General features: G+C 43.3%; 6 protein-coding genes across 13 annotated transcripts in view; 1 reads left to right on the top strand and 5 right to left on the bottom strand.

Annotated features, from left to right (window-relative positions):
• The window catches only part of LOC311145022 (transient receptor potential cation channel subfamily M member 6-like), a gene marked incomplete at both ends in the record, with an annotated part of 122,403 nt that extends 93,361 nt beyond the window's left edge, over positions 1-29,042 (bottom strand). Inside the window, one exon of the mRNA XM_084181228.1 lies at positions 28,974-29,042. Coding sequence (XP_084037354.1) covers positions 28,974-29,042 — 69 coding nt within the window. The remainder of the gene's footprint in view (positions 1-28,973) is intronic.
• A 14,866-nt stretch (positions 29,043-43,908) lies between these two features.
• On the bottom strand, positions 43,909-55,140 carry LOC311144257 (carnosine N-methyltransferase-like). 2 transcript variants are annotated; one of them, XR_014614494.1, is made up of 9 exons: positions 54,808-55,048; positions 53,014-53,209; positions 52,218-52,384; positions 51,974-52,114; positions 49,169-49,347; positions 48,695-48,808; positions 45,031-45,134; positions 44,333-44,866; positions 43,909-44,253 (listed from the first exon to the last, which is right to left on the bottom strand). XR_014614494.1 is itself a non-coding variant. In XM_084180269.1 (8 exons), the coding sequence occupies exons 1-8, from the start codon at positions 54,954-54,956 to the stop codon at positions 44,681-44,683; spliced, it is 1,236 nt and encodes a 411-aa protein (XP_084036395.1). In that variant the 5' UTR covers positions 54,957-55,140; the 3' UTR covers positions 43,909-44,680. The 2 variants fall into 2 exon arrangements, 1 of the variants encoding a protein (XP_084036395.1); XM_084180269.1 differs by having other exon boundaries at positions 43,909-44,866; positions 54,808-55,140.
• Positions 55,141-63,215: 8,075 nt separating this feature from the next.
• Positions 63,216-66,666, bottom strand: LOC311144956 (alpha-1-antitrypsin-like). The gene is made up of 5 exons (XM_084181146.1): positions 66,568-66,666; positions 65,137-65,859; positions 64,595-64,862; positions 64,324-64,471; positions 63,216-64,029 (listed from the first exon to the last, which is right to left on the bottom strand). The coding sequence occupies exons 2-5, from the start codon at positions 65,849-65,851 to the stop codon at positions 63,832-63,834; spliced, it is 1,329 nt and encodes a 442-aa protein (XP_084037272.1). The 5' UTR covers positions 65,852-65,859; positions 66,568-66,666; the 3' UTR covers positions 63,216-63,831.
• Positions 66,667-70,418: 3,752 nt separating this feature from the next.
• nmrk1 (nicotinamide riboside kinase 1) lies at positions 70,419-99,319 on the bottom strand. Of its 6 annotated transcripts, none has more exons than XM_084180661.1 (9): positions 98,257-99,319; positions 97,317-97,614; positions 73,441-73,531; positions 72,142-72,190; positions 71,753-71,912; positions 71,545-71,616; positions 71,293-71,399; positions 71,050-71,133; positions 70,419-70,867 (listed from the first exon to the last, which is right to left on the bottom strand). In XM_084180661.1, exons 3-9 carry the CDS (start codon positions 73,528-73,530, stop codon positions 70,848-70,850), a joined length of 582 nt encoding a protein of 193 aa, XP_084036787.1. In that variant the 5' UTR covers position 73,531; positions 97,317-97,614; positions 98,257-99,319; the 3' UTR covers positions 70,419-70,847. The 6 variants fall into 6 exon arrangements, with proteins under 6 accessions (XP_084036787.1, XP_084036785.1, XP_084036786.1 ...); XM_084180659.1 differs by having other exon boundaries at positions 97,329-97,614; positions 98,354-99,317; XM_084180660.1 differs by having other exon boundaries at positions 97,329-97,614; positions 99,149-99,317.
• LOC311144617 (osteoclast-stimulating factor 1) lies at positions 75,687-106,270 on the top strand. 2 transcript variants are annotated; one of them, XM_084180655.1, is made up of 10 exons: positions 75,687-75,904; positions 103,008-103,054; positions 103,151-103,201; positions 103,464-103,527; positions 104,007-104,060; positions 104,302-104,409; positions 104,638-104,687; positions 104,974-105,052; positions 105,391-105,489; positions 106,007-106,270. In XM_084180655.1, exons 1-10 carry the CDS (start codon positions 75,796-75,798, stop codon positions 106,063-106,065), a joined length of 720 nt encoding a protein of 239 aa, XP_084036781.1. In that variant the 5' UTR covers positions 75,687-75,795; the 3' UTR covers positions 106,066-106,270. The 2 variants fall into 2 exon arrangements, with proteins under 2 accessions (XP_084036781.1, XP_084036782.1); XM_084180656.1 differs by lacking the exon at positions 75,687-75,904 and adding an exon at positions 97,816-98,161 and having other exon boundaries at positions 106,007-106,269.
• A 5,425-nt stretch (positions 106,271-111,695) lies between these two features.
• Positions 111,696-137,018, bottom strand: LOC311144720 (uncharacterized protein). Its single transcript, XM_084180815.1, has 13 exons — positions 136,832-137,018; positions 133,092-133,682; positions 121,407-121,454; positions 121,070-121,114; positions 120,568-120,834; positions 120,289-120,330; positions 119,914-120,009; positions 114,642-114,746; positions 114,416-114,520; positions 114,185-114,277; positions 113,631-113,801; positions 113,432-113,504; positions 111,696-113,324 (listed from the first exon to the last, which is right to left on the bottom strand). The coding sequence occupies exons 1-12, from the start codon at positions 136,874-136,876 to the stop codon at positions 113,442-113,444; spliced, it is 1,671 nt and encodes a 556-aa protein (XP_084036941.1). The 5' UTR covers positions 136,877-137,018; the 3' UTR covers positions 111,696-113,324; positions 113,432-113,441.
• Positions 137,019-144,179: the final 7,161 nt, after the last annotated feature.

Below are 144,179 nucleotides of genomic sequence, written 5' to 3'. Positions count from 1 at the left end.
TGGACTGATCAAGCAGGGAAGCAGTGGATTAAAGGGGTGATAGCAGGAGTGCCTGTGAGTGTTAGCACTAAAGAGGTAAGCAACAATTTGAGAGGAGGCGTTCTAGTGAATGTTCAACGATTGCAAGCAACAAGGGGTGGAGTTAGGGTAGATAGCACGTCTATTCTGTTACATTTCAAGGACCGGGTACTGCCAAATAAAGTAACCATAGGATATATGAGTTATTATGTGAGGGCTTATGTACCGAAGCCTTTAAGATGTTATAACTGCCTGAGGTTTGGGCATGTGGCAACAGCCTGTAAAGAGAAAAAGAGGTGTGCCAGGTGTGGAGGGGAGCATGAATATGGGAAGTGTGGAGATGGTGTACAACCAAAGTGCTGCAGCTGTGGGGGTGCTCATAGTGTGGCATATAGTGAGTGTGAGGCTATGAAGCAGGCAGTGGAGGTGCAACAAGTGAGAGTAGAGAGAAGGGTGTCATATGCTGAGGCAGTGAGGGTGGTCCAGGTCCAGGGAGATACAGGTTCAAGGGAGAGATGGGTAGGAGCATCTAGACCAGGGATTACGGGGCAGGTGAGCGACGATATGGTATACATAGAAAAGAGAAAGCTGGTGACGTTCATAGCAGGAGCTATCAATAGCACTGATAAAGTAGTCTAAAACAGAGAGGATGAAGCTAATAGTGAAAACGGCTGGGAGACATCTGAGTATGACAGGGTTGACATGGGAAGAGGTTCGACATGACATCAATCAGCCAAGGGTGGAGTCATGTATTACTGGAACTTAGTTATGGTGGTAGTACTACAGTGGAATGCTCAAAGCCTGTTGACTAATGGACAGGAGTTCAAACAGTTCATTGTAGATATGCTAGCTAAGCCTGATGTGATTTGTGTGCAGGAAACATGGCTCAAACCGACTGTGGAGTTTATCATACAGGGATATGTAGTGGTTCGTAGGGACAGAGATGTAGGGGGAGGGGGGGATGTGCCACCTTCATAAAGCAAGGACTTCCCTACAGGATGCAAGGCAAAGGTATTGAACAGGAATATGTAGTGGTGGAGGTGTGGTTGAGAGGAGGGGTACTAGTGGTAGTGAACTACTATAATCCGTGTCTGATATTGGACCTGGAAGTGCTAGAGAGGGTGGAGGGCCAGGAAAGAAGTAAGGTAATGTGGTGTGGGGATTTTAATGCCCACAACATGTTTGGGGGGGGGGGGGTTGGATTGAAATGGCCAAGTGATGGAACATCTGATAGAAATGAAAGATCTGGTGTGCCTGAATGATGGCAGAGGGACCAAGATTGAGGTATCCACAGGGAAAGAGTCTGCCTTGGACCTCACTCTGGTGTCTAGTGCGATGGCAGGAATCTGTGAGTGGGAGGTATGGGAGGAGTCGACAGTAGGGAGTGATCATTACCCCATAGTATGCACAGTAGGCCGGAGGGAGGAGGAGGTGTTAGTGGATGGAGTAGGCAGGTGGGTGTTTGGAAGGGCAAAGTGGGATCAGTTTCAGGAGCTGAGTGAGCAGGTGATGGCTCAGGTGGATATGAGAGGGGATGTGAATAGTATGAATAACTGGGTGAGAACAGCGTTATTGGGGGCAGCTACTGAGGCTATATCTAAGAGTTCAGGGAGGAGGAGGAGGAGGAATGCAGTCCCATGGTGGACGGAGGAGTGTGGGGCAATGGTGAGGAGTAGGAACAGGGCATTTAGAGTACTGAAAAGGACGCATAACTTCCAACATCTGATTCAGTATAAGCAGGCCCAGGCCATGGTGAGGAGAACTATCCGACAGGCAAAGAGGTGATGTTGGCATCGGTTCTGTGACACCATTGGAAGGGCGACACCTGTGGGAGAAGTGTGGGGGATGATTAAGAGGATGAGTGGGGACAGAAGGGAGTGGGATTATCTAGTGTTGACAAGTGCGGAGGATGTGGCAGTAACAGATGAGGAGAAGGCAGAGATGATGGCCAAAGCATTTGTCCAAGTGCATAGCTTGGAAAATTTGTCAGAGGAGGGGCAGAGGGGGAGAGAGAGCATGAGAGAGGAGCATCTTGGAGTGCTGGATAGGAGGTAGGATGTAAATTATGCGTTGAATGCACCATTTACCAGGGCAGAGGTGAAAAGAGCAATAGGTAAGGCTGGGTTAACTTCACCTGGGAAAGATGAGGTGTGCTATGTTACGTTGGCCCATCTTAGTGATGAGGCACTGGATAAGGTATTGGTGTTGTACAACAGAGTGTGGGAGCAGGGGAAACTACCAGGCAGTTGGAAGGAGGCAGTAGTGGTACCAATCCGGAAGCCAGGGAAGGACCCAACGAGGCCAACAAGCTATCGACCAATAGCTTTAACATCACATGTATGTAAGATTATGGAACGTATGATTACGGAGAGGCTAACTTACTTCCTGGAGAGCAGAGGGCTAGTATTGCCACATCAGAGTGGGTTCAGGAAGGGTAGGGGAACTATGGACCCAGTGCTCAGCTTAGAAGCACAGGTCAGGAAGGCTCAGGTGAACAAGGAGACTGTTGTAGCTGTCTTTTTTGATGTGGAGAAGGCGTATGATATGATGCGGAAGGAGTGGTTGTTAATCAAGCTTGATATTATGGGGTAGGAGGAAGAACATAGAACTGGATAAAGGATTTCCTGTTTGGAAGGTCTATCCAGGTGAGGGTGGGGAAGTCTTTATCAGGCAGCTACCTGGTGGATAACGGTACACCACAGGGGAGCGTGATTAGTCCTCTGTTGTTCTCAATCATGATCAATGATGTTTACTCTCAGGTACAGACGGATATTGGGAGGTCGTTATTTGTAAAAATGTTTATTAGAAAGTTCAGGAAAACATCAGGGAATCTCATCAGGTAGGCTATAGGCCTAATGTGTGTGTGTGTGTGTAGGCCTAATTGTAACCAAATATCCAAAGGAGATTCAGTGAAAAACAAAAATCTGACATTTATTGATTTATCAAGAGGAGTTCCCATGCTTGTCTCAAAGCAGCGCAATGACACTGTTCCAATCAAAACGGTGCTGGAATTATCAGTTATTTTTTTGTTTTTTTGTCATTTAGCAGACGCTCTTATCCAGAGCGACTTACAGGAGCCATTAGGGTTAAGTGCCTTGCTCAAGGGCACAGACAGATTTTTCACCTAGTCGGCTCGGGGATTAGAACCAGCGACCTTTCGGTTACTGGCACAACGCTCTTAAACACTAAGCTACCTGCCGCCCCACTAAGCTACCTGCCGCCCCAGTTGACAACACATAGCAATTGCTTTACGTTTATCATAACCAGTGGTGTAGTGCTATTTTTCTAGGTAGCATACCGGAGCAAAGAAAAATATTATTGTGTCATCATTTCGGAATGAAAGTTGGTACCGACATGTAGCCTATTGTATAAAATCATTTTAGAATATACATACATTGCATCATCCAAATTACATGATTGCCTATGTCTACACTGTCAGAGTGGTGTGTGTAGATGAGTGGAAAGGAATCAAGCGCAGGAACCAGGATGACTTCAACCGTCTTTTATGTTACTGTTCAACACGTGAACAAAATAGTCGCCAACCCAACCGGGTGGCGCAAAACAATTACGCACAACACAGTGCGAAAATACACATGAAAAGCGCACGCAGTGCGAACTCTCGGGACAAGCCAACAACGAGAGAAAATAGACCATACAGAGGCAGTCTGACAACAAACAATCACGCATAACACCTGACCCAAACACACAAACTAAATAAGAGAACAATTAAGACACAAATAAGGGACAGGTGTTATGAACAGACAAAACCAAAAGAACATGAAACATAGAACGGTGGCAGCTAGTACTCCGGAGACGACGACCGCCGAAGCCTGCCCGAACAAGGAAGAGGAGCAGCCTCGGCCGAAACCGTGACAGTACCCCCCCCTTGACGCGCGGCTCCAGCCGTGCGCCGACCCGGAGCTCGGGGACGACCCGGACGACGCGGAGCAGGGCGCGCAGGATGACCCCGATGGAAATCGGTCAGTAGGGACTGGTCTAAGACGTCCCTCCTTGGCACCCAGCACCGCTCCTCCGGGCCGTACCCCTCCCACTCCACGAGATATTGAAGACCCCCCATCCGGCGTCTAGAATCCAGGATGGACCTCACGGTGTACGCCGGAGCCCCCTCGATGTCCAACGGGGGCGGAGGAGTCTCCTCAATCTCAAAGTCCTGGAGTGGACCAGCTACCACCGGCCTGAGGAGAGACACATGGAACGAGGGGTTAATATTTTTGTAATCAACAGGTAGTTCTAACCTATAACTCACCTCGTTCAATCTCCTCAGGACTTTAAATGGCCCCACAAACCGCCGACCCAGCTTCCGGCAGGGCAGGCGGAGGGGCAGGTTTCTGGTTGAGAGCCAGACTCGATCTCCAGGTGCGTACACTGGCCCCTCACTGCGGTGTAGGTCGGCGCTCGTCTTCTGTCGACGTATGGCACGCTGCAGATGGACGTGTGCAGCGTCCCACGTCTCCTCCGAGCGCCGCACCCACTCATCCACAGCGGGGGCCTCGATCTGGCTCTCATGCCATGGTGCCAGAACCGGCTGGTACCCTAACACACACTGAAAAGGGGTTAGTTGGGTGGAGGAGTGGCGAAGAGAGTTCTGTGCCATCTCGGCCCAGGGCACATATCTCGCCCACTCCTCCGGCCGGCCCTGACAGTATGACCTCAGAAACCTACCCACATCCTGGTTGACACGTTCAACCTGCCCATTACTCTCCGGGTGGTACCCCGAGGTAAGGCTTACCGAAACCCCCAACCGTTCCATAAATGCTCTCCACACTCTAGAGGTGAACTGGGGGCCTCGGTCAGACACTATATCCTCGGGTACCCCGTAATGCCGGAAGACATGGGTGAACAGAGCCTCAGCGGTCTGTAGGGCAGTGGGTAGACCCGGCATGGGAAGGAGACGACAGGCCTTAGAGAACCGATCCACAACGACCAGGATGGTAGTATTCCCCTGTGAGGGGGGGAGGTCGGTAACAAAATCCACCGAGAGGTGGGACCAGGGTCGTTGTGGAATAGGCAGGGGTTGTAACTTACCCCTGGGCAAATGTCTGGGCGCCTTACACTGGGCACACACCGAACAGGAGGAGACATAAATCCTCACATCCCTAGCTAACGTTGGCCACCAGTACTTCGTGCTAAGGCAGTGCACTGTCCGGCCGATACCCGGATGGCCAGAGGAGGGGGACGTATGAGCCCAACAAATGAGGCGATCGCGTACCTCGAGCGGAACGTACGTCCGACCCACAGGACACTGTGGAGGACTCGGGTCGGTGCGTAACGCCCGCTCGATCTCACCATCAACCTCCCACACCACCGGAGCAACCAGACAAGACTCCGGTAGTATGGGCGTGGACTCAACTGACCTCTCCTCTGCGTCATACCGCCGAGACAGAGCATCTGCCTTCCCGTTCTGGGACCCAGGGATGTATGTGATCTTAAACACAAACCGGGCTAGGAACATAGTCCAGCGAGCCTGGCGAGGATTCAGTCTCCTAGCTGCCCGGATGTACTCCAGGTTACGATGGTCAGTTAGAATGAGGAAAGGGTGTTGAGCCCCCTCGAGCCAATGCCGCCACACCTTTAGGGCCTGTACCACGGCTAACAGCTCCCTGTCTCCTACGTCATAATTCCGCTCCGCCAGACTGAGCTTCTTTGAGTAGAACGCACAGGGACGGAGTTTAGGTGGAGTGCCAGAACGCTGGGACAGAACGGCCCCTATCCCGGCCTCTGACGCGTCCACCTCTACTTGGAACGGTAAAGAGGGATCCGGATGCGCCAACACCGGCGCCGAGGTAAACAGGTCCCTTAGTCTCCCAAATGCCCTGTTCGCCTCAGCTGACCACCGCAAGCGCACCGGACCCCCCTTTAACAGAGACGTTATGGGAGCTGCCACCTGTCCAAAACCCCGGATAAACCTCCGGTAATAATTCGCAAAACCCAAGAACCGTTGCACCTCCTTCACAGTGGTTGGGGTCTGCCAATTACGCACAGCTGACACCCGGTCTACCTCCATCTTCACCCCTGACGCAGATAACTGGTAACCCAGAAAGGAGACCGACTTCTGGAAAAACAGACATTTCTCTGCCTTGACATATAGGTCATGCTCCAACAGCCTCCTCAATACTCGGCGCACCAGGGCTACATGCTCAGCACGGGTAGGACTATACACCAGAATGTCGTCGATGTACACAACTACTCCCTGTCCCTGCATGTCCCGGAAAATCTCATCGACGAAGGATTGGAAGACTGAGGGAGCATTCATCAACCCATATGGCATGACTAGATACTCGTAGTGTCCGGAAGTCGTGCTAAACGCTGTCTTCCATTCATCGCCCTCTCGAATGCGTACCAAGTTATATGCGCTCCTAAGATCCAATTTTGTAAAGAACTGCGCACCGTGCAGTGACTCCGTCATAGTCGCAATCAGAGGAAGTGGATAGCTGTACTTCACTGTGATCTGATTGAGACCGCGGTAATCAATACACGGGCGCAGACCTCCATCCTTTTTCTTCACAAAAAAGAAACTTGAGGAAGCGGGTGAAACGGAGGCCCGTATGTATCCCTGTCTAAGAGACTCAGAGATGTATGTCTCCATAGCCTTTCTCTCCTCTTGAGACAAGGGATACACATGGCTCCGCGGGAGAGCTGCTCCTGACTGGAGATCTATCGCACAATCCCCCCGTCTATGAGGCGGCAGCTGCGCCGCCCTAGTCTTACTGAACGCCAGTGCTAAATCCTCATACTCGGGGGGAATCTGCAGTGCTGGCATTAGATTCGGACTCTCCACCGAGGTCGCCCCTATGGAAACACCCAGACACCGCCCCTCACATTGAGCAGACCACCCTTTAAGAGCTTTCTCTCGCCACCTAATCATAGGGTCATGAGTCATCAACCAGGGAAGACCCAGCACTACCGGATACACAGGAGAGTCAATCAGATAGAGCTGAATTCTCTCCTCATGACCCTCCTGCGCCGTCATCTGAATGGGTGCTGTGACCTCCCTAATCAACCCAGACCCTAACGGACGACTATCTAGGGCATGGACGGGGAAAGGCTTATCCACTGGAAGGAGGGGAATCCCTAACTCTATACAGAACTGGCGATCTACAAAATTCCCAGCTGCGCCTGAATCTACCAGCGCCTTATGCTGGGAACGAGGTGCAACCTGTGGGAAACAAACAGGCAAGGTTAGGTGCACGACAGAAAGCTCTGGGTAAGCAGGGCGCCTACTCACCTGGGGGGACCCCCCAATGCGTGACCTGCCATCTCCCTCACTGGAGGACCCGCCCCAACACCTAGCCGCGGTGTGCCCTCCACGACCACAGTTGGTGCAAGGGCCGGGTCCCCTCGGGCTCCTCCTCCTCCGTTCCCTAGCGCCAGCACCTCCGAGCTCCATAGGGCTCGGCTCGGAGGTGCTGGAGAGTGGAATGGGCGAACCCCCCCCTCCGGGGCGCCCACGGGTGGCGAGCAGGGTATCCAGCCGGATGGCCATGTCGACCAGCTGGTCGAACGTCAACGACGTGTCCCTGCACGCCAACTCTCGCTGGACGTCCTCCCGGAGGCTGCAGCGGAAATGGTCGATATGGGCCCGCTCATTCCACCCTGCATCAGCCGCTAGGGTCCGAAACTCTAAGGCAAAGTCCTGGGCGCTCCTCATCCCCTGTCGGAGGTAGAATAGACGTTCCCCCGCCGCCTTCCCTTCCGGTGGATGGTCGAACACAGCACGGAAGCGGCGGGAGAACTCCGCATAGTTCGTGGTAGCGGCGTCCATTCTCCTCCACTCGGCGTTGGCCCACTCCAACGCCTTGCCGGTGAGACAGGAGATGAGGGCTGAGACGCTCTCGTGTCCCGAGGGTGCCGGGTGTACGGTGGCGAGGTAGAGCTCCACCTGCAGCAGGAATCCTTGACACCCGGCAGTGGAGCCGTCGTACGCCCTCGGGAGCGAGAGCCGAATCCCACTAGGTTCCGGAGATGAGACAGGGGGGCTGACCGATGGGGCTGGTTCGGTTCTTGGAGGTGTGGGAACCCCGCTGGTCTCCCATCGGTGCAGAGTATTCATCACCCCCTCCAGAGCATGACAGACCTGGTTGATGCGGTCCTCCTGACCACGAAGACGTTCAGCCATCTCGGCTGTCGGTGCGGTCGCTCCTGCTGATTCCATGGTGAAGATGCGTGATTCTGTCAGAGTGGTGTGTGTAGATGAGTGGAAAGGAATCAAGCGCAGGAACCAGGATGACTTCAACCGTCTTTTATGTTACTGTTCAACACGTGAACAAAATAGTCGCCAACCCAACCGGGTGGCGCAAAACAATTACGCACAACACAGTGCGAAAATACACATGAAAAGCGCACGCAGTGCGAACTCTCGGGACAAGCCAACAACGAGAGAAAATAGACCATACAGAGGCAGTCTGACAACAAACAATCACGCATAACACCTGACCCAAACACACAAACTAAATAAGAGAACAATTAAGACACAAATAAGGGACAGGTGTTATGAACAGACAAAACCAAAAGAACATGAAACATAGAACGGTGGCAGCTAGTACTCCGGAGACGACGACCGCCGAAGCCTGCCCGAACAAGGAAGAGGAGCAGCCTCGGCCGAAACCGTGACATACACATGGCTTAGTGTGGTCCTCTGTAGCTCAGCTGGTAGAGCACGGCGCTTGTAACGCCAAGGTAGTGGGTTCAATCCCCGGGACCACCCATACACAAAAATGTATGCACGCATGACTGTAAGTCGCTTTGGATAAAAGCGTCTGCTAAATGGCATATTATTATTATTATTAGTGAAAATGTTATATTTCTAAAATCCTAAAACACAAAATTAGGCCTATTTTATTATCGTGAATAATAATTCTACACGTTATACAAGTCCAACATCCATGCTGCATGCCAACCATTTGATCCCAATCAGTTTCATGGGAATATGCATTTCGATCTTCTTAAATGATGTAGGCTAAGTAGCTTTCTCGAATTTTAGAGCAGATGGAGTTAAACACAGCCGCCTGTATTCTGTTTCAATCAAAGCATATTTTAGCCTATGGCATGTGCTGTTGAGTTCTGTCCGAATGAGAGAAAAAATGCAACATTTCAGCAGAATCATCCTAAAATGTCATTAGAAATTACATGGTGTATTTTGTATAGCAGTAGCCTAGCATTATCTATGCTATTACATTCCGTTTGCTACAGGGGCTAAGTGTTTTTAAAAATTATAAATGTACACTTTTTTTTGTTTTTGCTCAATCTGATTGGGTGGGCCTGGCAGGACCTGGCTCCCTAGTGGGTGGGCCTGTGTCCACCCAAAACCACCCATGCCTACACCCCTGGTTTGTTATGTAGAATACTAACTGATCATTAAGTGATCTTGCAAGACATAGCACCATTCTGAGAAGTGGCACCACAGCTGTATGAACTAAGTGGCGCATTCAGTTGACTATAATTTTACTACAATCGCAGCAGCGCTAAAGCCCGAAAGCCAGGTCCACACCAATACATGGATTTGACAGGCAAACAAATCACTTAAATAGCAGCCAACCGTTGTCACTGTTGATATCCTATGCCGCGTCGTGATTCGTTGAAGTTATCAGAAAAAGTGGTTTGCTCTCTTTTCCGTGATGGCAGCATCTCGAAATCAACATCAGACATTCCAAAATATACATATAAGCCTTTTATAAGTTCTCATCTAACCAAGCATGTATAGGTTATTCCAACTTTCCATGTGGTCTTTGAATAGTGTTAGTTTAAAGCTGCAATATGTAACTTTTTGGGCGATCCAACCAAATTCACATAGAAATGTAAGTTATAGATCTGTCATTATCATTGAAAGCAAGTCCAAGAAGCGGTAGATCTGTTCTATGTGTGCTTTTTCTATGCTTCCCGGACTTTACTTTAGGTTTTGTACACCAGCTTCAAACAGCTGAAAATACAAAATGTTTGGTTATGGAAAATATATTTCATAGCGGTTTAGATGGTACAATGATTCTCTACACTATACTTGCTTGTTTTGTAAACTGAAATTAGGTGAACTATTCGAATTTTAGCAATCAGGAAATGGCGGAGCAATTTCTGCATAGTGCATCTTTAAGCAAAATATCTTTATGAGAAACAATTTACCTGGCCCTCCCCGAGCATACATTTTTTAAAACGTAACCCTCCCCCTCCAAAATGATAATTAAAACCAAATAGCAGGGAATATTAAATCACTTTTTATTAGGCTATCAATGTTGCAGTCGTGGTTTCTATCAAATCACACTGCTGTATTAATACCCCCCCCCCCAAAAAATTTTTTTTATTAAATATATATATATTTATTTTTATTTTATTATTATTGTATTTTTACTTCCTGCAGATAAGCATCATATCATTTATTGCCTCCTTGCTCATGTGGTTTGCAAGTGATTTCCATATTTCTAATGGATGTCAATTCGTTTGGATCTTTTTCTCTGTGCTCGTCACTCTGTCCTCTGCAACCACTTAATACATCAGTGCAATAACGTTATCATCACTGGACTGGCCAGTGATGCACTCTCTCTCCGCAACTTTCCCCGACTGTTCATTTGGCCTAGGCCTATTTTACATTAAGCAAGAGCAAGCCTGCTTCTCTCCACAAAAAGCCTATTAAGCCTAGTATACAAAAATGCACCTCCTATAGATTTTGTAGCCTATAGCATTTCCTGGGATTTCATGAGAAGAGGAATAGCGGAGAGTCTTGCGTCCGTAGCCTACACTCTTAGCACCTTTTTTTTCTATCTAGAACTTAAAAGGGTCCTTCGGCTGTCCCCATAGGAGAACCCTTTGAATAACCCTTTTTGGTTCCAGTTAGAACTCTTTTGGGTTACATGTAGAACCCTTTCCACTGAGGGTTCTACCTGGAACCAAAAATTGTTCTCCTATGGTGACACCTGAATAACCCTTTTGGAACTCTTTTTTCTAAGAGTGTATAGCCTATTGTGCAAGGGAATAGCTGGAAGAGAGAGGCTAGAGTTGTGTAGCTGAATAAGCTAAATATTAGCTAGATATTAGGCTACTCATTAGCTAAATATCACAGGCTATAAATACTTACCTGTCAAAGTGCAATAAAAAAAAGTTAGATTATCAAATGGCAAATCTGTGCGTTCCTCCAGGCTGCACTCTGCAGTAGTCGGGCACGCAAAGCTCCAATATTGAATAGGCCTACGTTTTTAGACAATAATATTATCCTACCTAGGCTACAACAACAACAATGAGGAAAGTATTATTGTTATCAAGTGAGTAAACAATTATTGGCTTGGGTTGTAAACTGCAGTGATGTAGGCTAATTTGAATTTTGGTATTTTATTTTATTAGGATCCCCATTAGCTGTGGCGATTGCAACAGCTACTCTTCCTGGGGTCCACACGAAACATGAAACATGACATATTACAGAACATTAAGACAAGAACAGCTTAAGGACAGAACTACATAAATGGAAAACGTCACACATAGCTGGTGAGGTAAGTGTGTGTGTCAGTGCTGTGTGTAATTTGACTATGCAAACAATTAGGAATTTAACACATTAATGCGTTTTATATTAAAACAAAAGGTGATGCAGTCAGTCTCACCTTTACTTTTAGCCAAGAGAGACTGGCATGCATAGTATTGATATTAGCCCTCTGATTAGTGATTCAAATGTCCTGTTTTGAATACTTCATGCCAGAATAACTGCATAAAATCGAAATCTAATTTTATGTCACATGCACTGAATACAACTGGTGTAGACTTTACCGTGAAATGCATGCTTATGAACAATGTTCCCTCTAAGAGCAATGCTCCCTCTAAGCTGTGCGCGGGTGCACAGCTCCCCCGGGACTGCCGCGCAGAAGAAATATCAGCCCCTGCAGAGAAGCAACGAGATTGAACTTCACTCAACTTTCTAGTTATCCCCTTTAGTTGACACTATCAACGTTTCCCTTTACTGTGGGAATTGTGATCGAATCAACACAATACTAGCCACTTTCAATGCAACATACAGAAACAAAACAAACTATGCAAGATATTTTCTTGTATGCAGAGTGCAATGGAGTAGGATTCTATTGGATTGACAGGCACGACTCAGGCCCATACTCTACACAGACCGGTGCACCATAACCAATCAGAGCTGCAGTAGCCCTACATGCAAATAGACCATTGCCATATACAGTGGGGAGAACAAGTATTTGATACACTGCCGATTTTGCAGGTTTTCCTACTTACAAAGCATGTAGAGGTCTGTAATTTTTTATCATAGGTACACTTCAACTGTGAGAGACGGAATCTAAAACAAAAATCCAGAAAATCACATTGTATGATTTTTAAGCAAATTCATTTGCATTTTATTGCATTACATAAGTATTTGATCACCTAACAACCAGTAAGAATTCCGGCTCTCACAGACCTGTTAGTTTTTCTTTAAGAAGCCCTTCTGTTCTCCACTCATTACCTGTATTAACTGCACCTGTTTGAACTCGTTACCTGTATAAAAGACACCTGTCCACACACTCAATCAAACAGACTCCAACCTCTCCACAATGGCCAAGACCAGAGAGCTGTGTAAGGACATCAGGGATAAAATTGTAGACCTGCACAAGGCTGGGATGGTCTACAGGACAATAGGCAAGCAGCTTGGTGAGAAGGCAACAACTGTTGGCGCAATTATTAGAAAATGGAAGAAGTTCAAGATGACGGTCAATCACCCTCGGTCTGGGGCTCCATGCAAGATCTCACCTCGTGGGGCATCAATGATCATGAGGAAGGTGAGGGATCAGCCCAGAACTACACGGCAGGACCTGGTCAATGACCTGAAGAGAGCTGGGACCACAGTCTCAAAGAAAACCATTAGTAACACACTACGCCGTCATGGATTAAAATCCTGCAGCGCACGCAAGGTCCCCCTGCTCAAGCCAGCGCATGTGCAGGCCCGTCTGAAGTTTGCCAATGACCATCTGGATGATCCAGAGGAGGAATGGGAGAAGGTCATGTGGTCTGATGAGACAAAAATAGAGCTTTTTGGTCTAAACTCCACTCACCGTGTTTGGAGGAAGAAGAAGGATGAGTACAACCCCAAGAACACCATCCCAACCGTGAAGCATGGAGGTGGAAACATCATTCTTTGGGGATGCTTTTCTGCAAAGGGGACAGGACGACTGCACCGTATTGAGGGGAGGATGGATGGGGCCATGTATCGCGAGATCTTGGCCAACAACCTCCTTCCCTCAGTAAGAATATTGAAGATGGGTCGTGGCTGGGTCTTCCAGCATGACAACGACCCGAAACACACAGCCAGGGCAACTAAGGAGTGGCTCCGTAAGAAGCATCTCAAGGTCCTGGAGTGGTCTAGCCAGTCTCCAGACCTGAACCCAATAGAAAATCTTTGGAGGGAGCTGAAAGTCCGTATTGCCCAGCGACAGCCCCGAAACCTGAAGGATCTGGAGAAGGTCTGTATGGAGGAGTGGGCCAAAATCCCTGCTGCAGTGTGTGCAAACCTGGTCAAGACCTACAGGAAACGTATGACCTCTGTAATTGCAAATAAAGGTTTCTGTACCAAATATTAAGTTCTGCTTTTCTGATGTATCAAATACTTATGTAAAGTTTCTTGCATCAAACAACAAACAATAGTACGCAAGTATAAACACCATGGGACCACGTAGCCGTCATACCACTCAGGAAGGAGACACGTTATGTCTCCTAGAGATTAACATACTTTGGTGCGAAAAGTGCAAATCAATCCCAGAACAACAGCAAAGGACCTTGTGAAGATGCTGGAGGAAACAGGTACAAAAGTATCTATATCCACAGTAAAAACGAGTCCTATATCGACATAATCTGAAAGGCCGCTCAGCAAGGAAGAAGCCACTGCTCCAAAACCGCCATAAAAAAGCCAGACTACGGTTTGCAACTGCACATGGGGACAAAGATCGTACTTTTTTTTCAGTCACCTCCTTTTCTGAAGGACAAGTGGATAAACAGGTTAATGTCCATCCCTTCATGTTTTTTTCAAAAGTCTCATGGAATGTAGGCCTACATGGAACACCACACATTGCCTGCTACTGTAGGCTGAGTGACAGAACAGCTATTTCCATGTTAAAATATTATGGGATGCATTTTCTCCATTGTTTTTTATGGTAGGCCACTCTGACAGGCATACATTATGATCAAATAGCCACAGTAGCCTACTTGGGCACTGTTATGACTAACTTAAAGCCGGTACAACCTCAGTGTTCACAGTAAACATGCGGCAGAAGTTGCAAAGAAATTGAGCTCAGCAGACCTGAAATTTGCTCAATGCTGAAGAAAACTTTAGGGAACATTGCTTACGTGCCATTCCCAACAATGCAGAGTTTAAAAATAATAATAATACAAATAAAATAGTAACACAAGGAATAAAATATACAAGAATGGAGCTATATACGGGGAGTACCACACAGCCTAGGCCTGATTGTCCAACCATTTGGATCAGTTATGGGTCAATTGTCAACAAGGTCCAGAAAGGTACATTAGCAGGCTACATTTTATTCATTTAGCAGACGCTCTTATCCAGAGCGACTTACTGTTAGTGAGTGCATACATTTTCATACTGGCCCCCCGCTACTCATATGGTGTATTTTGATCTCTCTCTCTCGCTCTCTCTCTCTCTCTCTCTGGGTGTATTCATTACGGAAACCATTTATAACCAAACAGAGCAAAACAAGAGTTTCTATTGAACAAATTCAGGTAGGTCCCTCCCCATTTTGCAACAGAATCGGCGTAATGAATACGCCCTAGTTCTTTTGGTTTCTGTATTTTACATTCAGCAAGAAAGAACAAGCTGTAGTAGTAACTATATATTTTTCAAAATAAGTGTACAACAAGCTATTGTAGGCCTAGTCTAGCTATTGGCCCAGTGATTCCCAACCAGTGGTACTAGGACACCTGGGGGTACTTGGCCTATCCACTAGGGGTACTTGAGAAGACTCATGAGACCATATGCTTACTGGTAAAATGCACATGAGGGGGTACTTCAGGGATACTCTGGGCAGAGCCAAATTCTTTTGGTGGTACAGTAACCGAAAAAAGGTTGGGAACCACTGTTTTACACTATAGGCCTGCCCAATGAATTTACAGTGATTATTTATTTTTACAAATCAGATTTATATGAAATGACAGGCAGCCTAGGATAAACGTATTGCTCATATTTTTTTTCAATATATCACGAACTGTTTCAGCATATTGGTTATTGATTTGGACACTTTAAAACTGTTTTGACATTGGGCTAAGCAGCAACAGCATCATTTTCAACTTAAGTTTTAGGAATATATATAAATGTAACTTTCAACATTAATTTCCAATGGTATTGGAACCTGCTGTACTTATTTTCATGATATAGCCTACCAGAAATCAACAAAATGATTTAGCATGTACTGTTTAGTAAAAAAGTATGCCACAGCCAAAACGTATTACTTTTGGTGCGTTCAAAACAACTGGGTATTTGGAAAGAGAACCAGTGCCAGACGAGTCGATTTGTTAAAACTATTATCGCCGATTGGGCTGAAGCTGTCTAGTAGTGTGCGTCTTCTAGTATTAGCTTAGTGTGGCTATGGGTTTACGAAATGACAATTGAGATTCTTTGCTACATGACATTTGTGCTAGTTGGCAAAATATATGCTGCATAGCTAGCTCTAGCTGAATGGGCAAAGCTAGCTCCATTGATTCACTATTACTGACAATCCTGTGAGAAGTAAAGGCGCACGAGACAAGGAAGAGTGCTAGAGACGGAATCCCCACCAAAACACTGCCAACCATACTTTGCATTTTCCTGAATTTGGCCAATAAAAAGAAAAGATAAAGATTGGCAGTCTGAGATATGGCTTTTTCTTTGCAACTCTGCCGAAAAGGTCAGCATCCCGGAGTCGCCTCTTCACTGTTGATGTTGAGACTGGTGTTTTGCGGGTACTATTTAATGAAGCTGCCAGTTGAGGACCTGTGAGGCGCCTGTTTCTCAAATTAGACACTCTAATGTATTTGTCCTCTTGCTGAGTTGTGCACCGGGGCCTCCCACTCCTCTTTCTATTCTGGTTACAGTCAGTTTGCGCTGTTCTGTGAAGGGAGTAGTACACAGCATTGTACGAGATCTTCTGTTTCTTGGCAATTTTTTGCGTAGAATAGCCTTCATTTCTCAGAACAAGAATAGACTGACGAGTTTCAGAAGAAAGGCCATTTTGAGCCTGTAATCGAACCCACAATTGCTGATGCTCCAGATACTCAACTAGTCTCAAGAAGGCCAGTTTTATTGCTTCTTTTATCAGCACAACAGTTTTCAGCTGTGCTAACATAATTGCAAAAGGGTTTCCTAATGATCAATTAGCTTTTTAAAGGGATAAACTTGGATTAGCAAACACAACGTGCCATTGGAACACAGGACTGATGGTTGCTGATAATGGGCCTCTGTACGCCTGTGTAGATATTCCATTAAAAATCTGTCGTTTCCAGCTACAATAGCCATTTACAACATTATCAATGTCTACACTGTATTTCTGATCAATTTGATGTTGTTATTTTAATGGACAAAAAAATTGCTTTTCTTTCGAAAACAAGGACATTTCTAAGTGACCCCAAACTTTTGAACGGTAGTGTTTATATATAGATAACTATGAGTAATTACCATATACTTACTTAATACTCATTACCAAGTGAAAACAAACAAAATATGAGCTTCTACTTTAGCCAACTTTATTGCAACATGTAAAAATACCTTATCTTTTTTACAAAATAAGGATTTTTATTGTTGGGATAATAATTTGATTAATTAGAATAAACAATTATATATAGGCCTACTCGATAATCCAAGTGGGAGGATAGTGGTGACTCAAAAGTGCAGCCTATAGAATGGGGAGTAGCCTAGCTAGCTAGCTAGCTAATTCAGAGAAAACCGGTTTGTCTTTTTCTCCACTTTTTCAACAAAAAATCAACAACGTTTGTGTCTTCATCTGTTTTTTTCTTGAAAGCATTTTCCCATCCTGGAGTCTGAGACCTTTTGGGAATCTCAACAAATATTATTTGTTTACATACAGTAGCAGGTTAGGATAATGAGGTTAAGGTTAGGAAAAGGGTTAGGCTTAGCTACAATGCTTGTCCCCACACGAAAGAAACAGGGCGAGCACCAATGGTAACTTGACATCAGAAAACGCCCCTAATTGGGGTCCGCAATTACACCCTTCTCGGTTCTATGCGCATTATCACTATGAGTCAGTGTCAACACAAATTGTGGGCATGTTCGAGGTTGCCTTTACATCGAGTGTGTTGGGCAGATGGGCAGATCTTGACATGATGCCTGAATTCCTGAGATAAATAAGTATGCATCCCATCCAAAAGTGAGTGTTCTTCAACCTTGAAACCCTTGCAAGGGTTACATGATGAAAGAAGAGGTTGTCTTATGATAATTTTAGTGTATTTATAAACCATTATTCAACCAAGTTCAATAGGCTCACAGTTTGGCAAGCACTGAAGGACTAGTTCACAATGTTAGCCATAACTGTGTATTAATGTATAACAAATGTTTGAGTCATGCTTAATTAAATAATTCACCCATTTTCAAGCCCTGCCCTCCTTAGCTACTGTTGCTTTCCAGGTCAAATGCACTGTTAAATTATACAGTGAGGGAAAAAAGTATTTGATCCCCTGCTGATTTTGTACGTTTGCCCACTGACAAAGACATGATCAGTCTATAATTTTAATAGTAGGTTTATTTGAACAGTGAGAGACAGAATAACAACAACAAAAATCCAGAAAAACGCATGTCAAAAATGTTATAAATTGATTTGCATTTTAATGAGGGAAATAAGTATTCGACCCCTCTGCAAAACATGACTTAGTACTTGGTGGCAAAACCCTTGTTGGCAATCACAGAGGTCAGACGTTTCTTGTAGTTGGCCACCAGGTTTGCACACATCTCAGGAGAGATTTTGTCCCACTCCTCATTGCAGATCTTCTCCAAGCCATTAAGGTTTCGAGGCTGACGTTTGGCAACTCGAACCTTCAGCTCCCTCCACAGATTTTCTATGGGATTAAGGTCTGGAGACTGGCTAGGCCACTCCAGGACCTTAATGTGCTTCTTCTTGAGCCACTCCTTTGTTGCCTTGGCTGTGTGTTTTGGGTCATTGTCATGCTGGAATACCCATCCACGACCCATTTTCAATGCCCTGGCTGAGGGAAGGAGGTTCTCACCCAAGATTTGACGGTACATGGCCCCGTCCATCGTCCCTTTGATGCGGTGAAGTTGTCCTGTCCCCTTAGCAGAAAAACAACCCCAAAGCATAATGTTTCCACCTCCATGTTTGACGGTGGGGATGGTGTTCTTGGGGTCATAGGCAGCATTCCTCCTCCTCCAAACACGGCGAGTTGAGTTGATGCCAAAGAGCACGATTTTGGTCTCATCTGACCACAACACTTTCACCCAGTTCTCCTCTGAATCATTCAGATGTTCATTGGCAAACTTCAGACGGGCCTGTATATGTGCTTTCTTGAGCAGGGGGATCTTGCGGGCGCTGCAGGATTTCAGTCCTTCACGGCGTAGTGTGTTACCAATTGTTTTCTTGGTGACTATGGTCCCAGCTGCCTTGAGATCATTGACAAGATCCTCCCGTGTAGTTCTGGGCTGATTCCTCACCGTTCTGATGGTCATTGCAACTCCACAAGGTGAGATCTTGCATGGAGCCCCAGGCCGAGGGAGATTGACAGTTATTTTGTGTTTCTTCCATTTGCGAATAATTGCACCAACTGTTGTCACCTTCTCACCAAGCTGCTGGGCGATGGTCTTGTAGCCCATTCCAGCCTTGTGTCCCTGACATCCTTGGAGAGCTCTTTGGTCTTGGCCATGGTGGAGAGTTTGGAATCTGATTGATTGATTGCTTCTGTGGACAGGTGTCTTTTATACAGGTAACAAGCTGAGATTAGGAGCACTCCCTTTAAAGAGTGTGCTCCTAATCTCAGCTCGTTACCTGTATAAAAGACACCTGGGAACCTGAAATCTTTCTGATCGAGAGGGGGTCAAATACTTATTTCCCTCATTAAATAAAATGCAAATCAATTTCTAACATTTTTTACATGTGTTTTTCTGGATTTTTTTGTTGTTATTCTGTCTCTCACTGTTGAAATAAACCTACCAATAAAATTATAGACTGATCATTTCTTTGTCAGTGGGCAAACGTACAAAATCAGCAGGGGATCAAATACTTTTTTCCCTCACTGTATATCAATTAAAACAAAAAACTGATGTAAACCCCCCATTTTTGCCATATCACTCATAAGCTTCCATGTATTTAAAACAGACTCCAGAGCCCTTTATAGCAGAGTTGTGTCAGAGGTGGTTGGTTTTCAATTGGCTAACACTTACAACATGGTTTGTACTGAAAAATTGTGAGTTTGGATGCTATCAGAAACTTTAACATTTGTAATAAGCATGGTAACAAGCATTCAATGCTACACCTCTGTAATTACAGACTGCAATTTCCACCTGTTACATGTTGTTAGTACAGTAACTATGAATTATTACAATTAATTACAATACTTGTTAGTTTAATTACATATGTAATTACACTATAATAAGGACCCCTTAAAATAAAGTGTTACCCAATATTGTGAGGAAATTGTTACAGAGAGGCACTTTAGAAGAACTGCTTATATTGCGTCGAGCCAAAGGGTCTTAATGAACAGCTCTCTTTCTCATCTTTTTTGTAAATCAGTTTTTCTTTGTTTATTTCTCTGTCTTTTGTTATTCAAGTGGAATGGATGTCTAGGAATCTTGAATGAAGATAATAATAATATTATAATAATATGCCATTTAGCAGACGCTTTTATCCAAAGCGACTTACAGTCATGCATGCATACATTTTTGTGTATGGGTGGTCCCGGGGATCGAACCCACTACCCTGGCGTTACAAGCGCCGTGCTCTACCAGCTGAGCCACAGAGGACCACAAGATCATATTCTTATTTGAATAACCTGTGTAGTTGCTACTCCTACTGACAGTATTGACATTATGACATGTTTGATTGACATGACGAGCGGGACACTCACCTGTGAGGGTATATAATTGCCTCTCACCTTTTTCCTATGCAAGGCTCTGATGAAGGCGATTCACGCCGAAACGTAACCAGTTTAAGTATCCTGGGGTAAGTAATGTTTTTTTGATTTTCATGGCCCTCAGTCGAGCACCTGATCCCTTTTTTAGTTGAACCATTAGTCTGTGTGATTAACGGGGCTGAGCTAGAGAGGTGTTATTCTCACAAAAATGTCTATAAAGTTAGAACGGTTTGAGCTACAAACTATTATGACCAATCTATGAAAAGCTCAGACTCTCACGAACATGTAACCTGTATTGCTCTATTACGCTCACAAGCCACACGAGTCGTTAGAAGGTAAGAGGTTCTTCTACATAGAAGTTCGTAGGAAATCCAAGGACATAGTGTCTATAATACTGTAATAAGCTCATAGTTGCTGTCACAAATTCCAAACTCCACACAGTTGCCACTGACTAGTTGGATATTCATTTTCCACTGAGCAAACAATGTACAGTGCCTTCAGAAAGTATTTGCACCCCTTGACCTTTTCCACATTTTGTTGTGTTATTGCCTGAATTTAAAATGGATTAAATTGAGATGTTTTGTCACTTGCCTACACACAATACCCCATAATGTCAAAGTGGAAATACGTGAAATGTTTACAAATTAATAAAAAATGAAAAGCTATCAATAAGTATTCAACTCCTTTCTTATTGTCAAGGGCTGATGTAAGTGTGGTGTGGAAGTCAGGCGCAGGACACCGAAGCTTAGTCCAACAAAGTTTACTAGTTAACCACTAGGCAAAAATACAATAAACGGCCTCAAAAACACACAGAGGCGAGCGATTACGCAAACTGTGCGTAAACTCCAAAACAACAAACAGAGCTAACACGCAGCACTAACTGACATGCGAAAAACAACACACAACCTAACCAATACAAAACAGGCAACTTATAGAACACATAATCAGACACAAACGGACACAGGTGCAATAGACAGACAAAAGCAATCAAACAAAGAAACATTCAACGGTGGCAGCTAGTACTCCGGGGACGACGAACGCCGAAGCCTGCCCGAACAAGGAGGAGGAGCAGCCTCGGCAGAATCCGTGACACTTATGGCAATCCTAAATATGTTCAGGACTATAAATGTGCTTAACAAGTCACATAATAAGTTGCATGGACTCACTCTGTGTGCAATAATAGTGTTTAACATGAATGACTACCCTACCTCATCTCTGTACCCCACACATTATCTGTAAGATCCCTCAGTCGAGCAGTGAATTTCAAACACAGATTCAACCACAAAGACCAGGGAGGTTTTCCAATGCCTCGCTAAGAAGGGCACTTATTGGTAGATGGGTACAAATAAAAAAGCAGACACTGAATATCCCTTTGAGCATGGTGAAGTTATTAATTACACGTCTGATGGTGTATGAATACACCCAGTCACTACAAAGATACAGGTGTCCTTCCTAACTCATTTGCCGGAGAGGAAGGAAACCGCTCAGGGATTTCCCCATGAGGCCATTGGTGACTTTAAAACAGTTACAGAGTTTAATGGCTGTGATAGGAGAAAACTGAGGATGGATCAACAACTTTGTAGTTACTCCACAATACAAACCTAAAAGAAAAGAAGGAAGCCTGTACAGAATACAAATATTCCAAAACATGCATCCTGTTTGCAACAAGGCACTAAAGCAATACTGCCAAAAATATGGCAAAGCAATTCACTTTTTGTCCTGAATACAAAGTGTTATGTTTGGGGCAAATCCAATACAGCACATTACTATGCACCACTCTCCATATTTTCAAGCATAGTGGTTGCTGCATCATGTTATGGGTATGCTTGTAATCGTTAAGGACTGGGGAGTTTTTCAGAATAAAAAATAAACGTAATGGAGCTAAGCACGGGCAAAATCCTAGAGGAAAACCTGGTTCCATCTGCTTTCCATCAGACACTGGAAGATGAATTCACCTTTCAGCAGGACAATAACCTAAAACACAAGGCCAAATCTACACTGGAGTTGCTTATCAAGAAGACAGTGAATGTTCCTGAGTGGCCGAGTTACAGTTTTGACTTAAATCTGCATGAAGATATATGGCAAGACTTGAAAATGGTTGTCTAGCAATGATCAACAAACAATTTGACAGAGCTTGAAGAATTTTGAAAAGAATAATGGGAAAATATAGTACAATTCAGGTGTGCAAAGCTCTTAGGGACTTACCCAGAAATACTCACAGCTGTAATCGCTGCCAAAGGTGACTAACATCTATTGACTCAGGTGTGTGAATACTTATGGAAATTAGATATTTCTGTATTTCATTTTCAATACATTTGCAAAAATGTCTAAAAATATTTTCACTTTTATTATGGGTTAGTGTGTAGATGGGAGAGAATCATAATTGTTTTAATCAATTTTGAATTAATTCTAACACAACAAAATGTGGAACAAGTCAAGGGGTATGTATACTTTCTGAAGGCACTGTATGTACTTACAGCATTCTTATATTCATTTTTAATCCATTTTTTGCTTGGCAGACCTTATTTGTTTATTGACATTTGTCGATCAAACTCATGAATGCAACTGTTAATGTGAAATTGTTTTGTGGTTAACTTGAAACCATGGTTGTCCTGAAAATAAAATGGTAAAACACTTAAATGTGAGGGTAAATATGAGGGCAGAGCAAGCACATGAATGAAAGTAGTGAATTTCAGCTTGTTCACTGTGGGAGGCCTGAGTCCAATGGAGTTAAATTAATAGATGAATTAATACATGAATAGAATGGAGAAAAAGTAAATGAGAACTCCTATTTTGAAGGGACAGGAAGTGTTGGCTGTGCATTTGGCCAATGATAGGCATTCCACATTTAACCCCACCCACGTGTGAAAATCGAAATATGAAGTTGTTTTTTGGTTTATGCAAAAAGCTTTACAAAAACAAAAAAAGGTCAATTTTCTCGTTCCCTATGGCTCCGTTTTAATACAGAAAGGGAATTATCTGCACGTACATGGACCAGGATGATGCCTGAGTTTCTGATTGGAATTCCGAGTTGTATGCCTGTGCAAAACTATTTTTCAGAGTCTGACAGTTTTTTCTGAGTTCCCTGTCGTCGTGAATGTACCATCACGTACAACTTTAGATATGAACCAGAAAGTACCGTCTGTAGCCCCACCAATTGACCTTTTATTTTTATTTGTTTGTGCTAACGTTAGCTAAGTAGTTGGCATTTGGAACGACATATTTGGAGTAAACTTGAGTGTACTGTAGGCCTATGCATTTATCAATTGAAAAATCACCTGAAGCTTGAGAGGAATGGGAGATGCAGTAGAGAAATGGAGTGCTGAGGCAGAGGGCTCGTAATGAGGACGACTGGTAACTACTCTGAACTGTGTGTGTGGTAAGCTTTCTGGCACCCAGAGCTGCTGAGGCGTTACCTGTGGGTGCCATACATTGTGAAGGAGAAGTCCAGTGGCTATACGACTCAGGCTGATTTTCAGAGTAGCTAGCCCCCCACTGGGCACACACTGGTTGAATCAACATTGTTTCCACGTAATTTCAATGAAATTACATTGAACCAACATGGAATAGATGTTGAATTGACGTCTGTGCCCAGTGGGTCTCTCCAAGATAGTCACCAGACTCTATCTTCATCAACCATCTCACTGACCACCTTCCTCTGATCAAGCCATGATGAACTGCCCCTCTCCATCTTTGGAGGATGCTGCATGCACTCAGACTTGGCATCTATTGGTTGACCTAGCCAACTATAGCTAGGCTACTCATGATGATGTATTGCTTGTTTGTTTTTTGCTTTTCATGCGCTTTGAGATGGTTATGAAAAGCGCTATAAAAATGTAATCGTATTATTATTATTATTATTATTATAATAATACCAAATGTGGTTTATTTAGTTTAGTGGAGCAAAAAGCCAAGGTGGCTGACATGTAATCTTCAATCAAAAAAAAGTTATACTAGCAAGAGCAGTGTGCAGGTTTCTTTTTTCTTTCCACTTACCTACGTAATTGCTACCATGCACCTGACACAAGATAGCTCAGATGTGCGAGTGCATTTTTTTATGTTGAAAGTAAAACACACCAACAGTAGATGTACCGGTTTCAAATATTTTTTTTTATTACAAACAATAAACACTTTTCAATGAGAAAACAGAAATCCATTTAGGTTTTTTTTTTTTTTAAGGACTTCACCAAAAACCATAGAAAATGTATAAATTACACCTTGGGAATATGATGATGATGATGACCGGTGGGGGTGATGGAGTGGCAGCCCCTGCAGCTGTTCAGGAGTCTTATGGCTTGGGGGTAGAAGCTGTTGAGAAGCCTTTTGGACCTAGACTTGGCACTCCGGTACCGCTTGCCATGCGGTAGCAGAGAGAACAGTCTATGACTAGGGTGGCTGGAGTCTTTTACAATTTTGAGGGCCTTCCTCTGACACCGCCTGGTATAGAGGTCCTGGATGGCAGGAAGCTTGGCCCCAGTGATGTACTGGGCCGTACGCACTACCCTCTGTAGTGCCTTGCAGTCGGAGGCCGAGCAGTTGCCATACCAGGCGGTGATGCAACCAGTCAGGATGCTCTCGATGGTGCAGCTGTAGAACTTTTTGAGGATCTGAGGACCCATGCCAAATCTATTCAGTCTCCTGAGGGGGAATAGGCTTTGTCGTGCCCTCTTCACGACTGTCTAGGTATGTTTGGACCATGATAGTTCGTTGGTGATGTGGACACCAAGGAACTTGAAGCTCTCAACCTGTTCCACTACAGCCCCAACGATGTGAATGGGGGCGTGCTCAGTGCTTTCCTGTAGTCCACAATCATCTCTTTTGTCTTGGTCACGTTGAGGGAGAGATTGTTATCCTGGCACCACACGGCCAGGTCTCTGACCTCCTCCCTATAGGCTGTCTCATCGTTGTCGATGATCAGGCCTACCACTGTTGTGTCGTCGGCAAACTTAATGATGGTGTTGGAGTCGTGCCTGGCCATGCAGTCATGGGTGAACAGGGAGTACTGGAGGGGACTGAGCACGCACCCCTGAGGGGCCCCCGTGTTGAGGATCAGCGTGGCAGATGTGTTGTTACCTACCCTTACCACCTGGGGGCGGCCCGTCAGGAAGTCCAGGATCCAGTTGCAGAGGGAGGTGTTTAGTCCCAGGATCCTTAGCTTAGTGATGAGCTTTGAGGGCACTATGGTGTTGAACAATGAGCTGTAGTCAATGAATATCATTCTCACGTACAGTGAGGGAAAAAAGTATTTGATCCCCTGCTGATACGTTTGCCCACTGACAAAGACATGATCAGTCTATAATTTTAATGGTAGGTTTATTTGAACAGTAAGAGACAGAATAACAACATAAAAATCCTGAAAAATGCATGTAAAAAATGTTATAAATTGATTAGCATTTTAATGAGGGAAATAAGTATTTGACTCCTCTGCAAAATATGACTTTGTACTTGGTGGCAAAACCCTTGTTGGCAATCACAGAGGTCAGACGTTTCTTGTAGTTGGCCACCAGGTTTGCACACATCTCAGGAGGGATTTTGTCCCACTCCTCTTTGCAGATCTTCTCCAAGTCATTAAGGTTTCGAGGCTGACGTTTGGCAACTCGAACCTTCAGCTCCCTCCACAGATTTTCTATGGGATTAAGGACTGGAGACTGGCTTGGCCACTCCAGGACCTTAATGTGCTTCTTCTTGGGCCACTCCTTTGTTGCCTTGGCCGTGTGTTAGACCCATGGGGCGGCGCACAATTGGCCCAGCGTCGTCCAGGGTAAGGGAGGGAATGGCCGGCAGGGGATGTAGCTCAGTTGGTAGAGCATGGCGTTTGCAACGCCAGGGTTGTGGGTTCGATAAAATAATGTATGTGCTAACTGTAAGTCGCTCTGGATAAGAGCGTCTGCTAAATGACTAAAATGTAAATGTAAATGTGTTTTGGGTCATTGTCCTGCTGGAATACCCATCCGCGACCCATTTTCAATGCCCTGGCTGAGGGAAGGAGGTTCTCACGCAAGATTTGACGGTACATGGCCCCGTCCATCGTCCCTTTGATGCGGTGAAGTTGTCCTGTCCCCTTAGCAGAAAAACAACCCCAAAGCATAATGTTTCCACGTCCATGTTTGACGGTGGGGATGGTGTTCTTGGGGTCATAGGCAGCAATCGTCCTCCTCCAAACACGGCGAGTTGAGTTGATGCCAAAGAGCTCGATTTTGGTCTCATCTGACCACAACACTTTCACCCAGTTCTCCTCTGAATCATTCAGATGTTCATTGGCAAACTTCAGAAGGGCCTGTATATGTGCTTTCTTGAGCAGGGGGACCTTGCGGGCGCTGCAGAATTTCAGTCCTTCATGGCGTAGTGTGTTACCAATTGTTTTCTTGGTGACTATGGTCCCAGCTGCCTTGAGATCATTGACAAGATCCTCCCGTGTAGTTCTGGGCTGATTCCTCACTGTTCTCATGATCATTACAACTCCACAAGGTGAGATCTTGCATGGAGCCCCAGGCTGAGGGAGATTGACTGTTATTTTGTGTTTCTTCCATTTGCGAATAATCGCACCAACTGTTATCACCTTCTCACCAAGCTGCTTGGCGATGGTCTTGTAGCCCATTCCAGCCTTGTGTAGGTCTACAGTCTTGTTCCTGACATCCTTGGAGAGCTCTTTGGTCTTGGCCATGGTGGAGAGTTCGGAATCTGATTGATTGATTGCTTCTGTGGACAGGTGTCTTTTATACAGGTAACAAACTGAGATTAGGAGCACTCCCTTTAAAAGTGTGCTCCTAATCTCAGCTCGTTACATCTATAAAAGACACCTGGGAGCCAGAAATCGTTCTGATTGAGAGGGGGTCAAATACTTATTTCCCTCATTAAAATGCAAATCAATTTATAACATTTTTGACATACGTTCTTCTGGATGTTTTTGTTGTTATTCTGTCTCTCACTGTTCAAATAAACCTACCATTAAAATTATAGACTGATCATTTCTTTGTCAGTGGGCAAACATACAAAATCAGCAGGGGATCAAATACTTTTTTCCCCTCACTGTAGGTGTTCCTCTTAAATGTCAAGATAACATAGTCGCGTACCAAGTATTTTTGCTTAAGGTTCTCCCGCTTCTTTTTCACCCATGCAGGTGACAGCTGCCCCTCCAGCTCACACTCCTTCATGTAGATCCTGAAAAGACTTAAGATGAAGTACAACATTAACCAAAACATGAGCAAAGTAGAGTTGTGTGAACTTTCTGTAGCTAGACTGCCACATACTTTATCAAATTGGAGTGCCAAGGTGAAACAGTACACTCTTAGAAAAAAAGGTGCCATCTAGAACCTAAAAAGGTTATTTGGCTGTCCCCATAGGAGAACCCTTTGAAGAACCCTTTTTGGCTCCAGATAGAACCCTTCTGGTTCCCAACCTGGTCTCAAAGTATTTTGCATTAGTCTGTACGTAAATTTGAGTACGTAGTTGAAAAGTTGCTAATTACCTAAAATGCTAAAGTTCTCCATGATGAGATTCGAACTCGCAACCTTTGGGTTGCTAGAAGTTTGCATTATATGTTCACCCATCCACCCTGACCAACCACCCTACTTTCGTTTTTTTGCCTTAAGTAACCATCTGTCTTATGTAACCATACAATATGTAACTTATCATACTAATTTGAGCATCCCGGATTTACATTTACTATGTTATGTCTAGCCTGAGACCAGGCTGTGGTTCCAGGTAGAACCTTTTTGAATTATATGTACCTGAAACGAAAAATGGTTCTACCTGGAACTAAAAAGGGTTCTCCTATGGGGACAGCCGAAGAACCCTTTTGGAACTTTTTTCTAAGAGTGTAACGAGTGCAGCTTACCATTACTTTCACCATAACAGGTTATGTGCAATGAAACTAGCTAGCTAGCTAACTAGGCTAAAGGTAAATATGAAGTTGTCGCTCAACAGCAAGTAACCCTGTGGCTAACGTTACTGTTCTAACGCTAACTTCTAGTCCTACTAAAGCACGTAGCTAAAGGCACGGCAGGCTGGAAAATTGCTTTCAAAGATGTAGCTACGATGAAATAGTTGTAATCATTTTAAGAACAAAAACTACTTACATTTGAACACCACCGCAGACGCTTCGTTATTGGCAATCTTCCAAGTTGTTTTGTTGTTTACTTGAAGAGATCTAGCTATCAAAATTTGCAGAGCCCCTCTTCCAATGCATTGTGGCTGTGAAATTCCCCAAAAAGTGTGCAGCGAATTGTACTAGATGAAAAGCCGAAATGAATGTAACATCCTGGCATTTAAAGCATATTCGAAAATTCACAAACTATAAAACTTGATTTTATAGCATACTCAAACAGGCTACTATTTAGGACGTATTATGGGTATTCGGACACAAGCCAGAGATACTTACCTTCATTATGATCATCTCAACAACTCCCATGTCGCTCATCATTTACGCACCACACAAACTTCATGCTTTTGTTTTGCACACCCCACATGTTTGAGTTACTGATTTCTTTCTTTTAAATCGCATATATAAACTTTGACTTCAGGTTTAGAGTTACTTAACGATCATACTTTTCATACTTTTGACTTTCGTGCACTTATATAATAAGCAGTTGTATTATTATCTGATAGCAAAGTAAGACAGATTCAGAATAATTTGAGGACTCATTACTTTTTCCAAATGAATTTAAAAAGGAAAATATTATCTTGCAATCAGTGGTAATTTCAGTTAGGCTCCAATTTTGCCATTTCATACCACTAATACTCTAATTACATACTAATTCAACTTTTCTGGTTCTCACCACCTTTTTCCAAATTATCTCTTTGCATTGTAGCCTACATAATTTGACAACTGGGCTATCATAGAAGCCATATAGATAATACAAATACAACTTGTTCAAACTTACCATTGTAGGAGCTGCATTCATATTGGCACACAAATGGACCTGACATAGGTCCGCACCTTTACCTGACATAAGTAACCTACAGGTAACCTACACTGTGGGCGGATTCGATTATGCTGTGCCGCGGGGCACCAGTCTATGGCCCGTGACAGGAATGGGCTAGAAAATGTTGTACCAGTGGGGGAAAAGGTTGCAGAGTTACTTTTTAAAAGGACATTCTACTCCAAAATGAATGAAAATACTATTATCCTGACACCATCTAAAATATAATTTCCTCCTCCAGAAATGAGCCCAATAACATATTGGTAAAATTATTTGTTAAAATTATTTTAAATATTGGACCATGCATATAACCTATGCATGGTCCATATTATCAGGTATGCTATTAGCAATAAGCATTATCACATGGGGGGGTAAAACTGAAGGGTCATTTACCTAGGTTGGTTGAGACACAAGGGACCTCAAGAGTTAACCAATCCTGTGAGCGGGTTTGGTGTCTCATTTTAAAATACTTTAACTGATGCAGCATAGTGGCTATAAATAAATAGGCTGAAGCATGGGGCTGGCAATCTGTACTTACCCTATTGGGCTAATCATTAGCTAGATCTCAAATGTGATCTTTTAACTAGTTGGCATCCTATTGATGAATTTTATGTCACCAAAAACTTGCATTAACACAGTGAACCTGTTGGGTAACTTGGGGTACCCTGCCACCCAGGGTAATATCCCCCCTGTCTGTACTTCTCAAAGAAACCACTTCATGTCACCATCCCCCCCACCCACAATACTTTCCCTGGTTGCCACTACTCTTGCTCAACAAAAAATGTAATCTGTCTCATCACCATTTTTTAAGTCACACTCCAAAAAAATACTATTTTGAGGTAGGGTGGTGTTTTACCCCAAGTTACCCTACAATTGACCCGTGCTACATTTAGCCCCACTCTCCCCTATGCACTCACAGCTAATTGCTGAGGGGTAAAGTGCTTAACCATGCCTCTGCTAAAAACTCAGGTTTTAAAATGGTACAGTTCGCACATATTTAGGAGTCGAAAAATAAATAAAGTAGGAATGGAAAGCTGGGATCCCGCTCTTTTAACAAAAGCCATTAAAACTGCTGTTTTCCCTGCGGTTGCAAGAATTGTTGTGCATTGACTGCTTGTCAGAATGCATGTTTCCCTCCCTGTGCCACTTGTAACTTGAATGCGCCTTGAGAGAAGCATAGAACAACAACAACAAGCCAACTAGGTAAATAGATCAACTATTCTACTATGGGGTTGTCTGATTGTTCTATCCATTACTCATTTTGTTTGAAGAGGAAAAGTAGATGTTCTAGCATCTTCAAAGTCCGCCTCGGACAAAATATTTGTACATGTTCCATATTTTTTCAGTGTGGTGGCAATGATTTTGCCGTGGCGCAGCACGACAGCTAAATGACTGCAGCGGAAACACTGGGAAAAAGCGGTGAGAGAGGAGCGCCCTTCAGGTCATGTTGTCAACAAGGCAGCATGGTACATCGTCCAGATACATACATCTCTTTTTCCATAACATAATACATGTTTGGACTTTCAAACTAGTTTTCATTGGAAAGGCAGATAAAGCATTTTATCAAAAGCAGTCACTTTTGCATGTGAAAACACAGAATCCTAGCCGACTTCACTTCACCATGGGCTTTAAACGGGGCAACTGGCTCACGCCAAAACGAACACAATCAACTTTCACCCGGTGCAAAACACGCCTACCCGGGTCAGATTAATCGAATGCCCTCAGTCAGTCATTCAGCTCCCCTGTTCTCTCATTGGCCGGTCAGTCTTGGGGAGGGTCTTTAACCAGGCCCTGCTCCAAGGGTCAGTCAGATTCCTTCAAATATAGTTTATGCTCTCCACCACCATACAATACAACGTTGGATTTGGCACTCCTGTACTCTATTAACCAATTCATTAATAGTTGGTGGTGCTGCATACAGCTAGTGCTCATCATAACCACCAATCCAATGCTTTTAAATCAATAATGGGGAGTGTGCAAGTGCACTTTGGGAGAATTTTATGGCATCTAGGAAAGCCCTTGGCACCCCTCTGTTTAGTCAAGGAACATGGCTGTCAGAGTGCAAAAAACGTCTGTGCGATCGAACATTTAAAAGTAAAGAACCAGAGTAATTGGTAAAGTGAAGAGAAGAATGACCAGTATTCAGCTAGCTATGACCATGAACAACATCAAGCCCCGCTAGAGGAAAAGCATAGTTTAGGTTTAGTTCAAATAAAATACTGCCTTAATTGTGATACAATATCAAAGTAGCCAAGGTGGGATAATGTAACTAGTAACAACAAGCTGCACACACAATAACTTCATTACAATACACACTGAGTGTACCAAACATTAGGAACACCTAATGCTGGCCCATGGATGTCCTTAGGGTGGTGGACCATTCTTGATACACACAGGAAACTGTTGAGCGTGAAAAACCCAGAAGCATTGCAGTTCTTGACACAAACCAGTGCGCCTGGCACCTACTACCATACCCCATTCAAAGGCACTTAAATATTTGGTCTATTCACCCTCTGAATGGCACACATACACAATCCATGTCTCATGGCTTAAAAATCCTTCTTTAACCGGTCTCCTCCCCTTCATCTACACTGATTGAAGTGGATTTAACAAGTGGCATCACTAAGGGATCATAGCTTTCACCTGGATTCACCTGGTCAGTCTGTCATGGAGAGACCAGGTGTTCTTAATGTTTTGTATACTCTGTAGGCTACATGAAGACAAAAAGGAGCACAGCAAACATTTAATGACAATGAATGACCTCCTAAAAGTAATAACAAAATTAGTGTGTCTATGAAAGCTCTCTTACAAATACCGGTCCCCACTGGTGGAGAGTATTTTTTGCATAAACTTAAGTTTACAATTGAAAAATTGAAAATAAAGACAAATGGCATGGACAAAATGATTGGCACCCCGGAGCTAGTACTTGGTTGCACAGCCTTTGGCCCAGGTAACTCCTGACAAATGCTTCTTATAGCCATCAATGAGCTTTCTGCACCTTTTTACTGGCAATTTGACCCACTTTTCAGAAGCAAACTTCTCTAATTCTTCAATGTTGTAAGGGTGCCCTCCACCAACTACTGTTTTCAGATCTCGCTATAGATTATGGATGCGATTCAGATCTGGACTTCACTGGCCAGTTCAGAACAGTCCAGCGCTTCTTCTTGAACCATTCCTGTGTGCTTTTGATGTGTGTTTGGGGTGGTTGTCCTGCTGAAAGACCAACAACCTTCAACAGAGACCCAGTTTTTGGACAATGGGTTGAACAAATCACTCCACAATTTTTTTGATAATCTGATGATTTCATGTCTTGCATGTCGTTCAAGGGCCCCAGTACCCGAGGCAGCAAAGCAACCCCACAGCATTATGGAACCTCCCCCATGTTTGATTGTGGGGGGGTGTTATTTTCTTTGAATGCTTAATTTGGTCTTTGGTAGACATAGGAAGGCCCCACTACTGATTGAATTTCTCAAAAACCCACCTCAACAAGCCTAAATCCTGGGGGAAATGTTCTGTGGACCAATGAAACAAAATTAGAGCTAGTTGGCAACGACTGGGGGCCTTGAATGTGAGCAAGGCATCATGAAATTTGCAGAATATCAAAGTGGTTTGTAGTCCAATGTTCAACCATTGTCCAAAAATTGGGTCTCCATTGAAGGTTGTAGGTCTTACAGCAGGGCAACAACCAATCACACATCAAAAAGCAAGCAGGAAGGGTTAAAGAAGAAATGCTGGACTGTTCTGGAGTAGCCAGTGAAGAGTCCAGATCTGAATCACATCCAAAACCTATGGCGAGATCTGAAAACAGCAGTTGGTGAAGGGCACCCCTCAAACATTGAAGATTAAGAGCAGTTTGCTGCTGAAGAGTGGGCCAAATTGACTACAAGAAGTGTTTGTCTTCAGTTATCTTGGCCAAAGGCTGTGCAACCAAGTACTAGCTCCAGGGTGCCATTTTTTCCATTCCATTTATTTTTACTTTCTAAATTAAAATTGTATGCAAGTAGATACCCAATAGACTTCCAGTCATTGCGTGAACGCTAGTTAGCATCGGCTTGCGAAACCACCTTTAACCTTCATACTAAACACAGAGACATAAAAATGGTATCCACAAGTTCATCTGACTCTGGGGAAGTAGATACATCCCGAAGTATCCCTTTAAGTTTACAAAAATTAAATTGGTTCTGCCATGATGAAAATCCAATCACAAGGTGTGGAGACCTTTAAAAAATATATATTGTAGAAGAAATAGGGAATTCTTGAAGAAAAGTGGCAAGGGGTGCCAATATATTTGGCCACAACTGTAGATAACTTTATCTATATGGTATAGGCTAATGACACTGTAGCCCTGGTATGTATGTGTAGCTTTATCCTTGTCTTCAACAGCAGGTGCAATAACCATTTAGCATACACAATGCCTGATCTGGTAGGTTTACTGTAATTTTAGGGAGTGTATGGTGGGCATTGTGAAAGTTTGAGTTTAGTAGGCCTATACTCTAGCTGTTCTATAGTGTGTCCCTATGGCATATGTGTGCATTGGTAGGGAGCAGAACCATACATACAGTTGAAGTCGGAAGTTTACATACACCTTAGCCAAATACATTTAAACTCAGTTTTTCACAATTCCTGACATTTATTCCTAGTAAAAATTCAGTTAGGATCACCACTTTATTTTAAGAATGTGAAATGTTAGAATAATAGTAGAGAGAATTATTTATTTAAGCTTTTATTTCTTTCATCACATTCCCAGTTGGTCAGAAGTTTACATGCACTCAATTAGTATTTGGTAGCATTGCCTTTAAATTGTTTAACTTGGGTCAAACGTTTTGGGTAGCCTTCCACAAGCTTCCCACAATAAGTTAGGTGAATTTTGGCCCATTCCTCCTGACAGAGCTGGTGTAACTGTGTCAGGTTTGTAGGCCTCCTTGCTCGCACACGCTTTTTCAGTTATGCCCACACATTTTCTATAGGATTGAGGTCAGGACTTTGTGATGGCCACTCCAATACCTTCACTTTGTTGTCCTTCAGCCATTTTGCCACAACTTTGGAAGTATGCTTGGGGTCATTGTCCATTTGGAAGACCCATTTGCGACCAAGCTTTAACTTCCTGACTGATGTCTTGAGATGTTGCTTCAATATATCCACATAATTTTCCTTCCTCATGATGCCATCTATTTTGTGAAATGCACCAGTCCCTCCTGCAGCAAAGCACCCCCACAGCATGATGCTACAACCCCCGTGCTTCACGGTTGGGATGGTGTTCTTCAGCTTGCAAGCTGCCCCATTTTTCTTCCAAACATAACGATGGTCATTTAAAAAAAAATGTTTTATGGCCAAACAGTTCTATTTTTGTTTCATCAGACCAGAGGACATTTCTCCAAAAAGTACGATCTTTGTCCCCATGTGCAGTTGCAAACCGTAGTCTGGCTTTTTTATGGCGGTTTTGGAGCAGTGGCTTCTTCCTTGCTGAGCGACCTTTCAGGTTATGTCGATATAGGACTCGCTTTACTGTGGATATAGATACTTTTGTACCCGTTTCCTCCAGCATCTTCACAAGGTCATTTGCTGTTGCTCTGGGATTTATTTGCACTTTTCGCACCAAAGTACGGTAATCTCTAGGAGACAGAACGCGTCTCCTTCCTGAGCGGTATGACGGCTGCGTGGTCCCATGGTGTTTATACTTGCGTACTATTGTTTGTACAGATGAGCGTGGTAACTTCAGACGTTTGGAAATTGCTCCCAAGGATGAACCAGGTTGTGTTTCTGAGGTCTTGGCTGATTTCTTTTGATTTTCCCATGATGTCAAGCAAAGAGGCACTGAGTTTGAAGGTAGGCCTTGAAATACCTCCACAGGTACACCTCCAATTGACTCAAATGAAGCTTCTAAAGCCATGACATCATTTTCTGGAATTTTCCAAGCTGTTTAAAGGCACAGTCAACTTAGTGTATGTAAACTTCTGACCCACTGGAATTGTGATACAGTGAATTATAAGTGAAATAATCTGTCTGTAAACAATTGTTGGAAAAATTACTTGTGTCATGCACAAAGTAGATGTCCTAACCGACTTGCCAAAACTATGGTTCGTTAAAAAGAAATTTGTAGAGTGGTTGAAAAACGAGTTTTAATGACTACAACCTAAGTGTATGTAAACTTCCGACTTCAACTGTATGTATGTATGTATGGGGGATTGGAAGCGATGCAGACAATTACATTGATGGAAGTTGCAATCTACTGCAATATTAAAGCTGATCTACCCCCTAAAATAAAAAAAATAAAAAATAAAATATATATATAGCTATCAAAAGTAAATGGAATTGCTGAAATATATGTAAGTATCAAAAGTAAAAGTATAAATAATTTCAAATTCCTTATATTAAACAAACCAGACGGCATCATTTTCATGTTTTTTTTTAGTTACAGATAGCCAAGGGCATGTTCCAACACTCAGATATAATTTAAAAACGAAGCATGTGAGTAGGGATCAGAGGCAGTAGGGATGACCAAGGATGTTCTCTTGATAAGTGTGTGAATTAGATCATTTTCCTGTCCTGCTAAGCATTCAAAATGTAACGAGTACTTTTGGGTGTCAGGGAAAATGTATGGAGTAAAAAGTAAATACACTGCTCAAAAAAATAAAGGGAACACTTAAACAACACAATGTAACTCCAAGTCAAACTGCGAAATCAAACTGTCCACTTAGGAAGCAACACTGATTGACAATAAATTTCACATGCTGTTGTGCAAATGGAATAGACAACAGGTGGAAATTATAGGCAATTAGCAAGACACCCCCAATAAAGGACTGGTTTTGCAGGTGGTGACCACAGACCACTTCTCAGTTCCTATGCTTCCTGGCTGATGTTTTGGTCACTTTTGAATGCTGGTGGTGCTTTCACTCTAGTCGCAGCATGAGACGGAGTCTACAACCCACACAAGTGGCTCAGGTAGTGCAGCTCATCCAGGATGGCACATCAATGCGAGCTGTGGCAAGAAGGTTTGCTGTGTCTGTCAGCGTAGTGTCCAGAGCATGGAGGCGCTACCAGGAGACAGGCCAGTACATCAGGAGACGTGGAGGAGGCCGTAGGAGGGCAACAACCCAGCAGCAGGACTGCTACCTCCGCCTTTGTGCAAGGAGGAGCAGGAGGAGCACTGCCAGAGCCATGCAAAATTATCTCCAGCAGGCCACAAATGTGCATGTGTCTGCTCAAACGGTCAGAAACAGACTCCATGAGGGTGGTATGAGGGCCCGACGTCCACAGGTGGGGGTTGTGCTTACAGCCCAACACTGTGCAGGACGTTTGGCATTTGCCAGAGAACACCAAGATTGGCAAATTCGCCACTGGCGCCCTGTGCTCTTCACAGATGAAAGCAGGTTCACACTGAGCATGTGACAGACGTGACAGAGTCTGGAGACGCCGTGGAGAACGTTCTGCTGCCTGCAACATCCTCCAGCATGACCGGTTTGGCGGTGGGTCAGTCATGGTGTGGGGTGGCATTTCTTTGGGGGGCCGCACAGCCCTCCATGTGCTCGCCAGAGGTAGCCTGACTGCCATTAGGTACCGAGATGAGATCCTCAGACCCCTTGTGAGACCATATGCTGGTGCGGTTGGCCCTGGGTTCCTCCTAATGCAAGACAATGCTAGACCTCATGTGGCTGGAGAGTGTCAGCAGTTCCTGCAAGAGGAAGGCATTGATGCTATGGACTGGCCAGCCCTTTCCCCAGACCTGAATCCAATTGAGCACATCTGGGACATCATGTCTCGCTCCATCCACCAACGCCACGTTGCACCACAGACTGTCCAGGAGTTGGCGGATGCTTTAGTCCAGGTCTGGGAGGAGATCCCTCAGGAGACCATCCGCCACCTCATCAGGAGCATGCTCAGGCATTGTAGGGAGGTCATACAGGCCACACACACTACTGAGCCTCATTTTGACTTGTTTTAAGGACATTACATCAAAGTTGGATCAGCCTGTAGTGTGGTTTTCCACTTTAATTTTGAGGGTGACTCCAAATCCAGACCTCCATGGGTTGATACATTTGATTTCTATTGATAATTTTTGTGTGATTTTGTTGTCAGCACATTCAACTATGTAAAGACAAAAGTATTTAATAAGATTATTTCATTCATTCAGATCTAGGATGTGTTATTTTAGTGTTCCCTTAATTTTTTTGAGCAGTGTAATTTTCTTTAGGAATGTACTGAAGTAAAAGTAGTCAAAAATATAAATAGTAAAGTACAGATACCCCCCAAAAACGACTTAAGTACTTTACACCACTGCGATGCACCAAGTCTGGAACAAACAGGACCCCGAATAGCTTCTACCCCCAAGCAATAAGACTGTTAGTTAAATAGTCAACTAATAGCTACCCGGAATATCTGCATTGACCCTTTTGCACTAACTCCTGACTCATCACATACGCTGATGTTATTGTTTATTATCTATCCCGTTGCCTAGTTACTTTATCCCTACCTACAGTATATGTACAGTGGGGAGAACAAGTATTTGATACACTGTCGATTTTGCAGGTTTTCCTACTTACAAAGCATGTAGAGGTCTGTAATTTTTATCATAGGTACACTTCAACTGTGAGAGACGGTGAAAAAATCCAGAAAATCACATTTGTATGATTTTTAAGTAATTCATTTGCATTTTATTGCATGACATAAGTATTTGATACATCAGAAAAGCAGAACTAAGATCTCGCGATACATGGCCACATCCATCCTCCCCTCAATACGGTGCAGTCATCCTGTCCCCTTTGCAGAAAAGCATCCCCAAAGAATGATGTTTCCACCTCCATGCTTCATGGTTGGGATGGTGTTCTTGGGGTTGTACTCATTCTTCTTCTTCCTCCAAACACAGTGAGTGGAGTTTAGACCAAAAAGCTCTATTTTTGTCTCATCAGACCACATGACCTTCTCCCATTCCAGATGGTCATTGGCAAACTTCAGACGGGCCTGGACATGCACTGGCTTGAGCAGGGGGACCTTGCGTGCGCTGCAGGATTTTAATCCATGACGGCGTAGTGTGTTACTAATGGTTTTCTTTGAGACTGTGGTCCCAGCTCTCTTCAGGTCATTGACCAGGTCCTGCCATGTAGTTCTGGGCTGATCCCTCACCTTCCTCATGATCATTGATGCCCACGAGGTGAGATCTTGCATGGAGCCCCAGATCGAGGGTGATTGACCGTCATCTTGAACTTCTTTAATTTTCTAATAATTGTGCCAACAGTTGTTGCCTTCTCACCAAGCTGCTTGCCTATTGTCCTGTAGGCCATACCAGCCTTGTGCAGGTCTACAATTTTATCCCTGATGTCCTTACACAGCTCTCTGGTCTTGGCCATTGTGGAGAGGTTGGAGTCTGTTTGATTGAGTGTGTGGACAGGTGTCTTTTATACAGGTAATGAGTTCAAACAGGTGTAGTTAATACAGGTAATGAGTGGAGAACAGGAGGGCTTCTTAAAGAAAAACTAACAGGTCTGTGAGAGCCGGAATTCTTACTGGTTGGTAGGTGATCATATACTTATGTCATGCAATGAAATGCAAATGAATTACTTAAAAATCATACAATGTGATTTTCTGGATTTTTGTTTTAGATTCCGTCTCTCACAGTTGAAGTGTACGTATGATAAAAATTACAGACCTCTACATGCATTGTAAGTAGGAAAACCTGCAAAATCGGCAGTGTATCAAATACTTGTTCTCCCCACTGTACATATCTACCTCAATTACCTTGTACCCCCTGCACATCGACTCGGTACTGGTACCCTGTGCATATAGCCAAGTTATCGTTACTCATTGTGTATTTATTTATTTTTATTTCCTTTCTGCATTGTTGGGAAGGGCCCTTAAGTAAGCATTTCACTGTTAGTCTACACCTGTTTACGAAGCATGTGACAAATAAAATATTATTTCTTCTTGACGAAAATGAAAACGTGTCAGTTTGTCACTTTCACGGGGTTGCAGTAATAACACGTTTACCTACTTAAGACATTGTCTCGAATCTAGGTTGTCTTTCGATTTCGAGAAAATGAACTACTAAGGAAGAATTTTTCACTTCTCTCATTGACTTCTCAAACCCCGGCCCAGTCTGTATCGCAAGCGTCCCGGAAGTCTCGCGATGTTGCACCTCTGGGTTTAGAAACTGTGGTCATATGGCTAAAGGTGTCCGCATGCATCAGTTCGGCTGGCGCCTAGCGAACCGAATGAGTGTGCTCGCATACTCCCTTAAAAGACCATCGCTTGAAAAACTAGACAAAAGCGGCAATAGTACTGTTTGTCCATTTTGAGAAGCCGTAGCTAAAATAGTCCGAATTAATCTAAGATAACTCAAGAAATCTGTCATTATTTTTGACATATATGCCGAAGAGATCTTTAATCACGCAATATTACATCTAAGATGTTTGGTGCAGTATTTTTCAATGAAATGTTTTGCATGAAAACAAGTTGTCTCTAGTTGAATGACAAATACTATTGAAGAATCCCTACTGTTGACCAATAACTGACGAAGGGGCATAGAATTCGGCTCCAAACTTCGGCATTCCTCCAGAAAAAATGTGTGCCTGAATAGCTGAAAAAACCCTCACCGACGTCGAAAGAGAACAAAAACGTCACAAAATGTCGTCATAATATATGCACAAACTTTACAGAACTAGCTGGGAAGCATGCGGACGACTTTAGTCTACATTTAAAAGGAAGAACTAGCGACATCTTGTATTGTGCTCAATGGATGTTGATTTCAACCCTGTGCAGTTTAATACACGACAGGAGGGGCTCCAAGATACCTAGCTCTGCATACCAACTTTTGAAAGATGGTGAAAAGTTTCTTATTTTGAACTACCAAATTAATATTTAGCTAAAAACACCAGGTCATTGATTTTATTTTTCAAAATGTCACCGCACTGATAGAAAGAGAAATCTTATGACTACCTCTTCAGCTAGCAATGGTCAGGCTTAATCCAATGTCGTTATGCAGGAGGCAAACGCTTTGATTGACAACTGCCACAACTATGCTGGCCTGACAGACTGACACTTAACGGTGTCAGACAAGGATTTTCCTTCTTTGCCTATAACCCCAAGCAAACCTCCAGCTTCCAAGAAAGGCATGTTTGAACTGGGCTCTGATGCCACTGCCAATAATGATGTTATTGCCACTCCAGGCCCATCAATACAAGGTCCGATGCCATAGAGAAAATGGGAGGCGACAACGCAATGAAAATCGAGGGCTTGAAAAAACGGTCGACTTTAAGGACGTCAAGAAGAAGGTCGCCCACATCAAAAAGCGTGTTGAAAAAGATGGACTTCTGCCAAAGAAGAATTACGGAACTCGAAAGCTACTCCAAACGTTGGAGTTTGTGACTGTATGGAGTTCCCGAGGCAGATGGGGAGAACTTACGGCAAGAGACCATCAAAGTCTGCCAACCTGTCCTACCTGAGGAGATGGCTAAGCTAGCAGATGTTGTCGACACTGTACATCGCCTCGGCACGAGAAGGCAAAATGACTCCAAGCCCAGAGGTGTCATTCTCCAGTTCACATAACGGATCTACAGGGATGCCACTTGGAAAGCAACAAAGAGATCTACCTTCCAAAGTGATCTACCTCTCAAAAGCAGACAGAGAAAGGAGAGAGAAACTGTGGCCAGCTGTGGAAAAAGCACGAAAAGAGAGGAAAGTGGCTTACTTCATCGGAGGGCGCGCTTTCATTAACGGATCTGAAATCAGCCTTCCTCCTTGAGGACTGTCATACATACAGTACATTCGGAAAGTATTCAGTCCCCTTGACTTTTTCCACATTTTGTTACGTTACAGCCATATTCTAAAATTGATTAAAAAATAAATACATCTCATCAATCTACACACAATACCTCATAATGACAAAGCAAAAACAAGTTTAGACATTTTGGCAAATTTATACAAAATTAAAACTGAAATATTACATTTACATAAGTATTCAGACCCTTTACTCAGTACTCAATTGGTAGAGCATGGCGCTTGTAACCCCAGGGTAGTGGGTTCGATCCCCGGGACCACCCATACGTACAAATGTATGCACACATGACTGTAAGTCGCTTTGGATAAAAGCGTCTGCTAAATGGCATATTATTATTATTATATTATTACTTTGTTGAAGCACCTTTGCCAGCGAATACAGCCTCAAGTCTTATTGGAGCTTGGCACACCTGTATTTGGGGAGTTTCTCCCATTCTTCTCTGCAGGTCCTCTCAAACTTTGTCAGGTTGGATGGAGAGCGTCGCTGCACAGCTATTTTCAGGTCTCTCCAGAGATGTTCAATCGGGTTCAAGTCCGGGCTCTGGCTGGGCCACTCAAGGACATTCAGAGACTTGTCCCGAAGCCACTCCTGGGTTGTCTTGGCTGTGTGCTTAGGGACGTTGTCCTGTTGGAAGGTGAACCTTCGCCCGTCTGAGGTCCAGAGCGCTCTAGAGCAGATTTTCATCAAGGATCTTTCTTTAATTTGCTTCATTCATCTTTCCCTAAATCCTGACTAGTCTCCCAGTCCCTGCCGCTGAAAAACATCCCCACAGCCTGATGCTGCCACCACCATGCTTCACCGTAGGGATGGTGCCAGGTTTCCTCCAGATGTGACGCTTGGCATTCAGGCCAAAGAGTTCAATCTTGGTTTCGTCAGACCAGAGAATCTTGTTTCTCATGGTCTGAGAGTCCTTTAGGTGCCTATGGCAAACTCCAAGAAGGCTGTCATGTGCCTTTTCCTGAGGAGTGGCTTCCGTCTGGCCACTCTACCATAAAGGCCTGATCAGTGGAGTGCTGGAGAGATGGTTGTCTTTCTGGAAGGTTCTCCCATCTCCACAGAAGAACTCTGGAGCTCTGTCAGAGTGACCATTGGGTTCTTGGTCACCTCCCTGACCAAGGCCCTTCTCCCCTGATTGCTCAGTTTGGCCGAGCGGCCAGCTCTAGGAAAAGTCTTGGTGGTTCCAAACTTCTTCCATTTAAGAATGATGGAGGCCACTGTGTTCTTGGGGACCTTCAATGCTGCAGAATGTTTTTAGTACCCTTCCCCAGATATGTGCCTCGACACAATCCTGTCTCGGAGCTCAAAGGACAATTCCTTCGACCTCATTGATTGGTTTTTGCTCTGACATGCACTGTCAACTGGGACCTTATATAGACAGTTGTGTGCCTTTCCAAATAATGTCCAATCAATTGCATTTACCACAGGTGGACTCCAATCAAGTTGTAGAAACATCTCAAGGATGATAAATGGAAGCAGGATTCACCTGAGCTCAATTTCAAGTCTCATAGCAAATGGTCTGAATACAAACATTTCTAAAAACCTGTTTTCACTTTGTCATTATGTTATAGTGTGTAGATTGATGAGTAAAAAAATATATTTAATCAATTTTAGAATAAGGCTGTAACTTAACAGAATGTGGAAAAGGTCGAGGGGTCTGAATACTTTCTGAATGCACTATATGTTGTCATTGTCTGTTTGTATACTTCTTGTATGTATACTGGTGTTCTCTGCAATAAAAAAATTTATAACAAATAAAATAAAACGTTTAATACACTACATATTTTTTGTCATTTAGCAGATGCTCTTATCCAGAGCGACTTACAGTTAGTGCATTCATCTTAAGATAGTTAGTTGGGACAACCACACATCAGTCATAGTAAGTCAAATTTTCCTCAAAGTATACTAGTGTTCCAGTATACACTATCTAAGAAGCAGTACTTACCATCTTTGGAGGATCGTATCTAGTGATGGTGTCCTCTCGTGCACGTTTCTTTGTAAAGTGGACGAAAACATGATCTTTTAAAAGGCGCGTCGTGGAACAAAACATCTTCAGCTCACCTTTTCGTCATGAGTACAATTTGTCAAAATATTTCAGCACAAGTTACTGTAAATTCTACACACACGCGGTCTGTCTAATGAGAGGATGTATCTGTCCTCTATTCCCGCCCACCACTATCAATAATGTTCTCCACCAACAGCGCCACCTGTCGGTTGCTTGAGAAAGAGTTATTGAGATAGCCAGATTGGGCATTCATTCCATTAGGTAGGGCAATCATTGTCAGTAAATCATTTCATGTGTGCACTGGATCTCCCTTTCATATGCTGTGTCAAATTGTATTGATATGATAAGGATTCATCACTGATGTCTGTATCCTCTGTAACCAACTGTGACTCTCAGATGTACCTGGCTGTATGCAGACAGTAATTTACAAAAGGGGAGTTGTTGCATACATTATAACATTGATCATATCTAGGCATAATGCTCCAAATTATTTCAGTGAATAACTGCAAACAGAGGGAATATGAGATTCATACTTTCAAAATAGATCTCCCTCTTGATAAAAGGGTCCTTCCACCAGTTCTACCTTTGAGAGGTGTAAAAAAAATAAAAAAAATAACTTGATTTCACCTAATTTGAACATTCTGTCATAAAGAGCAAATTCAACTTCCTAAAAAACAAGCTTTCCCATCTCAAGGTCAAATAAAAAAAATGACTAGTAAATGCCAAATAAATAAAGTAAACAATGATTTAATCTTAAAAATTGGCCATAAATCCCCTTTTGACAGGGGGAATGGAAGCTTGTTGTGTGAATGCAAGTTTCACAAAAAATGTTTTATTGTTAAATTATTTCTAACCTGTCGATCTATGGGTTAACGTGTTATGTTCGACCCGCTCAGTTTTTCTCCTCAAAACACCAGAAAATGAGAGTTCAGTTTACGTGACCTTGAAATGAGGGACAGACGTAAATGAATCACTAATCACATTAAATAAATTACAGTCTTCAGAAATGACTGTCAAAGCAACAAAATAACTAGGGCTTTACAATTATGGTGAAAGCTTGGAGAAATGTTGGTTAAGTGGGTTAAAATCATCCTAGAAGTCACAGTTTTCACAGAGGGATTTTTGGCACTTGAGCAAGTCTTTATTCATAAAATAAATCTGATTTATTGAATTCTCCATGTGGTCTATATTAAAAGGGCACTTCATTTATATATCAGGCTTTTAAAATTCTATATTGGTGCACAATTAATAGTTAATATCAAAGGCACTTTTCATGGAACGACCCTAAAGACACTAAATTCGACAATCCCCCTGTCAATGAAACATGTTTCTTTTTTTTTAAGAATTGTGTTTTTCTTTATTGTTAAGTGAGACAGTAACTAGATCCAGGTTGTAATGCTGAAACTCAATCTGTGTCCAATCATATAATAAAGGTTAAAATAACTTTGTCCTACCCTCAGTATTACCAACTCCAGCCACTTCAGCAACTGACTTTAAGTGATGAACAAAAAAAATACTATAAATAGCCAGAGTTGGTAACTATTTTACAAAATAAATATATTGGGAAGACAGAGGCGGGTCTCTGACAAGCATGCAACTACATCAGGTCACCATAGAGGCGTCACCTTGCCTCTTTAACTGAAGACAAACAGTCCTGGGCTGAAAGATTTAGTCACTTGAGTTCATAATAGGCATCCGTCTCAATCTCAAAGGCTCAGGGGGGAAGGAAGGTGATTGGGCAGCTCTGGCGATTAGATAATATAAAGAAGAAGAAACATGAAAGCAAACCTGTCCATTGACTTGTGTTTCTGTCATCTTACTCTTTTTTTTTATGCTCTCGGCAGTGGCCAATCGCGTTTTTTCGGTTGTTGCTCTGCTATGTCATGACAGACGATGTCACGTCAGACTGTCGCAGCTCTCTCGCCGTGGCGACGCTTCCAGTCTGTTCTCATGGACCACCTGGAAACCGTTGGCATACAGATGGTCAGGTTTCCTTGCCACAAAGAAAACACAGTCGTACAGGTACTTCAGCATGGACTGATCATTCTCCGTGTATGTAGTGGGTACAGACTCTCTCTCCACCTGCAGTGAAAGACAGGGTGTTTTAGGCCAAACAACATTAACAACATTAACTGAAAACAATGTTTTATACTTTTCTTTACTGTAAACTGAAGTAGTAGTTCATCTTATTCCTCCAATCTGTACACCTGTTTTATATATTTTTTTAACTAAAAAAACGACTTTACCTCCAAATGGAATCCATATTTTAAAATGGCCTCCCTGACGTCCTCGTAGCTGAGCTCGATGGAGAGCTCATTGGCCATGTTCTCAAAGTGGTACAGCAGTGGGCCTATAGGCAAGGGAGGAATTGCAGCTTTGGTAAAAGTATACATACAGCAGTGCATGCTCCTCAGAGGAGGAATGGGTGGACCATCCTCAGTGTATTTAAAAAAAATATATATAGTGAAACAATAAAAAAAGGTATCCTTTTTAGGAAAAACTATACTAAATATATTCACGTCACCAAATAATTGATTAAAACACTGCTTTGCAATGGTCTACAGTATCCTCAAAAGCACTCTCTGGGGTAGTTTCCGTCCTCCTCTGGATAAATTGACTTCAATACAAAATCTAGGAGGCTCATGGTTCTCACCCCCTTCCATAGACTTACACAGTAATTATGAAAACTTCCAGAGGACGTCCTCCAACCTATCAGAGCTCTTGCAGTATGAACTGCCGTTGTCGACCCAATCAAAGGATCAGATAATTAATCTAGTACTGAAAGAATAAGCTACAGCTAGCTAGCACTGTAGTGCATAAAATGTGGTGTGTAGTTGACTCAAAGAGAGAGAAATACAATAGTTGAACAGTTTGGAAACAAATTCATTTTTTCAAAAATGAAGGAGAAGCAATAGAGAGAGTTAGCTATATTTCATTGTATTTGTTTCACTTTCACTTACCTAGCTAATGAATGCAGCTAATTAGTTTAGCCTACTCAAACACCCGGTGTAACTGCTAAACTGCTTGCTGTACACTGTACTACATGATTGTAGCGGTTTATTAACAAGTTAATTCTAGTAGCTAGCTACAGTGGGGAGAACAAGTATTTGATACACTGCCGATTTTGCAGGTTTTCCTACTTACAAAGCATGTAGAGGTCTGTAATTTTTATCATAGGTACACTTCAACTGTGAGAGACGGAATCTAAAACAAAAATCCAGAAAATCACATTGTATGATTTTTAAGTAATTCATTTGCATTTTATTGCATGACATAAGTATTTGATCACCTACCAACCAGTAAGAATTCCGGCTCTCACAGACCTGTTAGTTTTTCTTTAAGAAGCCCTCCTGTTCTCCACATTACCTGTATTAACTGCACCTGTTTGAACTCGTTACCTGTATAAAAGACACCTGTCCACACACTCAATCAAACAGACTCCAACCTCTCCACAATGGCCAAGACCAGAGAGCTGTGTAAGGACATCAAGGATAACATTGTAGACCTGCACAAGGCTGGGATGGGCTACAGGAGAATAGGCAAGCAGCTTGGTGAGAAGGCAACAACTGTTGGTGCAATTATTAGAAAATGGAAGAAGTTCAAGATGACGGTCAATCACCCTCGGTCTGGGGCTCCATGCAAGATCTCACCTCGTGGGGCATCAATGATCATGAGGAAGGTGAGGGATCAGCCCAGAACTACACGGCAGGACCTGGTCAATGATCTGAAGAGAGCTGGGACCACAGTCTCAAAGAAAACCATTAGTAACACACTACGCCGTCATGGATTAAAATCCTGCAGCGCACGCAAGGTCCCCCTGCTCAAGCCAGCGCATGTCCAGGCCCGTCTGAAGTTTGCCAATGACCATCTGTATGATCCAGAGGAGGAATGGGAGAAGGTCATGTGGTCTGATGAGACAAAAATAGAGCTTTTTGGTCTAAACCACTCGCCGTGTTTGGAGGAAGAAGAAGGATGAGTACAACCCCAAGAACAACATCCCAACCGTGAAGCATGGAGATGAAAACATCATTCTTTGGGGATGCTTTTCTGCAAAGGGGACAGGACGACTGCACCGTATTGAGGGGAGGATGGTTTGGGCCATGTATCGCGAGATCTTGGCCAACAACCTCCTTCCCTCAGTAAGAGCATTGAAGATGGGTCGTGGCTGGGTCTTCCAGCATGACAACGACCCGAAACACACAGCCAGGGCAACTAAGGAGTGGCTCCGTAAGAAGCATCTCAAGGTCCTGGAGTGGCCTAGCCAGTCTCCAGACCTGAACCCAATAGAAAATCTTTGGAGGGAGCTGAAAGTCCGTATTGGCCAGCAACAGCCCCGAAACCTGAAGGATCTGGAGAAGGTCTGTATGGAGGAGTGGGCCAAAATCCCTGCTGCAGTGTGTGCAAACCTGGTCAAGACCTACAGGAAACGTATGATCTCTGTAATTGCAAACAAAGGTTTCTGTACCAAATATTAAGTTCTGCTTTTCTGATGTATCAAATACTTATGTCATGCAATAAAATGCAAATTAATTACTTACAAATCATACAATGTGATTTTCTGGATTTTTGGATTCTGTCTCTCACAGTTGAAGTGTACCTATGATAAAAATGACAGACCTCTAAATGCTTTGTAAGTAGTAAAACCTGCAAAATCGTCAGTGTATCAAATACTTGTTCTCCCCACTGTATGTTGTCTATGACATTAGCTAATATGGTGACAAAGATGTAGACTTTGTGTAGCGGTTATGGTATGAAGGTTTGGCTTGGAAAGGTTTTTCTCGCCTTGTTGTTTTCTGCACTGAAGTCCACAAGCGAAGGGAAAAGGTGAGAGGAGGAGAGCGCGTAGATGCGAGAAGGAATTATACAACAAGCAAATTATTATGCTGTTTGTGTACTGAACAAAAATATAAATGCAACATTTTCAAAGATTTTACTGAGTTACAGTTCATATAAGGAAATCAGTCAATTGAAATAAATGAATTAGTCCCTAATCTATAGATTTCACATGAATGGGCAGGGGTGCAGCCACGGGTGGGCCTGGGAAGGCATAGGCCCACCCACTTGGGAGCCAGGCCCACCCACTGGGGAGCCAGGCCCAGCCAATCAGAATGAGCTTTTCCCCACAAAGGGGCTTTATACTCCTCTGCCCCCTCCCCCCGATCCTGCAGGTGATTAAGCCAGATGTGGAGGTATTGGGATGGCGTGGTTACACATGGTCTGCAGTTGTAAGGCCGGCTGGACGTACTGCCAAATTCTCTAAAACAACATTGGAGGTTACGTTTATATTTTTGTTCAGTATATGTGGCTGCTATGAAAGTGAACTGTTTGCGTGTGATCAGGGGTGTATTCATTCTGCCAATTCCGTTGAAAAACATTTCTTAAACGGAAGCAAACGGAACAAAACAGGGATAAACATACCTGAATTTGTCCAATAGAAAGTCTTGTTTGCAACTGTTGGACTAATGATTACATCCTAGATCAGCTAGATGCAGGAAAGAGTTTGCAAGGCAGTATTACATTTGTCACTGTCACCTTTATTACTCAAATTTTTCTGTCGACGTGTGCACCTACGTTGTAAACTTTCAGTCGTAGGCTAGGTTGTAGCAACCTCATGATGGGTATAGGGACAATTTACGGGTATAGCGAGTATCATGTAGTAGCCTAAACCTATCGATGTTACATTGAACTGGGTGAATGGAATATTAATGACAGTCATTCAATATGCTGTAATAGAAATAAGGCCATGCTCATTAAAAAAACGTCCTCCCTCATCTTATACGGCACCGACCGCCACTGACATACAGTATATCACACACTAACCGTAAGTTAAAACAGCAACTACACCAAAAATGCGTAGAAGAGAACCTCTTTCACTGGTCAGTAAGGTTTGTTGAACATATCGTCGCTCACCAAGATTGATCCACACGCCTCCAGGTTTGAGAATGTTCCAGATGGTCTCTACGTAGTCGATGACGTTGTGCGCTGTGTCGATGAAGAAGCAGGTAGCCACACAGTCCCAGGTGTCTGAGAGGAAAGACCACAATGATACTCGTTTAACCTGTCTCACCTTATTGCTAATACCAACCAACACAGGTAATAACAAATAATCTGTGTCTAGGACAGATTGCTCACTTTCACTATTGACTGTTCAATGTGGCCAATTCACATAACAACATGTCACTCACAGAGAGAGAAGAACCCGTGTCTAAGAGCAGGAGTGCTGATCTAGGATCAGTTTAGCCTTTTAGACCATAATGAATAAGACAAGGTGGGACCTGATTCTAGATCAGCACTCCTACTCTGAGACGCTTTGTGAATACAGGCCCTGATCACTCATTGCACTTGTTGATCTTTCAGACAGCCTGTGTGAGGCTCACCACTCACTAGGCTCTGTGTAGACCTCCTGGAAGTCCCCTGCCACCATGGAGAAGTCCGAGTTTGGAGGCAGGCTCTGGGGGTTGACGTCTGGGAAGCTGATTGGCCGCGTCTGGTCAGATGACCTCTTGTTGTTGCTGAACTGGTGGATCCAGGGGTACAGGGTCATGGAGTTGACCTTTTCACACCTCAGGAAGAACAGAGCCAAGGTAAGATAAGCTGAACAACAGTAGTGTGAGAAAAAGATCACCAACAAAGATGATTGCATTGGGCTAATTTGATATGCTAGGCAATTGATTTGGCCCAAGTTCTCAGGCACATAAACACACCAGACACATACATTTCAACATGTTTAATACTCTGTCATTAAATGACACACAGTGCAACATATGCAAGGCCTGAATTATTGCATCATATGCAAGGCTTGAGTTAGGGCCAGGGTTGAAAGTAAGGCGGTACCGTCCGGTACGGTGTCCCGGCAAAATAAATAGTGGGGGTACGCAATAATGAAAACAAAATGTCTAGAAAACTGTATTACACCCTTATTTATCATTACCGTATGTTAGAGGCATGAAAAATTGACTTGAAAACAGGTGGTAGGCCTATAGCTTACGCTCCAAAATACGATGTGGTTCGAGAAGAACACTGACATTTTGCCAAGGCAGAGATGAGTGGCCGACAGAGACTCGCACGGACAGCAGTGGAGGAATTAATTCTGGCCTAATGACAATCACCAAATGTCATTACACTTTTTGGTGTTTTGTGTAACGGATGTCTCTTTCCATTCACCACTGTTTGGAGGCTGGAAATATGTTGCGAGTGGATGAACGTGCGCGGGTAGCCTAGTAAAAGAGCCCTTTGAAGTCATTGTTTGAAAATCAGATGAAAACGTCATGACTGGTTGTGTTTATTCCATAATAAAAATGAAATGAAAAAAAATTATGGCTCACAAAAAAATGCTATTGAATGAATAGGAATGCTAAATATAATTCTATGATTAGGCCCCACGGGCGGCTCGCCCATTAGGCAGGATTAGGCAGCAGCCTAGAGCGGCAGTTTGATGAGGGCAGCATTTCCCGACTTAAACTGACCAAGACGCACCTCCAACAACACAACACCTCACATTATTCTGCCCAAAAACAATAACTTCTCTCACCCAGTGGTATGTGGGCTATAAGCAGAGCCCACTTTGCCAAAGGCAGGGGTGCAAAATATTTAGCTTATCCATGCCCAGCGTGCTGTTGGAAAGACGCTGCACTCTACCACGCTCCAACAAATTCATTTAACATAAATGATGTAGCCTACGGTAGAAAGAGTAGTAGCCTATGTGGTTTTTCTGTAACCGCATAGCCTGGAGACCAAATGTATTACAATGTCATGAGACAGACACTTTTTCAATCATTCACTTATTCATGAGGAGAGAGAGTGCAGGAGAAAGTCAACTAAAAAGGCTAGCGGGCAAACATCAGCTTTGGTGTGGCTGTGGCATAATCTAAACAGAGGTGGACAGCAAATGGTGCTGAAAGTAATTCTTCATTTTAATTTGACTTCACTAACAACAAGAGGGCTTTGTTGGAGGCTATTTCTTCCTATATAAAAAAAGAGGTAGGCCTACCTGTTTGACAGACACAATTATGCTATCCATAGATTTGTCGGTATAGCCAAATCCTCCAATACTGTCACCGTGCACTCCTTAAATACCTCAGTGTCTGGGAAGGGCTTGGTGTGTTTGGTTAAAACAAGGGCTCAAATTGAGTGAGGGTATGCCGTACCCTTTGTTAAAGCTTTATATTTTGAAATAAATAAATAAAACGTATCCAGATAATATGAAGCATTCTATAACAATGCTTAACTCTGTGATGCCTTATGCTAGAAACAAGCTTTAAAATGCCCACAAAAGACGTGACTGATGCATATGGGAATATACTGATTAGTTTCTATGACATTCTGAAGCTGAGCTGCAGCCTTCAATATTGGAGGAGACAAAAAAATGGGCTTTGCTATTCTGTCCCTGTTAATTTAGCTTTTCATTTTCTGAAAAGAGAATATGTTAAACCCAGGCAACTTTTAGGGAAGCACTTCTGTTGTTGGGTTAAGCAACGGATGAGTAGCCAGCAGTTGAAGCTTACATTTTTCTGCGTCGGTCAAGGGTCTGTCTGGGTGGAAAGGTAACTTTTGAAAGTGCCATGTTTAGATTAATAACGATGTCTAATATTTAATTATTTGCAAACCGCAACCGTTGCGTTACAAACAAGACTCTGGTTTGACATTGGAGAAATATGCTTATTTCTCTGTCCACTCTTCCCTGAAACTTCTATTTTCATTATCCACTTTTCTTTTGAGACTTTTTCAGAGCTACATTTTATCTTGATTGCAAGCAGTTTTTCCCCAATCAACACACAAAGAAATATTTTTAAAAATAATTTAATAATAGAGACATTGGTGATTTTATCAGTATAATCAGATTGAAAATATTAGGATATGTTATTGGCATTGAACTGATTATATAGCCTACTAACCAGATGTGTTATGAATAGGCTTATGAATTGGGCTGCTATTATGTTGTTCTGCCGACTATTAGCTGAGAAGAAAATTGGCCCAAGGGCAAACCTATTGCAGACCCCTGCTGTACACCATTCTAGTTTAGCGGGATAGGAGGGGGGTGGCAAATTTTTTTCTTGCCTAGGATGGCAGAACGTCCAGGGCTGGGCATGTTATGCCCATACATTTTTTAGGTGCACACATAGGAGGTCCCGTAATGGGAAGAAATTAAATCTACTTTAAACCCCTGGTTAGGGCTGAAGTGAGTGTTACCTGTTGAGGACGAAGTTTGAGGAGAATAGCATGAAGAAACTCCATTCGTTGCCTTGACAGGCGTAACCCAGACGAGCGATTTCCCACGCTAGGCGACCAAGCCCTGCCCCTGGAACCAGCACGCTCACCTTGGACACATCACTACAGAAACAACCACACCATCTCTGACAGAATAGACACGTAATTCAAAATATAAAATCACACAACAGAGTTAGAATTCAAGACTGTGTGTGTGTGTGCTCACCACTTGTTGCTGGGAAAGAGTCTCTGGATCTCTTGGATGAGGGGCAGGTAGCAGGAGTCTCTCTCAGCCTGGCCCGCCTCACTCCAGTCACGCACAAACTGCTTAATGGTGGACTTGAGCTTGTCCATGTCGAACGTGGAAGACGTACCCACCTTCCTCAGGTCATCCTGGACAGAAAGACAGATTCACTTCAACTCCTCAAACTTCATCCAATGGGGAAAGGATCATGGCAGCAAATGAATCTAAGATCTATCTTCTAAAATGTACATTACTACAATAACTATTGAAGTGTGTGCTGGTGTGGTATACTAGAATAGAAAAACATTCAGCTCATCCTACTACTACTGTATTTTTCTTGCACAGCACACCTAGATGCAGCATACTACCTCTCCTACCACAAAGAGGAAGACGATGACTAACAGGGTGGTTACACCAGAGGCTGCCTTGTAGTAAGGAATCTCTGATATCTTCCCCCATGGGTGTATCTTCCGAACAGCATGCAAAACACCCAATTGGTTGTTAGCCTATCCAGCACAGTGTCAAAGCTAGCAAGTAAGACCCTCCCTCCTCCGATTGGTTATTCCGCATTCGCATCACTGACCATTTTGCATAAAGTTGGATTTCTCAACTTTGGCAGCGAGCTCTCTAGTTGCCAGTGGTTAAATCGCTAAATGACTCCTTGTGTCTCCTCTTTCCATTAAAAATAACTGATTTCCAGTAGTTTGAGCGCTACAAGTAGTGCCTGGTGTGACTGCGAGAAAGCATGAGTGTGACCTTTTCCGACCGTTTAGCTCACCTCTTCGCCGTACTCCATGTTCTCAAACATGTGGACACAGTTGAGCACGATGGCCTGCAGCACCTCCTGGTTGTGGTCCACACTGCGGCGGATACGGGCCAGGTTGGGCAAGACCCCGGGCAGCAGCAGCTGGTGATGCTCCGGAAGACTCCGGAACTGACGTTCTGCTCGATTCACCCGCTCCTGAACATGCATCCTGAGATTAAGGGGAGGTGAATTAGACAAAGAAAAAGGGAAGGGTGGTGCCGTGGTGAACAGGAGGAGGAGAAGATGGGGGTCCAGAAACACAGATGCGGGAAAATAGAAACCCATATTTTATAGCCTTTTTGAATTCTGATAAAGCCTAACCCAATATGCAGACTCCTTGAAATGACTTGACACAAAGATTCACAAAACCCTTTTATTCAATTTTTCTAAGCATCTTCCACTATGGTGAACATGGTTGTATAGACTAGGCATAATCATGTATGATGTCCTTGTTTGTAAGTAACAAGAGTAACTGTATTGAAATTAAATGTTTGTCTTTGTCAGCCTGGACTTTATAGCTCTTGCATCTTCTTTTAGTTATCTTTGTTATTTTCTACTAGCTAAATAGCGATGGTATGGAACAATGTAGTGAGCCAAAACGGTCCCTGATATAAATACACAATCTATTTTAGCTAGCTAGCTATGCAACATAATCAGGGTTGTCACTAGTTACCACAAAGTAAAAATGTACTATCGTAAAAATTAATGAAAACAAAAATGTGGTTTATGGTCTTAACTTCAGGTTAGGGTTACACATAAGGTTAGCAGTGAGGTTAAGGTTAGGTTTAAAATCAGATTTGAAAGGTCCAATGCAGCTGTTTCTATCCAAAGGTTGCGAGTTCGAATCGCATGACGGACAACTTTAGCATTTTAGCTAATTTGCTACTTTTCTACTACTTACTACTTTGCAACTACTTAGCATGTTATCTAACCCTTACCCTAATGCTAACCTTAACCCTTTTAGCTAACCCTTCCCGTATCCCTTTAACCTAACTCCTAAACTTAACCCTAGCCTAGCTAACGTTAGTGAGCTAGCTAACTCACTTAGCTAGAATTAGTAACATATCATATTATATGTTTTGCAAATTCGTAACATATAATTGGAATTCTTAACATATCATATGAAATAATTGACGGACATCCACCAATTAATAGATACCATACAAAACGTAACATATCATACAAAGATGAGTGTCTCTGATTTACATACAGAATAATACGAAATGCGCTGAGACCAGGTTGCCTAAAAAGGCTGAATTTTCAGGAGGTCTTTTCAAACAGCTCTTACACTAACGGGCATTATCATAATTTTCACAATATTATTCCAACTACAGTATTATTGACTGCACTGGGCCTTTAAGAAGATACATTGCAGAAATAGGCGGGGTTTAGGCATGACTTTATGGCTGTGATAACTAGTGAAGACCCCATAATCAGTCATCCCTCTTCTAAAATCTTCGGACAAAACGTTCCTCCATCAACAGAACACACATATCACAACTGCACAATTTAAACACTTGACCCCAGATCCTCCTTCCATGAGTCATTTAACGTTACTTCATGTTCCTATTCTTATTTTATTATTTCTTATTGTTGTTGCATTGTCGAAAAGGAACCTGCACCGTTGGACGTTGTATGCCATGTGTATCACGTACATACTACTAATAAAAGAAACTTGAACTAACGATAGCCAGAACATCTGGGTCAAATGACTGTTATGGATAAGCTAGCTACCAAATACTACTGCTGTTTTGAAACAGTCCGTACCTGTAGTATCTAAACGCATCGATCACTTTCCAAAAGTGTTGCCTTTCGAGCCTTGTCTCCTCTTCTGGTGTACATTTAATCCTTTCTCGGTAAAAATATGCTTCTTCTTGCTCTCCATTCGTAACCTGCTCCACCGTTCCTTCCGCCATGTCTGAATGTTGTACTCAGACCCATCCAATCGAAAAATGGAGTGAGGCAGGAAAAGTAATAGACCTTTCATCTGGTTGGCAAGTTAACTATGTCAGTGAGCTAACTAGTAGGTACTACTGTATTTTTTGTTTGAGCAGAAAATAATTGTACCTGTGTATGTGTGTCCGGTTTATTACAAGTTGCAACAGGGAGACAGCTCCAGCACAGAAGCAGAGAAAATGTATAACTGGCCTCTTGGAGACAGGCCCTTTATATCCTAATCAGACAACACCAAATGTTTTGTAAACACCAACCTGAAAGGCTTGTAGGAAGTCAAAACAGAATCACTTAGGGCCATACCTGCGAACATAAGCAACCATTGAAATGTAATTCTTAAAAGTCTAAGCCGTTGGGGTGGGGGGCTCTAAGTTTACATATGGAATTGTTTTAAGAAGGTCATACCAAGGATCATTTAGCTATTTGATTTGGAATTTTAGGACCCCTTTAGGTATCAAAAAATATAACAAATTATTTGATAAACTATTGAGTTTGGCCTTTACTACTATAGCCCATAGAAACGCATTGAATAACACATTCATACATGGAAAGAAAGACAGTTCAAAATGAATTTTTTTTTTTTTTTTTTTTTTTTTTTTATCATAAGGAATAAGGTTTTGAAGTGTCTATCCTATATCTAGGAGATATAAGAAAGCTTGGGAAGTATTTTTTTGACACATTTAACCCCTTATTTTTGTTGCCACAAAACTACCTCCATACTTCCATTCATTTGTATGGGTTACCTTTAGACAAGTCCGGTGACACTTGTGGGGGTCATAGAGCAAAACATGTTTGTGAGAGTGTTCGTTTTTTTAGTGTTAGTTTTTTAGGCCAAACCATTCAGATGCTACCAGTGGAGGCTGCTGAGAGGAGGACGGCTCATAATAACGGTTGGAATGGAGTCAATGGAAAGGTATCAAACACATGGAAACCACGTCTTTGATGTGTTTGATACTATTCCATGACTCCATTCCAGTCATTATTATGAGCCGTCCTCCCCTCAGCAGCCTCCACTGGATGCTACAGACGTTTTCATGATAAGACCGATTTTCAGAATGTCTCCTGGTCTGACAAACAGCTCTGTAGCTCTGCCACTTTCCACCCTAGCTTAAACTGATGGATTTTGATGGGGATTTTTTTTATCATGTTAGTTAGATTGACGGATCGGTGCGTCAATAGACTCTAGGGCAGTGGTAGTCATTGCGCGGCCCGCGAGCCCTTACTTTGCTGCTCGCTGTGATTTTCCTATTTTCCATTCATAATACATAACAATGATAATGCAGGCCTGAATCACATAATTGAATATATCTATTGTTCCCTGGACGGCAGATAGATGCCAGTATAGCGCAGCTGTTGAACAGAAAGGCCGAAATAGAACGCAACTGCTCAGCTACAGTCTGGTCGACATGGATCGATCAATTGTAAATAAAAATAACAAAAATAAACGTAAATCTATTGACAATTAAAATGAGGGGGGAAGAGCTGGAGAACAACGTGACAGCTATGAACGAAGAACCACCGGAGAACCAGGAAAATGGCTCCGGTGTCTAAGAGAAAGATACTGTCGATTCAAGAAGAACACAGAAAGTTCCAAGAGAAATGGACAGACCAAGTATTTTTTTGTACTGCATGATGGGACTAGCTCACGTTGTCTTATTTGCCAGAAGGCAGTCAATTGTTTTAAACGAGCAAATTTAGAGCGACATTTCCAGTCACACCGTGCCCAATTCGACAAAACATATCTGCCATAAAGCAACCTCAGAAACAACAAAATGATGGACAGATCTAGCGCTGTTGCAGAGAAAACGACAGAGGCAACAAATGAGATTGCTTGGATACTTGCGAGAAACAAGAAGGCCTTCACAGACGCGGAGATTGTCAAATAATGTTTTTTGCCTCAGCTGAAATATTGTATGCTGATTTCACAAACAATGAAGCAATTTTAAAGCAAATTAAGGGACTGCAACTCTCAGACTCGACCATAACAAAACGCATACTAGAATAATCGGCGAGGACATCCATAAGCAACTGATTACTGACATATCCGTGGCGCCGTGTTTTAGTATTGCGCTTGACGAAAGCACTGATGAAGTGAGATTGCCCAATAATGTGTTTTGGTCCGCTTCTCTCAACGAGTCGTTCAGAGAGGAACTTTTATGTTTACTGCCCCTTCAGGGACAAACACGAGGTTTACGAAAGACTATTGAGAGTAAATATCAGTTCTAATAGGAGAGCTGTAGCTCCGCCCATGGTGATGTGGAGCACAGCATGCTGGGAGATCTCTAACTGAGTTCATATTTCTTACAATTCATGTGTATGAAAAATGTATGCACTCACTAACTGTAAATCGCTCTGGATGCGATCGTCTGCTAAATGACGTTGTGGACGCACTCATTTGCTATGCTAATTAGCGTTTTTACCACAAGCTAGCAACTGTAAGCTTGCTAACCCTGTTATTTGTCATCTCATTTCAGACATTTAGCATTTCAGTGTCTAGTCTTATATGCCCTGTGGTTATATGGATGTAGTATAAATGTATACATTATGTGGGTATTTTGTTAGCAATGAGTCTTGTGGATACATTATACATTCAGGTTCATGCAGTTGTGTGAGGATGATGGTGCTGCTTAGTAGTGCTGTGTAGTTGCACTCATTAGTGAAGTCACTGCCATGTTGTTAGGTTGTATTGCCTTGTGCAGCAGATAAGCTATAAATATGGCTACAATAGGTTATGTAATTGGAGGTTGTATTAAGCCTATACCTGCCATTTACTATTGTATTAATTTCCCCTTTTTCAGAACCACATACAAACTCTTGGTTAACACAATTGTTAAACCATACACTGTCCTGTGCCATTACTGCTCTGTGAATCAGCGTCATTAAACAACCTCAACTGGAATCATACCGGTCTGTCATCTGTGCCCTTACAAGCACCTGGGAGAGAACACATAGTGCTAAGTAAAACCTTACAGAATATACAGTCCACCAGGTCCTCAACTACACGAGGAGAGGATATTCTGAAAGCCCTTGTTAAATTTTTTGCTGATAATAATATTGACTGGTCGAATCTGGCATCTGTGTGTACTGACGGCGCCCCAAACATAATAATATGCCATTTAGCAGACGCTTTTATCCAAAGCGACTTACAGTCATGTGTGCATACATTTTTACGTATGGGTGGTCCTGGGGATCGAACCCACTACCCTGGCGTTACAAGCGCCATGCTCTACCAATTGAGCTACAGAGGGAAGGAGAAGGGACTCATAGGCCTGATGAGAAAGAGAGAGGATAGTCCCAAATGTGTTACGTTTCATTGTATCATTCATCAGGATGCACTTGTGGCTAAACTCAAAGACTGTGACTTACAGAATGTGATACAGCAAGTCGTGCGCATGGTTAACATTATTAATGCGAGGGCACTGAATCACCGGCAATTCTGCGAGTTGCTGGAGGAATACCAGACAGAATACGGCAACTTGATATTTCACAATGAGGTGAGATGGCTGTGTCGTGGCAGAGTTTTGGAAAGATTTCTCTCTCTCCTCCCTCAAATCCGTGAATTTGTTGCAAGCAAGGGGAGAAAGGAGCCAGAGCTGGATGAGCCACAGTGGATATTAAAGATGGCTTTTTAACGGACTTCACCTGCCACCTGAACACGGTGAATCTCCAGCTCCAAGGGTGAGCTAAAACTCTGGGCAAAATGCTGCGTGTGCTACATTTGCACACACTGTATATATATTTTCTGTTGTATTTCTGACTTTATGTTTTTTACCCCATATGTAACTCTGTGTTGTTTTTATTGCACTACTTTGCTTTATCTTGGCCAGGTCGCAGTTGTAAATGAGAACCTGTTCTCAACTGGCTTACCTGGTTAAATAAAGGTGAAATAAAATAAAAAATAAAATAAAAAAATCACACTGTTCATACCTGACAGACAGTTTGTTCATTTCCCAAAACTCAGAGCAGTCACCACATCCAACCCAGACATACTTCAACATTTTAGCTATGATGCATTTGTGCGTGTGTTGGAAGAGTTGAAGTTGGAGTTTGAGTTTGAGTCAAGATTCAAGGATATCATGGAGTACAAAGAGTTTGTCAACTTAATTGAGAACCCCTTTCATGTGCCAGTGTCATCTCTGACCCCAGTCATCACAGCCCCTCTGTCCTGACCGTGCTGGAATAGAGTGTGAGATAGTGGAGCTGCAGGCAAATGACACATTGCAAGGTGAACTAAGATCAGGTGTTACCCATTTCTGAAGCCTTGTCAGTCACAGAGGATTCACTTCTGAAGCAGTGTGTGCAAAAGGTGACAATTTGTTGTCAGCACTTATTCATGTGAAGCAACATTTTCAACAATGAACATTGTGAAACAAAAACAGAGAAACAGACTGACCAATGCACACCTGGATTGCCTCACAAGGATAGCAACAACAGACTATACATTTAGAATGAATTCAGTCAAGGAGCAGAAGGGACATTTTCGCTCATCCAACTACTGAGGTAGCCCTTAATATGGGCCTTATACATGTGATGTAGCCTATTTGATGTGTGTATGTATATATTTGTGATGTGCTGGACATCAAATCAAGTGCATGTGGTCTATTGCTCTGAATTTGCTCTCAATTGATAATTGATAATATTGGAAGAAAGGTTCAACAAATTAAAGATCTGTGCGGGGCCCTCTGAATGATTGTCTCAACCCAAAGTGGCCCCTTTACAAAAAATAGTAACACTGCTCTAGGGGTTTTTAAATAGTTTTTCCTCCTCAACATGCGTATCAGCCAATTAAACGTATCGATTTACTGCATGTGTCAATTGTAAACTGTAGCTGGTCCGGATAACATGGCACACGTTAGTCCTATACTAATCTCACCAGGTGGCAGTGATTTATAGAGTGATGAGGAGGAGGAGGAGCTCCGCAGACCCTTCCTGTCCGGAAGTAATTTAGCCATTCATTGTAGTCATTGCGCTCTGTATGGGAGGGACCCGGTGGAGGGAGAGAGGGAGGGAAGATGGACGTCAGCGGTAAGATGGTGGACAGGGAAAAAAGTGTCGAAGGCCACAAAGGACCTATCAGTCAACATTAGCCTGCAGCCAGCCGCTGTTCCAGAGTTGCCACCCGCTCCTGCTACAGTGCCGAAGTTAAGCAACAAGGTGGACTCTTTAGCTGCTCCGGCTACTACAGCCCTCTCCGGCCACAGGGGTTCTGCCGACCCCTGTCCTGGAGCCCAGACCAGCTACCACAGAAGGGGCCCAGTCTGCCCCTTCCCCATGGTTACTGCTGATCCCTAAAAAAGCTAACCCACTCTTCCCTCAAGTTCCTGTATGCAACTGACTATGTGGCCGAGCCTACCCAGTGCGCTAGTCTCCTGTCTGTTCCTGCTATAGGAGCTCAGCCTACCTCTGTCAAGTCAGACTCACTGTCTGCCAGGCATGAGGAGTAGCCTTCTCCACCCAAGAGGGCCCAGCCTGCTTCCATCATCATAGACACGCTGCCTCCTACCCGGGCAGCCCAGCTGGACCTGTAGGTACAACCTGGCCCTGTCTTCAGGTCACCAGCTCCTGCAACAGAGCGCCATCGTGTTGCAGCCACAGGCCCACAGACCGCCGTTGATGCAGATCATCAGCCAGCATCTCCCTGGTTTCCACCAGCCGCAGCCCAGGGATCCTCAGCCCCTGTCTCAGTATCTCTGGCACCAGCTGCAGCCCAGGGGCCACCACCTGGCTTTACACTAGGAGTCATCCCTGTTTCAGTTAGGGGGGCTTCACCAGAAGCCAACGACAAGCCCCCACCTGCTCCTGATGAGGAGCCCAGATCATCTCTAGGCACGGGCCCTCCACTTGGCCCTAGCTTCCAGACACAGGCTGCCCATGCAGTGCAGTTCCCACTTACCTCTGTACAAAGAGACCAGCCCAGCTCCGTTGGGGGCCCCAACCTTGTCTTGAGTGGGAGCCCCCCATGGCTTCCTCCACAGGGGCTGCTTCAGCCTCCACCCTGAGGTCCCATCAAGTCCTCGCCAGCAAGGTCCTCTCCGATCCTGTGGGGGAGCCTCTGCCTGCTCCTCATTGGAGACCTTCAGCGAAGCCTCCTGAGAGGCCAGAGCTTGACCCTGACTTCTGGGCCCTTCAGTCCTCTGCCCTGAAACCTCCGCTAGTCCCTGTCTGTGAGGTCCATCCTGGCTCAGTCGGGGAGCCCCAATCTGCCAGTCTTCGAGAACCCTCTGCAGCTCTAGCCCAGGGTCCATAGTCACACCCTGCATGGAGAGCTCTGCTGCCTTCTCTGGAGAACACGTCTGTCCCTGCTGTAAGACCTCAGCTCAGCCCGATTATCAGCTCAGATCTGACTCCTGACCCTAAGACTCAGTTTCCCCTCGTCTGGAGGTCCCTGCCTGATCCGGTTGTCCGCCCTGCTCTAGGGGACAAGCCAGCTCCTGCCAATGGAGCCCAGAGTGCTCTCTCCTTCGAGTCTCAGACTGTGTCAGCCCCAGAGACGGTTTCCTCTGACAAGTCTTCCACTAGTACAGATACGCTGCCGGTAGCCCCAACAGCCTCTGATAGTCAGTTGCTGGAGAGCTGTTGGACCATGTAGTAGGACCTGTCTGCCAGCCTTTACTTGCCACAATGTCCTGCCCTTAGTTATTAGTTAGGCCATGTTGCCAGGCCTTTAGGTGCCCCTGTCCTTAACTCCCCAGTCACCAGACACTCAGGTGTCCCTGGTGCCCTGTTAGCTAAGCAGTCAGGTGTTCCCCCTAGTTTCCTGCCAGCTGACACCCTAGTAGTTTGGACTGTTTCCTGCTTTAGGAACAAAGCAGCGTTCCATCAGTGACATTCACCCCTCTCCCAGGAGGACATTCTCACCACAGTGTGCCCCTGATGGACTAAGTGTTCCTGCCCGGCTGTTACGGACTGCAGCTCCTCTACTCCACTAGAGCAGAGAACCCTTTCCATCATTTAAGTACTGGACAAGAGTTTATTTTTTATTAGTGGTTATACCTAGCCAGGCCCTCTGCTGATGGGGGGGCTAAACACCCCTAGATATCTGGTCTCATGTCTGCTAAGTTTGGGTATGATATGTAAGTAAGAGTTAAATATTGAGCCTTTCTTAGGAGTGAATTAACATAGTGAATTCAGGGGCGGCTGTACAAAAGGCTGTGAAGTATTTGTAGTTAATCATATCAGAGCTGTAGCTCCGCCCACCGGTGAAGTGAAGTGGAGCAGAGCATGCTGGGCGATCTCCAGCTTAGAGAAGAAGATCAGCTCGAGAGAAGTCAAGTGAGCGAAAGCTCCAGCCATCCTTGTGTTTTCCCACCAGTTAGCTTTCATTGTGTTAGCCAAGGCCAGTTTGTGTCATTGATGATATTTGTATTAATGTTTTACCTTTATTTAACTAGGCAAGTCAGTTAAGAACAAATTCTTATTTACATTGACGGCCTACCCCGGCCAACGCTGGGCCAATTGTGTGCCGCCCTATGGAACTCCCAATCACGGCCGGATTGTGATACAGCCTGGAATTGAACCAGGGTCTGTAGTGACGCCTCTAGCACTGAGATGCAGTGCCTTAGACCACTGTGCCACTCGGGATACACCACACACGCACACACTTTGGTTGAAGCAAGTTGCCAGACCACTAAGTGCCTTAGCCCATCCATACTACATTCACTGTGTGGTGCTGTTCCATGCCTGTGCATATTCAGTGTTATTAAACAACCTCAACTGGACTCCTACCTGTCTGTCATCTGTGCCCTTACCAGGACACGGGAGAGAACACAAAGTAAAACCTAACCTAAATAATATACAGTCCACCAAGTCCTCACATACAGTTTGTGTGCAAGGCTGAAAGAGGTAGCTCCTTATTAAATTAATTATTAATCTTCAAGCTGTAGGCTATGTCCCTTTTCAACACACTAACACAATACTCGTGAGATTCAACCCTTGCCACAATCTGTGACAATTACATGGACTAGGCACTTTACACAGTGAGCAATTTGACCAGTCAGTCAAATACACGTGAAAGTTGCTTTGATGATCAGAATGTGCTGTTGGACTGTTAAGGAAGCTTCCATGAACAAGTGTTGGAACACGTCCAACTATGTCAACGATTTTAATTGGCTGATGCAGAACTTGTTCCAGGATATAATCACTGCCTCCTGGTGAGGTTAGCATAGGGCTAACATTTGCCATTTTATCTGATGGGACCAGCTACAATTGAGCGTTCTGTCACGTGCAAGTAAATCAACGATTTTAATTGGCTGATACACATTTTGAGCCGGAGAAAGTGTTTACATTTAAATGGTTGCTTATGTTCGCAAGTATGGCCCCACAGTGCTCACAGAATGTCATCAAAACAATACAACAGTGAATAATCAGTGGGTCCTCAGTACCACCACTCTGGCGTCAATCACTATCAACAGATATGAGAATAATCCATAACATTCAGCATCAAGTCTAGTGACCATCAACTGCAACTTGAGTGTCACAAATAGAGCAATTATGTGTATTACAGAAACTCCAAATATGCTAAACATTGTGTTGATCACTTAACTAAATATGAACTTTAGTCATCTTACATTCCCCCATTACAGTAAAGAAAAGAGGAAAGACTGGCAGCAAATGGTGATATGCATTTAGTAGTTGTAAAAATATCCACCAAAGTGAATACAGAGGATTTACACCCTTGTTAGTTTTAGCTTCCCAGACAAGATTGAGCCAAAGGAGTTTGGATGCGTTTGTTAACTGGTTTTGTAACAACAGCAGCACAGATAAAGCATGCGCTTAGGCTTCAATTTGCGATTACAGGCCACAGCTTTTATAGAGCACATGTTTTCTACAGCACAGGTTTTATTTGTTGGCTGGGTTGATGACCTTGCCCATGAAGAGAATACTCTTGGTCTCCCGGTCCATGACAATGACCATGAACGGATGGTCGAACTTCAACACAGGGGTGCGTCGGAAGGAGAGGGGCATGACGACCACACCTGTAGCAGCTGCTGCAGTCGCTCCAGCCTCATCCACATCCAAGGAGGCTTGGTGCACCACCTGAAAACAACCCCACAATGCAGTCTGATGTATAGTACATAGGCCTAGTTCACATGGTTCACATAGCACGTCCATACAGTATGTTATAGAGCAGTGCTTCTCCTGGGACCCCTGGGGCCCCTGGGGAGCCACAGAGAGCTTTCAGAGGCTCCCTGAAAAAGTGAACTAATTGAAAATAACAGCAATATTGAGGCCAAAATATATAATATTTCATCGAAGAATTGATTGACAGCCATTAAGACATTGTGCAATTTCATGTCTTTATGAATCACTGAGAGTGAAAGTGTTCCCTACCTCTGAGACAGCCACCTTCAGATCCTCTGATATTCCACTGAAGTCAGCTTTATTACTGAATATGTCCGGCATTCCCATTCCACTCAGGACGTCCTTGAGGGAGTATGTTGTGGTGATAGACATTTTGGGAACATGCACCTGGTATTCCCTAAAGACAAAATTGGACAGGAAGAAGATTTTACTTGCAATGATTGTGATATGTGGTTGTTTTACCCACCCAATGTTCATTAGTTCTATGAGAGTGATGCTTCCTGATTAAGACAGGTCATACCTGTCCTTCATCCACCTGTGCCACTTGGTGATGTGGTTCTGGCCTATGACCTCCTCCAGACTAGCGAGTCCCTTCTCTGGTAGCGCCAGCATCATGGACACTGACTCGTTGTAGTGGAGCTGCAGGATACTGGTGGAGATCTCCTGGTCGTAGTAGACAGAGAACCTCTTCTTCATGCTCATCATCTGGACCGGAACAGTGGTGTTGTCATCCACATGGAACGTGTCCTCCTTTGTGTCTTTAGAGTCAAATGGAATCTCCCATTTTCCTTGAGAAATAGAACATCTTAAAATATTTCAGGGTGTTGTGTGATGAGTAAAAGTTACCAGACTAAAAGTGGTAAATCTGAGGCAAAAAAATAATAATCTGAGGGAGACCTGACAAGATTCAGCAGGAGATACCGCCAAAAATTACAGTGGCATCAGTAATACCAACAACACCCAGAGACAAAAATACATATTGAGGTCTGCATCAATCAAACACGTGAACTCTATTATATTTTTTACTATTAGTTTATCTTATAGTTTGCAAAATCCTCTTACCTTTGAAGTATATGTAGCTAAGGAGATACATGACAGTGGTTGGGTCCAAATCTTTGACTAACTTGTCTATCTTGCCTCGAGTCTTTTCCCCCACGAATGTATTGATCGTGTCGATGGCCTCAGACGTGTTGGTGAAGTCGACAGTGAAACCCTCGGAGAGGTAGAAGCGCTTCATGTCCTCGAGGAACTCAGGGCGTGGTTTGAAGGTGTTGTGCAGAAAAAGTGCACTTCCCGTGGACAGGTCCACTCCGTTCTTCTGGTTGAGCTGTGTGAGTATGGTCTGGAAGGCCTGGTCCACCTGTTCTTGGGTCAGTAAGATGCTGTTGAAGCCCAGACCAGTGAAGAGCTGCTGGTGGGTCTGACCCCTGGCCCCCACGGACAGAGCGGCCAGGGCCAGGGACACACTCAGTGGGGAGAAAAACACATTCTTGCCCTGGTTGTCGGGCTGAGCCACCAGCTGCTTGTACAGGCTGAAGGCAAACTCCCTGTTACCTTGGATCACTGGTTTGGTGCCATTGTCACCGGGCTCAGGGTGATGATGCCCATGGTTGTGGTCTCGCCTGTGTTCATGGTTGTGCTCGTGGTCGCGCCCGTGATCATGGTCCTGGTCAAGCCCCTGACCCTGGTGGCGGTCACCTCCGTGACCTTTATGACCTCTGACCTCTCCCGGGCAGAGCACTGCCATAACGATCCACAAACACAAGGCTGTCCTCATCTTGGCAACTATCACAATGTTCAAAAACGTAGCATTACTCAATAGTCACCACATTTAAAGGTAGACTCAGCGATATGACATAGATGCACTAAAAAAGTGTAACAAAGGTGTAATAACCAGTGGGTGGTAAATCACTGTTTAGAAATACATGATAATTAAATTATCACAGAGAAATTATACTTCCAAACAGATGGCATCAAAATATTTCTCGAAGCATAATCTTCACATAGACACCACACATTATTAACACTATTACATCACTCTGTACCCCTGAGGTGGACTAAACATGGCAGGGTCTAGAACGTTCCAGTGGAGGCAGTCTTCATTGAATCAAATAACACATATTTTGCCAAGAGATGGGGGCAGGGCAGTCTAATAACTTTATTTTATGTAACATTTACACTTTTTTTTAAAAAATCTCAAACTTGCCATTGAACTAAACTGTGTTATCTTCCCACATCAGTATTCTCATTCTGTTATGTTTTTTTGTGGTCTCCAGTTTCCTGGAAAATATTTGTCTCGTTCTTATTCATTTTGGAAATCAGACACATTTTTACTCCTAGTCAAAGTAAATAATACCTTTAGTTTATCAATTCGTGGGCCTCACACCAGACAAATCCATTGAACCATGTTTGGAGATAACCATTACAGAGCTATTGAGCCAGTGACCAGTAAAAGTCTCCCAGTGTAGAGATAGATAGCAGTACAGTACTCACCCCTATAGATCGCAGCTATGGGCTCTTTGTACCAAAATCAGTCTATATAATGAGGATCGGGGGGTGTCCTTCATTTGGGATTGATCAGTGGTTGAACTTTGACATGTTTGTTTGGTACTGGCATGCCCCCATATTTGAACAGTGTAATGATTACCTGCGTAGGAGGAGTGCTGACCACAACATAGTTAATTTAGGATTGGCACAGACGGGGGCCATTATGAAAAATGTATGCATTCACTAACTGTAAGTCGCTCTGGATAAGAGCGTCTGCTTATTGACTAAAATGTAAAATGTAAATGTAAACACAAAATATATATTGTAAATGTAACTATGGACATTGGACATAATCAATAATACGTTGGATGATAACACACAGCAAATTATAGAGCAATATTGCACAATAGCTGTTGTTTAATTTAGTTATTTTATAGGACAGTGCAATTCATGTCTGTTGTGCATTTTTGGTGTGCATGGTTATACAGAGGGGAAAAAAAGTATTTAGTCAGCCACCAATTGTGCAAGTTCTCCCACTTAAAAAGATGAGAGGCCTGTAATTTTCATCATAGGTACACGTCAACTATGACAGAAATTGAGAAAAAAAAATCCAGAATATCACATTGTAGGATTTCTAATGAATTTATTTGCAAATTATGGTGGAAAATAAGTATTTGGTCACCTACAAACAAGCAAGATTTCTGGCTCTCACAGACCTGTAACTTCTTCTTTAAGAGGCTCCTCTGTCCTCCACTCGTTACCTGTATTAATGGCACCTGTTTGAACTTGATATCAGTATAAAAGACACCTGTCCACAACCTCAAACAGTCACACTCCAAACTCCACTATGGCCAAGACCAAAGAGCTGTCAAAGGACACCAGAAACAAAATTGTAGACCTGCACCAGGCTTGGAAGACTGAATCTGCAATAGGTAAGCAGCTTGGTTTGAAGAAATCAACTGTGGGAGCAATTATTAGGAAATGGAAGACATACAAGACCACTGATAATCTCCCTCGATCTGGGGCTCCACGCAAGATCTCACCCCGTGGGGTCAAAATGATCACAAGAACTGTGAGCAAAAATCCCAGAACCACACGGGGGGACCTAGTGAATGACCTGCAGAGAGCTGGGACCAAAGTAACAAAGCCTACCATCAGTAACACACTACGCCGCCAGGGACTCAAATCCTGCAGTGCCAGACGTGTCCCCCTGCTTAAGCCAGTACATGTCCAGGCCCGTCTGAAGTTTGCTAGAGTGCATTTGGATGATCCAGAAGAGGATTGGGAGAATGTCATATGGTCAGATGAAACCAAAATATAACTTTTTGGTAAAAACTCAACTCGTTGTGTTTGGAGGACAAAGAATGCTGAGTTGCATCCAAAGAACACCATACCTACTGTGAAGCATGGGGGTGGAAACATCATGCTTTGGGGCTGTTTTTCTGCAAAGGGACCAGGACGACTGATCCGTGTAAAGGAAAGAATGAATGGGGCCATGTATCGTGAGATTTTGAGTGAAAACCTCCTTCCATCAGCAAGGGCATTGAAGATGAAACGTGGCTGGGTCTTTCAGCATGACAATGATCCCAAACACACCGCCCGGGCAACGAAGGAGTGGCTTCGTATGAAGCATTTCAAGGTCCTGGAGTGGCCTAGCCAGTCTCCAGATCTCAACCCCATAGAAAATCTTTGGAGGGAGTTGAAAGTCCGTGTTGCCCAGCGACAGCCCCAAAACATCACTGCTCTAGAGGAGATCTGCATGGAGGAATGGGCCAAAATACCAGCAACAGTGTGTGAAAACCTTGTGAAGACTTACAGAAAACGTTTGACCTGTGTCATTGCCAACAAAGGGTATATAACAAAGTATTGAGAAACTTTTGTTATTGACCAAATACTTATTTTCCAGCATAATTTGCAAATAAATTCATTAAAAATCCTACAATGTGATTTTCTGGAGAAAAAAAATCTCATTTTGTCTGTCATAGTTGACGTGTACCTATGATGAAAATTACAGGCCTCTCTCATCTTTTTAAGTGGGAGAACTTGCACAATTGGTGGCTGACTAAATACTTTTCCCCCCACTGTATACTGTGTGTGTGTGTGTGTGTGTTATATACTGTATGTATGTATATACACTACCGTTCAAAAGTTTGGGGTCACTAAGAAATGTCCTTGTTTTTTCGAAAGAAAAGCACATTTTTTGTCCATTAAAATAACATCAAATTGATCAGAAATACAGTGTAGACATTGTTAATGTTGTAAATGGCTATTGTAGCTGGAAACGGCTGATTTTTTATGGAATATTTACATAGGCATACAGAGGCCCATTATCAGCAACCATCAGTCCTGTGTTCCAATGACACGTTGTGTTTGCTAATCCAAGTTTGTCATTTTAAAAGGCTAATTCATCATTAGAAAACCCTTTTTCAATTATGTTAGCACAGCTGAAAACTGTTGTGCTGATTAAAGAAGCAATAAAACTGTCCTTCTTGAGACTAGTTGAGTATCTGGAGCATCAGCAATTGTGGGTTTGATTACAGGCTCAAAATGGCCAGAAACAAAGAAACTCGTCAGTCTATTCTTGTTCTGAGAAATGAAGGCTATTCCATGCCAGAAATTGCCAAGAAACTGAAGACCTCGTACAACGCTGTGTACTACTCCCTTCACAGAACAGCGCCAACTGGCTCTAACCAGAATAGAAAGATGAGTGGGAGGCCCCGGTGCACAACTGAGCAAGAGGACAAATACATTAGAGTGTCTCAACGTCAACAGTGAAGAGGCGACTCCGGGATGCTGACCTTCTAGGCAGAGTTGAAAAGCAAAAGCCATATCTCAGACTGCCCATCTTAATCTTTTATTTTTATTGGCCAGTCTGAGATATGGCATTTTCTTTGCAACTCTGCCTAGAAGGTCAGCATCCCGGAGTCGCCTCTTTACTGTTGACTTTGAGACTTATCCTCTGCAGCAGAGGTAACTCTGGGTCTTCCATTCATGTGGCGGTCCTCATGAGAGTCAGTTTCATCATAGCGCTTGATGGTTTTTGCGACTGCACTTGAAGAAACTTTCAAAGTTCTTGAAATGTTCCATATTGACTGACCTTCATGTCTTAAAGTAATGATGGACTGTTGTTTCTCTTTGCTAATTTGAGCTGTTCTTGCCATAATATGGACTTGGTCTTTTACCAAATAGGGCTATCTTCTGTATACCCTCCCACCTTGTCACAACACAACTGATTGGCTCAAACGCATTGAGAAGGAAATAAATTCCACAAATTAACTTTTAAGAAGGCACACCTGTTAATTAAAATGCATTCCAGGTGACTACCTCATGAAGCTGGTTGAGAGAATGCCAAGAGTGTGCAAAGCTGTCATGAAGGCAAAGGGTGGCTATTTGAAGAATCTCAAATATAAAACATATTTCGATTTGTTAAACACTTTTTTGGTTAGTACATGATTCCATGTGTTATTTCATAGTTTTAATGTCTTCACTATTATTCTACAATGTAAAAAATTGTAAAAATAAAGAAAAACCCTTTAAATGAGTTAGTGTGTCCAAGCTTTTGACTAGTAGTATATGTATATATATATATATATATATATATATATATATATATATATGGTGGTCCTCTGTGGCTCAGTTGGTAGAGCATGGCGCTTGCAACGCCAAGATAATGGGTTTGATTCCTGGGACCACCCATATATAAAACATGTATGCACGCATGACTAAGTCGCTTTGGGTAAAAGTGTCTGCTAAATGGCGTATTATTATTATTATTATTTATACCCATGTCTGGTACATTATTATGTGTAACAATACAATAGTGAGCTACTACTTTATTGGCACGCTAAGAGCCAAACCACACTTCAGCAACCTTTTAATCAATTAATTTCCTGCCATGGCACTACTCAGGAACATACATCAGTGTCCACAATATTTTTTTAACACTGCAGTATAACAGAGAAAGATACAGTATTAACATTAGTTAAGAGTCTGCACTGCTTATAAACTTTGCACTCCTTAACTATGTACATAACCATTATAGATTGAACAAAACAAATGTACTGTAGATTGCAAAAATACTTTCTAAGTAAAAAAACTATGTAAACAACATTTACCTCACAGGAGTAAAAGTCAAATGGATTTAACATGAAAGGCTGTTCTGCACTGTGTGTGTGTGTGTCCTGTCTTTCTCCTCTGGCTGTAAACATTAGTCAAAGTTTCAACACATCTGTTTCTCAACACATTGTCTCTTTTACTCTTCCAGATTTCAGCAACCATTTGAGAAATCAAACTGCTAAGTCTTTCCCTGTGAAAACAAGACAACAAAATAATGTAAGGTTTTAGACCATTCGAATACTGCGTGCCATTCCCTCTTGTTCAATTCCCCTCTGCCCAATCATTCTGGTGTCTAATCACAAATCAGACTTTAAAAAAGCAGTTTAATTTTGAGTAGGTAAGTAACTTTATTTTTTGTAGGAGCAAACTTACCCATGAGTCTCTGTATTTCCATGGTTACATCCCTGTACACATAATCCAGCAAGCCCTCCTTTGACTCCAATCCATCCAAAAAGACTGGAAATAAAGAATGAGTGACCATCTGGTAGCATCAGATAGAATGAACTAAAGCAATAGCATGTTAACAGCAATGGAGTGAGCAGGAACAACTACAACGACTATCATAAACATATCTGGCAAAGAAAGATCTTTATATCTACTAAATGAAAAGCTCACCAATATCCAATACCATGTCTTCCATCTCTTGCCGGTTTTTCAGGTACATTGGCCACACATATCCGTCAAAGTACCCTGGCAGGTCAGGGGGTGTATACACCCTCGAGCTGTCAATCACAGGAAAGGTGGGCCAAAGGCTTGTTCTTTTCATCAGCCACAGGTTATACAGCCCAACAAGTGGCCTATCTGAACAGACCATAATTATATCCAAGCATTGCAATTATATCGGAGTAAAAAAACTATTAGCCCCACCCTCTCCTCTCTTTGCAGATGTCATAAGGAATTTCAAGGAAGTATCTCTTGTCCATTAATTCGTTCAAGGGCCTGCCAATCAAAACATGAAACACAAAGCCAGACAAATAATTCATCTCATCATGCAGACATCAGACAAAGGGCATACCGAGAGAGGGAGAAGGAGAGAGAGACACATAGGAGGGAAGATCTGTTTTCTCTTAGTTACCCGTAGTTGAAGATCAAGAAGCCCTCAACGATGAGCACAAACACCTCCTCTCCTACAGAGCATTGTGTTTTCAGACTTTGAGATGCTAGGAATGAATCGGGGTCCTTCCGCCATGATTCAATCTTGCTCATCATTCTGTCCATGTGGAGCGCATCAAGCACTACAAATGTATCATACAGTCGAGTTAAAGTGTTGAATTCCAAATGAACAATAGGTTTTACTGAGTCATTACTTATTTGTAAATGTAAACTTTGGTAATAGGTCACATTATTGTTTACATTTACAAATAAGTAATGACTCTGTACATTTACACTCAATGAGCTTAAACTTGTTCGATCTTCTGAAATGTATCTTCTTACTGATAAAATAGAAAGAAACTCTTCCCCTACCATCATACTGCTTGAACCCATTGCTGTCCAAAGCTATCACAGAGTCATCCTAAAGGGGGAGAAAGAGAGAAAGAAAGAAAGGAGAGAAAGAAAGAGAGAAAAAGAGCGAGACATGACCACTGACACTGAGCCTCTTTTTCCCTATCATCCTTAAACTGACAGTCAAGAGAAGACCATGAAGAAGGTGAATTGAGGAGACATAAGGAGGGAGAGGACCATGAAGAGGGTGAATTGAGGAGACAGAAGGAGGAGGGAGAGGACTATGAAGAAGGTGAATTGAGGAGACATAAGGAGGGAGAGGACCATGAAGATGGTGAATTGAGGAGACATAAGGAGGGAGAGGACCATGAAGAAGGTGAATTGAGGAGACTTAAGGAGGGAGAGGACCATGAAGAGGGTGAATTGAGGAGACAGAAGGAGGGAGAGGACCATGAAGATGGTGAATTGAGGAGACAGAAGGAGGAGGGAGAGGACCATGAAGAAGGTGAATTGAGGAGACATAAGGAGGGAGAGGACCATGAAGATGGTGAATTGAGGAGACAGAAGGAGGAGGGAGAGGACCATGAAGAGGGTGAATTGAGGAGACAGGAGGAGGGAGAGGACAATGAAGAAGGTGAATTGAGGAGACAGAAGGAGGAAGGAGAGGACCATGAAGAGGGTGAATTGAGGAGACAGAAGGAGGAGGGAGAGGTCCATGAAGAAGGTGAATTGAGGAGACATAAGGAGGGAGAGGACCATGAAGATGGTGAATTGAGGAGACATACGGAGGGAGAGGACCATGAAGAAGGTGAATTGAGGAGACAGAAGGAGGAGGGAGAGGACCATGAAGATGGTGAATTGAGGAGACAGAAGGAGGAGGGAGAGGACCATGAAGAAGTTGAATTGAGGAGACAGGAGGAGGGAGAGGACCATGAAGAAGGTGAATTGAGGAGACATAAGGAGGGAGAGGACCATGAAGAAGGTGAATTGAGGAGACATAAGGAGGGAGAGGACCATGAAGATGGTGAATTGAGGAGACATAAGGAGGGAGAGGACCATGAAGAAGGTGAATTGAGGAGACTTAAGGAGGGAGAGGACCATGAAGATGGTGAATTGAGGAGACAGAAGGAGGAGGGAGAGGACCATGAAGAAGGTGAATTGAGGAGACATAAGGAGGGAGAGGACCATGAAGATGGTGAATTGAGGAGACAGAAGGAGGAGGGAGAGGACCATGAAGAAGGTGAATTGAGGAGACAGAAGGAGGAGGGAGATGACCATGAAGAAGGTGAATTGAGGAGACAGAAGGAAGAGGGAGAGGACCTTGAAGAAAGCATCCTGTGCTATGATGCAGCTGTTGGGGATCCGCAGGTGCAGACTACTGGACATGGTCGACTTCCCCCCATTGGTCATCCTGGAGACATGACAAGGCAAGATTCACAATGACTGGAATCTTAATCAGGTGACGATTTGAGATTCCAGCCTGACATAACAAGGTCAGGTTTCTCAGACACAGATTAAGCCATTGGCATTCAGTTGGATTTTTCTACTAGGACTAGGTTTCATCTGTGTCAGACATACTCCAATTACTTTGAGTGGAGGATAAAATGAGGTGTCGTGCCACAGGACAAACCTTTGGTGTGCATTGCTGAAATGTCCACCTGATTTGGCCATCGTTATGCTAATAGGGTTTCCTTGGAACAAATCAATGCATATAAGCCAGGGTAATTGCTTAGTAAAATTGTCAAAAGGCTATCTTATGTACATCTGTACCATTGCCTTCGATGACTGATGATCTGTCTATGGGTGTTGTCATATGGCCAAAACAAAAGTGAAAAAAGTATTTATTCTAAAATTAAAGTAAAAAAACAATTGCAATAAACAACGTCTAAACCATTCAAAATGTAATGTGGAAACCTTCGATCATTTTTTAAAATCCAATTTAATTAAACATTCATTTCATGCAGGGAGCCATGAATTTGTCCTCTGGTGTGACATCACAATTAATGCTAATATAAAGGTTTAATGATTCTCAAATAGACAAATATTTTTACTCATTATTAGTTACTTCTGTTTTTAAAATCCGTAATCATATTCTGGAATTTCAATTAAAAAACACAATTTCCTTGTATAATGACGATAACCAAGTGTCTCCCCATTACATTTTGAGTAAGATTCACAGTAATCTGACAAAAACCTAGATAAAAAGCAATTGTTACCTGCCTCATGCTTTACAATAATTTTTACATTATGTTCAAGACACCTTTTTTCCCATTTTATTTATTGGCCTCACCCCATAGGACATTATGTCACACCGATGGACAATATACATTTTAGTTATTTAGCAGATGCTCTTATCCAGAGCGACTTACAGTTAGTGAGTGCATACATTTTTCATACTGGCCCCACGTAGGAATCGAACCCACAACCCTGGCGTTGCAAACGCCATGCTCTACCAACTGAGCTACACAGGCAGTCAAATTTGATGGTTTAAACGTAATTAATGACACTTTCAGAAGTTTCTGACCACTGTAAAATGCAACTTCTAAACATCAGTAATGGATCCACATTAAAGGTTTTAAAGTGTACTCATTACACGTGGTCACCATGGTATGCACAGAAAGTACCATCGAAAGTTGATATGGCAGACATTCAAATTAGATGTCAGCACGTCACCAAAAGTGTCTGTGGTGTCCGAGAGTACCCCGCATGGGTTTTGAGTCTGAATAAATGCACGCATCCGTGAAGGTCAGCACTTTTTGGCATGTATTAGCTCTATAATTGCTGCAGTCATCCAAGTAACGTTGGAGCAATCAAAGGAACCATAACTAATTTAATGAGCCATTCGCAGTTTCACTGTACCGGCCATGTGTATTAAGACTTGCATGGCTTAATCTTTGAGACAAGACTGGCAGAATCACTCAGGTAGAACCCAACAACATTGAGGTGTACCTGACCAAGCAGCGAGGTGCAAAGGCACATTCCTCTAGTAATGGAGGAGACCGAAGCGCACCCGTGCACATCCAGTGGGAGGCCCTGACCTACCAACAGCCGAAGCCGTGGGAGCCAAGACGCCGCTTGAGAGGTGTTCTGTTGGAGAGTTTTTGGAGTATACCGTACAATGGAGCCAATGACAATGGGTCTCTGATGCTGGCGGGTAATAGGGTGTGGGAGAATGAAAATGTTAATATTGCACTCAGAACCACATAAAATGATGAAAATTCCAACAAATAGGTCTACCATTTGATTTCACCACAACATTTTGTCATTGTTTTTTATACTTCAAAAAACATTTATTTTCAACTATACATTCAAAAGGCGTCACACCAAAGGACTAAGAAATTGACCCTTTTATGGCAATGGCAGAAAAGTGCAATATTTTGATGAATATTTCTGAAAATTGACTACAAAGTTTGAATAGGATAATTTTGGTCATAGTCTCATCTGAAATGGAGTTTGGAACCTCAGTGCATCACAACGGGTAAATAAAGGTTGGATTTGGATTACAATGTCAACAAATCATGCCCCCTTTTGCCAAGCTCCACTTGCAAATCGCCCCTCTGCCCACTTCGCTTCCCTTCATTGAATGGTGCTCCATTGTTTCATCGCCCCCAACCAACGCTTTCAAAGGATCACGGCCATTTGAGACAGAAAAGCCCTATACGGATTGATCATGCAATGCATGCTTTCAGCAGGATGCACAGCCAACAACTATGGTTTGTATGCCCTGCCGAAGGACTCTATCATGCGGGGATAGGTGGTTGGAGTTCGTTGGTCCCTAGTGGTGGTGAGTATACCGGTAGCTAGACCATAGACTGCTGGTTATGTATCTGGTTATGCACAGTGCCTTCAGAAATTATTCACACCCCTTGACTTTTTCCACATTTTATTGTGTTATAGCCTGATTAAATTGAGATTTGTTGTCACTGGCCTACACACACACAATACCCCATAATGTCAAAGTGGAATAATGTTTTTTGAAATGTTTACAAATTCATTAAAAATTAAAACCTGAAATGTCTTGAGTCAATAAGTGTTCAATCTCTTTGTTATGGCAAGCCTAAATAAGTTCAAGGAGTAAAAATCTGCTTAACAAGTCACATAAGTTGTATGGACTCACTCTGGGTGCAATAATAGGGTTTAACATGATTTCTGAATGACTACCTCATCTCTGTACCCCACACATACAATTATCTGTAAGGTCCCCCAGTCGAGCAGTGAATTTCAAACACAGATTCAATTACAAAGACCAGGGAGGTTTTTCAATAACTCACTTTACCTATTGGTATATGGGTAAAAATAATAATAATAATAATATAATAAAATTATATTCCAAAACATGCATCCTGTTTGCAACAAGGCACTAAAGTAAAACTGCAAGAAATGTGGCAAAGAAATTAACTTTATGTCCTGAATAAGAAGCGTTATGTTTTGGGCAAATCCAACACAACACGTCACTGAGTACCACTCTTCATATTTTCAAGCATGGTGGTGGCTGCATCATGTTATGGGTATGCTTTTAAATCGGCAAGGACTGGAGAGTTTTTCCAGGATAAAAAAGAAACGGAATGGAGCTAAGCACAGGCAAAATCCTAAAAGGAAGACCTGGTTCAGTCTGCTTTCCACCAGACACTGGGAGATGAATTCACCTTTCAGCAGGACAATAACCTAAAACACAAGGCCAAAGCCTAATCGAGGCACAGATCTTGGGAAGGTTACCAAAACATTTCTGCAGCATTGAAGGTACCCAAGAACACAGTGGCCTACATCATTCTTAAATGGGAGAAGTTTGGTACCTCCAAAACTCTACCTAGAACTGTCCGCCCGGACAAACTGAGCAATCGGGGGAGAAGGGCCTTGGTCAGGGAGGTGACCAAGAACCCGATGGTCACTCTGACAGAGCTTAAGAGTTCCTCTGTTGAGATGGGAGAACCTTCCAGAAGGACAACCATCTCTGCAGCACTTCACCAATCAGGCCTTAATGGTAGAGTAGCCAGACGGAAGCCACTCCTCAGTAAAAGGCACATGACAGCCCGCTTGGAGTTTGCCAAAAGGCACCTAAAGGACTCTCAGACCATGAGAAACAAGATTATCTGGTCTGATGAAACCAAGATTGAACTCTTTGGCCTGAATGCCAAGTGTCACATCTGGAGGAAACCTGGCACCATCCCTACAGTGAAGCATGGTGGTGTCAGCATCATGCTGTGGAAATGTTTGTCAGCAGCAGGGACTGGGAGACTAGTCAGGATCGAGGGAAAGATTAATGTAGCAAAGTACAGAGAGATCCTTGATGAAAACCTTCTCCAGAGCGCTTAGGACCTCAGACTGGGGCGAAGGTTCACCTTCCAACAGGACAATGACCCTAAGCACACAGCGAAGACAACGCAGGAGTGGCTTCAGGACAAGTCTCTGAATGTAAGTGAGTGGCCCAGCCAAATTCCGGACTTGAACCCGATCGAACATCTCTGTAGAGACCTGAAAATAGCTGTGCAGCAACGCTCCCCATCCAACCTGACAGAGCTTGAGAGGATCTGCAGAGAAGAATGGGAGAAACTCCCCAAATACAGATGTGCCAAGCTTGTAGTGTCATACCCAAGAAGACTCAAGGCTGTAATCGCTGCCAAAGGTGCTTCAACAAAGTACTGAGTAAAGGGTCTGAATCCTTATATAAATGTGGTATTTCCGTTTTGTATGTTTTTTGCAAAAAATTCTAAAACACTGTTTTTGCTTTGGCATTATGGGGTAGTGTGTGTAGATTGATGAGGGGGGGAAACAATTTAATCCATTATAGAATAAGGCTGTAAAGTAACAAAATTTGGAAAAAGTCAAGGAGTCTGAATACTTTCCGAATGCACTGTATATATGGAGATACAGTAGTTTAGTTGGACCAATTAGATGCTAGTAAGAATCACGCCTGCCTTATTTGGCGGTCTATTTAAGCTGGCCGGTTCTGCGCACACATCCGGCTGCCACTTCCTGCTACTGTTAGTATGCATTTGCTGCATTGATGCTGCTGCTGTAGCTGTACACGCTATGCTGCTATTTTCTGATATGAACTTTTCTTTGTAAATGCTCGCTAGCTATGTTTGGACCTTGCCCGCGTCATTCAATATGCTCATGTTGCAATGTTTGGCTGCTGTGGGAATGTCACTGTTGTCAATGCTCTACTGTTGTCAGTTGCTGCTCTACTGTTGCAAAAATTTCGAAAACATTGTTTTTGCTTTGACATTATGGGGTATTGTGTGTAGATTGATGAGGGGGGAAAAACAATTTAATCCATTATAGAATAAGGCTGTAACGTAACAAAATGTGGAAAAAGTCAGGGGGTCTGAATACTTTCCAAATGCACTGTATATATGGAGATACAATAGTTTAGTTACTAAAATAAGGGGTTAAATGCATTTTTTTTTAACGATAGTTTCCTGATCTTTCTTACATCTCTCATATTTACATTTACATTTTAGTCATTTAGCAGACGCTCTTATCATATATAGGACAGACACTTCAGAACAAACTTCCTTTAGATTTTTGGGGGGAATATCTGTTTATCCATATTTAAATGTGTTTCTATGGGCTAATAGCAGTAAGGCCAAATATAATGTTTAATCAAATAATGTTTTTTATACCTTAAAGGTTGCTAAAACTCCAAATCAAATAGCTAAATGATCCTTGGTATCACCATCTTACAAAATGTCATATGTTAACTTAGTAGTTCAGGAAGGGAACCCGAGTGCCCGCCTCAGCTGAGATTGCACCAATTAGATGCTAGTAAGAATCATGTCTGCCTTATTTGGCGGTCTATTTAAGCTGGCCGGTTCTGCTCACACATCCTGCTGCCACTTCCTGCTACTGCTAGTATGCATTTGCTTCTTTTGCTGCATTGATGCTGCTGCTGTATCTGTACATGCTATTTTCTGATATTGACTTTTCTTTGTAAATGCTCGCTAGCAGTGTTTGGACCTCGCCCGCGTCATTCAATATGCTCATGTTGCAATGTTTGGCTGCTGTGGGAATGTCATTGATTGCGAGGATCAACCATGTTGCTGCTCTACTGTTGTCAGTCAATAGCCGGCTACAACTATCTACCTAAGTAGAATTAATCTCGGGAGTAGCCCATCTTATGCTTTGTTTGTTCCCAATGCCAGCTTTCGGGCAGAGTCTGTGCACTCGGTGAACACACACCGCATCATAGAGAATCATCCCTCGTACATACAAGGAGGATGGAGCCTATGCTAGGCTAGCTATGCAAGGCACTCTATCAGCGATAACATACATTTACGGGTCATCTCAAATCAAATCAAATTTTATTGGTCACATGCGCCGAATACAACAGGTGCATACATTACAGTGAAATGCTTACTTACAGCCCTTAACCAACAGTGCATTTATTTTTAACAATAAAAGAACAACAACAACAATAAAAGAACAACAAAAAAAGTGTTGAGAAAAAAAAGAGCAGAAGTAAAATAAAATAACAGTAGGGAGGCTATATATACAGGGGGGTACCGGTGCAGAGTCAATGTGCGGGGGCACCGGCTAGTTGAGGTAGTTGAAGTAATATGTACATGTGGGTAGAGTTCTCAGCCCCGAATGATTTTGTCTCAGCCCCAAGTTTTTTGCCCTGTTGGGATGGTGTAAAACAAACTAGGCTACACTGCATTACACACTGCAATGAATACTCCAATCATGAGCCCCGGCCTGCCCTGCCAGGGCTACCTAAAACCAGCATTTCTTTGTACCGTGGTACTTTAGGATGCAGAGTCGTTTTCCAAAGTCATTTTTGATTTGTCCAAAGAAAATATATTTTGGTGCGCGGGCGACTGTTCATTCTCTGAGGGAGAGTGTGTTGTATTGTAACTATTTTATTATAGCGCAAGTATATTCATGATGTCACATAAAAGGTGATTGGGCAAGTCAGTCCGTGTGCATCCGTCGTAACAAGTCCAGTGAATACAGTTTCCAGTGTTATGTTACTTATTGTTCCATTAAAGTCAACCAAAGTGATATTCGCCTCCTGATTCTTCAAATAAAGCATAACACCACATGGTGTCAGAAGATCAGCAACGATGGCTAAGTCTCCACCTCCAGAAAACGTTGACTTCGGTCGCCCAGAACACTGGCCAGAATGGCGCCAACAATTTCATCGTTACAGGATAGCAACTAAGCTAAACAAAGAGGATGGAGAGGTACACGTTTGTACTCGGCTCTATTCGCTGGGGAAAGAAGCTGAACAAGTTTAAGACATTCACGTTTTCTGTGGAGGAGGACCAGAACGATTATGAGATTGTTATGGGTAAACTAGACAATTAATTTGTGGCCAAAGTGAACACTATTCAACACTGCCAAGAACAAAAATATCCATGACAGGTTGGTCATAGGGATATTAGATAAGGACTTGTAAGGGAAGCTTCAACTAACACCTGACTTGACACTCAACAACGCGGTAGAGAGGGTATATTAGTGAACAAGAGGCTAATGCTAACGGTGCACAGCTTTAGTGCAGTAGCATACACAATGAGAAACAGAGACACAGAAAACGGGCATGGACAAAACAAAGGGGCCAAAGCAAAAGAACACAATGTGAACATGACAGGATGCAAATGCTTCAGATGTGGTAAGGCACGTGCTAAAGAGAACATGTGTTGCTAAGAATGCAGAATGCCGTAACTGTAGGAAGCGGGAGCATTTTACGGTCGTGTGGTCAACGAGGTTACTGCACCCAACGAGGGAGGAGAAGAGGAGGACTTCCATTTCCTGGGAGAAGTCACAGATGTTGATGACTCAAACAATGCATAAAAAGGTACTACAATAGACTTTAACATTGATACAAGTGTCATACCAGAAAATTCTTATAGCTCACTGAAAAACATGCCACCACTGAAGAGCACAGTAACTTAACTAGACAGCCCAGGGGGTAAACTGAACTGGATGGGTCACTTTACAGCTACTACTATGTGGAAAGGACAGCAGTTTAGGTTCAAAGTGTATGTGATAAAGGGGTCACGTGGAAGCCATCTGCTAGGCCGTAATGTAGCTGTTGCAATGGGCTTGGTAAAGAGAATAGAAGAGATCAAAAGCACAAAGCAGATCAATAGTGCTCATCCTGCAGATGTGGGCAAGCTGAAGATAAAACCAATCAAAATAAGCCTGAAAGATGATGCAGTGCCCTACAGTGTAAACACAGCCAGATGTGTGTCAGTGCCCATGCTCCCCAAAGGAGCTTGACCGCATAGTAGAGAATGGTGTGATCACGGAGCCTACAGAGTGGTGTGCTCCTATGGTCCTGGTACCCAAGAAGAACAAAGACCAGCTGAGGGTATGTGCTGACCTGAGAAGGTTAAACAAATCATTGAAAAGGGAGAAATACATTCTACACACCATAGACAATATCCTGCCAAAGCGTTTTCACTTTTAGATGCAGCAAGTGGCTTCTGGCAGATTCCACTAGACAGAGAGAGTGCCAAGCTTACCACATTCATAACGCCTTTTGGATGGTACTATTTCAATAGACTTCCATATGGAATCACTAGTGCCGCAGAAATGTTCCTTATTTACTCAGACATGCCAGAGGATCATGAGGTGAGACTCCAGAAAACCCTATTCACACTGGAGAAAGCAGGTTTGAAGGTCAACCCAGAAATATGTCTACTGGGTCAGAAACATATTATTTAGTATACAGTTGAGGTCGGAAGTTTACATACACTTCGGTTGGAGTCATTAAAACTTGTTTATCAACCACTCCACAAATTTCTTGTTAACAAACTATAGTTTTGGCAAGTCAGTAAGGACATCTACTTTGTGCATGACACAAGTAATTTTTCCAACAATTGTTTACAGACAGATTATTTAAATTATAATTCACTGTATCACAATTCCAGGGGGTCAGAAGTTTTCATACACTAAGTTGACTGTGCCTTTAAACAGCTTGGAAAATTCCAGAAAATTATGTCATGGCTTTAGAAGCTTCTGATAGGCTAACTAGCATCATTTGAGTCAGTTGGAGATGTACCTGTGGATGTATATCAAGGCCTACCTTCAAACTCAGTGCCTCTTTGCTTGACATTATGGGAAAATGAAAATAAATCAGCCAAGACCTCAGAAAAATAATTGTAAACCTCCACAAGTCTGGTTCATCCTTGGGAGCAATTTCCAAATGCCTGAAGGTACCACATTCATCTGTACAAACAATAGTACGCAAGTATAAACACCATGGGACCACGCAGCCATCATACCGCTCAGGAAGGAGACACGTTCTGTCTCCTAGAGATGAACGTACTTTGGTGCGAAAAGTGCAAATCGATCCCAGAACAACAGCAATGGACCTTGTGAAGATGCTAGAGGAAACAGGTACAAAAGTATCTATATCCACAGTAAGACGAGTCCTATATCGACATAACCTGATAGGCCGCTCAGCAAGGAAGAAGCCACTGCTCCAAAACCGCCATAAAAAAGCCAGACTACGGTTTGCAACTGCACATGGGGACAAAGATCGTACTTTTTGGAGAAATGTCCTCTGGTCTGATGAAACAAAAATAGAACTGTTTGGCCATAATGACCATCGTTATGTTTGGAGGAAAAAGGGGGTACCTTGCAAGCGGAAGAACACCATCCCAACCGTGAAGCACGGGGGTGGCAGCATCATGCTGTGGGGGTGCTTTGCTGCAGGAGGGACTGGTGCATTTCACAAAATAGATGGCATCATGAGGAAGGAAAATTATGTGGATATATTGAAGCAACATCTCAAGACATCAGTCAGGAAGTTAAAGCTTGGTCGCAAATGGTTCTTCCAAATGGACAATGACCCCAAGCATACTTCCAAAGTTGTGGCAAAATGGCTTCAGGACAACAAAGTCAAGGTATTGGAGTGGCCATCAAAAAGCCCTGACCTCAATCCTATAGAAAAGTTGTGGGCAGAACTGAAAAAGCGTGTGCGAGCAAGGAGGCCTACAAACCTGACTCAGTTACACCAGCTCTGTCAGGAGGAATGGGCCAGAAGTCACCCAACTTATTGTTGGAAGCTTGTGGAAGGCTACCCGAAACGTTTGACCCAAGTTAAATAATTTAAAGGCAATGCTACCAAATACTAATTGAGTGTATGTAAACTTCTGACCCACTGGGAATGTGATGAAATAAATAAAAGCTGAAATAAGTCATTCTCTCTACTATTATTCTGACATTTTACATTCTTAAAATAAAGTGGTGATCCTAAGTGACCTAAAACAGGGAATTTGTACACGGATTAAATGTCAGGAATTGTGAAAAACTGAGTTTAAATGTATTTGGCTAAGGTGTATGTAAACTTCAGACTTCAACTGTATGTAAAGACAAGATTAAATCAAGAATCGTCTGATGGGTGACAATATTAGCCTATCACTTGTGAATGATGCCCAGCTTAAGGCAAGAAACAAAGCCTTTTTTTTTGTGGTACTTTTTCGATTCATAGTTGCACACCTCATGTAGCCTAGCCCATAGGCCTATGTGCTTTGATAAGGTTTGTATCACAACTAAAGTGGCCAAATAACTTCTTAAAATTAGGCACATTCATCCGCTTTACAAGGGGTGTAGAGCCTAACTGGCATACATAAGCAGCGTGTGAGTTTCAAGTTTGGGGAAGATAATTTTCACCATAAAAATTCACCTTTTATAATAAAAGCATTACATGCATAATCGCATTTTCGGTCACTTTTGATAATCGTGTTTTCCCACTAATGGAACATTCGTGCTCGTAGCCTACTGCCGTGTGTGCATTGCTGGGCTTATAATATGAAGAAATAGTTTATCAACATTTTAAGCTAAACGTGTTGATCTGTTGCATCAGCCTCATTGCGTTAAAAAGGGGTTTTGATGCTAGTGGTTGTATTAATTTGGGATCTATCGCATCCCACAACTGTCCCAGACTATGTTTGGAATATTGATTTCTCGCACAGAATAGGTCAACTTTTGTACTAAGGGGGATAGTAGATTGACATAGACTAGTGCTTTTGCTGTTTGTTAAGCCTACTCATCTTGTTGGCTGACGAAAAGTAACTGTGGACAGTTCTTCTAATATCTTCAATATGCACCTCGGAATTGGATAAGGATGCGCGCAGATGCGTCCCTGATGTGTCCGTCTTCACTTGTAGCCTGTGAGAAAGACCTGATCACGTGATGGAGAGCCATGTGAGTGAGAGGTGCTTCGGGGCACGCAGCACTCAGGGAGAAGGGATTTATTGTGAAGGTGTAGGCTATATTACATGGATTTATTCGGCTTTTTAAAATGTAGATGTTCCAAAGGTCTGCATAGGCTGTGTGTGGAAGCCAGGAGATGCTAAACGTGTTTATGTTAATTAACGGCCAATTACCGTGAGATCGGTACAATAACCGGTCTCACGGCCCTAATCCTGGGTATGATTCACTACCTAGGCAGGTACCTACTGGGTCTAACTGATGTCAACAAACCACTCAACGACCTGCTCAAGAGTGACGCTACATGGACATGGAGTGCAGTGCAGGAGGAGGCCTTTAGGAAGGTAAAGCAACTCGTCACAGAGTCACCTGTACTGGCATTCTATGATGTGACAAAGCCTACCATGGTCAGTGCAGACGCCAATAGTTGTGGACTAGGCGGGGTCCTACTACAGAAACAAGATCGACAGTTAAAGCCAGTAGCTTATTGCTCCAGTACTGCCACAGATGCAGAGAAGCGCTATGCACAGATAGAAAAGGAGTGTCTCGTAGCAGTCTGGGCATGTGAGAAGTTTACCAGATATCTGTATGGCCTAGATACATTCACACTGCAGAGTGATCAGAAACTCTTATTCCACTATTAAACTGTAAAGACCTTGACTTAGTGCCTTTGAGGTGTCAGAGACAGGACGCGCATGATGCGTTATAACCCTCTGTGCCGGGGAAACAGCTTGTTATAGCAGACACCCTTTCCAGACATCCCCAGGCTGCTGTAACACGAGAGATCGCAGAGCTGACCAGTGAAATCGAGGCATATGAGGATGCAATTCATACCTCATGGCCTATCTCACCCACCAAGCTTGATGTCGTCAAGAAGCAGACACAACAGGATACAGAGCTGCAGATGGTGAAACACTATGTGACAGCAGGATGGCCTAAGTATGCAGCCAAAGTGCCAGACAAGGTAAAAGCCTACTACACCTCCTGACAGAACCTCTCAACCTCACAAGGACTAGTGTTGTATGGTGATAGAATAGCAGTGCCACAAAACATGAGAACTGAGATGTTAAAGTGCATACACAATGGCCATCAGGGCATTGTGAAGTGCCGGGAGCGAGCTAGAGGTAGTGTGTGGTGGCCTGGAATAAGTAAACATCCAGGAAATAGTCAGTACATGCAAAGACTGCCAAGAGTCCAAACCTACTCAGAGGAGGGAACCTCTGATCACCACTCCCCAGTCGCCCATGGGAAAGAGTAGCAGCTGACATATGTGAACTCAACAAGCAAAACGACTTGGTAGTTGTGGACAATTTTTCTAGATATATAGAAATAACTTACATCAAAGACATGTCAGGAGAAACTACAAGAGCTAAACTGAAGAACATCGTCGCCAGGTGGGGATGCCCAAATATTCTAATTACAGGCAATGCTCCACAGTTCTCAGGTAGAGCTTTCACGCAAGGACTATGATTTCAGACACATTACCACAGCCCTCACTACGCCCAAGCAAATGGTGAAGCAGAGAGAGCAGTGCAGACAGCCAAAGGGATCCTGAAACAGGCTGCCCCATTCCTAGCTCTCATGACCTACAGAGAAACGCCACTGCAAGCCACAGGTGTGAGCCCAGCACAGCTCATGCTTGGCACCACAGTCCTCACCCTGGAGGTTAACCTACAACCGGCATGCCCAGACCTCCAGCAGGTGAGACGTGTCGACCAGAGAGGAAAGCAGAGCTACATGCGTGTCTACAACAGGTATAAAGTCAGAACCCTTCCAGAACTCCAGCCCGGAGTCAACGTCGCCGTGAAGCTGGACGATGAACGAGGCTGGATAAAGATGGCTTCAGTGCTTCAACAGTGTGACACACCCAGGTCATACTTTTTATTTTTATTTTTTTATACTTGGTCCAGACAGACAAGGGAGTGCTGCGCAGGAGTCGACACTACCTGAAACCCCTCCACAGTGCTTCAGAGACTTCTCAAAAGGGTGAAGAGGAACACCCAGAGTGTGACACGGAGTTGTACTTACCTGTTCCAAATGCCAACCCACTCCTGTCACAGCACCACAGACTCCAGTGCACATGACTTCTCATGGCAGAGTTGTCAAACCACCAGACAGATACGGAGAGTATGTAATTAACACATAGCCTGCATTATGTGACATAATAACCCCACTGCAGCTATGAAGGTGACTAGCAGTCCACCCAGCTCACTTTAGGGTAGAATATAGTTAGTGTTGAAGAAAGACTGTTTTAAGGAATGTTAAAGACAGAAAATGAGTTGATGTTCCATGAGTTGTTGAACTTTAAAGAGAGAAAAGTTTGTTTATGAATTCATATGTTGAGAAGTTTATTACAGAGTGATTTACTATAAACAGTATGTGACGTTTTGACATTTTAGAAACACGTCTTAAAATAATTAAGGGTGATGTGTTTTATTGGAGCTATTTTATTATAGCACATGGCGCAAAAATATGAATGACGTCATATAAAAAGATGATTGGGCAAGTCAGTCCGCATGCATCTGTCGTAACAAGTCCAGTGAATACAGTCTCCAGTGTTATGTTACTTATTGTTTCATTAAAGTCAACCAAAGTGATATTCACCTCTGGTTTCTTCAAATAAAGCATAACACCACAGAGAGAGCGCAAATATGAGAAGGATTTGTTAGCTTGCTACTACTATAGCTAATTTTGTTAGCCCATGAGGCTATTCAAAGTATTTGACCTCACAGTAAGCCAGATTCGAGTAACTTACATTTCAACATGTTGTCGACTCAAAAGTTGCACTGACAGATAACGTTAAGCTAGCTAGCTAACTAACGTTAGGGACTGTACCCAGTCTAGCTAAAAGTGCTGCTAACATTAGCTAGCTAGCAATTTTTATGAGCTATCTGGACACTGAATTCAACTGCTGGAGCTCTGTTCACCACCCGAAAGGTATCACTAACTATCAATTACTGTCCAAATATGCTAATAATTGCTAATAAAGCTAGTTAGCTACAGTAGCTAGCTAACTTGAGGGGCGACAATGGCTAACATGACGTTAGCTACTTTTGGTAACGCCAGCTAAATTATCTGTTGAAAAAACATAGCTGGATAGCTGAGTTAACATTGTTTTTCCAACCTATAGAAGATGGACATACAGAATTTCTTCTTGAGAAAGAGGGCGAGATGCAACTCAGCAAACAGATAGACGGTTGTTTTATTAGCAGGAGTAAGTGCATTCCTCCTCTGTTCCTCTGGTGATGTAGAGGTTAACCCAGGCCCTGTAGCCACCAGTATCACTCCCACCCCCCAGGCGCTATCATTTGTTGACTTATGTAACCGTAAAAGCCTTGGTTTCTTGCATGTTAACATCAGAAGTCTCCTCCCCAAGTTTGAGTTATTCACTGCGTTAGCACACTCCGCCAACCCTGATGTTCTAGCAGTGTCTGAATCTTGGCTTAGGAAGGCCACCAAAAATTCAGAAATGTCCATTCCGAACTACAACATTTTCCGTCTAGATAGAACTGCCAAAGGGGGCGGAGTTGCAATCTACTGTAGAGATAGCTTGCAGAGCTCTATCATACTATCCAGGTCTGTGCCCAAACAGTTTGAGCTTCTACTTCTAAAAATCCACCTTTCCAGAAATAAGTCTCTCACTGTTGCCGCTTGCTACAGACCCCCCTCAGCCCTGAGCTGTGCCCTGGACACCATATGTGAATTGCTTGCTCCCCATCTATCCTCAGAGTTCGTACTGCTTGGTGACCTAAACTGGGATATGCTTAACACCCCGGCCATCCTACAATCTAAACTAGATGCCCTCAATCTCACACAAATTATCAATGAACCTATCAGGTACAACCCTAAATCCGTAAACATGGGCACCCTCATAGATATCATCCTGACTAATTTACCCTCTAAATACACCTCCGCTGTCTTCAACCAGGATCTCAGCGATCACTGCCTGCGTCCGTAATGGGTCCGCGGTCAAACGACCACCCCTCATCACTGTCAAAAGCTCCCTAAAACACTTCAGCGAGCAGGCCTTTCTAATTGACCTGGCCCGGGTATCCTGGATGGATATTGACCTCATTCCGTCAGTAGAGGATGCCTGGATGTTCTTAAAAAGTGCTTTCCTCTCCATCTTAAATAAGCATGCCCCATTCAAAAAATTCAGAACTAAGAACAGATATAGCCCCTGGTTCACCCCAGACTTGACTGCCCTTGACCAGCACAAAAACATCCGGTGGCGTACTGCATTAGCATCGAACAGCCCCCGCAATATGAAACTTTTCAGGGAAGTCAGGAACCAATATACACAATCAGTTAGGAAAGCAGAGGCTAGCTTTTTCAAACAGAAATTTGCATCCTGTAGCACTAACTCCAAAAAGTTTTGGGACACTAAAGTCCATGGAGAATAAGAGCACCTCCTCCCAGCTACCCACTGCACTGAGGCTAGGAAACACTGTCACCACCGATAAATCTACGATAATCGAGAATTTCAATAAGCATTTTGCTACGGCTGGCCATGCTTTCCACCTGGCTACCCCTACCCCGGCCACCAGCAAAGCACCCTCCGCTGCAACTTGCCCATGCCCATTCAATCGAACGAAGCTTGCACCCGCCTGCCCGACTAGAATCACTACTCTCGGCGGGTCTGACTTAGAATATGTGGACAACTACAAATACCTAGGTGTCTGGTTAGACCGTAAACTCTCCTTCCAGACTCACATTAAGCATCTCCAATCCAAAGTTAAATCTAGAATCGGCTTCCTATTTCGCAACAAAGCCTCCTTCACTCATGCTGCTAAACATGCCCTCGTAAAACTGACTATCCTACCGATCCTTGACTTCGGTGATGTCGTTTACAAAATAGCTTCCAACACTCTACTCAGCAAATTGGATGTAGTCTATCACCGTGCCATCCGTTTTGTCACCAAAGCCCCATATACTACCCACCATTGTGACCTGTACGCTCTCGTTGGTTGGCCCTCACTACATATTCGTCGCCAAACCCACTGGCTCCAGGTCATCTATAAATCACTTCTAGGCAAATCCCCGCCTTATCTTAGATCATTGGTCACCATAGCAACACCCACCCGTAGTATGCGTTCCAGCAGGTATATCTCACTGGTCATCCCCAAAGCCAACACCTCCTTTGGCCGCCATTCCTTCCAGTTCTCTGCTGCAAATGACTGGAACGAACTGCAAAAATCTCTGAAGCTGGAGACACTTATCTCCCTCACTATCTTTAAGCATCAGTTGTCAGAGCAACTTACCGATCACTGCACCTGTACACAGCCCATCTGTAATTAGCCCACCCAACTACCTCATCTCCATATTGTTATTTACATTGTTATTTATTTTGCTCATTTGCACCCCAGTATCTCTATTTGCACATCATCTTCTGCACATCTATCACTCCAGTGTTAATACTAAATTGTAATTATTTTGCACTATGGACTGTATTGACTGTACGTTTTGTTTTTGTTTATTCCATATGTAACTCTGTGTTGTTGTTTTTATCGCACTGCTTTGCTTTATCTTGGCCAGGTCGCAGTTGTAAATGAGAACTTGTTCTCAACTGGCTTACCTGGTTAAATAAAGGTGAAATAAATCAAATAAAAAAATTAATTGTATGTTTACAATACAATTGCAAATTCACTGATATTATTCTGCATCTACATAGAAAGAGGCCCACACAGGACAGACAGAGGAGCATTCAGGAGAACAGAGAGGGAGAGAGAGCACAGGTATTATGGTTAGTAATAGGTTAAGACAGTTGAATGTTCAGCATGCTTAAGATTGAATGAACTGTAAAAATTAACTTTAATGAAAGTTGTAAAATTAACTGTCCATAAAATGTATATAGTATGTATAAGCTGGAAGTAGAGGCCTAAGCATTGTTGTTCACTAGTTTACTCCAATTAGGGAAGGGGTGGTGGGGTTGGAAAGTAATAAAGGGAAATATATTTTATGAGTGAGTGAGTGAGTGAGTGAGTGAGTGAGTGAGTGAGTGAGTGAGTGAATAGTCCTGAGTGGCGCAGTGGTCTAAGGCACTGCATCGCAGTGCTAGCTGTGCCACTACAGATCCTGCTTCGAATCCAGGCTCTGTCGTAGCCGGACATGACCGGGACACCCATGGGGCGGCACACAATTGGCCCAGCGTAGGGTAGGGGAGGGAATGGCCGGCAGGGATGTAGCTCAGTTGGTAGAGCATGGCGTTTGGGTTCGATTCCCATGGGGGGTATAAAAAAAAAAAAAATGTATGCACTCACTAACTGTAAGTCGCTCTGGATAAGAGCATCTGCTAAAAGACTAAAATGTAAATTGTGTATGTATGTGTATTGTGGCATACAGCAGGTCAGCCACCAGGGGGAGACTCGTCGAGGCCTGGTAACAGATGGAGTATACATCACGAGACGGTGGCTCCATCTGCTGGACGTGCCAGGTCTCGACGGGCTCCCAGGACAGGACTAATTGGGGCTGATTGGGAGCTGGTGAGTAATTAAGGGCGGATTGCTCACCAGCTGTGCAAGGCCCATAAAGCTGCCAGAAGGGCAGCACATGAGAGAGGACTGGGGGAAGTAAGGTAACGTCCATGTAGTTGGAGAGGGTCTCATGGGGGAGACCCATGAGACCCTTGAAACCGAGATAATCATACTCTGTCCGTGTCTGATCTGTGTAAACGTCTTGACCCAACCCCCTGATCTGCCACAGTATATATATATATATATATATATATATATATATATATATGCGAGAGAAAAAAAACATATGGGGGATTGGAAGTGATGCAGACAATTACATTGATGGAAGTTAATGTATCTGCAATATTAAAAAAATTCATTTTTTTTAGTAGACGCTCTTATCCAGAGCGACTTACAGTTAGTGCATACATTTTGTCATACTGGCCCCCCGTGGGAAACGAACCCACAACATTTACATTTCAGTCATTTAGCAGACGCTCTAATCCAGAGCGATTTACAGTTAGTGAGTGCATACATTTTCATACTGGCCCCACGTGGGAAACGAACCCACAACCCTGGCGTTGCAAGCGCCATGCTCTACCAACTGAGCTACAGTTGGTAGAGCATGGCGCTTGCAACGCCAGGGTTGTGGGTTCGTTTCCCACGTGGGGCCAGTATGAAAATGTATGCACTCACTAACTGTAAATCGCTCTGGATTAGAGCGTCTGCTAAATGACTGAAATGTAAATGTTGTGGGTTCGTTTCCCACGGGGGGCCAGTATGACAAAATGTATGCACTAACTGTAAGTCGCTCTGGATAAGAGCGTCTACTAAAAAAAATTCATTTTTTTAATATTGCAGATACATTAACTTCCATCAATGTAATTGTCTGCATCACTTCCAATCCCCCATATTAAAGCTGATCAACCCCCTAAAAAAAAGATTGAATGAACTGCTATTATTATTATTATTATTAAGGAACAGAAATTATCCCATATTTTACCTTTAGCTCAATTCAGGTAGACATACACTACATTACCAAAAGTATGTGGACACCTGCTCGCCGAACATCTCATTCGAAAATCATGGGCATTAATATGGAGTTGGTCCCCCCTTTGCTGCTATAACAGCCTCCACTCTTCTGGGAAGGCTTTTGACTTTATGTTTGAATATTGCAGCGGGGACTTGCTTCCATTTAGACACGAGCATTAGTGAGGTCGGGCACTGATGTTGGGTGATCAGGCCTGGCTTGCAGTCTGCGTTCCAATTCATCCCAAAGGTGTTCGATGGAGTTGAGGTCAGGGCTCTGTGCAGGCCAGTCAAGTTCACACCGATCTTGACAAACCATTTCTGTATGGACCTCGCTTTGTGCACGGGGGCATTGTTATGCTGAAACAGAAAAAGGGCCTTCCCCAAACTGTTGCCACAAAGTTGGAAGCACAGAATCGTCTAGAATGTAATTGTATGCTGTAGCTTTAAGACTTCCCTTCCCTGGAACTAATGGGCCTAGCCAAACCATGAAAAACAGCCCCAGACCATTATTCCTCCTCCACCAAACTTTACAGTTGGCACTATGCATTGGGGCAGGTCACGTTCTCTTGGCATCCGCCAAACCCAGATTCGTCCGTCGGACTGCCAGATGGTGAAGCGTGATTCAGCACTCCAGAGAACGCATTTCCACTGCTCCAGAGTCCAATGGCGGTGATCGTTAAACCACTCCAGCCAACGCTTGGCATTGCGCATGATGATCTTAGGCTTGTGTGTGGCTGCTCGGCCATGGAAACCCATTTCAAGAAGCTCCCGATGAACAGTTCTTGTGCTGACGTTGCTTCCAGAGGCAGTTTGGAACTCGGTAGTGAGGGTTGCAACCGAGGACAGACGATTTTTACGCGCTTCAGCACTCGGCGGTCCCGTTCTGTGGTCTTGTGTGGCCTACTACTTTGCAGCTGAGCTGTTGTTGCTTCTAGACGTTTCCACTTCACAATAACAGCACTTACAGTTGACCGGGGCAGCTCTAGCAAGGCAGAAATTTGACTGAGCTATTTGATGGTGCAAGGTTTCCTCCAGACGTGACACTTGGTATTCAGGGCAAAGAGTTCAATCTTGGTTTCATCAGACCAGAGAATCTTGTTTCTCATGGTCAGAGTCCTTTAGGTGCCTTTTGGCAAACTCCAAGAGGGCTGTCATGTGTCTTTTACTGAGGAGTGGCTTCCATCTGGCCACTCTACCATAAAGGCCTGATTGGTGGAGTGCTGCAGAGATGGTTGTCCTTCTGGAAGGTTCTACCATCTCCACAGAGGAACTCTGGAGCTCTGTCAGGGACCATCGGGTTCTTGGTCACCTCCCTGACCAAGGCCCTTCTCCCCCGATTGCTCAGTTTGGCCAGGCGGCCAGCTCTAGGAAGAGTCTTGGTGGTTCTAACCTTCTTCCATTTAAGAATGATGGAGGCCACTGTGTTCTTGGGTACCTTCAATGCTGCAGACATTTTTTGGTACCCTTCCCCAGATCTGTGCCTCGACACAATCCTGTCTCAGAGCTCTACGGACAATTCCCTCGACCTCATGGCTTGGTTTTTGCTCTGACATGCACTGTCAACTGTGGGACCTTATATAGACAGGTGTGTGGCTTTCCAAATCATGTCCAATCAATTGAATTAACCACAGGTGGACTCCAATCAAGTTGTAGAAACATCTCAAGGATGATCAATGGAAACAGGATGCACCTGAACTCAATTTCGAGTCTCATAGCAAAGGGTCTGAATACTTATGTAAATAAGGTGTTTTTTTTTATCTTTAATAAATGTGCTAAAATTTCTAAAAACCTGTTTTCGCTTTGTCATTATGGGGTATTGTGTGTAGATTGATGAGGAAAACAATTTATTTAATCAATTTTTGAATAATGCTGTAATGTAACAAAATGTGGAAAAAGGGAAGGGGTCTGAATACTTTCCGAATGCACTGTAGTATACAGTCTTGTAATGTTAGGATGACTTTAGCTGGTCTATTTGATCATATCTAAACAACGCTTTCTGCTGTAGTTACACATAATCCTCTGACATATGGTTCTGCTGTTTTGGGGGATTGGTATAGCTTACCGCACTCACTGCTTGTAGATCATTTTATATATTGACACTTTCTTGGGCAGTGAGCTACCCTGAAGGAGCAGAGCCTATAAAATCGCCAACACTTGCATTATTCATTCTTTAATAAATGGTGAAACACATTTCTATGTGGTGTTTCCTTTCTGAAATAAAGTGAAGCCAGTTCAAAAAGGGAACCCGAGTGCCTGCCTCAGCTGACGCATCAGCCAATTAGATGCTAGTAGCAATCACACCTGCCTTATTTGGCAGTACATTTTAGCTGACCGGTTCTGGTCACACATCCTGCTGCCGCTTCTGTCGCGTTTGCTTCTTTTACGCCCACCATCCCGTTAGGTTCTGTTTTGCTGTTGGGGGATTGTTATATCTTACCGCGCTCACTGTCTATATGTTCTTTTATATATTGACGCTTTGCTTGGGCAGTGAGCTACCCTGAAGGAGCAGAGCCTATATCGCCAAGACTTACATTATTCATTCTTTAATAAATGTTTAAATATTTTTACGGGCCGTTTCCTTTCTGAACTATGGTTAACGGCAGAAAGGGGAAGAGTTAGTCTGTTCTGTTTTTTATTTTCATGTGGAGTCTCTCCCAACTCGAGTGCAGCTGGGACATGTGTACTATCCTGTCAGAGCTTTTGTAAGCGGCCTTTACAATGTTCTTGCTGTAAAAATTTTGGACATGTAAGAAGTGTCTACAGACAGGAAAAGCTGAGATGTGGTAAAAATCACTATGAAGGAGATTTCACATTTAGTGTTAGAGAATGGCCAGGGAGCAAAATGTTGTAATTGTGGTGGTGAACATGAAGCGCAATCCTTGGAGTGCCTGATTAGGGTGAAAGACACTGTAGTTGCCAAAATCAGGGCATTTGAGAGCCTCCTTTGCGGAGGCTGTCAAAAGGGTAGAAAGATTGAGTATCTCTGAAGATCTGGTGGTAGTGAAGACCAGTAGACCTACACCGCAGCCTGAGTATCACCAGCAGGACCTAGACATTGTTCATGTGAAGAAAGTACACTTTGTGTCATTTATAGAAATGGTGATAAACAGAACTGCACACGTTGAAAAGAAGTCAAGAAAGCTCAATGATCGACATTGTTTCTGCAGCTGAACTCTCTCTGGGATTAAAATATTTTACATCTAAAACTATACTGCATCTAAAGTCAATCTGGCGACATCACAATCATGACAAAATGTTTTTCTACTAATTATTTGCATTATTTTTAAATGTTATCGTGTTTCCAAGCCAAATCAGAGTTGTATTGAGGTAGGCTAACGTTAGCTAGCTAGCTAGCTAGCTGGCTAACGTTAGCTAGCTAGCTAGCTAGCTAGCTAACGTCAGCTACATAACCAGATACATAACCAGCAGTCTATGGTCTAGCTACCGGTATACTCACCACCACTGGGTACCAACGAACCAACCACCTATTCCGCATGATGATAGGGTCCTTAGGCAGGGCATGCAAACCATAGTTGTTGGCTGTGCATCTTGCTGGAAGCATGCATTGCATGATCAATCCGTATAGGGCTTTTCAGTTTCAAACGGCCGTGATCCTTTGAACGCGCTGGTTGGGGGCGATTAAACAACAACGGAGGCCCATTCAATGAAGGGAAGCGAAGTGCGATTTGCACGTGGAGCTTGGCAAAAGGGGGCAAGATTTGTTGCCATAATTGTATTCCAAACCCAACCTTAATTTACTCATTGAGATCCACTGAGGTAGCAAACTCCGTTTTAGACGAGACTGACTATGACCAAAATGATCCTATTTACACTTTGGTTTTTAGGCGCATTTAAATGGTAATTTTATCTTCCTTGTATGGAATGTACTTTTCTTTAGTAAAACATTTTCACCCCTGTCCAGTTTGTGGTGACAATATAACTTTTGCGTGTAGTTCTTCATAAAACTGAAAGAATAATCACATAATAGAGACCAATATTGATGGCGTCTTTTTGTAGGCACTAATGGAGACTAACTCAGCTATGGCTCGTTGGCCAAAGCCTATGGGGAGATTCATGCATTTTCTGGAGGGTTTTTGGATAAACCCCGAAATTAAGGTCTGCAGTTAACACAGGTTTAGAAGATCTTATACGTTTTGTTCTATGAGAAAATCTTCATCAGCTAACGTCTCTTTGTGTGAATTTTGAAGCATTTATGTCATCAAAATAAGCACATAATGCAAAAAGGCTTCATAATTCAAAACGTATACTAGGTCCCGTGTAGCTCAGTTGGTAGAGCATGGCGTTTGCAACGCCAGGGTTGTGGGTTCGATTCCCACGGGGGGTCAGTATGAAAATGTATACATTCACTAAATCGCTCTGGATAAGAGCGTCTGCTAAATGACTAAAATGTAAATAATATCTCCCTCCAAAACCTGTGTTATGCTTTGTTCACGTTATGTCAGAAACTCGGGACCTCCAGTGTTAAAATGAACATACATTATTTGCATAGAGCTTCCTATTGGTTGATTCTGATACCGTCAAGCGGGAAATTCGGGATCCGCCTAGGTTAGCAAATTAGAAGTTTCCGAGATGAAGTGAACGCGGCATTAACCTAGACCTTATTTTCAACGTTTATCCCAGAAACCCCATTCATTTTGACCAGAGGTTTCATTTCCGGTTTTTAGGACTACATTGTGTCACACCATGTGGACATTGATTACATTTTGTCCTCAAAATCAATCAGCATTATTTGGAAATGTAATGAATGGACTAGGCCTACTGTTAGGGACTAGGCCTACTGTTTCTTGAAATAGATGTATGTGTCATAAGTACAAGAGTAGGTGAAGGGAATTTTATTAATGTTTTCATTAATTAGCTTAGGTTCAAAGTTCCATAACCTTACATGGGACAGTCAAACCATTGCACAATTACCACGTTGGTTCAAAATAGTAAGAAAACAAATAACACACTGCATGAATTTACTCATTAGCCAAGTAAAAAAAATAAAAAAGCTTTTAGTAATGTCACAATTTTAACCAATTTAAATTTAAGAAATGGAACACTAGTCACTTTAATAATGTTTACATATCTTGCACTACTCATCTCATATGTATATACTGTATTCTATTCTATAATATTCTACTGTATCTTAGTCCATGCCGCTCTGTCATTGCTTGTCCATATATGTATATATTCTTAAATTCCATTCCTTCCTAGTTTTGTGTGTATTGGGTATATGTTGTAAAATTGTTAGATATTACTGCACTGTCGGAGCTAGAAGCACAAGCATTTCGCTGCACCCGCTATAACATCTGCTAAACACGTGTATGTGACAAATTAAATTTGATTTCATTTGATTTGAATGAAGTTATATTTGTGTTTGCCATTATGGACAAAAAAAGGCGGTCAACTACCCCAATGCCCAAAAGAAAAGCCCAAAAGAATGTAGGTATATTTCAGATTTAATGGTCAGATTGAAGGGTCATGATTCTGAAATAACAAGGTTTCGTCTCACACAATTTCAGATCAGATTCAAATAATAGCACGTACAGTAACACTTACCCTCCTATTCCAACGACAAGGGTCCTCATGGCTGAAGCTAGTTGAGAGGTTGTGAAATGGTCCAGTTGAATTGCTGACAAATGCGGGTAACATAAACCTCGTGCAGAATTGCGAGAAATTATAAAAACAGGGCTAATGTTACTGGACTTTTATGACAGTCGGTCCATTGCCTGATAGTGGTTCCGCTATTCCACGGCAGGACGAACGGATTCGCTGTCCTGCCTAAATACGTCACCATTTAAAGGGATCCACGATGCACGACCCCTGCCCTGTCCTGGGACAAAATCTGTAGTGGGTGCAGAGAAATATTATAATGAATTAACATTTCAAAATAAAACATTAGCTAGCTATATGCGCTACATTCTTTAGGATCATTAATTACGCAAAATGTACTAAATCAACCAATTTTTGAAGTGGGCTATTTTAGGTGCAAAGTCCTGTTTTCATCAGTCCATTTCTACTCGTTGATAAGGATAATAGCGAAGACATTAGTAGCCATTTTTCAGGGCTGATAATATTTTTGCATTTAGCTGGGAAAAGCTAAAGCTTCTTGGTGTCTAGGCTGTAATACAACACTATCCAATTATATTTACCTAGCTACTAGAACATATTTGACCAATATTTAACCAAAATAGTAGACATTTTTCTGTGGGCATGCGCACTGCTAGTTTTCCGCCTAGCAGGTTATGTCAGACAGTAGCCTACTTCCTTATTGGAAGTGAGAAAGTACCTCTTATTTTAGGACAGTAAGCAACGTTTTCAGAAAAGATACGGCGTAACTACTCTTTAAAGTCCAAAAATGTCCAAACCGCCTCCCAAGCCAGCCAAACCAGGTAAGTATTCGATTAACTGCGTGATAATTAGCTAGATAACGTTAAGCTAACTAGCTACTTCCTCTCCCGTCCGGCATCAAGCAAGTGTAACACACCTAGCGAGCGAACTAGCTAGCCAAATGCTTGACCAGTGATCTCCTTGAATAATTGAACATTTCAGTGAGATTTCAGTTGTCTCTGTCCTCTTCTCACCGTGGTCCTGCTGTGCGTAGTTATGTGGCCGCTATTGTCTAACTTTACGAAGTAGCTAGATCCAAAGTTAGCTAGTTAGATGTAGATCCCATGGCTAGGTCATCATGGCTAATGTGACTTCCCCATTTCACAGAAGTGTATGTCAGGCAATGGTTGCAGTCCCATCCCAAAGGCTTCCAGAATGTTGTGTGGAGTTGTTTTGCTTAAGCCAATGTTATACATTTTATATTGGTAGCTACATATTGCATATTGGTTCTGTCTACTGGAAATCTGCCCCCCAGTATATGTGTGAAATGCCACAACTGGTTGAACACGGCACCTGTATAATTACAACCAGTTAGCAAGACTGAGTTGCCTAGTTTCATTTAGCAGACGCTCTTATCCAGAACGACTTACAGGAGCAATTAGGCTTAAGTGCCTTGCTCAAGGGCACATCGACAGATTGTTCACCTAGTCGGCTCGGGGATTATAACCAGCGACCTTTCGGTTACTGGCACAACGCTCTTAACTACTAAGCTACCTGCCGTACTAGTTCTGACTAGTACGTGAACGCGGCATTAGAGATGTCGACGATGAGCATGACGTGTCTCCTATGTAACGCCCGGTATCCCAAAATATATCGTAAGGCTAAATTCATCGTTAGAACCTGTGTAGGAGCATAGCTAAATCGAGCTGTTTCCCAAAACCATCTTTATTAAAGTTGCACTTGAAAACGCTCGTAATCTAACGCCTGCCTCAGACCAGTCGTATAACAGCAACGTTCGTCTTTAGAAGCTTTTTGCCCTTCCACGTCACCTTATACACAGAAGATCTTCGCTAAACATACAACCATATGGTTTAACTGTCTCTTTGTGACCGCGGATAACTTCAGAACAAAGTTGACTACAAATACAAAGTTGCCAATGGGCGTATTCGATTATGCTGAGCCGCGGGGCACCGGGCTATGGCCCGTGACGTCAACGGGCAAAAGCAGTGAGTGAGGAGCGTCCATCTCAAATCAAATACAATTTTATTTGTCACATGCGCCGAATACAACAGGTGTAGCCCTTACCGTGAAATGCTTACTTACAAGCCCTTAACCAACAATGCAGTTTTAAGAAAATAGAGTTAAGAAAATATTTACTAAATAAACCAAAGTTTAAAAAAAAAAGTAACACAATAAAATAAAAAATGAGGCTATATACAGGGGGTACCCGTACCGAGTCAATGTGCAGGGGTACAAGTTAGTCGAGGTAATATGTAGGTAAGGGTAAAGGGACTATGCATAGATAATAAACAGCGTGTAGCAGCAGTGTAATTTTCTTTTTTGAAAGTAGTCTGGGTAGCCATTTTCATTAATTGTTCAGCAGTCTTATGGCTTGGGGGTAGAAGCTGTTAAGTAGCCTTTTCGACCTAGACTTGGCGCTCCGGCAACGCTTGCCGTGCGGTAGCAGAGAGAACAGTCTATGACTGGAGTCTTTGAAAAAATGTTGGGCCTCCCTCTGACACAGCCTAGTATAGAGGTCCTGGATGGCATGAAGCTTGGACCCAGTGATGTACTGGGCCGTACGCACTACCCTCTGTAGCGCCTTACGGTCGGATGCCGAGCAGTTGCCATACCAGGCGGGGATGCAACCGGTCAGGATGCTCTCGATGGTGCAGCTGTATAACTTTTTGAGGATCTGGGGACCCATGCCAAATATTTTCAGTCTCGAGGGGGAATAGACGTTGTCGTGCCCTCTTCACGACTGTCTTGGTGTGTTTGGACCATTATAGTTTGTTGGTGATGTGTACACCGAGGAATATGAAGCTCTCGACCCGCTCCACTACAGCCCCATCGATGTGAATGGGGGCGTGTTCAGCCCTCCTTTTCCTGTAGTCCATGATCAGCTCCTTTGTCTTGCTCACGTTGAGGGAGAGGTTGTTGTCCTGGCACCACACTGCCAGGTCTCTGACCTCCTCCCTATAGGCTGTCTCATCGTTGTCGGTGATCAGGCCTACCACTGTTGTGTCGTCAGCAAACTTAATGATGGTGTTGGAGTCGTGCTTGACCACGCAGTCGTGGGTGAACAGGGAGTACAGTAGGGGACTAAGCACGAACCCCTGACGGGCCCCTATGTTGAGGATCAGCGTGACAGATGTTGTTGCCTACCATTACCACCTGGGGGCGGCCTGTCAGGAAGTCCAGGATCCAGTTGCAGAGGGAGGTGTTTAGTCCCAGGGTCCTAAGCTTAGTGATGAGTTTTGTGGACACTATGGTGTTGAAGGCCGAGCTGTAGTCAATGAACAATAATCTGCGCCACTTGGTCATGACATCAACAAGGCAGCATATGGTGCAGGGCTCTTTTCCATAAAATATGTTTACATTTTCAAAATGTAAACATATTTTGGTTGCGGCTATATACATCGTATCAGTTCTCTCTGCGTGGTGTTTGGGGAAAGATGCATCATTAAACACGCGTAAGCCTAAGGTCCATTATACAGCTCTGCAAGCATTATAATGTCAAAATACTTTGCTACAGTGGATTTTGACCGGAGGTGGCACCTACTCTTGACAACGCTTCGCACCAACACTTCGCTTAACATTTGCATAAAGTAGAGCTCAACTTTTTCTACTGCTCCGCTAGCAGGGTTCTCGCCGCTCACCTTCCCCCGCACATTTCTCCACGTGCCCTCATTGAAAATGAATGGGGGTGGAACTTCTCCTGCTGAATTCGCTGTTAGTGAAAACCCTACGTTACTCACCAAATATGGAGTTTCGCAGAGCAATTATCTTCATTTACTCCCATTACGGCAGGAATGTACTTCCAAAAAAGGTCTATATATATATATATATATATATATATATATAAGCAACTGAAAAAATGGCTCTTCAGCACCTCCAATGTATTGAGCTGTTGTAAACTTCCGACCTGTGCGTGGCACGGATGAGTGATACAATGGAGGTGCCGAATAGGCTTTTTTTGGGTTGCTTGTACATTTTTATATGGACATTTTTTGGAAGTACATACCGGCCGTAACGGGAGTAAATTAAGATAATTGCTCAGCGAAACTCTATATTTGGTGAGCAACGAAAGTATTTTAACATTATAACGCTTGCAGAGCTGTCTAATAGGAGTTTGAATCAGAGCTTCCTGGGCGTTAGAGGAGACACATCATACTCATCGTCAACATCTCTAACGCACAGATACTGGGGCACTGGAAACCCAGTGGTCTGCTATGCTTCCATGGTGGTAACATGCACAGAGCAGTTGATCCCTTGACATTTTAAAAACTCACTCACCAATGGTTTGCTTTTTGTTTTTCCAATTTTTCACCTTTTAATTTGAGATTGTTACAAACATGAAGACTGTCATTCTGATATAGACCTACCTTTTGTGGGTTTTTTCCTAAACCAGGAATGAACCATTCCTGAAATACAGAGCAAAGCTGCTTAGCCCCCCCACCCAGACTGTGAGGCTGAGTGTACTGTGGATGGGCTAGTCAGCACAGGCCCCAGAGTTTCACAGGGGCAGGATGGGGCCTGTAGAACCACTCTGGGAACAGAGCTGAATAGAGCAGGGTTTGTCTATGAACTCAACTGCAGCTTCTCACTGGAACAGTGTGTGGCTCAGTCAGGGTGTATACAGAGTGAAAATCTCTGGTGCATTTCCATACAGGATTTATCCCAGTGTTTTACCCTAAAGGCTCAGACTTTTCTGTTTCCATCTACGTGGGCCAGCACCCATGTCTCAACTGGGACATAGCTCCGGCGGACCTGCTCTCACTTGGGGCCAAAGCCAGGCCACTGGTACTTTTCAGCTTCATTTACATAATGGCTAACTGTGAACTATAACGCCTTCTCACAAAGTGTTTTGATTATGCAGAGGTTGTTGATTCTGCTCTTCACAAGTCCTCACTGTTAGCCCTAGCTATGGCAACACAATTTCCCTAGTATAACATAAGGGTGTATACGTATAGAAGCATGCATACCCCTGTGTTTTCAAGTCCCCAATTGATTCCCATTTCTGCATAAACAGTATTTCTTTAAGCCTGGGTCATGTTCATTTGATGTTTCTTATTGGACAAGAAGGCCTGGAGGTAGCCCCTCCCAGTTACACTCAGTTTTGTGCCTAATTATTATTATATTTTATTTTTTTACCTTTATTTAACTAGGCAAGTCAGTTATGCAGTTAAGAACAAATTCTTATTTACAGTGACGGCCTACACCGGCCAAACCCAGACGACGCTGGGCCAATTGTGCACCACCCTATGGGACTCCCAATCACGGCTGGTTGTGATACAGCCTGGAATCCAACCAGGGGGTCTGTAGTGACACCTCAAGCACTGAGCCTTAGACCACTGCGCCACTCGGGAGCCCAATGAACACAACCCTGGTTTCTCTGTGCCTATGAACTAGTTTAGCTTTCTCTCAACACCACTCTGGTAACATACCACCCCTGGGATTGAGACAAGCTAGAACAGTGTGTCTTCAGGGGCCCTTAGGCCATGTAGCCTTGGAGTGTGTGGACGAGGACCCAATGTCTGCTGACTGTGTGAATGGATCTGATAGAACAACATCTGAAATGTGGAAACATTTGTGTGATAGCCTGTCTGGATCTTTTTCTGTGTGATGCGCTGCACAGTTGTATAGATTCAAACTCATGTCCGTTTCCCTCTGTCTGTTCTCTCATAGGCCAGGTCAAGGTGTTCCGAGCCATGTTCACCTTTGACCCCCGAACGGTTAGTGTTTATTTTCCTAATGGTTTGTCTAGTCCCTTCACTTCGCCTCACACCAATCCAAATTAAAAATGGTATTTGTTTTTTTTTGCTTTTCAGCCAGATGAGCTCTTCTTTGAAGAGGGAGACATCTTGTATATCTCTGATACGGTAAGTTACTGTTAGCAGCCCTTTCTGTCCGCCTGTCCACTTTTCTCTCTTTTACTCATTTATTCTGTGTCTGTGGCCCTCTCTCTTTTTTTTTTTCCTCACCTTTTCCTCGATCCCCCACTTCTTTTTCCTCCTTCTCTTGTCTTTCCTGTATCCCATTCTCTTTTTCTCTTTCTCGTTTGTCTTTTCTCTCACCTCAGAGATACTGGATGCAAGCATTCTGTATTGCCATTGGCTCTCACTGCCTGTCTGTCATCCTTAGAGTGACAGCAATTGGTGGAAGGGAACCTGCAGGGGAAGAACTGGCCTCATCCCAAGCAATTATGGTGAGTAGACAAACCATAACACTGTATGTGATTGTCATATGGCTAGTTGCACAGTAAGGTTGAAGTTGTATCACAATAGAGGTGCCCATCCATGTTAGTAAATGCATTATTCCATCAACTTGTCTTTAGATGGAGAAAACCGGTTCTCTGTGTTTGATCATGTTGCCAAAACCTTTCTCTGTAGGCATTGTAGGCACCCCTTAATACCGGGGTCTCCAACCCTGTTCCTGGAGAGCTACCATCCTGTAGGTTCACTCCAACCCTAATCTAGCACACCTGATTCTAATAATTAGCTGGTTGATAAGCTGAACAAGGTTAGTTACAACTGGGGTTGGAGCGAAAACATACAGGAAGGTAGCTCTCCAGGAACAGGGTTGTACACCCCTGCCTTAATAGATGAATGCCCTAACTATGGTTTTCAAAGGAGCATGTTGCTCTCTTGAAATCACTCTTTGCTGTCCGACTTCCTCAACCCACAGTGGCCGAGCAGGCAGAGTCCATTGACAACCCAATGCACGAGGCAGCTAAACGAGGTGAGTCACCAAAAGAGGCCTGCTGCGTCACTCACTCTTCCCAATTAGCAAATATTGTGCACCACACCACCAACAATCTAAACCTACTATATAGTCCAATAACAAACTCTACATTTTGATTGTTGTTTGTTTGCTATACACCTTCTATAACCTGTATGAATTTGAATGGTGTGATGCTTGCTTCATTTGCATACAGATGTTTATTTGTGTGTATTTACACTTTTGCGTCTGCGATTTGCAGGGAATCTGAGTTGGCTAAGGGAGTGTCTGGAGAACAAAGTGGGAATTAATGGACTGGACAAAGCTGGGAATACTGCCCTCTACTGGGGATGCCACGGAGGACACAAAGGTAACAGATCATCTACTACACACACACCTCAACACATGCATCGTTCACTCCGTGATATGCGAATACAGAATGCACAGACGCATGCACTCACTCATACATGCGCCGACGCGCACACACACTCAGCTTTTTTTCTTGAATGACAGAGCAAATGCATGTCAGCCTGCACACACATACACACACACACTGTTGTGAGATGAATGACAGTGTTATGTTGTGTTTTTGTGACAGATGTGGTGGAGATCTTGCTGGGGCAGTCTAGCGTTGAGTTGAACCAGCAGGTGAGAAGAACCGTTTACAATTTTGGAAAATGCTGTTTTAGGCAAATTGTTATGATTGATTTTTTTTTTTTTATGCGATTGATGCATAAATTTAGACTCTTAAGTCCAGGACTAGATTAACTAAAAAAAATGTATTTCAAAAGGGATTATTTTATTGAGCATGCATTTTAGTCCAGGACTAGGCTTAATCTGTGTCCTGGAAACTGTCCCTATATGATGAGGATTATGCTATGATGTGATGGGTAAGGTCTTTGATTAACATGTGGGCTGTTCTGTTCCGCTGCAGAATAAACTGGGAGACACTGCGCTGCATGCTGCCGCCTGGAAGGGATACTCAGACATAGTGGAGATGTTACTGAATAAGAGTAAGTCCATCTACTTTTCATTTCAAGTTCCATATATATATATTTTTGCTCTCTTTCCCAGTTTCGTTTCCCATCTCTGTGTGTGTATGAGCCAGGGTTGGGGTCAGTTCACATTGAAGTCAGTCAATTCAGAAAGTGATATGAATTTGAAATATAAAAATAGACACATACCTTCTACTGTTTAACTGATTGAAAATGTATTCAAAATAAAAGCCTTTTATTTTTTTATTTCCTGAATTGACTGACTTCCATTTAGAATTGACCACAACCCTGGTATGAGCATGTCTGGTTGTTTTTCATTTTCTATATTTGTGTTTATTTCTGTATTTGTGTTTCAGATGCCAGGATGGATATTAAGAACAACGAGAAGAAGCTGGCTCTGGAGATGGCCACCAATGCCCAGTGTGCCTCTCTCATCAAGAGGAAACAAGGAGGCAGTGAGTCATTTAGGCCAGAAGGTGGAAGCCTTACGCCATTTTGGGTCGGTTTCCCGGACACTGATAAAGCCCTAGTCCCGGGACTCAAAAGCGCTTTCAATGGGGAATCTCTATTGCACATGTTTCTTAGTCCATGACCAGGCTTAATCTGTATCTGGGAAACAGGCCCTTATTGTCACACAGTCAATCAGGTTGATTGACTGTTCATGATAATTTCTCATTTAGTCACGTTCATTTATATGCTTTGGTGCTTATTTTTCACCATGTTCATTTATAGATTTAACTTGCTAAGTAAGGCATTTCATGCATTTCAATAACACTACTAAGAATGCAAGATGCCAAAACGAGGAACCACCAACAAAGAACTGTACAGTCCAGTCCATACTGGATCATAGTTGTACTTTTTCCCTCAGGAGTCCCTAAATAGAGGAAATGTTTTTTAATTCCATGAAATGTAATTGAATCTCCTACCACTGTTACTGGCCTAAGCTCTTCCTTCCTATTTGTTCTATTACAGATATCACACGTACACACAGCAATGCCGATGAATACCTTGACGACGAAGACTCTGACTGATTCCCCCCTTTCGGAGTGGTCTATCTCAGGCCTGTCTCTCATGTGATGGGGGGAGTTTGGGGGTTGCAGTGTGGGACATTATTAGCTGGGTGGGGAGGGAGAAGGGGTTTTGATACATTCAAATTTTTCCAAATATTTTCTGAACATTTGTTCAACATTATGAAAAGAATGGGTAATAAAATATATATATATATATATATATATATATATATATATATATATATATATATATATATATATATATATATATATTAACAATGTGAATGGAACATGGAATTTATAAAACCTTAGGGCTGTGGAGAGGTGATCGGGTCGAGGAGGGAGAGACGTTGTCTTTATTATTAGATTCTGGTAGATGATTGGCTGTTCTAAGGGAACCAATAGCATGGGTTCCACTGTCGCGCTATCTCCGGGTGAGTCGGTGATTGCTGACACCAGAGAGATTGACATGCGATTATTTCCTACAAATATCTCCTGGATCAATCATCTCTCCCATTGAAGGTGGTCTGAACCTACATCACAAGTGTTGCAGGAAGTGACCTCATGTTGAGTCTGTAAAAAATATATACAAAAATCTCTCTGCCACTAGTAAGCACTGGCTGGCACAGAGATGGCATGATACTGGAAATCATACTTTCCTTTGCTTTGTGTCTGTTAATTTAACTTCATGCTAAAAGTAACTTCATAGTCATTGTCAAAGCATTTTCTGCATTGTCAAATATGAACCTTCAAATAACCAAGGGCTGGGTTTTACTGTTGCCAATCATTTAATCTCTCATGGAATACTGTAATATTAGGTGTGCTGTGCAAATCATTTAACCCCAATATTAATATATTCTCTTCACTGGGGATTTGTAAAGTGCCACTGCATTTTTTCCATTTCCTTTCTATCAGTCTTCATGTACTGTATGTTGTTCACACTGACCGCTGCTCCACTGTTAAAAGATATGTCACTAAAAGTGCCTTATGTGAAGCTGAAAAGATTGAATTTGTCTACAGGTGTGATTGCGTCACCTGATCTGATGTCTTTCATAAAGATGTGTTCATTGATATTTTCTGTCTAACTGCTTTGTCTGCCCTGTCAACTATGCAATAAAACTATTTTATGTAATGATTTGACCTACCTATGAAAGAGGGATGATGGGATTATTTTAGAGAAATAAAAAAATGTTTGATTTTTGGATGGTAACAGAATGCACATTTAAATTACCCTGTCCCATATATGTGTGTGCTGTGTTGCCAGATCCTATGGTCATTGTCATACCAAACATGGTTACAGGCTAAATGTCGATCACACCTGTGAAAATTATACATGAAGCTGAAGCTTGTACTGGGCCACAGAGGTACATACAACATTTGAATTAAGTGTCACAGAAGTTAAAAACACGAGATCTGATATCGCTTTATTACACTCGCCATTTACTAATTGCAGACTATTTAAAGCTAGAATCCACAGTTGAAACAATAACAAAGCATATGCCCCGCCTCTGTTTTGGTAAAAAGCTGAGGGATGGGCCTGGAGAAATGTAACCACTCAAATTCATAGACATAGCTATGGATGCAAGAACTGACCATCCACAATATCAAAATTATATTTTAGACCACGGTTTGAGGCCAAACAGATGTGTGCAACTATTATTGTTTATTTGTTTTCAAATGCAACTGGGGCCATGTAAATAGTCTAATTGTTAGGCTACTCATTTTGAATCCATCTGCAGCACCTTGTGTGACCATAAAAGTCTGTGTGCAACCGGGCACAGTAAAATATTTTTTTTTACAAATGTTACTGGGTTGCCCTAAATAGAAGGCTTTTCACCATAGAATGATGCTTAATTGCCATGGTAATTTGGGACCGCCAGTCAATGAGCATTATGGGTAATGTAGCAATTTACAGATTTAAAAAATGCTTGCATAATTTACATTGTGGCAGCATGGTATCCCAAGGATACAGGACATTCCAAAAAAATAAAAATACAAAACACGGCGGAATATAAAGTTTACAGTGGCATGTAAGAGGACGACGTGCTTACTTTTGAGTATAATCATGACTCTCAGTTCCATTACATTAAACAAGAGTCATTGGACGAAGGTGTCTTCTGTAAGGGGAAGTTTTGTTAAGATCCCCGTCTGAACATTAACATGCATCGCTTGTGGTACGGTTTTGGAAGCATAACGACCTTATCTTTCATATGAGCGAGAAATCATTTTCTAAAAACAAAAGGTTACATTGATACACACCTTGATAGGGTTAGTGTTCCCACACGGCCATATCTCCATGATATGCGCTTATTTACAGAAGACAAGAGGTGACCACCTATGCTAATTAGCTATCTAGCATGCGCCGAACACCTGTGTGTAAGCGTAGCTCAGGAAGTGTAGTTTTGTTGGATGAAGGCACCCATAGCTGTATGGATCTGTGCAAAACTGCTACAGTACGTATCTTTTTTATTTGAAGGATTCTTTCTCGCTGATGAAAGATAAGGACCAGATGTTTTGAAAGCCGTATCGCAAGCAACGATTAATGAGGTTTCTAAACGTTAAAAGACAGTGTCGGGATTGTAGTTCAAATGAGGCAGTCGTGGGCGAAGCGAATGGCTGAGGACTGTAGGGAGAAGGCAGAATGCCATCTAGAGTTTGAGAGCTACCCCGCAGTTAGAGGCTTACAGGATTGTAATATAGATATTCAAGAATCAATGGGTATATACAGGTAAAAGTCAGTAAATTAGAATATTTTGAAAAACTTGATTTATTTCAGTAATTGCATTCAAAAGGTGTAACTTGTACATTATATTTATTCATTGCACACAGACTGATGCATTCAAATGTTTATTTCATTTAATTTTGATGATTTGAAGTGGCAACAAATGAAAATCCAAAATTCCGTGTGTCACAAAATTAGAATATTGTGTAAGGGTTACATTTTGAAGACACCTGGTGCCACAAAATAATCAGCTGATTAACTCAAAACACCTGCAAAGGGCTTTAAATGGTCTCTCAGTCCAGTTCTGAAGCCTACACAAACATGGGGAAGACTTCAGATTTGACAGCTGTCCAAAAGGCGACCATCGACACATTGCACAAGGAGGGAAAGACACAAAAGGTTATTGCAGAAGAGGCTGGCTGTTCTCAGAGCTCTGTGTCCAAACACATTAATAGAGAGGCAAAGGGAAGGAAAAACTGTGGTCAGAAAAAGTGTACAAGCGATAGGGATCACCGCGCCCTAGTCAAGATTGTGAAAAAAAACCCATTCAAAAATGTGGGGGAGATTCACAAGGAGTGGACAGCTGCTGGAGTCAGGGCTTCAAGATCCACCACCAAGAGACGCTTGAAAGACATGGGTTTCAACTGCCGCATACCTCGTGTCAAGCCACTGTTGACCAAGAAACAGCGCGAAAAGCGTCTCACCTGGGCTAAGGAAAAAAAGAGCTGGACTGCTGCTGAGTGGTCTAAAGTCATGTTTTCTGACGAAAGCAAATGTTGCATTTCCTTTGGAAATCGAGGTCCCAGAGTCTGGAGGAAGACAGGAGAGGCACAGGATCCACGTTGCCTGAAGTCTAGTGTAAAGTTTCCACCATCAGTGATGGTTTGGGGTGCCATGTCATCTGCTGGTGTCGGTCCACTCTGTTTCCTGAGATCAAGGGTCAACGCAGCCGTCTACCAGCAAGTTTTAGAGCACTTCATGCTTCCTGCTGCTGACCTGCTCTATGGAGATGGAGATTTCAGGTTCCAACAGGACTTGGCGCCTGCACACAGCGCAAAATCTACCCGTGCCTGGTTTACGGACCATGGTATTTCTGTTCTAAATTGGCCAGCCAACTCCCCTGACCTTAGCCCCATAGAAAATCTGTGGGGTATTGTGAAAAGGAAGATGCAGAATGCCAGACCCAACAACGCAGAAGAGTTGAAGGCCACTATCAGAGCAACCTGGGCTCTCATAACACCTGAGCAGTGCCAGAAACTCATCGACTCCATGCCACGCCGCATTAATGCAGTAATTGAGGCAAAAGGAGCTCCAACCAAGTATTGAGTATTGTACATGCTCATATTTTTCATTTTCATACTTTTCAGTTGGCCAACATTTCTAAAAAATCCCTTTTTTGTATTAGCCTTAAGTAATATTCTAATTTTGTGACACACGGAATTTTGGATTTTCATTTGTTGCCACTTCAAATCATCAAAATTAAATGAAATAAACATTTGAATGCATCAGTCTGTGTGCAATGAATAAATATAATGTACAAGTTACACCTTTTGAATGCAATTACTGAAATAAATCAAGTTTTTCAAAATATTCTAATTTACTGACTTTTACCTGTATATCATTCATTTATAAGTCCAAAAATAGATGTTGTAAATGCGGATTCTAGCTTTATATTTATTTATTCTAAATTTTATTTTACTCATGATACACTTGCTAAAGTAGCAGACATCTTTGGATCTGGGGAGATCCTTCAAATAAATTAGGAAATTACTCAACTAGTCAAATGCTGCCAGTCTCCTAAATTAACATCCTAGAAGCATAGAACTAGAGCATGGAGTTTTTCCTAGGTAGGTTACACCGACAGAACTCCTGGTTGTAATAATGTCCCTTTGCTGGTATCCTTATGTTATGCCTTGGCATGTAATGTTAACTCTTTCCAACTATGAAATCAATACATTTGTGTGGTATTTTTAAATAAAAAATATTGAAAAGAACTCTGTATTACATGCCACAAAATGTAGTTCAAAATAATTGATTGTGCTTGCTTCAGCTGTCTGAAAGCATGAATGGTTGTGCAAGAAATTTCAAACATTATGCCAATGTAGAATTCAGGCTGAACATATACACTGAACAAAAATATAAACGCAACATGTAAAGTGTTGGTTCCATGTTTCATGAGCTCAAATAAAAGATCCCAGATATTTTCTATACGTACAAAAAGCTTATTTCTCTCAAATTTTGTGTACAAATTTGTTGACATTCCTGTTAGTGAGAATTTCTCCTTTGCCAAGATAATCCATCCACCTGACAGGTGTGGCATATCAAGAAGCTGATTAAATAGCATGATCATTACACAGGTGCACAATAAAAGGCCACTCTAAAATGTGCAGTTTTGTCACACAACACAATGCCACAGATGTCTCAAGTTTTGAGGGAGTGTGCAATTGTCATGCTGACTGCAGGAATGTCCACCAGAGCTCTTGCCAGATCATTTAATATTAATTTCTCTACCATAAGCCACCTCCAATGTCATCCAACCGGCCTCACAACCACAGACCACGTGTAACCACACAAGCCCAGGATCTCCACATCCGGCTTCTTCACCTGCGGAATCGTCTGAGACCAGCCACCTGGACAGCTGATGAAACTGAGGAGTATTTCTGTCTGTAACAAAGCACTTTTGTGGGGAAAAACTCATTCTGACTGGCTAGGCCTGGCTCCTCAGTGGGTGGGCCTCCCTGGGACTGTGCCCCTGCCAATTCATGTGAAATCCATAGATTAGGGCCCAATTTATTTATTTCAATTTACTGATTTTCTTATATGAACTGTAACTCAGTAAAATCGTTAATTGTTGCATGTTGTGTTAATATTTTTCTTCAGTATACATCTGATTACTAAGTTGAATTTTGAATAAACAGGCCAACTGTATCACGGTGAGTAACATCTTTATTCAAAAAGGTGAATGAAATCCAACCCAGCTCATTCATTACATAACTCCTCATGGTACCTTCCAAAGCACAGAACCATGAACGCAAACTGCGGTTGTACGACATCTAATCGTCTATACAAAACAGAATGAGAAAATTAAATTAAAAAACAAACAGGATCTACAAGCCCCCATTTTCAGTGGCCAGATTGTAGTGTAGTTAATTGAATGTTAAAGCGGCACTCCTGTCTCCTTTTCACCTCATTTAAGACCTGATTTAACACCTGATTTACTTAAAAGGCACATCTCAATAGGTGGTCCAGGTAAGTCATGACATAGCATAAGTGGGGGTGGGGGGGCTTTCCTCTTTTTGTGTGTGTGCACTTTACTGCATTTATACTTGGGATATCACTTTTCAACAGTAAAAGTTCAAAAATCGACAGAGGACGTCTTTAAGAGAATCTGGTCAGAGGGCCAGACTTTCTCCAGAGGGCAGACTTTCTCCAGAGGGCAGACTTTCTCCAACGGGACTGTAGACACATTGCCAGTACACAGTGAAGGGGATGGGCATGTTATTCAATCATTTAATCCAAACTGCTCGTGAGCGTCTGCGTAGCAAGGCACTAAAATAGAACTTGGTTTTATTTTTGACGCGTGACACGCTGCAAGTCCCGCCTCTCCCATCCCCTCATTGGTTTTTAGGAGCATATACCCACGTGGGTGATTGAAAGCTGAACTGAGGACCACACTCCAGTCCAGTTGATGGTGGTAATGCACCTTAAAGTTGGTTGCCAACCGACATATAAAGTCCACAGAAGAAGAAGACTGAAGGAGGAGAGATTACTAGAAACTAACTAGGTTTCCCCTTTTACCTGTGGATTAATTGTCGGAGTAGAGAACACACGATTGTGTGACTCAAAATGGGTCAGAATTCTACAAAGATCCAGGGAAAAAAGGACCTTGTGCATTTCAGGTAAAGTAACAACCCAATGTTTATATCCCAGGACAAATTAGTTAGCAACAGCGAGCTAGCTAGCTAAATGACCATGAATGTTTAATGTGTTTTGACCTGTCCCCAAATTAATATAGCTGGTTCAGAGTTCGTTTTGATATTTCAACCTGCAAGTCCTAATCACGTCTGGTGTGGATGGACAAAATCAACATGCACATGATGGAGCACGCAGACGCACGCTCGTGCCTGGTGTAGTTAGCATGTAGAAAACACGTACAAGGAAATACCCCTCCCATCCATACAAACATGGTCCAAATGTGAAGACAAGCCATTGCCACATTCATTAATTCTACAGTATTCATACACAATGTATGCCATTTACAATCGATGCAAATCCACAATACATGCATTGGGATACAGAAAAATCTATGAAAGAAGCCATAATTTGTTCATTCCAAATAGTCACATTCTGATCCAAAGACTCTTATTCCCCCACCTCGATGCTGCATTTAAAATGTGTTTGATTTTCTTTTGGTGAGAACCTAAGCAGGAAAGGCACTTTTAGTGTTGGATGTCCGTTTAATTTCCCGGTCCCTTTAAGCCCTAAATATTGAAAAGTAAAGTTTGCTGGTCGGCTCCCCGTGAGGCTCACTTCAGTCCTCCATACTGACTGAGGAAATCTATGGGGAGACAGAAACAATAACATAATGTTAACGCCAATTTAAACCCGACGCAAGTACGTGCGTTCAAACAAAGCGTTTAGGGAGATTAAACAACAAGTCCTCACCTGCAAAGATCTATCCCTCAATGGCCACCTCAGTTGCCATGTGTCCATTCAGTGCTGCCTCTGCTGGGATATCCTAAAGAACAAGGGAGGGGTTTAGATTGGAATGTAAGAAAGGAGGTGGTTGATTTACAATACATGTAAAGACAGATTGTAATTGATTTGGAGAGTTGGATACAGTAGTGTCACTATAGGCTCTTACCCTGGTGGCGAGCTCTACGGGTGTGGAGATGAGCTGCGTGTGACACTGCAGTTCTGAGATGACAGGCTGGGGGGCTGAGAAATCTCCAGAGAGGACATCCAGGGCAGTATTCTCATCAATGGCGTCCTTTTTGGCCTCAATTTCCATCTGGGCTTCAATTTCCTCTGTAGCCTGCAAAGGAAATACACTCAGTCAATGTTGAGCGCACAACTAAGCCAGTAGTCCCACCCACTACAGTACATGGCATGCCCAATGCAATAAAAGGAGCTGGAGCAACCCACAGCCCAGGGAATGAACAGAATGTAAAAAGGAAGACCACAAGGAGGGAGGTTTGATCCAAAGAGAAACCCATGAGGAAACAAGAACCCCTGGATGGGCACGTTTCAAAATGTGCGAGAGCATTCAAATGAGGGGATAGCCTACACCCAAGTGTTTGATCGTATGTTAGTGCTTAATATAGCAAGGTGGTTGCGTAAAGAGTTGGTTTGAGTCATTATTATAAATGAGTCTTGAGTAGATGAGAAGCTTGTAGGTTATTATGGTTTAACTCTGACCAGCAGGTCCTCCGGAGAGGGCCGGTAATCGGGTGGAAGTGTGTAGTCTCTCTCCCCCATCTTTGTCACCTCTTCCTCCTCACACTCTGCCTTCTGAGACCAACCAGACAACGGGGTTACAGGAGTAAGTCTGTGTGTGTGTGTGTGTGTGTGTCTCATGTCTGCTCTACCAAAACTACATCTGACATTGGGCACCTCAGTCTCTGCATAGAGAAAAGTAGGAAGACTCACGTCGATGACTTCATCAGCTGTGACAGGGGCGGGCTCAGGTACTGGATGGACGTCGTTCCGCGACTCCGATAGGGCTTCAAGTGCATCTGTTGGGACTGCGGGCACCTGAACACAGATGACACGCAGTCAGACTTGACGGGACGTCAGCAGGTGATTAAAGGTGTGCCAAAACGACATCCTTGTGTGTATGTGTTAAGAGTAGGTATGATCGGAGCGTGAGTCTCACCTGCTCCTCGATGGCAGGCTCAGCCATGGCTGCCTCGACAGTGAGGACAGATTCTGTGACGATAAAGTCGTCGGCCACTCTATCGATGACAGGGTCTACTGGGGCCTGGAGAGCATAGACAAATTCTAACTTAACTTCCATTTCTCCTTTCTTACTGAGAAAAGTAAAGGGACTGAGTAGGGATGTGACAAATGGGAAAACATTATTGGTGTTTAAACGGCCATTTATCGGTTTTCCATAAAAATTTCATAAAATTCAATGTGAATTCACAATGCAGAATATGGTCCAATTACGTATGGGGGCAATGAAGTTCTATCTACTGCAGTCAAAGGCTGAATCTCAAACCCAACACTTTGCCCCTAAGCCTTTTGTCGAGTGGCCACTTGTTGTGTTCGATAGTAAATCATTCAAGTCTGCAAGCGATTTGGTCTCATGTTTCATCGGCTGAAATAAAATATTCCAGAAATGTTCCATATGCACAGAAAATGTATTTATTTCAAATGTTGTGCACAAATTTGTTTACATCCCTGTTAGTGAGCATTTCTCCTTTGCCAAGATAATCCATCCACCTGACAGATATGGCATATCAAGAAGCTGACTAAACAGCATGATCATTGCACAGGTGCACCTTGTGCTGGGGACAATTAAAGGTAACTAAAATGTGCAGTTTTGTAATGCCACAGATGTCTCAAGTTGAGGGAGCGTGCAATTGGTATGCTGACTGCAGGAATGTCCACCAGAGCTGTTGCCAGAGAATTGAATGTTCATTTCTCTACCATAAGCTGCCTCCAACGTCGTTTTAGAGAATTTGGCAGTACGTCCAACCGGCCTCACAACTGCAGACCACGCGTAACCACGCCAGCCCAGGACCTCCACATCCGTCTTCTTCACCTGCGGGATCATCTGAGACCAGCCTCCCGGACAGCTGATGAAACTGTGGTTTTGCACAACCGAAGACTTTCTGCACAAACTGTCAAAAACCATCTCAGGGAAGTTCATCTGCATGCTCGTTGTCCTCACCAGGGTCTTAACCTGACTGCAGTTCGGCTTCGTAACAGACATCAGTGGGCAAATGCTCACCTTCGATGGCCACTGACATGCTGGAGAAGTGTGCTCTTCACAGATGAATCTTGTTTTCAACTGTACTGGGCAGATGGCGTGTATGTCGTTGTGTGGGAAAGCGGTTTGCTGATGTCAATGTTGTGAACAGAGTGCCCCATGTTGGCGGTGGGGTTATGGTATGGGCAGGCATAAACTATGGACAACGAACACAATTGCATTTTATCGATGGCAATTTAAATGCACAGAGATGCCGTGACAAGATCCTGAGGCCCATTGTCGTGTCATTAATCCGCCACCATCACCTCATATTTCAGCATAATAATGCACAGCCCCATGTTGCAAGGATCTGTACACAATTCCTGGAAGCTCAAAATGTCCCAGAACTTCCATGGCCTTCATATTCAGACCAGTGGCAGTCAGTGCCGTTTAAGATGAGGGAGGATTTTTTTTTTTTTCAAGAGCATGGCCTAATTCCTATTACAGCATATTGGATGTCTGTCATTCATATTCCATTCACCCAGTTCAATGTAACAGCAATAGGTTTAGGCTACTATATGATACTCACATTTTTCTTATACCCATCATGAGGTTGCTACAACCTAGCCTATGAATGAAAGTTTACAACGTAGGTGCACACAGGTCGAGATAAAAAATTGAGGTGACACATGGACAGACAGTGACACATTCAATACCGCCTTCCACACTCTTGCCTGCATCAAGCTGATATAGGGTGTAATCATTAGTCCAACAGTTGCAAACAAGAGTTTCTATTAGACAAATTCAGGTATGTTTATCCCCATTTTGTTCCGTTTAAGAAACGTTTTCCAACAGAATCGGCATAATGAATACACACCTGATCACAGTTCACTTTCATAACAGCCACGTTGTATTCCTTCTCGCATCTATGCGCTCTCCTCCTCTCACCTTTTCCCTTCGTCGCTTGTGGACATCAATGCACAACACATCAGCTGTATGTGACCAGGCGAAAAAACCTTTCCAAACCATATCATAACTGCTGCACACAGCCTACATCGTTGTCACCATATTAGCTAAAGTAACGTCATAGTCAACATAGCTAATATAACTAACGCGTTAGTAAACCTGCTACAATCATGCAGTAATGTTACAGTGTAGTCAGTAAGCAGTTTAGTGCTTACACCGGTGGGCCCCGGTGGCAATAAATTAGTCAAACCAAAAGCTTACCTTGACTTGGAAGAGTTCCAGTGTTGTGTTGGATAGTCATAGCCAGCTAGCTAACATAGCATCCCTCTGTTTGAGCAGGGTGTTTGAGTAGGCTAAACTAGATAGCTGCATTTGCTAGCTAAGTAAGTGAAACTGAAAGTGGAAGGAGAAAAAAAAGACACTTTCTTGCTTCTCCTTCATTTTGGAAGAAATGAATTTGTTCAAAACTGTTCAGCTATTGTCTTTCTCTTTGAGTCAACTACTCACCATATATTATGCACTGCAGTGCTAGCTAGCTGTATCTTTTACTTTTAGTACTAGATTCATTCTCTGATCCTTTGATTGGGTGGACAACATGTCAGTTCATTCTGCAAGAGCTCTGATAGGTTGGAGGACGTCCTCCGGAAGTTGTCATAATTACTGTGTAAGTCTATGGAAGTGGGTGAGAACCATGAGCCTCCTAGGTTTTTTATTGAAGTCAATGTACCCAGAGGAGGACTGAAGCTAGCTGTCCTCCGGCTACACCATGGTGCTGCCCTACAGAGTGGTTTTGAGGCTACTGTAGACCTTAATTGCAAAATAGTATGTTTTAATCAATTATTTGGTGACGTGATTATATTTAGTATAGTTTTATCTAAAAAGGATAAACTTTTTAATGTTAGAAAATTACTGAGGATGGTCCTCCCCTTCCTCCTCTGAGGAGCCTCCACTGATTCAGACATGTCACACATTGAGCATGTTTGGGATGCTCTGGATCGACGTGTACAACAGCGTGCAGAGCAGGCGGTTCGCTGCTGTTGCTTGCCTTTTTCAATCTTAACGTTGACGAGCGAAACACTTTATATCCATGGCAAATAATTTGAAAGATGCATATCTTCTACTAACGTTACAGCATTGTTGCATTAGGTTTTTGTTTATTATACATTTTTCCCTTTATGATGATAATTTAGTGATAACTCCACTCTAAATTCCAAGCATCTGCCTCTAACCCTAGGAAGCTCTTTGCCACCTTCTCCTCCCTGCTGAATCCTCCTCCCCCTCCCCCCCTCCTCCCTCTCTGTGGATGACTTCGTCAACCATTTTGCAAAGAAGGTTGACGACATCCGATCCTCGTTTGTTAAGTCAAATGACACTGCTGGTCCTGCTCACACTGCCCTACCCTATGCTTTGACTTCTTTCTCCCCTCTCTCTCCAGATGAAATCTTGCGACTTGTGACGGCCGGCCGCCCAACAACCTGCCCGCCTGACCCTATCCCCTCCTCTCTTCTCCAGACCATCTCCGGAGACCTTACCTCACCTCACTCATCAACTCATCCTTGACCGCTGGCTATGTCCCTTCCGTCTTTAAGAGAGCGAGAGTTGCACCCCTTCTCAAAAAACCTACACTCGATCCCTCCGATGTCAACAACTACAGACCAGTATCCCTTCTTTCTTTTCTCTCCAAAACTATTGAGCATGCCGTATTTAGCCAACTCTCTTGCTATCTCTCTCAGAATGACCTTCTTGATCCAAACCAGTCAGGTTTCAAGACTGGTCATTCAACTGAGACTGCTCTTCTCTGTGTCACGGAGGCTCTCCGCACTGCTAAAGCTATCTCTCTCTCCTCTGCTCTTGTCCTTCTAGACCTGTCTGCTGCCTTTGATACTGTGAACCATCAGATCCTCCTCTCCACCCTCTCGGAGTTGGGCATCTCTGGCGCGGCTCACTCTTGGATTGCGTCCTACCTGACCGGTCGCTCCTACCAAGTGGCGTGGTGAGAATCTGTCTCTGCACCACGTGCTCTCACCACTGGGGTCCCCCAGGGCTCAGTTCTAGGCCCTCTCCTATTCTCGCTATACACCAAGTCACTTGGCTCTGTCATATCCTCACATGGCCTCTCCTATCATTGCTACGCAGACAACACACAACTAATCTTCTCCTTTCCCCCTTCTGATAACCAGGTGGCGAATCGCATCTCTGCATGTCTGGCAGACATATCAGTGTGGATGACGGATCACCACCTCAAGCTGAACCTCGGCAAGACGGAGCTGCTCTTCCTCCCGGGGAAGGACTGCCCGTTCCATGATCTCGCCATCACGGTTGACAACTCCGTTGTGTCCTCCTCCCAGAGTGCAAAGAGCCTTGGCGTGACCCTGGACAACACCCTGTCGTTCTCCGCTAACATCAAGGCGGTGACCCGATCCTGTAGGTTCATGCTCTACAACATTAGGAGAGTACGACCCTGCCTTACACAGGAAGCGGCACAGGTCCTAATACAGGCACTTGTCATCTCCCGTCTGGATTACTGCAACTCGCTGTTGGCTGGGCTCCCTGCCTGTGCCATTAAACCCCTACAACTCATCCAGAATGCCGCAGCCCGTCTGGTGTTCAACCTTCCCAAGTTCTATCACGTCACCCCGCTCCTCCGCACACTCCACTGGCTTCCAGTTGAAGCTCGCATCTGCTACAAGACCATGGTGCTTGCCTACGGAGCTGTGAGGGGAACGGCACCACCGTACCTTCAGGCTCTGATCAGTCCCTACACCCAAACGAGGGCATTGCGTTCATCCACCTCTGGCCTGCTGGCCCCCCTACCTCTGCGGAAGCACAGTTCCCGCTCAGCCCAGTCAAAACTGTTCGCTGCTCTGGCACCCCAATGGTGGAAAAAGCTCCCTCACGACGCCAGGCCAGCGGAGTCACTCACCACCTTCCGGAGACACTTGAAACCCCACCTCTTTAAGGAATACCTGGGATAGGATAAAGTAATCCTTCTACCCCCCTTACCCCACCCCAAAGAAAGAAAAAACATATTGTAAAGTGGTTATCCCACTGGCTATAAGGTGAATGCACCAATTTGTAAGTCGCTCTGGATAAGAGTGTCTGCTAAATGACGTAAATGTAAATGTAAATGTAACTGCACTGGGATTTAAATTTTGCGGAATAACTTTTTCGGTTAGGTATTTTTTCTTAAAGTTAACGTCCCAATTTCGTTTAACGTTCACACCCCTAGGACTGAGCAGGCTTAATGCCATGCGTTGGTCAGCCTTACCTCTCCAAGGGGTTCTGAGGGAGCGACCTCGGCTACGGGGGCTTCAACTGGGGCTTCCACGGGCTCCGACGGCGTTTCTGGGATAATTTCTGTTTCCTGGGAAGAGAGAGTCAGTTTGATTCCAAAGCAAAAATTAGGCAACACAAAAAAATCTACCATTGGTCAATACAGGCACGACCAGGGGAGCAAACACTGAAGTGTAAAATTTGCGAAGTGCTCCAGCTGTCCACTAGGGAGAGCCATAGCCTTACTATTAGCAGCAATCACTAGCTCAAAAGCCCAGGCTGCAATGAGCTGACACGAACGCTTAGGAAATGGATCTAGTGGCATCTAGAGATTTGTACAATAATAAAGTAGTGAGAAATGTCTGCTTACAACTGGAACCTCTTCAGGTGCCTCTGTCATGACAGGCTCATCCTGGAACGAGGAGAAATTACTAATTAAAGACTCATCCAATCAAAGATGCTTTTTCTGAACGCTGTTTAAGAGAAAGAGAAAGGGGAAGGAACAGAGCAAACCACACACGATCACACACAACATGCACAACATCACGCAAAAGAACAAAGGACTTGAGTTGAGCGTCTTCAGGAAAGGCAGAGGCGTGAGAGCAGAGAAGGGTCGTTAGCGACGTAGCACGTTAGCATGATGTAGCACCTCTGTGACGACTGGGGCCTCCTCTACTTCAACTTCTTCAGGAATGGCACCTGTGTCGACCATAGGAATGACCTCAGCTTCAATCACAGGACTGTCCTCTGCGTCGATCACCACCTCTTCAATTTCAACTTCAGTTTCCACTACTGGGGCAGCGTCGGCCTCGACCACTGGCCCTGGTTCTGGCTCGACTACTGTCTCGACCTCCGCTTGGACCTCGGCAACTATTTCAGCCTCCACGTCGGCCTTGACCAACGGCTCGTCATGCGTCTAAACATGCAGTGGAACACAGTCAAATACGCCACACAAAAACTAAATAAACATGCAACGGCACTATGGGTGATATACACACAGTACTACTGAAACACTCACCTAATGTACCATAGACTACCTACAGATTCTACCATGCACCAGAATCACTTGGACTAAAATCGCATGCACTATATATTTTTCATATTGCACACACACACACAGAGACAGACGAATGACAAAGATAGGCTTTTACCTGTGCAATCTCTGTGGTAATGGCTACGGAGTCTTCAACCTGGACCTGAATAGGGACGACAAGGAGTTAGTCTACACATTTATAAAATAAAGAGTACCGAAAGGGGATATTACTATGTATGGCCCAACTAAATGCAGAAGGAGGGGTAGTTGTTGACCACACTGTGGTAGTGAAAGGGTGGGAAGCTGGCGTCATACTAGTATAAACACATTTCTGTAGAAAGGCTTGTCCTTTGTTCAGACTCTGCCGCTCCACCAGAACAATGTTTGAGCAACAGCAGATGATGTGGGGAAATAGTTCAGGGAGTTGAGGAAAGGGTAGGGGAGGGGAGGTTTACCTCAAATTCGGCAGGAGCTGACACGGGAGCCTCAGGGATGGATGCGGCCTGGAAGAGGTAGAGAGAAAGAAGTCGTTATTAATATACATATTCACTGACTGCTATATGTAAATAGAAACAGTGGGGGAAAAAGTATTTAGTCAGCCACCAATTGTGCAAGTTCTCCCACTTAAAAAGATGAGAGGCCTGTAATTTTCATCATAGGTACACGTCAACTATGACAGACAAATTGAGAAAAAAAAATAATTCCAGAAAATCACATTGTAGGATTTTTTATGAATTTATTTGCAAATTATGGTGGAAAATAAGTATTTGGTCACCTACAAACAAGCAAGATTTCTGGCTCTCACAGACCTGTAACTTCTTCTTTAAGAGGCTCCTCTGTCCTCCACTCGTTACCTGTATTAATGGCACCTGTTTGAACTTGTTATCAGTATAAAAGACACCTGTCCACAACCTCAAACAGTCACACTCCAAACTCCACTATGGCCAAGACCAAAGAGCTGTCAAAGGACACCAGAAACAAAATTGTAGACCTGCACCAGGCTGGGAAGACTGAATCTGCAATAGGTAAGCAGCTTGGTTTGAAGAAATCAACTGTGGAAGCAATTATTAGGAAATGGAAGACATACAAGACCAATCAATCAATCAATCAATTTTATTTTATATAGCCCTTCTTACATCAGCTAATATCTCGAAGTGCTGTACAGAAACCCAGCCTAAAACCCCAAACAGCTAGTAATGCAGGTGTAGAAGCACGGTGGCTAGGAAAAACTCCCTAGAAAGGCAAAACCTAGGAAGAAACCTAGAGAGGAACCAGGCTATGAGGGGTGGCCAGTCCTCTTCTGGCTGTGCCGGGTGGAGATTATAACAGAACCATGCCAAGATGTTCAAAAATGTTCATAAGTGACAAGCATGGTCAAATAATAATCAGGAATAAATCTCAGTTGGCTTTTCATAGCCGATCATTAGAGTTTAAAACAGCAGGTCTGGGACAGGTAGGGGTTCCATAACCGCAGGCAGAACAGTTTAAACTGGAATAGCAGCAAGGCCAGGCGGACTGGGGATAGCAAGGAGTCACCACGGCCGGTAGTCCCGACGTATGGTCCTAGGGCTCAGGTCTCTCAGTTGGCTTTTCATAGCCGATCATTTAGAGTTGAAAACAGCAGGTATGGGACAGGTAGGGGTTTCGTAGCCGCAGGCAGAACAGTTGAAACTGGAATAGCAGCAAGGCCAGGCGGACTGGGGGCAGCAGGGTGTCATCATGCCCGGTAGTCCTGACGTATGGTCCTAGGGCTCAGGTTCTCAGAGAGAAAGAGAGAACGAGAGAATTAGAGAGAGCATACTTAAATTCACACAGGACACTGGATAAGACAGGAGAAGTACTCCAGGTATAACCAACTAACCCCAGCCCCCCGACACATAAACTACTGCAGCATAAATACTGGAGGCTGAGACAGGAGCGGTCCGGAGACACTGTGGCCCCATCCGAAGAAACCCCCGGACAGGGCCAAACAGGAAGGATATAACCCCACCCACTCCGCCAAAGCACAGCCCCCGCACCACTAGAGGGATATCCCCAACCACCAACTTACAATCCTGAGACAAGGCCGAGTATAGCCCACAGAGGTCTCCACCACAGCACAAACCAAGGGGGGGGGGGGGCGCCAACCCAGACAGGAAGATCACGTCAGTAACTCAACCCACTCAAGTGACGCACCCCTCCCAGGGACGGCATGAAAGAGCACCAGCAGGCCAGTGACTCAGCCCCTGCAACAGGGTTAGAGGCAGAGAACCCCAGTGGAGAGGGGAACCGGCCTGGCAGAGACAGCAAGGGCTGTTCGTTGCTCCAGCCTTTCCGTTCACCTTCACACTCCTGGGCCAGACCAAATACTAGACCACTGATAATCTCCCTCGATCTGGGGCTCCACGCAAGATCTCACCCCGTGGGGTCAAAATGATCACAAGAACGGTGAGCAAAAATCCCAGAACCACACGGGGGGACCTAGTGAATGACCTGCAGAGAGCTGGGACCAAAGTAACAAAGCCTACCATCAGTAACACACTACGCCGCCAGGGACTCAAATCCTGCAGTGCCAGACGTGTCCCCCTGCTTAAGCCAGTACATGTCCAGGCCCATCTGAAGTTTGCTAGAGTGCATTTGGATGATCCAGAAGAGGATTGGGAGAATGTCATATGGTCAGATGAAACCAAAATAGAACTTTCTGGTAAAAACTCAACTCGTCGTGTTTGGAGGACAAAGAATGCTGAGTTGCATCCAAAGAACACCATACCTACTGTGAAGCATGGGGGTGGAAACATCATGCTTTGGGGCTGTTTTTCTGCAAAGGGACCAGGACGACTGATCCATGTAAAGGAAAGAATGAATGGGGCCATGTATCGTGAGATTTTGAGTGAAAACGTCCTTCCTTCAGCAAGGGCATTGAAGATGAAACATGGCTGGGTCTTTCAGCATGACAATGATCCCAAACACACCGCCCGGGCAACGAAGGAGTGGCTTCGTAAGAAGCATTTCAAGGTCCTGGAGTGGCCTAGCCAGTCTCCAGATCTCAACCCCATAGAAAATCTTTGGAGGGAGTTGAAAGTCCGTGTTGCCCAGCGACAGCCCCAAAACATCACTGCTCTAGAGGAGATCTGCATGGAGGAATGGGCCAAAATACCAGCAACAGTGTGTGAAAACCTTGTGAAGATTTACAGAAAACGTTTGACCTGTGTCATTGCCAACAAAGGGTATATAACAAAGTATTGAGAAACTTTTGTTATTGACCAAATACTTATTTTCCACCATAATTTGCAAATAAATTCATTAAATATCCTACAATGTGATTTTCTGGATTTTCTTTTCTCAATTTGTCTGTCATAATTGACGTGTACCTATGATGAAAATTACAGGCCTCTCTCATCTTTTTAAGTGGGATAACTTGCATAATTGGTGGCTGACTAAATACTTTTTTCCCCCACTGTATGAGGTCAAACTAGCCCCATACTGGAGTGGCAGAGCAGCAAAGTTGTTCTGGTTTGGGGCATCATGTTCATTTCATAAACCTTCCCTTGGAAAACACACTAGGGGTGCAAACACGCAAGACAAGCTGCCACGCCCCCTCCTCTTCTCTCCATGTCAGGCCGAGAGAAGAGAACAAAGTTCAAGATGGAGGTTACGAGGACGCTTGGAACACGAAAGGGGCAGCCATCTTGGCCCTCTCCATCTCCCCAACCCATTGGGCGCGTTCGAGTGGATCACTTTTGTCAAGTCGTTGACCATCGTTGGCCAAAGACGTGACTGAAACAGGAACCAAATTTGCCTCGATTCTAAAGATACAAATTAAAGTGATATGAGACCTCTCTAACCAATTAATTGTCCACACGTTGTGTTTTCAGTTTGTCAGTGTGTGATATGGGGGTATACACTCACCGGACAGCTTATTAGGTACATCACGAAAATGTATCTCTTCTACAGACAGTGAGTCACGTGGCCGTGACTTGCTATATAAAGCAGGCAGACAGGCATTCAGTTACTGTTCGATTGAACGTTAGAATGGGCAAAACAAGTGACCTCAGAAACGGCCACCCTCCTGGGCTTTTCACGCATTCTCAGGGTGAGGATGGTGAGACAAATAAAAACATCCATTCATCGGCAGTCCTGTGGGCGAAAACAGCTCGTTGATGAGTGGTCAAGGGAGAATGGTAAGAATCGTACAAGCGGCCACAAACAGACAAATAATGGCGCAGTACAACAGTGGTGTGCAGAACGGCATCTCGGAACGCAAAACACATGGCTGCACCCCTGCCCAGGGCCAAATTAATTTATTTCAATTGACTGATTTCCTTACAGTGGCTTGCGAAAGTATTCACCCCCCTTGGCATTTGTCCTATTTTGTTGCCTTACAACCTGGAATTAAAATTGATTTTTGGGGGGTTTGTATCATTTGATTTACACAACATTCCTACCACTTTGAAGATGCAAAATCTTTTTTATTGTGAGACAAACAAGAAATAAGACAAAAAAACATAAAACTTGAGCGTGCATAACTATTCACCACACCCAAAGTCAATACTTTGAAAAGCCACCTTTTGCAGCAATTACAGCTGCAAATCTCTCGGGCTATGTCTCTATAAGCTTGGCAAATCTATCCACTGGGATTCTTGCCCATTCTTCAAGAGAAAACTGCTCCAGCTCCTTCAAGTTGGAAGGGTTCCGCTGGTGTACAGCAATCTTTAAATAATACCAGAGATTCTCAATTGGATTGAGGTCTGGGCTTTGACTAGGCCATTCCAAGACATTTACAGTTGAAGTCGGAAGTTTATATACACCTTAGCCAAATACATTTAAACTCAGCTTTTCACAATTCCTGACATTTAATCCTAGTAAAAAATCCCTGTCTTAGGTCAGTTAGGATAACCACTTTATTTTAAGAATGTGAAACGTTAGAATAATAGTAGAGAGAATGATTTATTTCTGCTTTTATTTCTTTCATCACATTCCCAGTGGGTCAGAAGTTTACATACACTCAATTAGTATTTGGTAGCATTGCCTTTAAATTGTTTAACTTGGGTCAAACGTTTTGGGTAGCCTTCCACAAGCTTCCCACAATAAGTTGGGTGAATTTTGGCCCATTCCTCCTGACAGAGCTGGTGTAACTGAGTCAGGTTTGTAGGCCTCCTTGCTCGCACACACTTTTTCAGTTCTGCCCACAAATGTTCCATAGGATTGAGGTCAGGGCTTTGTGATGGCCACTCCAATACCTTGACTTTGTTGTCCTTAAGCCATTTTGGCACAACTTTGGAAGTATGCTTGGGGTCATTGTCAATTTGGAAGACCCATTTGCGACCAAGCTTTAACTTCCTGACTGATGTCTTGAGATGTTGCTTCAATATATCCACATCATTTTCCTTCCTCATGATCAGTGGCGGCTCCTGAAAAAATTCTCAGGAGGGGCAATTTTTCTGATGATTTAGGTGACCTACACACATTTTTAAAAAGATATGTCCAGCAACAACATGAAGACAGGGGCAGCATATAAGTCAATACCAGAAGCATTTATTGACTGATCTCAAAAGTGTTGGCTTACAAAAGCAAAATAAGTTATCACAGTAAAAATAATCAAGGGTGTTCTTTCACATTCCTCAACACTGCATAAACAATATGTATGGCTTTGTAAAAATGAACAACCATATTCTGGCCAATTGTATAGATTTGTAAATATGAACAACCATATTCTGGCCAATTGTATAGATTTGTAAAAATGAACATGAACAGATTTTTTATTTTTTTGAATGGCAGTACCTTTCAAACATGTCTGCTTGCAGTAAGGTAGCACTCACAAGGTGGCCAGAGAAAGATAACCTTTCTTTGGTGTGATCCAGGATGGTGTTGCAGACCTCTTCAGACAGCCTCTGCTTCTCCTCTTCTCTCAAAGCTGTTCTGGGTCTTTTGGCTCCTGTTGCTTCTTGCAGCTGCTGTTGAGAGGAGTCCCTGAAGGCAAACAGACCAATGTGTTTGTTGGCTTTGTACAGTATTGTTGTCTATGTGATGCACAGGTATATGCAATGTATCCATGTATAGTACAAATACTTCAGTTCCACTTAAAATGGGCAGGGATGCATAAAGTCTTTAGTGTTTAAGTTAGCCTTTGTGTCTCACATAGCCTGGATGTTCAGCACAGTATACAGTGGTGCTCATAAGCTTATGATCCCATGCTAAAGTTGACTAAAAAGAGGAATAAAAAAGAAAAGAAAATTGGTGTCCTTAAAGGTTGGATTTTCCAACTTTTTTAATTAAGTCATTAAGATCAATTTCCAAAAGATGATTTTTTTATTTTTTTATTCCTCTTTTTAGTCAGCTTTAGAATGTGTTCATACACTTATGAGCACCACTGTACAGTACACATAGTATATAAAATAAGATAGATTACACCACTGGCCATATATAATGACAATAATGTAATTTCAAACACAAATGCAGTCTCCTTTCATGCATACATTTTCAAATAAAGCTCTGCTTTGAGAAAGATCGAATGATATTGTTTAATCTTTATCTTACCTTATGGCCTGCACACTGCTTGCGAAGCTGTCGAGGGCACGTTTGATAAAGACAGCATCGATGTCCTTATTCTGTAGCTTCTGGTACGGTGGGCTGGTCAAATGAACCCAATGAACCCGTCCGGATGGCTTCAAAACATTCTATGAGGTCGTCTCGATTCTCGTAGACAGTGTTCACGACTCTGCTGTTGCTAACCTCATCGTTGTGGCGGCGGACAGCTAGCCTGTATCCCTCATCCAGTTGAGTGGCAATATTCACTCTCACCAAAGCAGACAATCTCAAACAGCTATCAATGTGGGTCTTTGACAGCTCATTTTTCTTAATCTTTTCTGAAAGATGGTGCATGTCGGTTACACCAGTCGCTGTCCAAGCGTTGCTGTCTGCCGTTCATGGTTACGTTACGTTACGTATGACGAAAGCGCGTAAGTGCAAGCCCTCAGACACCCATAGAGAATGTATTGAAAGCTCCGAAATTTGAAAAAAATATATTTTACATTAGAGGCTATGAGAGACTTCTGGGCGATTTTCAACCTGACTGAAATCGCCCCAAAACGGGCGGGGACATTTGAAGCACGACTTTAGCCTGATTGGACATTTAGTGGCTGGCAGATCAGACGTGAACACTGAACTACTGTTGCCATGATATAATTGATTAGAAAAAAAATCCCTTCCTTTTCCCGTTTGGCAGTGCGTCGCCCATATCGCCCTATTGAACACACCGCCCATGCTCATGATGCCATCTATTTTGTGAAGTGCACCAGTCCCTCCTGCAGCAAAGTACCCCCACAGCATGATGTTGCCACCTCCGTGCTTCACGGTTGGGATGGTGTTCTTCGGCTTGCAAGCAACCCCCTTTTTCCTCCAAACATAATGATGGTCATTATGGGCAAACGATTCTATTTTTGTTTCATCAGACAAGAGGACATTTCTCCAAAAAGTACGATCTTTGTCCCCATGTGCAGTTGCAAACCGTAGTCTGGCTTTTTTATGGCAGTTTTGGAGCAGTGGCTTCTTCCTTGCGGAGCGGCCTTTCAGGTTATGTCGATATAGGACTCGTTTTACTGTGGATATAGATACTTTTGTACCTGTTTCCTCCAGCATCTTTACAAGGTCCTTTGCTGTTGTTCTGGGATTGATTTGCACTTTTCGCACCAATGTATGTTAATCTCTAGGAGACAGAACGTGTCTCCTTCCTGAGCGGTATGTCGGCTGCGTGGTCCCATGGTGTTTATACTTGCATACTATTGTTTGTACAGATGAATGTGGTACCTTCAGGCGTTTGGAAATTTCTCCCAATTATGAACCAGACTTGTGGAGGTCTAAACATTTTTTGCTGAGGTCTTGGCTGATTTATTTTGATTTTCCCATGATGTCAAGCAAAGAGGCACTGAGTTTGAAGGTAGGCCTTGAAATACATCCACAGGTACACCTTCAATTGACTGAAATGATGTCAATTAGCCATCATTTTCTGGAATTTTCCAAGCTGTTTAAAGGCACTGTCAACTTAGTGTATATAAACTTCTGACCCACTGGAATTGTGATACAGTGAATTATAAGTGAAATAATCTGTCTGTAAACAATTTTTGGAAAAATGACTTGTGTCATGCACAAAGCAGATGTCCTAACCGACTTGCCAAAACTATCCACCTCTTTAAGGAACACCTGGGATAGGATAAAGTAATCCTTCTAACCCCCCCCCAAAAAAAAAAAAACTTGTTATCCCACTGGCTATAAGGTGAATGCACCTATTTGTAAGTCGCTCTGGATAAGAGCGTCTGCTAAATGACGTAAATGTAAAATGTAAATGTATAGTTTGTTAACCAAAAATGTGTGGAGTGGTTGAAAAAAACGAGTTTTAATGACTACAAACTAAGTGTATGTAAACTTCTGACTTCAACTGTAAATGTTTCCCCTTAAACCACTCAAGTGTTGCTTTAGCAGTATGCTTAGAGTCATTGTCCTGCTGGAAGGTGAACCTCCGTCCCAGTCTCAAATCTCTGGAAGAGTGAAACAGGTTTCCCTCAAGAATTTCCCTGTATTTAGCGCCATCCATCATTCCCTCAATTCTGACCAGTTTCCCAGTCCCTGCTTATGAAAAACATCCCCACAGCATGATGCTGCCACCACCACCATGCTTCACTGTCGGGATGGTGTTCTCGGGGTGATGAGAGGTGTTGGCTTTGCGCCAGACATAGCGTTTTCCTTGATGGCCAAAAAGCTCAATTTTAGGCTCATCTGACCAGAGTACCTTCTTCCATATGTTTGGGGAGTCTCCCACATGCTTTTTGGCGAACACCAAACGTGTTTGCTTATTTTCTTCTTTAAGCAATGGCTTTTTTCTGGCCACTCTTCCGTAAAGCCGAGCTCTGTTGAGTGTACGGCTTAAAGTGGTCCTTTCGACAGATACTCCAATCTCCACTGTGGAGCTTTGCAGCTGCTTAAGGGTTATCTTTGGTCTCTTTGTTGCCTCTCTGATTAATGCCCTCCTTGCCTGGTCTGTGAGTTTTGGTGGGCGGCCCTCTCTTGGCAGGTTTGTTGTGGTGCCATATTCTTTCCATTTTTTTAAATAATGGATGTAATGGTGCTCCGTGGGATGTTCAAAGTCTCTGATATTTTTCTATAACCCAACCCTGATCTGTACTTCTCCACAACTTTGTCCCTGACCTGTTTGGAGAGCTCCTTGGTCTTCATGGTGCCGCTTGCTTGGTGGTGCAGACTCTGGGGCCTTTCAGAACAGGTGTATATATACTGAGATCATGTGACAGATCATGTGACACTTAGATTGCACACAGGTGGACTTTTTAAACTAATTATGTGACTTCTGAAGGTAATTGGTTGCACCAGATCTTATTTAGGGGCTTCACAGCAAAGAGGGTGAATACATATGCGCGCACCACTTTTTTGAAACAAGTTATTTTTTTTCATTTCACTTCACCAATTTGGACTATTTTGTGTGTCCATTACATGAAATCCAAATAAAAATCCATTTAAATTACAGATTGTAATGCAACAAAATAGGAAAAATGCCAAGGGGGATGAATACTTTTGCAAGGCACTGAATGAACTGTAACTCAGTACAATCGTTGAAATTGTTGCATGATGCGTTTATATTTTTGTTCAGTATAATTCAAATACTGAGCTATATTGTATGCAAAAAATGTTATGGGAAATTATATTATTTCATACTAATACAATTGCTCAGAGAAAGAGATTTTGTTTAACAAGTAATATATATTTTTTCTGAAAACAGTAGGGGTCCAAATTATTGACACGTTTTCAATACCTCACCTTGCGAGGATAACAGCACCGAGCCTTTTTCTAAAAGGTTTTATGAGTTGGAGAACACATTGGGAGGGATCTTATACCATTCCTCCATACAAAATCCTTCAGAGTTTCTTGATATCCTTTGTCTGCACTTATGGACTGCCCTCTTCAATTCAAACCACAGATTTTCAATGGGTTTCATGTTGATTTTGTGGCCAATTAACAATTTCTTTGTGGATTTTGATGTGTGCTTGGGGTTATTGTCTTGCTGGAAGATCCACTTGTGGCCAGGTTTCAGCCTACTGACAGAGGCAACCAGGTTTTTGGCTAAAATGTCCTGGTACTGAGTAAAGTTCATGATGTTGTTGACCTTAACAAGGGCCCCAGGACCAGTGGAAACCAAATAGCCCCATAACATCAAATATCCATATTTTACAGTAGGTATGGGGTTATTTTCTGCTTATGCATTCTCATTTCGACGCCAAACCCACCACTGGTGTGCGTGGCCAAAGAGCTCAATTTTCATGTAATCTGACCAAAGCACCAGTTCCAATCCAAGTGCCAATGCCGTTTAGCAAACTCCAGGCGTCTGCCTCACGTGTAGAGGCACCAGGTGATCAATCCATCTGCCAGGCAGGCAGGCAGCATGGACCCCCGAGACATCCATGCCCCCACACTCCTTTTGTTGAAAGACTCAACATCTCTCCATTGGCAGTACCCCTCCCCAAAACTCCACTTCCACCTAAGATTCTGTCTCCTCCCACCCCTACGGCATCAACCAGTTACAACACGACATGATCTACTCATGTGCATCCACTGGCCCCTCCTTCAGAGAAAACACGTGCCAGGCAGAAAGTGCTCCTCTATAGGGGCCCCATAAGCAAACACAAACACACAAGAAGGGAAGAGTGGGAAAGGAGGAGGGAGCTATTGGAGCAAAGAAAGAATGCTGCCTGGTACAAAATGTTCTGCCTCCGATGCCCTGTCCCCTCACTCCAGGATAAGCCGACCACACCACCCATCTGAGAGGGGGGCTCACCTGTGTCTCCATGGTGACGTCCAGTAGTGGGGTGGCCTCTCGGCCCCCACAGCCAGCTGAATATGAGGCCCATGGTGAAGACACCACAACCGACTGACCAGAGCCACCAACTGTCCACTCTTTCTCTACCAACACGGTGTATGGATGTGTGTGTGCACGTGTCTCAGCGCTCCTATGTTAAGTGTGTAAGGATTTGCAATCTCACCAACTCAATAAAACTATCCTGATACTGAGTGTGTATAACACATCCACTATGTGTGTGGATGCGCCTAAAGTACTTTAATGAAAGCTTGTGCGTATAGGTCTAAGGCGTATTTGGCATGTCTATGGTATGTGCAGCAGCATAGGGCTGGGGAAAATAGGCATTTTACTCTATCGGCTGACCAAGAGCCCATCATCGTGTATAACCACCCCCTCATCCCGCTCTCCACACACTCACATACATGTGAGCACACACATGCCATGTGTACATAACTTAGCTACAGCGAGGGAGGCACTTTAGAGACACTATAGCAGCTGAACAAATGCCAACAAGCACCGTACACATTTCCAACACAGGACACTGAACAAGACTCATAAACAGCTGCATAAACTAAATTATTACGATGATACACTACCAACATTTAACATTCATAGGATTGAAACTTCCACACAAAAGGATAAAGCTACTTGCGACCTGCAATAAACACCAAATCATGTGTAGGGGAAAGTGTTAGCTAACCTGATTCATCACAAAACCTTAATACAGATGTAGGATCTTAATTTGATCACCCCGTTGCAGGAAACTTTCCTGCAATGCAGGACATTTTAAACACGTAGTGCATTTGAGGTTTAAAAAGACTTCTGAAGTTTGTAATTTCCACTTTGAAATTTTAAACTTATTTTTCCAGTATGAAAAATGTATCAACCCCTACAAAAATTTCCATTAATTATAATCCACATAATAATTAAAATTTCCTCTTGTTGCAGGATTATTTTCCTGCTGTAGCAAACTGGCTCAAATTAAGATCTTACATCTGTACAGCTCTAGAGAAACGTCATCAATCTCATTTTATCCAATTACTCTCACCACAATCTCCTGAAATCAGTTTTAAAAACAGACAAATAATCCTTTACTGTAGACCGTGTTAATGTACCCAATAATATATAGAGACTGCAACAGAGGCCCTGCCCACTCTCTGTGTACATGCACAGCCTCTTAAATAGAACACACTGTTCTCTTACTGCCACCTCCCAGTCCCTTCCCAATACACCAGAAACTGCACCTGACCCCATATACTCTCCGTCCGCAAACAAATAAAAAATGGGAGAGGGCCTTTACCTCCATTACTAGCTCCGTCTTTGGAATGACGCTTTCTTCAACCTCCTGCACTGCTGAAGTTTCTTCTGTAGGGGGCCCCACTGGAGCTTCTGCTGGGACTTCCACTTCTACAACTGGGACTTCTTCTGGGGCTTCGACTGGGCCGTCGACCACATCTGGGGTTTCAATTGGGGCTTCGACCTCCAATGTGACTTCTTCAGCCTCTACTGGAGCTTCGACTGGTGCCTTAACTTCAACCTCTGCTGCCACCACTTCAGCCTCTACTGGAGCTTCGACTGGTGCCTCAACTTCAACCTCTGCTGCCACCACTTCAGCCTCTACTGGAGCTTCGACTGGTGCCTCAACTTCAACCTCTGCTGCCACCACTTCAGCCTCTACCGCCGCCACCACAGGTTTAGGCTCCGGTACTTCGACTGGGGCCAGCAGCGCTACAACGGGGACGCTTACTACTTGAGTCTGTATGGGGACAAGCTTGGGACACTTTGCCACTTCTTTGACATTAACAGGGGGGGCGGCCACAGCAGCCACTCCTGGGGTCCCTTTGCCAGTGCCAGCAGCATGCTGCTCCTCAAGGACTCTCCTCTGGGCCTGCTGCTCAACACACAGAGCAAGCGAGCGAAAGACAGAGAGAGAGAGAAGGGTGTCAGATTAACTTTACCTTGAATCACTCCGCTTTGATTAAACATTGAGAGATGGAGAGAAAAAAATATGGGGAGAGGCTGCTGAAGGTAATCCAGCCAGAGGGCTGTTAGTTATTGAATTCCTCATCTAGTTTGGGGTTGATGGGGGGGGGGGGGGGCTATTCTATTCGATGCCAAACTAGGATCAACATGTTTTCCCAGAGAGGACAGAGGACTAAACCTTTGGGCTATGGCGCCGATCAATGGAGCAGGGGGGATGGGAGGCCCAAACTAGTTAGATAATGGCAGTAAATTAGCTGAATCCGAGTGATTCTGACAGGTCAAGTCAGGCGGGACTGAAACCTGCGAGTCAGCAGGGCTCAGGGCTCCGGATGGGGCCCTGCATGGCAGACAGTAAACTAATCGCATTATAATCAGGTTATAATCACACCCTACGCCTCGTTAGCTGCAAGAGACGACCGGCCAGCCAGCAGAGTTTACAGTTTACACAGCCCACCAAGTGCATAAGCCCAGTGAGTGTGCATACAAAAACAGCTCTGCCTTTGGTCTGTCTGTCAAAACAACTGCTTTTTTGAGCCAGTCATCAACAGGACTAGTCTTAAGGACATTTACTAGGCATCGTCATCCTTTGGAAAGACACTGGAAAAACTGTTTTGAAGGGACAGGGGAGCACAAAAAAAGCACATGTTAAGAAAGTCACTAAGCCGAACATGAGCCCTAGTTGGTGCTTGGAGTGTCAATCAGCAAGAGAGATCTCCCTTCCATGCACCTCTGTATAATAATAATATGCCATTTAGCAGACGCTTTTATCCAAAGCGACTTACAGTCATGCGTGCATAGATTTTTGTGTATGGGTGGTCCCGGGGATCGAACCCACTACCTTGGCGTTACAAGCGCCGTGCTCTACCAGCTGACCACCAGAGGACCACCTCTGTAGATATCTTGAGCATGCAGAGGTGATAAGGCCAAGACTGAGCAGTAACTGATTTGGGATACGTTTTTATCTGGCCATCTGTGAAAGGTTTCAAAGACTGCACAGGCCCTAAGAAAGCAGTCTGGTGTAGCGCATGCCTACGATTCATTACCAAATACAGCCTTGGTTTGAGTGGAGTCTTGCCAGAAAACTATGGGGAAGAGTGTTTAGGAGAACTTCCTTCTCACCATACTGAGAAGTATTTGCAAGGAATCTCTAGTGTAGTGCATGTACAATGTTAGGCCTACTGGCTTACTGCAGAACTATACAGAGCTCTAGATAACATTACATAGGTGAAAGTTTAGGCCTAAATGACTGGCCAAGCAATTGTAGCCGCAAACACGGAGTGCACCCCACTGTGTTGTTGCGCGCATTTTGTGCCTATGATGTGTGCTAGCGATAAACCTTCAATCAAATTTACAACAAAATCTCAGAACCAGCATGGCCGTGTCACAGATTCTTTATAACAATTTATAGATAAGGCCTCCCAAGTGGCACAGCGGTCTAAGGCACTGATCAGTGCTAGATGCGTCACTACAGATCCGGGTTCGATCCCGGGCTGTGTCGCAGCCGGCCGCGACTGGGAGACCCATGAGGCGGCACACAATTGGCCCAGCGTCGCCCGGGTTAGGGGAGGGTTTGGCCGGCTGGGATGTCCTTGTCCCATCGCGCTCTAGGGATTCCTTGTGGCGGCCGGGCACATGCACGCTGGCGTTGGTTGCAAGCTGTACGGTGTTTCCTCCGACACATTGGTGCGGCTGGTTAAGCGAGCAGTGTGTCAAGAAGCAGTGCAGCATGGCTCTCGACCTTCAATGGGACAAGACTGTAACTACCAATTGGATATCACGAAATTGGGGTAAAAAGTACAAAAAATTAAATACAAATGATAGATAACCTACTTGGCCAAGTACACAGCGAGATCAACTATGCGCACCGTGCGTGGAGTGGAACCGAGCCAGGAGTATCCTAAATAAAACAGTTAGACAAGCCACATCCAATGCAGGGTGCTGGTCATGTAGCTCCCGAGTGGCCAATTGGCCCAGGGTAGGGGAGGGAATGGCCGGCAGGGATGTAGCTCAGTTGGTAGAGCATGGCGTTTGCAACGCCAGGGTTGTGGGTTCGATTCCCACGGGGGGCCAGTATAAAAAATAATGTATGCACTCACTAACTGTAAGTCGCTCTGGATAAGAGCATCTACTAAAATGTAATGTAAATTTAGCCAGACAAGCTACATTCAACACATGGTGCCCATCATGTAGGTGGGTGGATTGGGATATATGGATTGTGCAACCTGGACTCAGGGGTAGACGTAACATAGTATATCGGGGGGGTTTAAATTAGTTTGTTACATATGGTATTAATTTGTGGATGCCCATCATTCATTTCATATGATGTTACGAATTCCAATTTGTTGTGGCTTAGGTAGGTGACTACTAGATGGCTAGGGTTAGGAGTTAGCCAACATGCTAAGTAACCTTTGGGTTGCTAGATTTACATTTTACATTTTAGTCATTTAGCAGACGCTCTTATCCAGAGCGACTTACAGTTAGTGAGTGCATACATTTTCATACTGGCCCCCCGTGGGAAATGAACCCACAACCCTGGTGTTGCAAGCGCCATGCTCTTCCAACTGAGCTACAGGGGACTAGATGTTTGCGTTATACGCCCGACGAACCACCCTCCTTTCATTTTTGCCATAAGTAACCTCAGTCTTATGTAACCATACCAAATGTAAAATGTAAATGTAACATTTCATACTAATTTGTTTACTATGTTATGTCTCATCTATGAAACCAGGCTGATGGATTGGAAATGATTAGGACATCTTGGCAGTGGTTTCTTCGCATGCATCAACTCACCTTTAAAAAAACGACCAGTAATTTAGAATGTGAAAAACTATTTTGTTAGCCTACAAAGAGGTTTGCGCGATCATGGTCCCGATCATTCATCCAGTGATACATTGTTTGATGTTTGGTGAATTCCAATGGATGAACTGTTCAATGCACTTCGATTACAGGAGTGGAGGGGAACATGTGTAGCACGGATTATTAAAAAAAAGTATAATAACCTAATCATAATTAGCTACAATATGGAGAAACTGAAGGAACCCTGGTGTGCGCACTTACCACCCTTCTCATGCGGCGCTTGTTCTTCTTCCTTTTGCTGGGCATTTTCGTGTTTTTGGTTGAAGCTACAATAAAAAATTAAGAACTTTGATTTCTGTCCTCTCGGGAGATGATGGAGAAGAAGAAAGTGTGCATCGGCAAAGCCGCGACTGTAACACTACAACCAGTCTAATGACCAAATGTTACTGATGGACTGAACAATGTGGATCATTTTAAAGCCCCAGTTGTTTTGTTTTTTATCTCTGCCTGGACCTATCGGGGAGGATGATTGTGGAGGGGGCGTTGACGATAGAGGGGTGTGTGCGCCCCTTGGTTGATAGCATCGAGTGGGCTTGCCTTGCCCGCAAACTGGCGTTGTTTTCTGATGTTATGTAACGGTTTTGTCTAGAAGAGATACAGCTTTAGTCAAAATTTACTTTTCGTAGTGTTTAGGAGAATTTACGCAGCAGATTTTGATAATTAACGTAGCAAGTTAGGAGAATTAGGTTAAAATTTTAAACTGTATCCATCTAGGCATGACCGTTATGTAACTCCATAGTTTTGGACAGCCAGGGGCCTCCGGGAAAATAGCCTATCCAGCCCCCTTTTTCGAGCTCGAATGTGTCGATTCTGTTTGAAATGGTGGCCAAATGCGGTCACACTCACGCTTGGTTTGACTGCCTTGTCCTCCTCACTTCGTGCTTGTGTCCCATTTATGCATCTCTCCATTTAGAATATGTATAAACTAGCCAACTCCTCATGACAGTGTTTTAGCTCGGGAGAAACAGAGTAGGCCTAACTTGTCAAGTGTGTTTGTCTCTGTTGAGTTCATGATCTTCACATGCGCTGAAAATAGATTTAATTAATCTGAGCAAATATAGCCTAGGGTCTTCCTAAAAACACGCCACTTCGATACAGGTGACTTTTTGTAGCAGTTTAGGAGAGCATTTTCGCTAATCCTGACCATTTTCATAACCTTAACCTAATTCTCCTAACCTGCTACGAAAAAGTCGTGGCTGTATCGAAGTGGCGTGTTTTTAAGGCATCTCGTCCTGGCCTAGCAATAATGTATTGTATGCAGCTGACAGCACATTACACAAGTAGGACACATGGAGTCGTGTCGCATGTCAGTCTGTCAGGCTCTTTGTTTGGGTTAGTAAGCACTGAGCAGACCCACTTTAATACGATAGAGTAGCCTAGTTGTGTGTCCTAGCACAGGGGTTCTCAAAATGGGGTCCGTGGACAAGGTACTGCAGGGGGTCCACGGCCAGATAAAAAAAAAAAAAAACTACTATTTATTGTTTTTACATTTATTTTTTTCATTAATATTACTAATAACAGATTAATCAAGGGATCTGTGGAATAATTTTAGAGGGTGTAACACAATACAATGTAATAATATGGTGGTCCTAATAATAATAATGTGGTCCTCTGTAGCTCAATTGGTAGAGCACGGCGCTTGTAACGCCAGGGTAGTGGGTTCGATCCCCGGGACCACCCATATGTAAAAATGTATGCACACATGACTGTAAATCGCTTTGGATCAAAGCGTCTACTAAATGGCATATTATTAATATGAATCTACAATTTATGTTTTTAAAGTTCCAATATCTCAATATCAAATCATTTCTGAGTAAAAAATTAAGTACCTTACTGTGATTGTTTTCAATTAAAATGGTCAGAAAGAAACAAAAAATGATGCTTAGCAATGAGCAATTTCTCAAGCAAGAATTTTGCAAGAACTGTCTGGGAGTGGTCTGAGTGAGGGAGGGAAAAATGAAAATTAGCTGTTAATAGCAGAGAGGTTTGGAACTCTCTTGATGGTCTATTAACTAATTCACCACCTGGTGATAATAATAATAATAATAATAATAATAATATGCCATTTAGCAGACGCTTTTATCCAAAGCGACTTACAGTCATGCGTGCATACATTTTTTGTGTATTGGTCACCAGGCACATGTCACCAGGCAGGCCAAAATCTCCATCCCACCAAAACAGGCTGAAATCTGGTCTTTTCAAACAGCTCTTACACTAAAAAGGCATTATCCAACCTGGACTCATGTTACGTTTGGTATGGTATGTATTAGGGGTGTGCGGAGTAGTCAGACAAAACTAGTAGCTATCGTAACGGATATGGGCAATTTTTTGGATACGATTATGAACCGAGTATATTTTGTAATTATCCATGATCTTAAAAAAAATGTACTTTTCCGGTGCCAGCACACATCTTTCTCATGTCAGTCAGTCATGTGCAAGGTTTTGAGTGGTCTAAATTACTCAACTGGCTAGTTTGCCTCACTGTAAAGAGAAAGTGCGTTGATCCTGCTGCTCTGATTGGAGAGTGAAATGTATTTCTCCGTCCACTCGCTTCATAATTTCACCTGATCACTTTTCCTTGCATGTTTTCAGTCCAATCATTTAGATTGCTGCTGCCTGCTACTATGATAAATCACATGGCGAGGACGTTTGATATTAAGCTATCAATGTGCATAATATCTAACAAGCGGGACAAGGGTAGGGAAAAACGATGATGCGCATTCTGACTGAGTGACAGCAAACTTGGCTCCCCGCTGCAAATTGAGGAAACACAGACACATACAAACACACCACACACCCCTCAGCGCGCTGCTCCTAATCTGCAGGTTTTTTGCTGAGAGAATGTGTAGGGAGGTATTTTGCGAACATCTCCTTAGGCATATTAAAACACTTAAGGTTTTAATTTATGGATATGGATAAGAGTATGACCATGTCGGCACACCCCTAATGGCCATCATCCATTTCGTATGATATGTTTCGAATTTACAATAGGTATGATATGTTACAAATTCCAATTTGTTGTGGCTAACGCTAATGTTACCTAGGTGGCTAAGGTTAGCTTACATGCTAAGTAGTTAGTAGTTGCAAAGTTGCTAATTACATTTTAGTCATTTAGCAGACGCGACTTACAGTTAGTGAGTGCATACATTTTCATACTGGCCCCTGGTGGGAATGAGCTAAACTGCTTAAGTTATCCATGATGAGGTTTGAACACACAACCTTTGGGTTTATAGACATTCACTTCATACGCCCACCCCAACCAAGCACCCTCTTTTTGTCTTAAGTAACCTTATGTCTTATGTAAACATACCAAACATTTTTAGTCATTTAGCAGATGCTCTTATCCAGAGCGACTTACAGTTAGTGAGTGCATACATTTTTCACTGGTCCCCCCATGGGAATCGAACCCATAACCTTGGCATTGCAAGCGCCATACTCTACCAACTGAGCTACAGGAGGCCTAACGTAACATATCATACTAATTTGAGTGTCATGGACTTTCATTTACTATGTTACATCTAGTCTATGAGACCAGGCTGCATTATCATAATTTTCACAATTTAACAGTATTATTCCAATCTCATAGTGTGGAAACATACATAAAAAACACAGGAAAATCCTGTTTTTGACTGCACTGGGCCTTTAATTTAACCCTGGGCAACATGGGCATGCTAGGCTCACAGGGATATTGGTATCCACAGTACTCCACTAATTATACATTTTTGAACTCAATACTACTTGTATAAAAAAAATAATACATAAATGCACTGTAATTTAAGCTTTAAAACAGCAGTTCTAGTTGCCTCATGACAAAAGGTGTAGAATTGCAGGAAATTAGCTTGAAAACTGCAATATTTTAAATGTTCCTTCCCAAGTCATGGTTTACTAGACTCCTTGTATGCTATTTTTTACTCACTCGAGTTGTGATCGGACTATGAGGGGGTCCTTGATGAATTTGCTATCGCACAAGGGGTCCCCGCCCAATTTAGGCACCTACTTGACAAGAAAGAGAATACGTTTTACAATCATTCTTTATCTCTTTGTTGACATAACACTGGTTCAATTCTTATCTACTTGCCCATGCTTGGTTCTCACGGAGTGAACGAAGTGAAATCAGATGACAAAGTACAATGCCGCTCTTAAAACTATGATACAATTTAACAAAATTGCGCACCAATGGCACAAATATAGCCTAATTTTGGAATTCGATGTAACAACACGGTCGGACGGGGACCTCTGAAATGTGGGTTTCCCTTGGGCATGTCACAGGATGGGGAGATTAAAGCTAGTATCCTTAATTGCTGCATCAATTTTTTGACTTATAAATTAAATGATATGTACCCATTGATTCTTGAAGATTATAACTTATAAATGCTTCACGATTTAGTTCAACTGTCGTAACCCGTCAGAACCCAAACTATAAGCTTGTTTTAGGCTACTCCAATGTTTGTGAACAATATAGCCTACATGTAGGTGTTTCAGCCTAGCTCAGTGCTTTCTGTGGTGATGGGGCAGCCAGCGGAAAATATGGAGCATAGGGGTTAGTAATGTTCTCTGTTTGCGCCGTGATTGGCTCAGTGTTCTGTCCCACATGGGGACACTACGTCACCGCAAAATCAACGGGGAGAGCTCAAAAATTCAAGCCCCTTGGGTGCTGCCATCGAGTTACATCAGAAGTACCCATCCAAGAATGCTCAAGGTCATTGGCCACAGATAAAATGAGGTCAAATCACGTTATATCTACTGTAGCTTTGATTGGACTGATCATGTCAACATCATACTTTCAAAATCTTAGCTAGCAAGCTAGACAAGCAGTCATCATCATGAATCAAGTCGACAATCTACTGACAAATCCTTTTCAATCCTTGTCATATGAAGAGAAATTATAGATAAATTGCAAATTCAACAATGAGTGGTTTGGAAGGAATCAGTGGCTAACTGCAAGCATTGCAAAGCAATCACTAGCCTGCTATTCAGTGGAGTGTGTGTGTGGTCCAAGTCTGGGTTTAAGGGTCTCTTTTCCAAGCTTAAAGGGATAAACATTCACATGCAACAGACAGAGTGAGTTCAAGACAACTGGGAAAAAAGCGAGCTCCGACTGGGAAAATATGTTTTGAACGGTCATCCAACTCGGAATTCCAAGTCGGGAACTCTGCCTCTTTCTTGAGCTCCGACTTGAAGATCACTGACATCATGAGTCAACCTTGTTTTTTTTTAAAGTTCCCAGTTGTCTTGAAAGCACCATAAATCCAGAGAATGCCAGACTTTGATGACAAAGTTTGATGACAAAATTTGCCCACAAGAAGGACCTTCCTGTTCAAGTGAGCACAGCACAACAAGTTGAGTCCAAAAATGTCTTGTATGCTGCTGCATAAATGATGTAATATGGCAGAGAGATATGTATACTGTAGCTAAGAAAGTAATACTAAGTATATGTTGTGTAGTAAGCTGTTAGTAGCCCGTGTGCCTCACCCTAATAATTTGGTCGCTTTCCCAATCATAACAGCCTACTGTTCTGACTTGATGAAAAACATCCCCACAGCATGACTCTGCCACCACCATGCTTCAGTGTAGGGATGGGCCAGGTTTCCTTCAGACGTGACGCTTGGCATTCAGGCCAAAGAGTTCAATCTTGGTGTCATCAGACCAGAAAATCTTGTTTCCTTTAGTTGCCTTTTGGCAAACTCCAAGCGGGCTGTCATGTGCCTTTTACTGAGGAGTGGCTTCCGTCTGGCCACTCTACCATAAAGACCTGATTGGTGGAGTGCTGCAGAGATGGTTGTCCTTCTGGAAGGTTCTCCCATCTCCACAGATAATCTCTGGAGCTCTGTCAGAGTGACCATCTGGTTCTTGGTCACTTCCCTGACCAAGGCCCTTCTCCCCCAATTGCTCAGTTTGGCCGGGTGGCCAGCTCTAGGAAGAGTCTTGGTGGTTCACATTTTTTGGTACCCTTCCCCAGATCTGTGCCTCGAAACAATCCTGTCTCTGAGCTTTACGGATAATTCCTTAGACCTCATGGCTTGGTTTTTGCTCTGACATGCACTGTCAACTGTGGGACCTTATATAGACTGGTGTGTGCTTTTCCAAATCATGTCCAATTAATTGAATTTAACACAGGTGGACTCAAATCAAGTTGTTGAAACATCTCAAGGATGATCAATGGAAACAAGATGCACCTGAGCTCAATTTTGAATTTCATTAGCGAAGGGTCTGAATACATACAGTGGGGAAAAAAGTATTTAGTCAGCCACCAATTGTGCAAGTTCTCCCACTTAAAAAGATGAGAGAGGCCTGTAATTTTCATCATAGGTACACGTCAACTATGACAGACAAAATGAGATTGTTTTTCTCCAGAAAATCACATTGTAGGATTTTTAATGAATTTATTTGCAAATTATGGTGGAAAATAAGTATTTGGTCAATAACAAAAGTTTCTCAATACTTTGTTATATACCCTTTGTTGGCAATGACACAGGTCAAATGTTTTCTGTAAGTCTTCACAAGGTTTTCACACACTGTTGCTGGTATTTTGGCCCATTCCTCCATGCAGATCTCCTCTAGAGCAGTGATGTTTTGGGGCTGTCGCTGGGCAACACAGATTTTCAACTCCCTCCAAAGATTTTCTATGGGGTTGAGATCTGGAGACTGGCTAGGCCACTCCAGGACCTTGAAATGCTTCTTACGAAGCCACTCCTTCGTTGCCCGGGCGGTGTGTTTGGGATCATTGTCATGCTGAAAGACCCAGCCACGTTTCATCTTCAATGCCCTTGCTGATGGAAGGAGGTTTTCACTCAAAATCTCACGATACATGGCCCCATTCATTCTTTCCTTTACACGGATCAGTCGTCCTGGTCCCTTTGCAGAAAAACAGCCCCAAAGCATGATGTTTCCACCCCCATGCTTCACAGTAGGTATGGTGTTCTTTGGATGCAACTCAGCATTCTTTGTCCTCCAAACACGACGAGTTGAGTTTTTACCAAAAAGTTCTATTTTGGTTTCATCTGACCATATGACATTCTCCCAATCCTCTTCTGGATCATCCAAATGCACTCTAGCAAACTTCAGACGGGCCTGGACATGTACTGGCTTAAGCAGGGGGACACGTCTGGCACTGCAGGATTTGAGTCCCTGGCGGCGTAGTGTGTTACTGATGGTAGGCTTTGTTACTTTGGTCCCAGCTCTCTGCAGGTCATTCACTAGGTCCCCCCGTGTGGTTCTGGGATTTTTGCTCACCGTTCTTGTGATCATTTTGACCCCACGGGGTGAGATCTTGCGTGGAGCCCCAGATCGAGGGAGATTATCAGTGGTCTTGTATGTCTTCCATTTCCTAATAATTGCTCCCACAGTTGATTTCTTCAAACCAAGCTGCTTACCTATTGCAGATTCAGTCTTCCCAGCCTGGTGCAGGTCTACAATTTTGTTTCTGGTGTCCTTTGACAGCTCTTTGGTCTTGGCCATAGTGGAGTTTGGAGTGTGACTGTTTGAGGTTGTGGACAGGTGTATTTTATACTGATAACAAGTTCAAACAGGTGCCATTAATACAGGTAAC

The sequence above is a fragment of the Coregonus lavaretus genome (assembly GCF_964263955.1).
Source record: "Coregonus lavaretus genome assembly, chromosome: 17".
NCBI classification, from domain to species: Eukaryota; Metazoa; Chordata; class Actinopteri; order Salmoniformes; family Salmonidae; genus Coregonus; species Coregonus lavaretus.
This window is presented reverse-complemented; position numbering and strand designations above follow the sequence as displayed.

What these genes read in the sequence shown, in the direction of transcription:
- LOC311144257 (XM_084180269.1), bottom strand. Translation starts at nt 54,956, where the DNA reads ATGGCGGAAGGAACGGTGGAGCAGGTTACGAATGGAGAGCAAGAAGAA. An exon ending in ACATGGAGTACGGCGAAGAG is followed by an intron (nt 52,385 to 53,013) that starts GTGAGCTAAACG and finishes CTTTCTGTCCAG; the next exon opens with GATGACCTGAGGAAGGTGGG. An exon ending in CTCTTTCCCAGCAACAAGTG is followed by an intron (nt 52,115 to 52,217) that starts GTGAGCACACAC and finishes TTGTTTCTGTAG; the next exon opens with TGATGTGTCCAAGGTGAGCG.
- LOC311144956 (XM_084181146.1), bottom strand. Translation starts at nt 65,851, where the DNA reads ATGAGGACAGCCTTGTGTTTGTGGATCGTTATGGCAGTGCTCTGCCCG. An exon ending in CACAGGTGGATGAAGGACAG is followed by an intron (nt 64,472 to 64,594) that starts GTATGACCTGTC and finishes TTTTGTCTTTAG; the next exon opens with GGAATACCAGGTGCATGTTC. An exon ending in TGAAGGTGGCTGTCTCAGAG is followed by an intron (nt 64,030 to 64,323) that starts GTAGGGAACACT and finishes GGTTGTTTTCAG; the next exon opens with GTGGTGCACCAAGCCTCCTT.
- LOC311144617 (XM_084180655.1), top strand. Translation starts at nt 75,796, where the DNA reads ATGCATGCTTTCAGCAGGATGCACAGCCAACAACTATGGTTTGTATGC. An exon ending in TCTTGTATATCTCTGATACG is followed by an intron (nt 103,202 to 103,463) that starts GTAAGTTACTGT and finishes TGTCATCCTTAG; the next exon opens with AGTGACAGCAATTGGTGGAA. An exon ending in CCTCATCCCAAGCAATTATG is followed by an intron (nt 103,528 to 104,006) that starts GTGAGTAGACAA and finishes CTCAACCCACAG; the next exon opens with TGGCCGAGCAGGCAGAGTCC.
- nmrk1 (XM_084180657.1), bottom strand. Translation starts at nt 97,357, where the DNA reads ATGAGGACCCTTGTCGTTGGAATAGGAGG. An exon ending in CTTGTCGTTGGAATAGGAGG is followed by an intron (nt 73,532 to 97,328) that starts GTAAGTGTTACT and finishes TCATGTCTCCAG; the next exon opens with GATGACCAATGGGGGGAAGT. An exon ending in GGAAATACAGAGACTCATGG is followed by an intron (nt 70,868 to 71,049) that starts GTAAGTTTGCTC and finishes TTGTTTTCACAG; the next exon opens with GGAAAGACTTAGCAGTTTGA.
- LOC311144720 (XM_084180815.1), bottom strand. Translation starts at nt 136,876, where the DNA reads ATGCCCAGCAAAAGGAAGAAGAACAAGCGCCGCATGAGAAGGGTG. An exon ending in AGCGCCGCATGAGAAGGGTG is followed by an intron (nt 133,683 to 136,831) that starts GTAAGTGCGCAC and finishes TGTGTTGAGCAG; the next exon opens with CAGGCCCAGAGGAGAGTCCT. An exon ending in CACCTGAAGAGGTTCCAGTT is followed by an intron (nt 120,010 to 120,288) that starts GTAAGCAGACAT and finishes CTCTCTTCCCAG; the next exon opens with GAAACAGAAATTATCCCAGA.